A 144,179-nucleotide genomic window follows, 5' to 3' on the forward strand; every position below is an offset into this window, starting at 1 on the left:
CCGAAAACTTCAACAGTAACGCAGTAACAGTTAATGGTGAGGATTATCATGAAATGGTCAGAAACAGCTTCTGGCCTGCTATGGATGAAGTGGGTACAGTCAGTATGTAGTTTCAGCTGGACAGGACTATGGATCACACGCCACCAGACAATAACCCTACTCCATGAAAAATTCCCTCAGACTATGATCTTACCTCTAGGTGGCTTGGAATTGGCCTCCCAGATCTTGTGACCTTATTCAATGTACTTATTTTATGGGGTTACATGAAGTCCAAAATCTACAAGAATGAACCATAAACAGCTCTCCAACTCCAGGAAGGAACTCAATGTGTCATCAATGCCATCAACAGAGATGTCTGCTTGCTGAGACGGTGCAGGTGCACATACGCCTGATGTAATTTCAGCAGTTAAACTAGAGTGTATGTAGATGAAAATAAAATAAAATATATTCTTATTTCAATTCATGTTTGACTTAATTATTGCACTTCTAAAAATTGTGTAATATATGAAAGACCTTCTTATACTTTTCCACACAGCTGTAAAACTTATCACTCCTTTGAATGATAAAGGTTTTATACACTTGCAGAGAACTATTGTGGGCGGAGGGGGGGGGGGGGGGGGGGGCAACACGTTTTGGAAAGATCTTTGATGTGTAGCCTCATCTATACTTCATATTTTCTTATTACTAAAAGATAAAAATGAATTTCAGCAAATATAGGACAGTAGCTTCCGAAGCACTAAAATTGAGAATGTGATGGGCTTGCGTCGGCCAGTCATAGCTCATGTCACGTGATCTCACCAGCCAATGACAACAGATATTCAGAGCATAGGACACATGATGGAGGACTGACTTCAGTTGATAGCAAAACCACTATTAGGTAACGTGAACATACCAATAGGAAAAGTTAATGGTTTAAATTAATATAGATACAGTATAGCTAATATAACATTCTTCATAAATGAATAAATAAATAAAAAAAATCCCCTCCACACAACCCTAAGGATGTGGTTGGGTAGGATCTTAAGACCACAGCTAAAATTGCAGCAGCTAAATGTTTCTGACAAGCACAATTATAAATTTCACTGCTGTGGATTACCTGGCTGAATACATGTTCCATTGAGCCTGCTGTGCGCTGAACATTTCGTGGGTTACTTTAAATGTTCGGTTGAGCATTTCGACTTTTCAATAGAAAAGCCAATTCCATGTGAAATTACTCAAGAATTCAACTCGCACTTTTTCTGAAGGATAATTATACTTGTAATTTATGAAAGAACTTTAGTACATATGAAAAAACAGCCTTACAGCTTAGTCATTTTAAGATACATCAAACACAAATGTGCCAGTGAAATTTTGAATAATGATATAAATGGCTGGTCTTCTGGACTCAAAATTTTTCTAAGTGGCTTGGCACTCAAAGGGTTAAGTTTTGAATGAGACCCAAATAAATCATGATTTCAGAAATTCATCACACATTCTCACATGTAGGATAATCTATCCTATGTAAAAAGAAATTTATGTCAAAAGTAATGCTTCTTGAAACACCATACGCAATATTTTCTCGTGACCTGTTAGAAATGTAAACAGTTGTGACATCATACTCATCAAAAGCAGTTTGTTGTTACAAAGTATTGCATAGTCTTCGCCCTTAAGTCTTTTGACCCATTTTTCTGTCGACAGACACTTGTGTGTGTACTGTGTTTTGTTGATGTAAATGGTGCGTTCTCTTTGCAAATGCAGTTTCATTTTGATGTTATTCTCTAGTTTATGTTTTATTGTTGCAGTACTATTCAAATCAGTTCTTACCAGCCAAAATTACAAAAAATTAACTGAAAACTAGAACAACAAAACATTCCCTGGTTTTTCCCAGATGAAAAAATTGGCATTTTTTCTGGATTTCTTGGCTGTCCCAATGTGTATACACCCTGAGTACATCCATCTACAGCAGTAAAGTTTGGAACAACATTCTCCTTACTCTCACAATATAAATCCTGTTCTTATTTACCTGTGTTTACAAATATCCTGATAAGTTTAAGTTATGAACACTTAAGCTCCAGCTACGTTACTAAATATTGTTTGGCAGACATATTCCTGTAAGTCCTTACGATTTGCAGGTACAAAAAATCCTCCTCTTCTGTGACAAATACTTCACTCTCCTTTGTTCTTTTTGCTTACTGTTGTCTAAATTACGTGTCTTCATGACACCCATTCATGGAATAGCATCACACCCATTCATTTATCTTCTGGTGTCAGCAATCAGTGCTTTCAATGACAAGTCACATTTTTTTATTACTTTTTACATTTGGTGTTAAGAAAGCTAAGATGAAGGCACTCCATTTTATGACTGGTACAGTGTGAAGATCAACTGTGTATTACAATCTATCAGAAAATACCTGCCTCCAACATCATTAACAATTTTTCAATATAATGAAGGTTTAATGTTACAAATAATACTGTATTTTGAGTACAATAGCACAGAGGCAACACTGATGCTTTAAGCAATCCTTGTAATCAGAAGTGCAACAATGCAAAAACTGCACAGTCATAAGTTCCGTAAGGAGCCATCAACAAAGCTTCAAATGCCCTGTCACTTGGTCAATGAGTTCGCTTGGTCCGGGCCCAACGCCCAACACAGTGCGCGAACCTGGAGCAATCTGTGTCCTTCCAGCATCCTGTATGAGAGCAGCAATAAGTCCCACTGCCTGTGCAGCTTTCCTCAATGCCAAGAGATCGTTTTCACTTTCAGTCCGTACGACAACTTTAGGTTCACCATTCTCCAGCCACGCTAGCAGTAATGATGGGCACAGCTCCTCGGCAATTCTGAAAGCTTTCACTGCTGCATGGGCACACTGTGGGGGGAAAAGGGCAAAGTTAAGAGTTATCAATAACAGTTAAACATAGTTTTGGTATTTTTAAGAGTAACTGGGAACATGTAATTAATAGGTAGACTTCGAGGTCCTCTTTTCAGCAAAGCTTACACATTCATTATAATCATTTGATACTTTAAATACAAAGCAAGTAAGAATCACATGTTGACATTCTGCAAAAATCTACACTTAATATAAGGCAGAGCTAAAGCTGAATAGTTACAACTGTCCATAAACAGTAACTAGGAATTTAAATAGATTACCTTGCAAACATCTAAAAGAACATCTCCCCTGGCACAACTGACAAGTAAATATTTACACAGGCACTCTTGCAATAATACAAACACAACACTGTTTCCTGAAGTATCAATACTAGCATTAAACATACTACAGACACTTGTAGTAATAATAATTAAATTTGAACTTTTCATTTTCAAAGACAACATACATCAGCTTGCTTTGCTATTTAAATACAGGCATAACTTAAAGTAATTCTTATTTTTTAATAACATCAAATTCTACTAACTGTTAAGGATTTTGACTTATCACAACTAAATCATAATAAATAAACAAACAGAATTTGTAATTAACAATAAAGTTTATTGCAAGTAAAATCTTCAATGGTAAACTGGTTCTGGCTGATAAATAACTTTTTTTTTTTTTTACCCACTGACAATCCTTGGCCTAAGAATGCATCATAATATGCGAACGGTCAATATATGACACTATCAGGAAGCTCAGATAAGAGTCAACTCCAGGCAAAAAGACAAATACACACAAGAACAATTTACCTGTGCTGCAATCTTCCCTTTGCCCATCTTTAAGTCACTGCGTACCACAATAACCATTTTGACATCACCACCATAATCACTGTACAGCTGAAATACACATAACAGTATTAGTACGCTGATACTCAGTTATACTTTCAAAGTGAAAATTAGTGCAACATACATTTTTAACAAAAGGTAATATGATTTAACCCATTTCTTCCAAAAAAAAACACATTTCGAAAAAAAATTGTATTTTGTCATTTAAAGTAACTGAAATAACATGAATATTAAATATCACCAGCCTGTCATCAACTGTACTACACATGCTCTTGTGATAGGGCAACACTGGGAATTTCCAGGTAAGAAATAATTGTTTTTATTTCACTCATTTGCTTGTACTTGCTTAAACTGTACAATACTGTTGACTGTATGGAAAAAACTGAACAAAGTTGATGGCATCACTCATAAAATTTTATAAAAGTTGGTACAATTTCCAGGCACTGGCAATATCACTGCAGTACCTTTGGAGGATAATGGCCATCACCATTCCTTACCTCTAATTCTCACTCTATAGTTTGTAATAACACAGTCATGTAAATCCACACCTCCCATACCTTGGCTGTACTGGTGGATAACATTTGATGGGAAGCCTATGTTCTCCTCTTCCTTCGGGCTGTGCCTCTCTCAATTCAGTATTGGCTCAAGGGTGCCAAAGTTGGTAACAACTGTTGCAAAAGTGTTGTCATGCCCCCTAACAGCCATCAACTCTATATCAAAGTTCCCTTTTGAACAATGGAAACTCCCAGCTGGAGTGTAAGTAGTATTACGGAAAGGACAGATCACTACTCACTGTAAAGACGACCTGTTGAGCTACAGACAGGTACAACGAAAAAATGTTACAAATTATAGCTTTCAGCCAAAACCTTCTTCTGCAATGACGACACACACACACACACACACACACCGCCACTAATGGCAGTTCCGACCAGAAAGCAAATATCACACGAGTAGCAATCTGGGAGTGCAGCAGGAAAGGAGCAACGGAGAGGGGTACAGGTCAGGGGGACATAAGAGCGCCGTCCGGCAGGGCATCCAGACCTGGATGGTGCCCTGATGAGATTGCCAGGCACAGAATCAGGAGGTTGTGTATGGAGAGAAAAGAGAGGGGAGGGGAAAGGACAGAGGGGTGCACTGGCAGAGGTTGCCGGCATGGTAGCTCAGCGTGTTCGGTCAGAGGGGTAGCTGCCCTCTGCAATAAAAAGACTGAGTTAATGGATCAACAATGAACTTAAAAGAGTGTCTTATGACATCCGCCCCGAGCAGTTGCGACGAACAAAAGTGAACAAAATGAGATTAAAAAAGAGGGCGGCACAAAATGAGAGTTGAGAGTGAGGTGTGAAAACAGAGGAGGTGGCAGGATAGAAGGGGTGGAAACAGTTGGGTGAAGGGTGTGGGGACAATAGTTTAACACAAGTTGATGCAAGGATAATTTCGGGAGCAGAGAATGAGAGGTAAGGATAGCTCCCATCTGTGCAGTTCAGAAAAACTGGTGGTGGAGAGGAAGATCCAGATGGCTCAGGTTGTGAAGGAGTCAGGGCCGCTGTTTGGAAGTGACCATTCATATTGGGGGACAGTTGGCTATAGTCATACCAGTACAAAAAGCAGTGCAATGGTTGCAGCACAGCTGCTGTAACAGGTGGTCTGGTCTTTGATGACACTGAGATAAGCCTGTGACAAGACTAGAACAGGAAGTGCTGGTGGGTGGGTGGGTGGATTGGGCAGGTGCTGCACCTGGGTCTTCCACAGGAATATGACCCATGTGGCAATGGGTTGGGATTGGGAGTGCCAATAGGGATGGGCTAGGATGATGTGGAAGTTGGGTGGGCGATGGAACACCACTGTAGGAGATGTAAGAAGGGAAAGACTTGTGTTGAATGTCCCTCATTTCAGAGCATGATGATAGGTAATTAAAGCCCTGATGAAGGATGTGGTTCAGTTGTTCCAGTCAGCAGTAGTACTGGGTGACGAAGGGGGCACTCTTTTGTTGCTGACTTGGTGGATGGTGGGAGGATTGGGGGTGTGTGGTAAAATGGCACAGGAAATCTGTCAGTGGATTGGTCCAGGGATAGTACCGGTCTGCAAAGGCCTTGGTGAGACTTTCAGCATACTGGAAAAAGGAATTGTTCTCAAACAAAGTCTGGGTCCTACTAGCTCAGCTGAAATTGCTGCTCGTAAACAAGTGGCAATTAAGTTTAAATTTAAAACCTTTGCCATCAAATATTTGACTGAAACTTTCTGGCACATTAAAACTGTGTCGGTTAGTTTACAACTGCAATTTAATGTTTAAGAGCTCAGCATTTTTTGCCCCATCTACAATACTATGCTTTGATTTGCCATCTTTCCTAACCTCAACCAGTGGCCTTTGTACATACGGTGGTTTTTCCTTACATATTTTGGAGTGGTAGTTCTTGCATTTTCCACTAGTATATTTGTTATAAGGGAAAGGCCGTTTACAACATAGAGTAATTTGGTTCTCTTTCATGAGCAGCTAAAAACTGCTTTGATTGGTTTCAAACGGCTGGAAGATGACAAAATAGATTTGTTGGTAAAGTCAACCTTGGACACAAAATGAAATGAAGTCATAGTCTCAGTTCATTCTCTAAAACAAACAAGGTGCACACAATCAGCCTATCTGACAGTGAAATGTCAGTGTTGGATTTATGGGATCTATTCAGTAAAGGCAGCGTCTGTGAGAACTTAGGCTGCTGCACCTACTCTGCTTATCAAATATTTACTACAGCTCTCTGAAATTGGCAAATAATACAATCCATTGCAGCACACTTATGTTGGAAGCCATTTTCAACCAGGGCCAGGAAAATTTTTGGTCACAATAGAAAGTTTCACTATCTCTACTCATTGTGTGCTTAGATGAAGAAGCTATGCCAGCAGCTGGTAGCTGCATACTGTGCCCCCATGCAAAAAAAAAAAAAAAAAAAAAAAAAAAAAAAAACCAGTTGCCTCACTTTCCTCAGAAGTTAACAGCGAAACAGGCAAATACTAGTGTTGTAGAAAAAGATTCCAGAAAATCTCGCAATTGGTTGGTGGTCACGTCCATATAAAAACTGTGCAGCAAATCCAGCAGAGCTGATATAATAATATGACATGGCTGCTTTCACTGGCAGCCCTGCCTCTGATTGTATAGGATAAGCCTGTGACAGAGCTGGAGTAGGAAGTACTGGGTGGGTGAATTGCGTATTTCTCGCACCTGGGTCTGCCACAAATATATTACCAGTATGGTAAGGTGTGGGGAGTGGCATAGGGATGGATCAAGGTGTTACATATGTTGGATGGGCAATGGAATATCACTTTAGAAGGGGTGGGAATGATTTTGCTTATGATGTCCCTCATTTCTGAGCATGTGATATATAATCAAAGGCCTGGCAAAGGGTATGGTTTATTTGCTGCAGTCCAGGCTGACACTGGGTAATGAGGGAGGGGAGGGGTGGGGTGCTCCTTTGATTCTTGGGGGTGGTGGGAGTATTAGGTGTGCATGAGGGTATGGAATGGGAAATCTGTTTGCGGATTAGGTCTTGGGCCTGGGAGGAGGGGGTTGTAATATGGGATGTAATGTTTGTCCTTTAAGGCTCTCGTGATATCTCCAGCATACTGGGCAAGACAATTTTTGCCATGGCAGATATGGCATCCATGGATAGCCAGGCTGTATGGGAGGGATCTTGGCAAAAGTTTCAAATACGGCCAATGGTGTACTTAGATATTTAGTGCAGGAATGTTTTCAGCACTTGCCGTAAGGTATGATGGGGACAAAAGTAGGTGTGCCAGTTGTTTGTGCTACGCAGCCAATGAGAAAGCAGCAAAAAATGATGTATTTCAAAGTAATACATTCAAAAGAAAGAGTGAAACATTGCTGTAGACAATGATTATAAGTTTACTTGCTGCTTGTTTGAGTCGCAGCCATTTAATTGTGCCAGTATCTGCAAAACCAAGGACAGTGGCGCAACCTGTGATATATTCGACAAAACAGTGAAATATTTCTCTGCTTTGTACTGCTACACAATCAATTTGTGTGAACACACTGAGCAAGTTGATCAATGTTTTTTAATTAAATCATGGGAGAAGGTATGTGGAGCAATGTTTATTAATACATCACACCTGCGACTCTTATTAATAAACACTGTTCAACCTACCTTCCCCCACGACTGAATTAAAAAACACTGGTCCCCTTTCTCAAAATGGCAGCATTTGCTGCACTTCCAGATTCCATCCATACATATCACTGACTTAGATAATAAGTACACTGTCACATTTAATACATTATTGTGTCTCTGCAACTACTCCTTGAGAAGCGCACTACTGGACAACGACACTGTGCGCAATTAAACACTTAACAGCATTCCCTCCCATAATCACAAAATATTTCTCTCAAAACTTATTAATACACTGAGAAACAGAAAACAATATAATATTTTCAATTTTTAAATCAGAAATATGCTGCCTCTGTTCCGACCTCTGTGTCAAAGAATCAACTCACTGGCTACGTGAAACTGATGTGACGCCAACCTGTGAACAGTAGATAAGCAACACTGTGACTGCCGCTGGCCCTGATCTACACTTTAGCCCGGATTTTTTGGTGTGGGAGAGGTGACAGCTGTCAAAATGCAAGTATCATTGATGTTAATTGGCTTAATATGGATAGAGGCAAGAAGGAACCATTCGAGAGGTGGAGGTTATCGTCCACAAGGGCGACATGTTGGGTTGAGGAGGACCAGGTGAAGCAGATGGGAGAGATGGTGGTGAGGTCGTGTAGGAATGAGCAAAGGACATCTTGGTCCTGAGTCTGTGTATTCGTACTCTAGCTGGACAAAGGATTTATTCTGAAGACTAGTAGTTTTCTTTCTCTTTTGTGTGTTCTTGTCAACGATTCAATGCTTCTACTATTCCATGAGTGGTTGCCTTTACTGCTAAAGCATTTACATTCTGGTTTTTGTGGTTTGCTCATTGTTATAAGTAAATCTAGCATGACTGAAATCATGTTTCACAAAATAGATTCAGCAAGTTTGCCTGCCAGGAACACTTTAAAAGTTGTAATTTTTCTTCACCTGTCTTTTGTAAATGCAAACAATCTGTGAGAAATCTTTCTTACTACTATATACTTTTCCCAGCCAAGGTTCGGTTAGTAGAGAAGCTTTAGACCATCTAGCAATGAACAAAATTTTCCAAAACTTTTTTCAAGTGGGCAGTAATCTCCTATGACAGTCTAATGCTCAATCCATTACAAGCCCCAGATACACCAACTGGCTCAGTGTGGTTTAAATGGGGAAAGACATCAGCCATGTTCTTTTCAAAGGTACTCTCCTAGCATTACTTTGAATCCTGTATATTATAAGTTGGTGGCTGCAGATTTGTTCTGCAATCAGCTTAGAACTCAAGCTCCATGACTCTTATTAATAGTGTTCACAAAAAGAACATCCTCTTTCCTCCAGGGGATCCCACCTGAGTTCATGAAACATCTCTGTAATGTGTGTTGATCAAGTCTACTGGTAACAAATGTAGCAGCCCACTTCTGAACTGCTTCGATGTTTTCCTATAATCCGACCTGGTGTCTTTTGTACATGTGGACCACACATAATTCTCCCAATAATCCAAAGTCGGCCATTCGCCTTCACTACCACCATCCTTGTGTGTTAATTTCATACTGCTTTGCAACGTTACCTACACATTTAATCAATGTGACTATATTAAGCAGTACACTACTAATGTCGTATTTAAACATTATTTCTACATTTGGAGCACACTGCCACCAACTGCACCAATCAGAAGTTTTGTCCGAGTCATGTTGTATTCTCCTTCAGCCACTAAATGATGACATCTTCGAGTACATCACAGTATTATCGGCACACAGCCACAGATTGCTGCTCACCCTGTCCATCAGGTCATTTATGTATATAGAAAATAAGAGCAGTCCTCTTACACTGTCTTGGGGCATTTCTAATGATACGTTTATCTCTACTGAACACTTGCTTTCCTGGATGACATACTGGGTTCTATTACTTAAGAAGTCTTCGAGCCATTCACATGCTTGGGGAACTAAACTGTACACTCATACCTTCGTTAACAGTCTGCATTTGGGCATTGTCTCAAACACTTTTCAGAAACCTCAGAATATGGTATCTGTCTGTTGCCCTTCATGCACGGTTCGTAGGTTATCATGTAAGAAAAGAGCAAGTTGAGTTTCGCACAAGAGATGCCTTCTAAATCTGAGATGATTTATGGACAGCTTTTCCTTCTCAAGGAAATTTATCGTATTCAAACCTAGAATATGTTCAAGAATTCTGCAGGAAACCCATGCTAAGGGTACTGACCTGTAATTTTCAGGTTCTTTCTTTTATCCTTCTTACATGAAAAGAGTCATCAACACTTTTTAACAGTCACTTGGGACTTTGCACTTGGTGAGACTGGCAATTAATGGAAGCTAAATCAGAGGCCCTCAATACTGGAACATGGGCTCTAGTGTAGCAGGGGATACAACCCGTCGGCTTTGAACAATGACGTCAAGTCGCCAGAGAGCATGTATTACAAAGATGAAAGAGCTGAGGAGAATGTTGAGAAACAAAGGAATGCGAGAGAGATAAACATTGATCTTGTCAAAAGCCAAGAAGCGATTCTTCTTAGTGTTGTAGCTCCCTTCAGTTGCTGATAAGTGTTTTTTGGCTTAAAAAAAAAAAAAAAAAAATCTCACGAGATAGAATAAACTGATCCTACTTTATTAAGCAATCAATAAAAAAAACGAAACTAAAACATAACAGCAAAAGCTGTTATGTTTTAGTTTAGTTATTTTATTGATTGCTTAATTAAGTAGGATCAGTTTATTCTATCTCGTGAGATTTTTTTTTTTTTTAAGCCAAAAAACACTTATCAGCTACTGAAGCATATTGGTGGAATAAGAAAGTGAAATATGGTAAAATAGTGAAATATAGATAAACGATCGCTTTTAGATTCACATTCAATTATTTTAATGATAGCGCTTCTTAGAACACAGAACTGCTTTATTATCTATGCCTCGAAGTGAAGACATTACTACCTATGACTAAGGAATGACGTCATTGTTCAAAGCCGACGGGTTGTATCCCCTGCTTCACTAGACCTGGAACATGCATTCAAACTTGGCTTTTCTTCAATGGAAGTGCAGTGTTGTAACCACTGAACCATCCTACTTTGTAACAGTTTTGACGAATCAACTGATACTGGATCTTGGCTTCATCTTGTAATATTGTGGCGTGACATGATGTCATATGTGCACAGAGTAAGAGAACAGAACACTTACAATATTTCTTTTATGGTTGTATGTGACGGATTTTATTTCTGGAATGTAGGCAGTGATAAACTGACCTGTAGCGTAGCCCATGGTCAGCTTTGTTGAGAGTTTGGCATGCAGTAGCAAACACTACAGCTGATCAATTTGAAGACATCCAGGATGAAGCAGTGATCTTTATGCAACTTCTGTAAGAATTTATGGTTCCAGTGAATACTGAATGAATTTTCTACAAATAAAACTGTATGTGATTCACAAAATCAAGTGTCACAGTTCTAATAGCAAACAAACCTTGATCATTAACAGCAAAAAGAAACCAAACACAGAAGCTCTGCAATTCAAGTGTGTCATGTTATCATATCACTTTCTTGCACATCTGCATTCCACAACAATTTTTTTTTTCATTATCTGTTCTCCACATCTTAACATAAAAATTATTTTACTTCTAGTTTTTCCTTTGTGGGTTTTACTATTTTAATTCACTGCCTTCACAAAGGAGTATTAAGTTTTATGTGACTTCACTAAAAAATATTTTGCGGCAACAGTCAGATCTTTTTACCTCTCTTGTACAGTCACCTACACTTTTTACCACTCAGTTGGGATTTTGCACTGGCAAGAGATTCATGATAAATACAAGCTAAGACAATGCTACCTCCTGTTTCCATGTAGTAGTGTCTCTGACCACTGAGCACTGAAATGCCACATTTCCTACTTACTATTTCCAATTTTGAGGTCATTTATGCAGTTAGTTTTCTTTCAGTGCAGTGTGTAGTAACTCAAGTATTGTGCTTAACAGTTAGTCTAACATTCTGTGACACAATAAATAGCACATGCAATTAACAGTACCTACGTACTCTCCGACAATTTCCCCCTTCAATGACGGGCTATGGTAATTCAACAAAAATATTTCAGTTCTACTTTTTTCTTTGATCCTCTTTATTTACCCTATAACTCCTCAGTGTCAGTTTATCACAAGAGCTTGAGTTTTCTCAGTTACTCTTTTCTTCTGAGAGGGGGGGGGGGGGGGGGGGTGCGAGAGGAGAGAGAGACGTAACTGCTAGAACATTCCTCCAGTTCTGCTGAAGCAAAACGATCAATGTCAAATTCCTATTCCATTTTTATGAGAACCTCTGAAGACATCTCTATTTGGTCTTAGTTTTCACAAACAATATAGATTTTTTTCTAAATAAAGAAGTACTCCATATAAAGTCGTAGAATAAATAAGAACTATGGACCCTACTTTCTAAGTGAACTTATACAGAAACCGCGTAAGTCTAAGTGTTTCAATTATATAATCGTATGAAACCCTAAACTTTAACTTTCTGAAACATACGCTAGTAATACAAAACGGAACATATGTAGACAAGAAACAAACGTCAAGAAAGGTTCTAATGATTAATGGTAAAGGTCTTCTAGAACAGATCACTCTTCAAGCGAATAATTATTTCTCATACTAATCTTTTCGAGGTCGGTTTTCAAAGAAAACAGGCATTCCTTTGAAAAAAGATGAATGTACAGGAGACATTAGAAACATCCACAACACACTGAAATCAAAATAAGCGATAAGGTCACAAGAAATACTCTTTGCTAATTATGAAAGCGGTCCCCACAACTGTGTGTGTGTGTGGAGAGAAACCTAATCCTTGAGACAGCTATTCTTGTCTATTAAACAATATGTGAAAAAACATAGGCCTACTTGTATTTTTAATACCGGTATACTCTAAAGATTTATTGTACATTGGAACTATACAAGCACTGAACTGTGTTACTGAATTACAGTAACAGACCGTTTTTTCTGCTTCGTGGCATGTAAGACTTCTGATGTCAAATAAAATAAACTCACTTTTTCACTTTCCACTTCTACGTGTCTGTCTGGCTTCGTGAAGTAGCGTCGAAATTTATATGCAACAACAAGTCCAAAGGCAATGCCACATAAAAACTGTCTACTAGTAGCAAATTTAAGCACAGATGAAATTAAGCCATCGTCCCCCATTACGAATTTACGGGAATGATCCCCACAAAAAACAATCACCTCCATCCACACACCATCCCTCTCCCTTACACAAACACGTGGTCACTGGCGCAAAATTGTTATGTTATCATAGATGATGCAAGTGTAACAACAACCAGTGATCGATGTGACGCAAAATATAGCTATATAGCAATTTTCTTCTACTGCATCACAACTTTAGCGTATTATTACACGCCAGTGCATGCGAGCTAACGAAGAAAATAGTTTATCTCGGTAACACTGTAGCAATCGTTGATGTCATGGAAACTAACAGTGCTACTCCGTCAACAACGAATTTGCTACTGTGCATTCACCTGCGCAAAAAGGGTACCGCTTATATTAGTTAGACTTATGACATACCATGGTATGTACAAGGAAACAACTTTTTATTGCAGTTTACTGTCTCTCGTTGCAATGCAAAAATAATCCATGTCTTTCAGGCTTCCAGTAATCGCCGGTTGAAAACAAGAGAAGAAGCACATCTATACTCGAATCTTTTGCCCGAAGCGGATGTGTCAGAATACTTTATTTCTAAATTCAACGAGTCACTTATCAAGTGAGACTGCACTACTGTGAACTTTGATTGTTTTTTTTTTTAATATCTGTACTGCTCATTTGACATTTTTAATTTTTTTTAATGTGAAAGGAAGCTGCCAGAATGGGACGCAGCGCGTTCAACGCCGACAATGAGACTTGTGGAATTAGAGCGTGACCTGAGGTATGTGCTGCGACAACAAAGAGAAGGGAAATCTGTATCTGAACGGAAGAAGGACGATTTGGAGAAACAGTGGAAAGAACTGAACTCAAAATCATTGCAGCTGAAAGAGGCTCTTGTCCATTTTAACACTTTAATAGAGGTATATTGACCTCAATTATTACTAGAATTAATGTTGACCCATCAATTAATCTCTTATTCCTTCCTTGACACCAGTTGTGAATTATTATGTATTTCAAGATTCATCATATTGCAGAAAAAATTTCCAGAAATATCTTTATGAAAGACCAAAAGACTTGTATCAGTAAAATAAATTAATGATCCAAAACACAACTTACACTTTCCATGTGAGGTGATGGGATCAAATTTTTGGTGACAAATGAATACATAGTAGTTTACTTCATACTGGATCAGTGTATTTATAATAACAAAAAATACCAAGTGATCCCTGTGGTACTGTGAAGTCTGCATTTTATATTCCATTTCCTGAATAAAAATGGAAAATCTGAATATCATACATATGCGCACCAACATAGCTATACATTAAAACGCGTTTCCATCTGCCCATTTCAAATATTTGTTCAAGATTAACTCTCCACAGGCACTAGACTTATTACATCAGAAAATCAGTTAGTTTTCAGCTAAGACAAAGTTAATATAAAATAAGGGAATGTTAGGAAACAGAAAAAATTATAACACCAATCAAGCCATAAAGCTTAGGTTGAGTCAGAGAAAAATTGTCCACCAATGGCGATAATTGAGGTTATTTTTTGGTGTAACATTATAACCCTATATATTTCTCATTGCTATATACATAGCAGCTGAAGATACTTCTTTAACATTATGTTGAACTAAATTCTTTTTATAGCAGTCTCTCATGTATGACTTAACAATAATGTACTGTCTGTCAAAATTATTCAGAAATTCTTTTAGTTAGTGTTGTTTTATAAGGTTAAACCCTCTACAGCATGGTCATATTTTAGATTGTAGAATCATTTGTGATCTTAATTTCAAAGAGCAGCTAGAATAGAATTAACTATAGGCTAAACCTATTGTCATTATTGTGATACATGTTAAATTTTGAGAAGAAAAATTAAGATGTGATTATGGGTTGAATTTCTCTATATTTACAGATTGTAATTAATTTTATGTTGCTCACAGAAAACTTTATTTAATTTGGCTTAGTGTCACTGCTGGTGTAGTCAGGTAGGGACCATATTGTGCACCATAATCCTTGAACAACAAAATTGATAATATGATCATTTAGGTTATCTCTGTGAATGAAACTAAAATGAGATCCTCAGGCATCATGCATCTAGTCATATAAATGCAATGAAAAGTGAGGCATTTGATTAGCTGCACCTTTCATCAACTACTAGCAAAAATCTTCTGCCTTTGACTGGCTTTATTCATCTGCAGATCATTCAACATAGTATATCTTCACTGATTTAAAAAGATGTGAGACATGTTCTGTTCTCATTATTGTTTCCAGTACAAACTGCATTGTAGATGTGGGATATAGCACTACAGATTTCATACGGAATGATTTTGAACAATGCTGATAAAATTTAGTTTACTTTTTAGTTCCCACTTCAATGAAAATAGAAGATCCTTCAACTTTAAGTGAGTTTCTGCCCTGTGTTACAGGCTATTTGAAATAAAGTGAAACATGGCTGGATAGTACTCAAAATTTTTTTCCATCGAAAATACAGTTAGGTATAGAAAATCACATTTGAAAAAAGCCTTGAAGTATGTTATTTTAAGACAATTTTTCGATGTAAATTTGTACACAATAAAACATTTCCACAGTCAAATACACATTGTTATCTGAAAACAGTTTTGCTGTAGTTGTATAATGTGCTATAGTATGAATCTGTTACAAATAGCTTTGTTGAAATTGGTGCCCACCAGTTCATTGTGTATGTAGTTCATGAACAATTGTTTCAGAAACGAATTAGATAACTTTCTATGTTCTAAAGATTAGGTGGTGCAAGAAACTGCATAGAAAATGTCAGCAGATATAAAATATTCTAGAACTGCAAACAATAGTTTTCTGTGAAGTATTGTAGCTGAAATCCAATTTTACTAGCTTAGAGGAAAGTGTAATACAAAAAACTGAAGCAATTTTGAACAAATACTTTTTACTTCTTAACATAGTGGAAGAAAATCAAATAATGCAGCTAATGTCATAAGTTTTATTCCAGGAAAATGAAGAAAAAAGAAAAAGATCAGAAAACAAAATTAAAAGTGCTGAAAGTATTTCTCTTCAATATGAACAAGATATAAAGCGCTTGGAAAACAAAATACGAAGACTACATGAAGTTGAGCGAGAACTGAAAGTACAAATTCAGAAACTGGAGTTTTATGAAGTACGTTACTGCTTTGTGTCACTATTCACAAAAAACTCAAAATTTTTTTGATTTCTTCTGTTCCAATATTTCTGTACAACACAATTTGTTTTTTAGTGAAATTCTTTTCTCCATATTGATTTGTTTATGTTTTACATTCTTGGTACTTCTCTCAAGTTTCTTTTGATCATTCAGCAAGAGTCTTTTGCATGAGCACCACAAGTACAGTAGATGCTTCTACATAAACATTCATGCACACTGCATAGATGTCTGACTAAAAAAGGGTGTCTGTGCTGTCATCTTCTTCAATTTTACAGTGATTACAAGTGAACTCTTGGTTGTAAAACAGTACTTACTAAATAGGAATGAAAACATGATTATTTCCTACATTACTTTTTAGGCAGTCTTGAAGAGCATGTCACTATACAAGAGTCTGTTTTTCAAAACGCTTGTTGATGAAATGGTCAGAGTCTTCATTCACCAAGTCTAAGAGCTTATTTCAGCATATTACCTGAATTTCTTAGTTCCAAAAACCATTAGTTCGTCTTTCCTTTCTCATACACAACTTATGTCAGATGGCCTGCCTGGTTTCCATGCAGTCTAAGGCATGGCTTTCCAGGCAGGAAGGAGCGCCTGGTCCCTGATACGAATCCTCCCGCCGGATTTGTGTCGAGGTCTGGTGAACCAGCCAGTCTGTGGATGGTTTTTAGGCGGTTTTCCATCTGCCTCGGAGAATATTGGCTGGTTCCCCTTATTCTGCCTCACTTACACTATCTTGGCGATTGCTGCATAAACAAGTTCTCCACAAATGCGTACACCACCATTACTCTACCACGCAAACATAGGGTTTACACTCGTCTGGTGTGAGACATTCACTGGGGGGGTCCACCGGGGGCCGAACCACGCAATAACCCTGGGTTCGGTGTGGGGTGGTGGAGGGGTGAATAGGACTGTGGTAGTCGTCGTGAGGTTGTGGATCACTGCAGCTGTGGTGGGGATGGAGTCTCTCCATCATTTTTAGGTCCCTGGTTAACATACAATACAATACAATACAATATGTCAGATGTCTCAAGTCATATTATTCTCTTCATACTAACCTTCAAAGGTATACCAAGGCAAACATATAGCTCAGTTTTACATACAAAACAAGTAGGTGATGAGTACACTATTTCTCCCAAGTAAATTAATACTTAAAGTATTAATCAATGCAACCTTACAATAGTGTGTACTGAGATTCTCATGCATTTTTCGGCAGTCTTTCTCCTAAACACAATTTATTTGAATGATTATGCCCTCATGAATGGTGTTATCAACTTTGAACCATCAGCATAAGGACTCACACTAAAACTTACCTAACTAAAACTAAAAATTATGCACATAAATAGTCCATTCATCACAGGTATCGAGAATCTCGACGATTTTTTTCCTGTTGACGACATTGATAATGACAAGATGTTGATCCCAGTAGTTCCAAGACTTTCGAGAATGTTTTACTTTTAGGTTTGAAGCCGGATAACAAATGATACAAGAAATATTTGTTTCGTGTGATATAATTAAAAACTAACAATTTTCTGATTTTTTTCTTTTACTTGTACTGTGAAAATTTACTTCTTGCCAAATATTTTGATTCTAGATCAACAGGAAGTACACTCTACGTTTCAATGAGCGAATTTGTTTTTATCAAAAACTGTGACAGAAATGGCCACATCTTTTGACTGAATTGACTTAGAATCTTCCCATTTTTACAGTGCCAAGGGGCCTTAGTATTTGACATAGATTTCAACTTGATACATCGATCCATTCCTAAGAAAAGGGGTCTTAATGGATGGATGAACAGACAGACAGACAGATAAGAAATAACCAATTCTTTTCGTTTGATATAATTATAAATTATCAATTTTCGAATTTTTCCTTTACTTGTATGTGAATCCTTGCTTGTTGTCAAATTTCATGATTCTTGGACAATGGGAAATACTCTATAGGTATTGATGAGTGAATTTTTGGGTACAGTAAAAGCCTGTTAACCCGGAATCCGACAGTCTGGCACGTTCAGTAATCTGGCATCACTTCATACATACTGAATAATTTGGATGCATTTGGCGGAATTCTGTCACAGTCGGTGGTGGTCAACAATTTCTAGTTGTGTAGTGCCAACAATTATTTCAGTCACTTGTCAGACAGCTTGTGTTGTGCACCAATTATCTACAGCAATTAAAAATGATGTTTTAAAATTTAATCACGATTAGTGCATTTCTGTATCGCAATTGCAATAGCACTGTGTATTGTTGTTGCCATCTCTTAAAACAAAGTGCAAGTGAATGTGAATATGTTACACTTACGATAAAAATAAAATTTGACATCATAAATTGCACTCAGGAAGTTGAAAACAGAAACAAGGTCATGGGAGAATCTAAAGTTGATTTTTCAACAATTTATGTTATAAAAAAGTAAGGATGAACTTTAAAAGCTTGCCTCACAGACAGTTGCAGTAAAAGACATTGAAAAAGCCCAAAATAGATAAGTTGGATGACATTTTATGCAAGTGTTTTTGTGCCAAAATATCTGAAGGAACATCTGTTGCTTTAACTTTGATTATGGAAAAAGGTAAACATTTCTGTAATGATTTGGGGTTATCAGAAACTGAATATGTATTTTCTTACAGTTAGCTATACCAAATCAAAACTTGTCATGGGATTCGGAAGCTTATAGGCGGGGAGTTACGATAAGTAGTTCAAAATGCAGCTCAAGAATATTAAGAAACTTTTTGAAATTTGGTTGAAAACCATAACTCAACTGCAAGTCAGATCTACAATGCTGATCAAATTTGCCTACTTTCGCGATGTTTGCCTAGTTCCACATTGGCAGGTAACTGTACAGCCCACCCTCCAGTCTCTGAACTGAACTCAGGGAATCTATTCCCCACTTATCTTCCAGCAAACGTTATTTCCCTGATTAAGCCGATGGAGGAGAGAGTAATTCAAAACTTAAAATCTTTTACAGAGCTTCTTTTCTTCAAGAGCTAATCTACTCAGACTGTTCAATGGTGGATTTTCAAAAATAAATTTATATTAACGATACTATGTTTGGAACCATCTGGGATCGAATAAAGTTAAGTCTGCTACCCTTTGGAAGTCTTGGCGAAAACTCTCGCCAAAAACCTATGAAGAAGAAACAGACTCCACTACTTCAATCAAAATGATGCTGTTGTTAAACTGTTAGATGTTGTTCAAAATGAAATAAGTAATTTGTAGCGAGATGAAGTTTTGGACTGGACAGACATTGTCAATGAATAACCTGTAGCCGAAGAATTGTCATATGAACTGATAGCAGAAAGTGTGACAGAAACCATAACAAGAACTTGAACCACCGGATATCGAATCTGATCAAGAAGAAGGGGTTGATGCAACAAGCTCAACACATCAGCCTACAAGGAATGATTTATAAGATTTGCTGAATGCAGTAAATCGAACAATGCTGCAGAACTTATGAATTTGTGTACTATATGTGACGAGTTTTTGAAGAAAAATCGGATACAAAAACAAAAGGACATTAGGTCATGCTTCTAGTGAATAAAATACAGAAATACTGTGTGCTTGAGACACAAAACATACACAGTACTGTGCTGCAGTATAATGCTCTACTGTTCTGAACTGAACATAAATCTTAAAGGGACCGATGACGTCGCTATTTGGTCCCCTCCCCCAATTGAACCAACCAGAATCTTAAAATACATTCCAGCATGTAAGCAATAAAGTTTCTTCATTTGTTCTCTAAAACGTTGTTTTATGCAATGCTATACATTTTTTATCACTTTAAGGGAAGCAGGGAATGTACGATAAACAATCAAAAGCCGCTCACTCATTATTTTACCTTGCATCTCACCCTCTAAACACTGCCATTTTTAGGTGACATCCGCAAGTCCAACAATTTCGGTAGTCGGGCACTGTAAAGGTCCCAAAGATACTGAATTAGTGGGTTTATACTGTATCAAAATGTGTGTCATAAATGGCCATATCTTTTGATTGTATTGACTTACATAAGACACTTACATGTATTACACTGTAAATGGACCAAAGACCTTTGTGTAAATTTCAGTTTCATGCAACTCCTCGTTCCTGAGAAATTTATCGACAGCACGATCGAAGTGCAATGGTATTCCAAATCAGAGACTGGCAAACTCATTCACCTTTGAGAATATTTCAGTGAAAGTCGTTTATATTTAGTCGTTTATGCCCCTTTTTTCATCTAATAATGTGGAATAAATGGATTATACACAGCCTGCAACCATGTCTACATGTAATGGAGCCCAAGGCTAATGACAGGGTTGGGGAGGTGGTAGAACTTAGAATCGCATTTATTTGGGTGATGTGAGTGAGCCAGTGTATACGAACCAGGTATAGAGGCAGGAGCATGCTGAATGGAAGTGTGGATTACGAAACTTGTTTATGTTGCAATGCAGACCACTGAACTATCTTTCACTTTCCAGAGAAGCTTGTAGTTGTAGCAAATGCAGCTCTGTTGTGTTCATTTCATTTGCAGAAAATAATATATACTTATGTGGGCATTTCCAGCATGAAATAACTGGCATTAACCTAAAATCTGTCAAAACAAAATTAATTCATTTACAATTTGAGGTGGTGTGTATCAACTATGCACGAAGTTCCATACTAGCTGTGTGGGAAGTGAAGATTTATTTGGGAAGATCATGACTTCTGACACAGGAACTGAGAAATTGCGTACTAAAATTAGAATCTTTGTATCAGTAACAGTGGCATATCTATATATATAGGGTGTTACAAAAAGGTACAGCCAAACTTTCAGGAAACATTCCTCACACGCAAATAAAGAAAAGATGTTATGTGGACATGTGTCCGGAAACGCTTACTTTCCATGTTAGAGCTCATTTTAGTTTTGTCAGTATGTACTGTACTTCCTCGACTCACCGCCAGTTGGCCCAATTGAAGGAAGGTAATGTTGACTTCGGTGCTTGTGTTGACATGCGACTCATTGCTCTACAGCACTAGCATTAAGCACATCAGTACGTAGCATCAACAGGTTAGTGTTCATCACGAACGTGGTTTTGCAGTCAGTGCAATGTTTACAAATGCGGAGTTGGCAGATGCCCATTTGATGTATGGATTAGCACAGGGCAATAGCCATGGCGCGGTACGTTTGTATCGAGACAGATTTCCAGAACGAAGGTGTCCCGACAGGAAGACGTTCGAAGCAATTGATCGGCGTCTTAGGGAGCACGGAACATTCCAGTCTCTGACTCTCGACTGGGGAAGACCTAGAACGACGAGGACACCTGCAATGGACGAGGCAATTCTTCGTGCAGTTGACGATAACCCTAATGCCAGCGAAAGAGAAGTTGCTGCTGAACAAGGTAACGTTGACCACGTCACTGTATGGAGAGTGCTACGGGAGAACCAGTTGTTTCCGTACCATGAACAGCGTGTGCAGGCACTATCAACAGCTGATTGGCCTCCACGGATACACTTCTGCGAATGGTTCATCCAACAATGTGCAAATGTTCTCTTTACGGATGAGGCTTCATTCCAACGCGATCAAATTGTAAATTTTCACAGTCAACATGTGTGGGCTGACGAGAATCCGCACGCAATTGTGCAATCACGTCATCAACACAGATTTTCTGTGAACGTTTGGGCAGGCATTGTTGATGATGTCTTGATCGGGCCCCATGTTCTTTCACCTACGCTCAATGGAGCACGTTATCATGATTTCATACGGGATACTCTACCTGTGCTGCTAGAACATGTGCCTTTACAAGTACGACACAACATGTGGTTCATGCACGATGGAGCTCCTGCACATTTCAGTCGAAGTGTTCGTACGCATCTCAACAACAGATTCGGTGACCGATGGATGGGTAGAGGCGGACCAATTCCATGGCCTCCACGCTCTCCTGACCTCAACCCTCTTGACTTTCATTTATGGGGGCATTTGAAAGCTCTTGTCTACGCAACCCTGGTACCAAATGTAGAGACTCTTCGTGCTCGTGTTGTGGACGGCTGTGATATAATACGCCATTCTCCAGGGCTGCATCAGCGCATCAGGGATTCCATGCGACGGAGGGTGGATGCATGTATTCTCGCTAATGGAGGACATTTTGAACATTTCCTGTAACAAAGTGTTTGAAGTCACGCTGATACGTTCTGTTGCTGTGTGTTTCCATTCCATGATTAATGTGATTTGAAGAGAAGTAATAAAATGAGCTCTAACATGGAAAGTAAGCGTTTCCGGACTCATGTCCATATAACATATTTTCTTTCTTTGTGTGTGAGTAATGTTTCCTGAAAGTTTGGCCATACCTTTTTGTAACACCCTGTATATATATACTGATGTATCATCAGAACTTCACATGTGAAAAGAAACAAGACTTATTTTTCAAAACCTTTGTAACATAGCACGTGTCATTATTTTGAAGATCCTTACAGACAGTTATTGATCAGTCAATAGCTGAAGAGCAGACCAAGATTCTTATATGGAATCAGTCATCAGTATTTGAGAAAGAGAACTTGTAAGTGAGATTAGGCAACTACGAAAGAAAAAAAAAGACGAGATTGTAACGAATATGAAATTGAACAAGTTTGTAAATTACATATTCAGGTACTTAAATTTAAATTTTATACAGAAATATATTTGAACAGAAAAAAATGCACTACTAGTTCAATGCTAATAATTTTACGCATATTTCAATCGTTTGACTTGGTATGAAAAAGGGCAGGAAAATTTTGTCCTTGGAGCTCAAGGTGAATGACTTTTTAGTTTCTGTCACAACAGCATAAAATATGACCATTTTTAGAGGTGCGTGTGCTTTGACTGAAAACACCGAAAACATTTTGTGAATGATCTCTTGTATTTACTTTGCAGGCAAGATATATGGCAGGATTATACTGATACTTTTTTGGTTAACTGTGAACTCTCTTCTCAAAGAACCATCTCACAGAGCATCTTTCTGTGCTCTAGGGGGATCCACCTTGCAATTGGCAGAAGTCGTTTATATATTGAAAAAGTTTTTGTTCTGGGATGAAGTCAATTGATGATCTCAAGAACAGACTGCACTCTGTTATATTTTATTTTCCTTCCCATTATGTATGATGAAGCATAGCCCTGTACTGCCCCAGAAGTCGAAGCACCATATTAAATTTCAGAATTCTTTCCTATCAAGTAGTTGATAGTGATATCCTGAGTGTGGCTTTACAAAAACTGAAAAATTAGTTATGGTTCTTGTCCCCTGTTCTGTCGCCTTAATCCTCTGAGTCAAAATTAAAAACTGTACTGAATTATGAAGGGCAACTAACAGACAAAAATATGTAAGGACTCAAGTCCGAATCCATCAAATATTAAAAATTATGCTTCACAAGCTGCGACATAGTCGCGTATAAAACAGTGACCCATATATACAATAAGTGTCCTTTAATTGACATCTATGGTTACGAACATTTTGTTAACAGATTACCGGTTTCAATCTATAATGACCATCATCAGATCTGCAGCAAAAAAAAGGGAAAAACATAGCTACACTCATAGATTGTCTACAACTTAAAAAGAATAAATAGACCATAATGAAAAGTACTACTGACAAATATGCGCATTTGTGTGCTTTAAGTATGAATAGGCATACTTGTTTTATAAAAGCAAAATCCTAATGTACTGCAGTCATAGTGACATCATCAAATGGTAAATGCAGAATCAGCACCAGCTTCATCAAATATATATAATTAACATCATATGGACGAGTCATATTGTCAGTAGGACTACTGTTCAAAACAAGCTGCCATACAGTAGCCACAAGATGTTTGTGTTGTAAGTTCAACAGATGTCACTAATTTCAGCGGCATACACTAGTTTTCAATAATTAATTGAACAGTGAAAATAAATGGGGACACAGTAGATGAAGTCAGTAATGAGCTTATAACGTATAAAAGGCATTATAGTAATAAAAAGCAATGAAATAGAACATGACAAAAGTAAGATTGTTAAAAAGAGGAAGAGTTAAGAGACAGTAGTTGACATATGCTCTAATGCCAATATTCTAAATAATGACATAAGTAATAAACACCTTTGATAGTGCACAGGATAATATTAAAAACCATAAAACAAATCGCTAAAGAAGCCACAATGAAAGAAAACATAGTGCTGCACGTAATCAGTGCCCTGTGTTATAGCTAACGCCAGAATTCCGTATAGGTGTGAAGTGGTTGGAGAAATGTGACCGCCAGTACCCTGCGGCACTCCGTTGCAAGAAAAGAATGATAAAATTCCGTAACAGTGCATGACCCACATTATCTAGTTAATGCAAAAACTTAAAAATTATGAATAATGGGTCTGAACAGTTAATTTCCAACAAAAGTGAGAGTATCTTCAAAAAGGTTTGATTTAAGTGCCAAGCTTTAAGACAGATTCTTTCCTATGACAGGAAATGGAGATGTCATCAGAGTCCTATATATAGTTACTAAATTGAAAGTTGTAAAAATCCTGATGAGACAGGCATCAAGCGGATGGAATAGATAAAAAAAAACGAGGAACAGAAGGTATGTATACCCCAGGTAGTGTCTGAGCATCTTCATAAGGTTCCAGGGGGAAAAAATAGACTTCATCCAAGAAAACTTTTTGAGAATATTTGACTTTCTTATCGTATTTGCCTCACACATAAACGGAAAATTTATAGGTTGTATTATGAAAGTTAATGTGACAATATGATATTTAATAATTAAACTGAAAGTAAAAAAGTATTTCGTTATAAAGCTATTTCTTATCAATATTTTTTGAATTAAAAAGTAAATCGATTTTATGCCATTCTACAATTTTACATGGATAGTCTCCTCTTGCCCTTTTCCCACGGAGCCTAAATCACAACTCTTTTTTTGTGGAATGATGCGAAACTGACTGAAGCACAAGGAAACAGCCCAACTTGAAAAATAAGAGCTTTCCTACATGTCACGTTTTATTTTTGGAAGAAATGCGAAAATCGCAAGTTTTATATAAACTTTCTTCCACTAAAATTCAAACAGATGAAACCTAAAAACTCTACAAATAAAGAAAAACCTACTTTGAGATATGTATGTGTGCCACTGTTCAACGATAGGCACAGGGATAACCAGATTTCTCTTTTTGTCGATCGAAAAAATGTATGTATGATGTAGAACTTTATTTTTATGTAAATTACTGTATATAATTATAAAAGAATTATTAATTACTGGTCATGGACGCTGAATACAGCACACACAGAACCAGAAACCGAGATTTCGAGAACAGTTTGAAATAAAATGAGAAAACATGAGCACAGTGAAAAAAAAAATGATGGCATCTCAGTACTGAACAAGACCTGGTAAAACTAGAACCTGGAAAAAGAACGAGACTGAGGTGGAAATGAGGAATGGAGTAACTAGAAGAAGGAACAAGGCTGGCTGCAGTGAAATGTGGACTATCATTCTGAGAACTGGACTGGCCATAACCAAAGGGAATGTTGAACAGTCGTTGTGGGGACGAGACCAGCCACAATTGAAGTGAACAGTGAATGACTGATTCTTAGAGGTCGTTCCTCAGTCCTTTTGTTGAATTTAGTGAGCTGTTTCTTAGGAGCCATCCGTTCCTGAATGACTCACCTCTATTCCAAATGCCTGGCAAATGAAACACAACAGTGAAATCAACTAGTTAATCTTTTTTTTTTCAATTTACAGTGCTCAATACTGATTTGTTCCTGAAATATACACTCCTGGAAATTGAAATAAGAACACCGTGAATTCATTGTCCCAGGAAGGGGAAACTTTATTGACACATTCCTGGGGTCAGATACATCACATGATCACACTGACAGAACCACAGGCACATAGATACAGGCAACAGAGCATGCACAATGTCGGCACTAGTACAGTGTATATCCACCTTTCGCAGCAATGCAGGCTGCTATTCTCCCATGGAGACGATCGTAGAGATGCTGGATGTAGTCCTGTGGAACGGCTTGCCATGCCATTTCCACCTGGCGCCTCAGTTGGACCAGCGTTCGTGCTGGACGTGCAGACCGCGTGAGACGACGCTTCATCCAGTCCCAAACATGCTCAATGGGGGACAGATCCGGAGATCTTGCTGGCCAGGGTAGTTGACTTACACCTTCTAGAGCACGTTGGGTGGCACGGGATACATGCGGACGTGCATTGTCCTGTTGGAACAGCAAGTTCCCTTGCCGGTCTAGGAATGGTAGAACGATGGGTTCGATGACGGTTTGGATGTACCGTGCACTATTCAGTGTCCCCTCGACGATCACCAGTGGTGTACGGCCAGTGTAGGAGATCGCTCCCCACACCATGATGCCGGGTGTTGGCCCTGTGTGCCTCGGTCGTATGCAGTCCTGATTGTGGCGCTCACCTGCACAGCGCCAAACACCCATACCACCATCATTGGCACCAAGGCAGAAGCGACTCTCATCGCTGAAGACGACACGTCTCCATTCGTCCCTCCATTCACGCCTGTCGCGACACCACTGGAGGCGGGCTGCACGATGTTGGGGCGTGAGCGGAAGACGGCCTAACGGTGTGCGGGACCGTAGCCCAGCTTCATGGAGACGGTTGCGAATGGTCCTCGCCGATACCCCAGGAGCAACAGTGTCCCTAATATGCTGGGAAGTGGCGGTGCGGTCCCCTACGGCACTGCGTAGGATCCTACGGTCTTGGCGTGCATCCGTGCGTCGCTGCGGTCCGGTCCCAGGTCGACGGGCACGTGCACCTTCCGCCGACCACTGGCGACAACATCGATGTACTGTGGAGACCTCACGCCCCACGTGTTGAGCAATTCGGCGGTACGTCCACCCGGCCTCCCGCATGCCCACTATACGCCCTCGCTCAAAGTCCGTCAACTGCACATACGGTTCACGTCCACGCTGTCGCGGCATGCTACCAGTGTTAAAGACTGCGATGGAGCTCCGTATGCCACGGCAAACTGGCTGACACTGACGGCGGCGGTGCACAAATGCTGCGCAGCTAGCGCCATTCGACGGCCAACACCGCGGTTCCTGGTGTGTCCGCTGTGCCGTGCGTGTGATCATTGCTTGTACAGCCCTCTCGCAGTGTCCGGAGCAAGTATGGTGGGTCTGACACACCGGTGTCAATGTGTTCTTTTTTCCATTTCCAGGAGTGTATATCGATTACAAACAGTTGGTTCTAATGTGGCTCAAAATACTTTAATTTTGAAGAGTCACATCAAGATTCAATGGTTCACTGTTTGCTTTACATTGTAAATAAAAATGAGCCCAGTAATTCTGCTGAAACAAAATTTAACAAAATTTATATTTTGTTGGGATGTTGTAACTGAATGTTACTTTCACTTTAGCTCAACACCCATAGTAGCAGAAAGTGTATTTCTGCTATAGTTCCAATTAAGGTAGCAGTATCCAAGCAAATAAATTTATGTATACACTTGCTTGACAGTGCAGTAATAGAATAGAAATGCAAACTAAGAAATAATCAGTACCATTTATTAATAGTGGGGATAAACAGACTGATGTGTGATACTAGATGTATTATAACTAATACAATGAAATGTAAATGAATTTGCTGTGTTTTTGGCAGTATATGAGTTAGTCACTAAGACAGAAAATATTATAGTGGAACCTCACATAGCGAGAATAATTCATTCCGAAATCTTATTTGTAGTGCGAAACAATCACTAAGTGAAATAATTTATCCCATGAAAAATAATGTAAAAAACGATAATTTGTACCATGAAGAAAATGTACTAAAAGGTCTAGGTTATTCATGGCATTTATTCAAAGAAAATTATGTATACAGTACTAAGTACTTTATTATTCATTGCCAACACCTCAGCACTTGGCAAAAATGCAACAGCATTATTGTCAAATAAATTTGTAGCAGGGGTAGTCACTGCTTTATTGGGGTGATGATTTTCAATGTACAATGCAACAAATTCCCATGCTTTCAGCATTTTTCTTATTGCGCCAAAAGATCGCTGCTTTGCTGTTACCGCCTCCTCCTTCCCCTCTGAAGAACTCCTCTCCACAACTTCCTGCTGTGAAATACACTGCAATTCCGTAAACTCTTCGGTGGTCATTTCTTGGTTGTGATCTTCCACAAGCTCATCAATATAACTGTTAACCGCTCCTAATCCCATGCTCTTGGCCAAAGACACAATCTCGTTCACTGCAAGATCCACAGGTACTGATTCACAATGATTCAGAGTCACATTCGACAAGCAGAAGTGAGAGTTCTTTTAGTAACAGCTTCCCACACCTTTTCGATCGTCTTGATACAGGCGACGATGCTCAAGTGATATTTACAAAAATCTCTGAGAGTGAGAGTGGTAGCATCAGTCAACTCAAAGCAATCCTCGAAGAGTGCTTTTGTGTAGAGCTTCTTAAAGTTAGGAATAATCTGCTGGTCCATAGGCTGGTGTAACAGACTGGTGCTCGGAGGCAGAAATTGGTCTTGATGAATTGAAATTCTTGAAGAAGGTGGTATTGTAGGCCTGGAGAATGGACAGGAGTGTTGTCCATAACACGCAAGACATGGAGTAGTAGATTCATCTCAAGCAAATATTTCTTTCACAGAAGGACCAAACACTTCATTGATCCAGTCACAAGAAGCATCACGTGTCACCCAATCCTTGTTGTCGGACCTCCAAATCACATTTAACTTGCTCTTCTGGACTTTACACTTCTTGAAGGCTCGGGGAGTTTCTGAATGGTAAACAAGCAGCGGTTTACTTTTCAAATTGCCTCTTGCACTGACACAGAATAGCAATGTAAGACTGTCTTTCATTTGCTTGTGAGCGGGCAATGCATCCTCCTCTGCTGTTATAAAGATACGCTTCAGCATCTTTTCCAAAATAGACCCGTCTCGTCACAATTAAAAGCCAGTTGCGGCAGATAACCCTCAGAATCTACGAGCATCTTGGAGTTGCTGATGAAGTTCTCTGCTGTCTTTGTGCCAGAACTGGCTGCCTCGCTGCGCCTCGCAATGCTGTGGATGCCAGTTCTTCTCTTAAACTTCTTGAACAATCCATGGTTTCCCTTAAACATTTCTTCGGCTGATAGAGGCATCTTCTTAACCAGGTCGGCGAAAATCATTCTCGAGTCCTCACAAATGATGTTCTCGTTAATAGTGTCGCCTTGCAATTGCTTTTCATTTGTTCATATAATGAACAACCTTTCGATATCGTCCAGAACACGAAACCATTGTTTCGGTACTCTTATCATTACCTTTGAAGATCTATCTCTTTAACCTTATCCTTGTTCTTGAGTATAGTGCAAATAGTTGATGTAGACCGATTGTACGAGTGTAAGTCAATTATTATCCGCAAAGTAGTTCTAAAATTTTATTGTAATCAAATAGAAAACTTTAGAGAACAAAGTTTTTCGACATAGTCTCCTTGTCTTTCAACACACTTGGTCCATCGTTGTACGAGCTTTCTGGTGCCCTCATAAAAGAAGGTTCTCGGTTGAGCTGCGCGCCAGGAATGCACCACTTCTTTCACTGCTTCTTCTGAGGCAAATCGACGGCCCCTTAATGCTTGTTTGAGTGGACCTAACGAGTGATAAGAAGGGGCAAGATCGGGCCTATATGGAGGATGATCCAGTACTTCAAATTTGAATTTCTGGAGCGTTTCAGCAGTGTAGGCAGCAGTTTCGGACGGGCATTGTCGTGCAACAACACAACACCTTTTGACAGGAATCCTCAGCATTTGCTTTGAATCGCAGGCTTTAGCCTGGCGGTAAGCATCTCACTATAACGTACACTGTTTATTGTCATGCCCCTTTCCCCATAATGTTCCAGTACTGACCTTGTGCTTCCCAAAAAACCGTAAGCATCAGTTTTCCTGTGGACGGTTGGGTCTTGAACTTTTTCTTGCACGGCGAATTTGGATGTTTCCATTCCATACTCTGCCGTCTACTCTCTGGTTCGTAATGATGCGTCCATGTTTCGTCACCAGCAATGATTCTGTCTAAGAAGTTGTCCGCTTCGTTACCATAGCGATCCAAATGTTTTTTGTAGATGTCCAAGCGCGTTTGTTTATGCAACTGTGTGAGTTGTTTTGGGTCCCACCTTGCACAAACTTTATGAAAGCCAAGTCTGTTGTGGATGATTTCGTAGGCAGATCGTGACTAATTTGCAGACGATGTGCCACTTCGTCAATGGTTTATTGTCTGCCTAAGAGAACCATTTCACGTGAACGCTCAATGGTTTCTTCATTTGTGGCGGGAAACGGTCGTCCGGCTCCTTCGTCGTGCGTAACACTTGTGCGACCATTTCGGAATTTTTCTATCCATTTGTAGACACTCCGTTGTGGCAAGACACTGTTCCCGTACTGTACCGAAAGTCTTCGATGAATTTCGGCCCCTGGTACGCCTTACGACCACAAAAAAACGGATCACTGAACGTTGCTCTTCTTTGGTGCAAATAGACAGCGGAGCAGCCATGCCAACAGCACGGCAGCGATAGCGAAACTAACCTAGCAGCTTGAAAATTGCAAAGATATAACAACAAATAAACAAAGCATGCGTCATCAACGTAAAACGACAGTACTACCAAAATAACAAAAATACAACTAAATTGCGGGTAATAATTGACTTACCCTCGTATGTGCTTGCTAAACAGCAACGCTCACACCATGGTCGCGTTTTGAATGATTTTACGTTTCATTTCTATTGTCATTTTCTTTCTCTTATGGCGGTCTTCTTGCAGTTTTATCATTGGGGACATTTATACGAAGGTTATTAAAATTTGCACACAAAAAACACTGTGTGAACACAAGTTTAGAAAATGTGTGATCACAAGCTGCACTAAGATTGTGCAGAAAGAGCGCTAAATCCAGACTGTAGTACGTACTAAAGAGACGGTTCAATGCCGTTGCCGACAATGAAACGTGTTAACATTGTTTAACGTTTCTTCCGTCGCGTGCGAACGGCTGGTGACGTCACGCTAAATGATCGTCACTCATGCGAAACATCGCTTAATAAGCGAGTCATTTTTTTACAAGCTGTTTTGAACGTCATGCGAATTGCTCGTTATAGAAGGTGCTCGTTAAACGAGGTTCCACTGTGTATAGGCGTTTGTAGTTACTTGTACCTGTTGTTCTGTAAATAGTGACTACTATGTCGAAACTGAAGTCTCCTCAATGGTGCTGCTGGAACTCGCGGAACTGCAGCAACTGTAGTCAATGCTGGAACTGCACGAGTGTCTGTGGCATGTCATCTTTAGTTTCTGTTCCATCCACGTACTAGGAGGAAACAAAATAGTCCACGGCTGACACCGCTCCCTTCGGTGGAAGGATACACCACTGACGGAGAAATTTTACGCGCTGGTGGACGTAGGGCGCCATCTGCTCGGAAATGAGAAGGCGCCTGGTGTGTGGTTGCGCCTGTGTAATGGCGGCGTCTCGTTGCATTGCTGTGTACCTCTTGAGCCAAGTAAACAGAATCCCTCCCGTGGGGGGGAACATTGATTAAGCAAGCTGGCTTCATTAGCGCCCTGCTTCCTTGCTTGCCGACTTGCATATTTGGTGGGTGCTCACATGTTGCCCTCGCTTGCATTTACCTGTGACGCTGTGGAAAACCCATTTAAAAATATGGTGAGGGGATGTCCCATCCATAACACAGATTCCTACACCGTCTACCCCTCCGCCGGTGTGCCCCAAGGTTCTGCCCTCTCCCCTCTTCTATACCTTCTGTATACGGCGGACATGCCGCCGCCTTCACCCTCCCTCCCCCCCCCCCCCCCGTCCACCTTCTCCAATACGCTGATGACACCGCCTTCCTTGCCATCGCCCCCACCCTGCAACGATCCCAACACATACTCCAATCCCATCTTGACCGTTTCACCGCTTGGTGTAACCAGTGGTTGCTCAAGATCAATCCTTCCAAGACCCAGGCGATCATTGTAGTCAAAACCACCCCTTCCTTCCGTCTCCCCGACTTCTATATCGCCATTTATGGCTGTCCTATCACCCTCACTCCCACCCTCAAGTATCTTGGCGTCGCCCTTGACCGTCGCCTCTCCTGGACCCCCCATCTCCAGACTATCCAAGTCAAGGCACACTCCCGACTCCATCTCCTCAAGCTCCTTTCTGGCTGCAAATGGGGTCTTTACTCCTCCACCATCCTCCACATCTATAAATCCCTCATCTGCTCTATCATCTGCTACGCTCATCCCACCTGGCTCTCCACCCCGCCTACCTTTTACAGATCCCTTCAAATCGTAGAACGCCATGCGCTCCACCTCGCCTATCGCATCCACCTTCCATCCCCCACGTGGATCCTATATGCCCTCATCCCGTTCCTGCACCTAGTCCTTTTCCTTGAATGGGTACGGATTCTCTACAGCTCCTGCAAACTTGATCCCCCTCACCCACTTGTCTCTCCCATCCTCTCCCACCCCCGTCTGCTGCCGCACCTGTATTCCCATGTCCCACCTACTCTCCATCTCTCCACTCTCCATACCCTCGCCCAAGGTGGCTTCCACCAACTCGCCTCCCTGATGATGCCCTCCTCCCCTCCATCTACCCCTCCTACCAACTTTGAAAATCCCCATCAACTCCCAGTGTTCTTTTTCCCAAGGGCACCCTCTCTCCCTTCTCTCCCTCCTCCCTTCCTCGCTCCCACCTCTACCCCAGGCCTCCCCTACCCCCCTACCTTCTTTCCTCCCCATCCCATCTCCTCTGCCACTGGCATCTACACCCTCCCCTCTCCCACCTCCACCACCTTTTCCCCTTTTTGGCATGTCCCTGGACTCGTACACGTATAGTGAACTTTCGCGCGCTGGAGATCATCGCCTAGTGTTCGTGTGTGCTGTCGTGTTCGTGTTCCAGTGTTCCAGTGTTTCATCGTTTGTGCTCCATAGTTCGCGTGTGTCATCTCTCTGTGCGTGTCCACGTTTCTGAACGTTTTTATTTTGGACACTGCGCCCGTGAACGGCTCCGTGTGTTTTAATTTTGTATGTCTACGTTCGTATATCCACCATGTCTGTTCTGCAATCGTATCCTTTTGTATCATAAGTCATACAAGTGGCCGAAGAGCGGCGTAGTATGCCGCTGCTGGCCTACCTGTATCAGGTGTGAAAATAACAATAAGAAATGACCTGTCAAGCATTTCCCATTCTGACGTTCATAGGATGGTCTGATATGTGAGACGCATTGCCTACTGCATCGGTTTATTGCTGCCTGGCTGCAGTTGGGCCCCACTGCTGGAGGTGCTGGTGGGAGCGACTGCTGGCTGCATTGGAAGATCTCCAAGATGGCGAGTTGCGTACAGGTCTTCTCATTCTGTAAAAGAAAACAGCCTAGAGTTCTGCTTATATGAGTGTCAGCACAGCGTGGACTGATTTGATTTTTGTGGCGCACTCCGACTCCATGTGAACGTTTACCTTCGAACACAACATTACCAAGCTGCTCTAGAACTGTTCCTGGTACCTATGTCTTTTTCCCATGCTTGTACTCTGTAAAAAAATGTTTTGACTGTTGTTGACGCTTGGGTTGTGGATGCGCAAGTGGCTTTAAAATTGATATTACTATGGGACCCTATTTTCCATGTGGTTTCTCAGTTGGAGATTGTCCATCGTGTGGAGTGGCTCTATACCGAGAGAGGAAGATCAATAGTGCATTGTATTTGTTGTACTGTTGAACAAGGATCGTGGTGTGTGACATGAGAGTTCGGTGAGTCTGTTGGCCTCAGGATGAAACGGTGCTGACTTGAAGTGTGAAACGCTATGGGTTTCGTAATTGTGTCCCACTGTCAATGACAATAGATATTGGCAATTCTCCAACAACAACAACAACAACAACAAAAAAATGTGTGAGAAATCTTACGGGACTTAACTGCCAGGGTCATCAGTTCCTAAGCTTACACACTACTTAACCTAAATTATCCTAAGGACAAATACACAGAGCCATGCCCAAGGGAGGACTCGAGCCTCCGCCGGGACCAGCCGCACAGTCCATGAGTGTAGCGCCTCAGACCGCTCGGCTAATCCCGCGCGGCAATTCTCCAACAGAGAAGACCCTTGACAAAGCCTCAGTAGTCTTTGTGGAAGATACCAATGACATCTGTATCACAAACGGAAGTGTGTAAAAAGCATTGATGACGATGAGCCATTGGCTTCGAGAAATGGTCCTGTAAACTCAGTATGCAGATGCGACCGGGGTTCTGATGCCTGTTGTCACAGAAAATATTTCCAAGGCAGAACTGATTGGTATTTTTGATATAAATGACACTTAGCCAACATTTTTCCAATAGCAATGTTATCTGGCTATACATTTGGTACGAATTATGCCCCAGTGGCATGAATGTAGGATCTGCAGTATCTTATATTTAAGCACTGCAGTAGCAACCATTCATCTCTTGCCTGCTTCCGAATGTACCAGAATCACATCCTTGTATACTGTAAGTGCATGCCTCATTGTACAATAAGATTAAATCTCTGGCTGATTAAGTAATTTCTTATCAGTAGGTCACTCCGTTTGAATATGCTGTTTGATCTTGCATAAAACAGGATCTTTAGGCACAAGTTTGGCAATTAAACTGCAGTTTACTGGGAAATTTTCTGCAGCGTCGTGACTACTGATATCTTTTGAAAAACAGACATCAGCTGGTGAGTCCAACTTTTGTCTTGCCATGTTGACAGACTTGAAAGCAAATGTGCATTCGTGTTTTGAGGTGTGAACCTGACTACGATTTCAGAGCCGTAGTTAGACAGAAGTAGCGCCCAGCGCTGCAGACATTGAGCTGTTCATGGGGGACAGTACAGGGTGAGTCAAAAATGACTTTACAACTTCGAAGTGACAGAGAAATTTGCTGGCATAACTTACAGAATTGGTAGATGTGTCGTTTTGTAGCACATAGCCTCAAGTTCCACATAAAAGTGTCAAGTGTCATTTTGGTTCCATGTGACTTGTATTTGTGATATGGCAAACATCCCACTGGTAATCAATATCTTCCCACACTCGTTGCAGCAAATCTGGCGTAACTTGTGCAGTGGCAGCGTAGATTCGATTTTGCAGATCGGCTAAATTGTTTGGTAGGGGTGGAAAATACACATGGGATTTAGTGAAATCCCAGAGAAGAAGTCTGGGGAGCGAGGTGGCCATTCATGGACGATTCGCCAACATGGAAAGCGATTATCAAGGAAACCTTGAAGAGCAGGAGAAGCACAAGGCGAAGGAAAATGAGGAGGAGATGCAGGTTAGCGTTTAGCGTCATATCGACAATGAGATCCTTAGAGATGGAGCACAAGCTCGGATTAGGGAATGGTGGAAAAAAGAAGCGGCTGATCCCTTTCGAAGGAAGCATTTGCCTTAAGCGGTTTAGGGAAATCATGGGAAACCTAAATCACGGTGGCTGGACTTGGGTTTGAATATTCATCCTCCGAACGTGAGTCCAGTGTGCTAGCCACTGCACTACGTCACTTGGTAGGAAACCTCAAGCTTCCCTGAGGAAATGAGGTGATGCACCATCTCGCTGGAAGTAAACCATTCCGTCTTGGTCATCTTCATCAATCTATGCCAAACAGTTGTTGCAGAGTTCGTTTCATAAAACCCCCACACAGCGAGCACGCTCCACACCAGTGAAAGTAGCCCTTTTAGCTGTGCACTACACAGGCGCCCCTGGTGGCGGAATGAGGTATATGACACACTATGTGATCCAAACTTGAAGTTGTTTGCGACAGAGTGACACATCTACCGATTCTGTAAGTTATCTCAATAAATTTTAAAAGTTGTGAAGTCCTTTTTGGCTCACCCTGAATTGTTTGGCTTAAAGCTAACCAGAAAGGTTGGGGGTCTGTGAGGACGAATAATTTATATCCGTAAATATAACAATGGAATTTCTTCACTGCAAATATAACTGCGAGGGCCTCCTTCTTGATCTGACTGTAATATTTTTGTGCCACTGTCAGAATTTTGAAGCGAACACAACCTAGCATTCAAAACCCAGATGAGACTGGGACATAATGTTTTGTGCGCCATAGTTGACGCATCCACAGAAATTGTAAGCATCTTGTCCGGATTATAATTATGACATAAGACATTTAGCATCAAGAAAACATTGTTTTAAGTTGTTAAATGGCCTTTGGAATACACTGCTTCAATTCCGTTTGGTGCCTTTACAAACAACTCGTGCAGTGGTTCACTGATGGAAGCTACATGAGGCAGAAACTTCCTTTAAAAACGTATTTGCCCTAATATGGCACATAACTGCTTGAAATCCGTCAGAGGTGGAGGGTTTTTAAGGGCACTGCGTGTCAGCTTGACGCCATACTGAGTTTAGACAAATACTTCCAGAAAATACTTCCTAGTATTTAAATTTAGATTATATTTTAATATATTTCTCTTATCCAGAAAAAACTTCTTGCCATTGCAAGTATAAATTTCATAAATAATTATCTTCTCAGCTTGAGCTATTTTCAGTTATTTTTCTTCCAAAACTGCAACTTCAGTGCCTCATTTTTTTAAATCGAATTTCCGCAGCATCACTTAATTTAATTTGACTACATTTCATTACTCACGTTTTACTTTGGTTGGCGTTCATCTCATAACTTATTTTCAAGACACTGTTTATTCAGCCCAACCTCTCTGCCAAGCCCTTTGCCGCCGCTGATAGTGCTACAGTACAATGTCATCGGCAGACCTTCATATTTTTATTTATTTTTCTTGAACTTTAATTATCTTACCAAATATCACTTTGATTTCGCTTACTTCTTGATCATTGTGCCGTTTAAATAAAATAAATGTCGTGTGACTAGGGCCTCCCGTCGGGTAGACCGTTCGCCAGGTGCAAGTCTTTCGATTTAACGCCACTTCGGCGACGCGGAGAAAATTTCCGAGTCAGCCGGAAATCGAACCCGGGCCCTTAGGATTCACATTCTGTCGCGCTGACCACTCAGTTACTGGGGCGGACACCATTTTTTTTTAAATCGAATTTCCATAGCATCACATAATTTAATTTGACTACATTTCATTACTCACGTTTTACTTTGGGGTATGATGCAACCCCATATCACTCTGTTTACAATTACTGCGCTTTAACAGTCTTCATCTAATTGCAGTACATTTTCTGGGCAAATTGGAAATAACCTTTCATTCCTGTATTTTCTCCTTGCCGCCTTCAGAATTCCAAAGAGTGTTTTCTCTAAATACACAAATGCTGTAAATGATGCTTTACCTTTTTCTAATCTACCTTCCTACGAAATCACGATCGGCTGGTGCGCTATATCAAACGATGATGCCGCCTCTCCCCGCTTCAAGAAACTTACGATTTTTTTGTTTTTGTTTTAAGGAAGCGGGTAATGACAGGTTTGACTGAGAACAGTCATTAACAAATCACAGGCTGTACGGTTTATTATCAAAGTCATTATTCCTTTCAAACATTTTAAATACATTCAGCTTTAGCAATCTCCTGTATGCCACAATACAGCATTAATGTCTTCATACTGAAACTTTACGAACATCAGAATGCTGCACAAATAATTATACCGAAAACGCATTTAGGAAGCACCTTACATACAACGTTTGTACAGTACCGCTACTTTTCCACGCCAAGCGCACCCTCAAAGCAACAACAATCAGTATATCAGAACGCACTGTCAGCGGGCAACGATTAGTCAGAAATGTTATCATGGTGTAAAGATTTATTGTGAAATTAATCATTGAAGAAATGCCCCAATAGACAGGAAAGAAACAATAGTTAAAAACTTCCGAGTGGTAAATTAACAGGGAGCTGAATTATATCCACTAATAGTTGTCACCACATGAAAATGTAGCTGCAAAGAGTAAGTAGTGGCACAAAAACGTAGCTTTAGAAAAAAAGTACACATGACGTAAATGAATAATATCTAACATTTCAAGAAAATGTCAGAAAAAAGACAAAAAATACAACTACCAACAGAAGGTTTTTCAGATACAGAACTGTAGCAATTAAAGTGAATGTGTCTATTAATAAATAGACATATTTTTGGGTAAAATCCTTAACCGCTTCTTCGCAAAAGCAAATACATAATCTGAGTTTTAAGAAATGTTGTTAGCAAAACAATTAACTACGTATGTTAAACTAATCAACTATTTACTAATAGCAGGTACCGTCCTTTACATAAAGAATTAAGTCAACTCATCCTAGTCTATCTTGTTAGTCTTTTTTTAAACAAACAAGCTTAATTTTGTTCAAACGAATGCAGACTGAGGTGTCAAATCCTCTGATTTCTGTTATGGCAGATAACGTCAATTGATCACATAAGCACATAACAAGAGTAATTATGTCATTACAAAAGAGTATACGCAAGGTGTATAATATTTCCAAGTTAAATACCCAAAGTTAATAGCCCAAAGGTTCAGAAATGAGGGAAGAAAATAGGAGGGAGCTCTGCTGGATTTGTAAAAAAGACGTTCCAGTGCTGTGTCCTTCCGGGGGCGTTTTCTTGAAATTTAGACGTCTTAAAACGTTATTTTAACACTTTTTTTCTTTGGAGGTATCGGTAGGGCGTACAGGCGGACGCCGTCACAAATCGAGGACAGGGACGGAATAGAACTAGATTTTTGGCATACAGTTTACATCTGTAAATTTAGGTCTTTAGATAAGTACTGTACCTCAGAATTTGGAATATCCAGATATAAACACACTTTACATTGCACTGTTCCATCTTAATCACTCACTGTACTCATGAGTATTCTGACTTGCAAAGAACCTGACGCCGGCCGGGGTGGCCGAGCGGTTCTAAGCGCTACAGTCTGGAACCGCGTGACCGCTACGGTCCCAGGTTCGAATCCTGCCTCGGACATGGATGTGTGTGATGTCCTTAGGTTAGTTAGGTTTAAGTAGTTCTAAGTTCTAGGCGACTGATGACCTCAGAAGTTAAGTCCAATAGTGCTCAGAGAAATTTGAACCATTTTTAAAAAAGAATCTGACTGGCACTTAGTGAAGATTCACATCGTCGCCTCGACTCACGTGGCTGTTTTGATAAACAGGCCGCCTCCACACTGCTTACTTCATGTTCAGCTGGTCTGGCCAGCGTGAACTGGCAGCGCTGTTGAGTGGAAGATATATCAACTGCTAGGATCACGTGAAATGACACCTTAGTCACTGTCTTCCAGAGGGTCGGACGTGGTGACGACATAATGTCAGTCCCTGGCAACTCGTGTAAAAAAGAGAAAGAATAGATGGCAGAACCATTCCAAAACAAAACTTATACTGCCGCATTGTAAAACAGGTGAATAACAGTCACACGTAAATTAGTTTGCACAGTCGTGATTTCGAATTCACCACCATTCAGTAAACTGAGCACATTGCGACCTATACACGCCGAAGTCGATTGCAGAGTTTGCCGTTTCTTTTAATACCGTCGTTGTGTTGTCCTCCAGTGCTGCTGTCGGCGGCCACTGTGTCGGACGATGCTTGTGAATCCCGAAAAGCTCCCTAACGTAAACCTTACATCACGCTCCAATTGGAGCTCCAAAGTGAAATGACTACTTCTCACATTGAATTCTGCTAGCAGAATTCGAAGTGATTCTCTCGCTAACAGCGGACGAAGTGTCCTTGGTTCCTTCTCTCTTCCCTAGTAACTTCCGCCCCTTCTTCGAGAGCCAGTCCTAGCCTCTAACGAGCAGTCATCCAATGACAAGCGTCAACTGCCCTGGAGCGTTCTCCCACTTGATTAACACTGTGGAAGGCGGCCGTCGTGTCAGGACCAGGCAGTTTGTCCGCCAGACGACCGTGTGGAACGTTCTCCATGGCAGTTGTTACTACCCTATCAGTTACAGCGTGTGCAGGACTTACTATTGACCCACGTCGGGAGCCGTTTTGTCACTGGTTTCTTCAACAGGCAGCCATCATTCCGGGATTTGTGTCATCCATCCTATTCACAGATGAGGAACGCCGGCCGCGGTGGTCTAGCGGTTCTAGGCGCTCAGTCCGGAACCGCGCGACTGCTACGGTCGCAGGTTCGAATCCTGCCTCGGGCATGGATGTGTGTGATGTCCTTAGGTTAGTTAGGTTTAAGTAGTTCTAAGTTCTAGGGGACTGATGACCGCAGATGTTACGTCCCATAGTGCTCAGAGCCATTTGAACCATTTGAACAGATGAGGAAACCTTTACGTGGAGTGGTATCTTCTACTTTCATAACAGTCATCTGTGGGATAGTATACAGAACCCCCATGGTGTGGTGACAGCAAATCATAAGCATCGGTGCAGCAGGAATGTGTGGGCCGGGATAATTGGCGACCGTATTTTGGGACCAGTCTTCCTTCCACGTCGCCTAACAGGCCGGGACTATCGGCGTTTCTTGTGGGTGTCTTTGCCTCCCCTGCTGGAAGAAATGCCACTGATGATTCGAAGGGTTATATGGCTGCTACATGATGGTGCTCCAACCTACCTCACCGTTCCCTGGTCGACGAATAGGACGAGGGAGCCCAGTTGCATGGTCTGCTCGTTCACCGGATCTCAACCCGTGCGATTTCTGGTTATGGGGTCATCTCAAAAGTATCGTGTATGTAGAGCCCATTCCAGATGTGGAGACAACGGAGCAGGGTATTCATGCTGCCTTTGACATTGTTCGGTCGTAGCGTGGCCGATGCGAAGGTTAAGTGATGGAACATGGTATGGCGCGTACACTGATTCGTCGAGGCACATGGAAAATATTTTCAACACATGGTGTAACAGTGACTATATGGTACAGTGCGTATTAGACCGCCGTCTCTGTAACAACGTATGATTGAATAAATGGCGTCTAGCATGGAAACGACGCGTTTCCGGACATTTAAGCTCATTACACCTTTTTTGTTCCTTCTTCTCTCACTGATCAATGCCCAGCCTTTGTACACGGTGGAAGAAATCACTCTGCATAAGGGACATGAACAGGCTCAGATGTTGAGTGAACACTACGAAGGGCACGGAATTGATGTGTACTCGTGTGAGATAGCGTTATCAGCATCTGATAGAATTTGAAAGGCGAGGTAAAGGGGCTTGCTTCTCGGTCTCCATTTGCAATTCCACTGCAGGCTAGCCTTCCCTTTAGCAACGCAGGTTGCACGGGGCAGCCTAATCGCCAGGCGGAAATAAACTACCAGCAAGTCGAGCAGCCTGCAACAGAAACCGCCCGCATAACAGGAGTCGCGAGGAACAAGTAGTGTGTGTTTTCGTTCCACTGCGTAAACCAGGATATAAGCCGCGTTCTGGGGCTTGACGGGCAGTACCACTTCAGTTCAATGAAGCTCAACAGCTGCATCGTAGATCACCTGAAGAGAAGCATCGACCTGTTCGGCGGAGGAATGGTCGCGCTCGCTGAGGATGAGTCCGAAATGAAATCAACAACACAGCAACAATCCACGACATCGGCATGGCGCAGTGCCCACCCTGAGAAGGAAACAGTCGCAAAGACCGGTTTGGACTTAGTCTGTGAATGTAACGCGGGCACTGGCTACAAAATTTGTAAGGTGTCATGAAAGTTGAGTATTTGTGTTACTGAATGAATCAGTAGTAGTTATTTCTTTAGTTGTACCTGATACCGTTTGTTGGGGGTAACGAGCCTTTTTTGCACAGGCGTATCAGCGGCATCTTGTAGACTGTTATCAATATACAGAAGTCACATTGTCACATCGACAGGCGACGAGGTGAAGTTACAACAGCAATAAATGAACGAGACAGTAGTTAGCTTACGGAATAGCGTGTCAGACAAATCAAATTTTATTTCTGTTTACTTTCATTTGACCACAAAATGTCCACCTGCTGCACTGGCGAGAGGTTTTTCATTTGCATTTACCCGCCAAACGATTCAGCATGTATGTGGTCGTACTAGTTCAGTCAAATAACACAGTTTAATTTGAAATTCAAAGAAGTATTAAAGCAGCAAATGTCATATTATTTCCATTATCTAAAAGAGATAAAGTAAATTATAAAAATAGCATTTTACATCCCTGCGTAAACTGCAATTTGATGCGTTTATTATCACACTGGGTGACTTAGGTCGCTCATCACGTCTTGCTACTTCAGTTCGTATATACATAATATATACATGAGGGTGCATCTACATCTTCACGCGAGCTCTGCAAGCTACCGTACGGTTCGTGGCGGAGGGTATGCTGTATCATTACTAGTCATTTCCTTTTTTGTTCCAGTCGCAAATACATCAAGGGAAAAGCGACTATCTATATGCCTCCGTATAAGCTCCAGTTCCTCGAATCTTCGTGGTCCTTACACGAAATGTATGCTGGTGGCAGTAGAATCGTTCTGTAGTCAGCTTGAAAAGCCGGTTCCCATCTGAGTTCCCGAAGCGTCTGCGTTGTGTTTGTGTGTTGTTCGAACCTACCGGTAACAAAAGTACGAGTAGCAGCCCGCCTCTGAATTGCTTCTTTGTCTTTCTTTACTCCGGTATGGTGCGGATCCCAAGCACTCAAGCAGTACTCATCAGTAAGTCATATTAGTGTATTACGTGCAGTCTGCTTTAAATACGAACGACAAATTTCCTAAATTCTCCGAAGAAACCGATGTCGACCATTCGAATTCGCTAGCCAGTCCTCACGTGCTCGTACATTTCGTGTCGCCGTTACGCCCGGAGACTTAAACGACGTGACTGCGTTGGTTAGGACACTACTGATTCTGTACGTAAACATTACTGGCTTGTTTCTCCCATTCACCCGCATTAACTTACATTTTTCTAGCTGCCATTCATCACACCAACTAGAAATTCTATAGATGTCATCTTGGATCATGCTACAGTCACTCATCTTCGACACGTTCCCTTACACCACAGCGTCATCAGCAAACAGCCGCAGATTTCTGTCCACTCTGTCCGCCAGATTATTGATGTATACCGAAAATAGAATAGAAATTCTCAAAAATGAGATCGACAGGAAGTGCAAAATGGCTAAGCAGGGATGGCTAGAGGACAAATGTAAGGATGTAGAGGCCTATCTCACTAGGGGTAAGATAGATACTGCCTACAGGAAAATTAGAGAGACCTTTGGAGATAAGAGAACGACTTGTATGAATATCAAGAGCTCAGATGGAAACCCAGTTCTAAGCAAAGAAGGGAAAGCAGAAAGGTGGAAGGAGTATATAGAAGGTCTATACAAGGGCGATGTACTTGAGGACAATATTATGGAAATGGAAGAGGATGTAGATGAAGATGAAATGGGAGATATGATACTGCGTGAAGACTTTGACAGAGCACTGAAAGACCTGAGTCGAAACAAGGCCCCCGGAGTAGACAACATTCCACTGGAACTACTGACGGTCTTGGGAGAGCCAGTCCTGACAAAACTCTACCATCTGGTGAGCAAGATGTATGAAACAGGCGAAATACCCTCAGACTTCCAGAAGAATATAATAATTCCAATCCCAAAGAAAGCAGGTGTTGACAGATGTGAAAATTACCGAACTATCAGTTTAATAAGTCACAGCTGCAAAATACTAACGCGAATTCTTTACAGACGAATGGAAAAACTAGTAGAAGCCGATCTCGGGGAAGATCAGTTTGGATTCCGTAGAAACACTGGAACACGTGAGGCAATACTCACCTTACGACTAATCTTAGAAGAAAGATTAAGGAAAGGCAAACCTACGTTTCTAGCATTTGTAGACTTAGAGAAATCTTTTGACAATGTTGACTGGAATACTCTCTTTCAAATTCTAAAGGTGGCAGGGGTAAAATACAGGGAGCGAAAGGCTATTTACAATTTGTACAGAAACCAGATGGCAGTTATAAGAGTCGAGGGACATGAAAGGGAAGCAGCGGTTGGGAAGGGAGTAAGACAGGGTTGTAGCCTCTCCCCGATGTTGTTCAATCTGTATATTGAGCAAGCAGTAAAGGAAACAAAAGAAAAATTTGGAGTAGGTATTAAAATTCATGGAGAAGAAATAAAAACTTTGAGGTTCACCGATGACATTGTAATTCTGTCAGAGACAGCAAAGTACTTGGAAGAGCAGTTGAATGGAATGGACAGTGTCTTGAAAGGAGGATATAAGATGAACATCAACAAAAACAAAACAAGGATAATGGAATGTAATCTAATTAAGTCGGGTGATGCTGAGGGAATTAGATTAGGAAATGAGACACTTAAAGTAGTAAAGGAGTTTTGCTATTTGGGGAGCAAAATAACTGATGATGGTCCAAGTAGAGAGGATATAAAATGTAGACTGGCAATGGCAAGGAAAGCGTTTCTGAAGAAGAGAAATTTGTTAACATCGAGTATAGATTTAAGTGTCAGGAAGTCATTTCTGAAAGTATTTGTATGGAGTGTAGCCATGTATGGAAGTGAAACATGGACGATAAATAGTTTGGACAAGAAGAGAATAGAAGCTTTCGAAATGTGGTGCTACAGAAGAATGCTGAAGATTAGATGGGTAAATCTCATAACTAATGAGGAAGTATTGAATAAGATTGGGGAGAAGAGAAGTTTGTGGCACAACTTGACCAGAAGAAGGGATCGGTTGGTAGGACGTGTTCTGAGGCATCAAGGGATCACCAATTTAGTATTTGAGGGCAGCGTGGAGGGTAAAAATCGTAGAGGGAGACCAAGAGATGAATACACTAAGCAGATTCAGAAGGATGTAGGTTGCAGTAGGTACTGGGAGATGAAAAAGCTTGCACAGGATAGAGTAGCATGGAGAGCTGCATCAAACCAGTCTCAGGACTGAAGACCACAACAACAACAACAACCGAAAATAATAGCGGTCCTACCACACCTTACGATACTCTTGTCTCTGATGAACAATCATCGTTGAGGATAATGTACTGCGTTCTATTACTTAAGAAGTCTTCGAACCAGTGACATATTTGGGAACCACTCCGTACTCGCATCCGGTGACGCCAACGGGCCGGTCGGTATCGTTGGGCCTTCAAGGCCTGTTCGGACGGACGCTGTTATCTTTTTCTGGGGGGGGGGGGGGGGTGGCGGGGGAGGTTGAACTGGGCGAAACATTCGCAATAAATGTAAGCTAAGTAAGGTGCAAATGCCATAGTATACTCTTAGAAATAACTGTTGTTTCTCTACGCCGGGAATGATTATTACTATGTTGTCCACGTCTGTTCGGTGGTCAAACGACGGCGTGTTTGTACGATTATGATGAGTGAATGATTTCTTAAACGTGAAATTTAAAACATCGGCTTTCGTCTTGCTATCTTCTGCTGTCTCTTCAGACTGGTCAGCGAGTGACTCGATGGCAGCCCTAGACTCGCCTGGCGGTTTTGCGTAGAAGCAGAATGTTCTCGGGTTTTCGGCCAGATAGTTTGCTAAGGTTTGACAGTGATAATTTTTGTATCCTTCGCGCATATATCTTTTTATACCGTTGGCTTTCTTATTTTGCAAGTTCTGTTTTGAACCGGGAGTGGAACAACCTTTGCTTCCTGAGCAATTTCCGTAATTCGTTGTTAAACCACATTGGGTCTTTTCCGTCGTTAATCCACTTACTATGCATATACTTTACCGTCTGTTTAAATTTTGCCCATAATTCTTCTACGCCCGTCGTACCGGAACTAAATGACGTCAGTTCATTGTCTAAGCGTAAGTTCAAATGGTTCAAATGGCTCTGAGCACTATGCGACCTAACTTCAGCGGTCATGAGTCGCCTAGAACTTAGAACTAATTAAACCTAACTAACCTAAGGACATCACACACATCCATGCCCGAGGCAGGATTCGAACCTGCGACCGTAGCGGCCGCGCGGTTCCAGACTGTAGCGCCTTTAACCGCTTGGCCACCACGGCCGGCTAAGCGTAAGTAACCAAAATATATTAATATACTATTTTCAAGAACGAAAAGAGATGTATGGAAGCGAAATGATCCACTGTACGTAAGAGAGAATGTGTTTAGTATTTGGGAAGCGGGATTGTGGAGAGTTGCAGGGATGGGTGTCATACTGTGAATGAGAGGGAGAGGTATGGGAGTTATGGAGAAGAAAGAATGTATTTATGTTTGAGAAAGGATGAAAGAATTTGTGTTAATTAATTGTTGTGCCGCTCTCGTGTTGGGACAGAATCAGCATGCCAGGGGGTTTGATATTTATTGTCTGTATGTTACTAGTGCATCTAGTATGTTAAGCTTTGTGCTCATTTTCTCACAGGACTACATGAATGAGGTAGTCGAACAGTCAGACTTCAAAAGTATAGACGAGCTGGTGGAGCGCCACGAGACTCTGGTAGCTGCCCGGGAAGACCTGGCTCAGCGCCAGCTTCGTGAGATGGACAACCTGGAACAAGTCCGGACCGCTATGCTCGATCTGGAAGAGGTTTGTATTTTCAGTGTTCAATACACCTTTCCCACATTTGAGAGTATTTAAAGCACTATGTTTTGAGAGTAGGAGCACTGATCGAGAGAGGAATATATGTGTCACTTATTACTCTTATGTGAGGGTCACGTGTCCTAGTGCAGACTTAACAATCGCAGAAAATTATCTTCAACTTATTTTCCACGTGACCTGAACAGATCTGTATGAATAAATCAGACTAAACGGTTAATATTCACTCTAAGGCAAAAACTATATACCGCGATAGAGTTACGCAAATTTCTCACAAATTTATATTCAACGGGAAATGCAAAACTGTAAAGTTTGGCGGTCGATGTATGAATGTGTCACGTAGCAGCGCAGTTTCAACGCGCAACTGACAAGGATAGTAAAGAGGGGCATTCTATACCAGGACATAAAGTTTTTGTGAACTTCATTCCGTGTACTCAGTTGAACAGTAACTACGCTTGCAGACCGCCACGTCAGCATTTGAGAGAGGACGTGTAGTGGGCTCAATAAGGCCAGTTGGAGTAATCGGCGAATCGCTCGACATTTGAATAGGAGCGATGCCACTATTGGACGCTGCTGGCAGGAATGGGTGAACCATGGCCGAACACTGCTTTAAGAACGAGGCGGTCGACCTAGAGAGGCTGCAGAACATGAGGACTAAGCAATCGTCAGAGAGGCACTCAGAGCCCCGGTTTCATTATTATCATCGATCCGACGTGTAACTCGTGCTTCAGTGACCATAAGGACCGTTAATGGGCGGCTCACAGAAAGAGCGCTGAACTCACGGTGTCCCTTGCACCGACTACCATTGACTTCCGTACACCAAGAAGCACGTTTACTCTCATGTCGCTCGCATTCGGTCTGGAATGTCAGTGAATGGAGGAGAATTCCCGCCTCGAACTGAACCCCGATGACTAACGAAGACGTATATTTGAGACCCTCCCTCCCCCCGGACAGCGGTGGGACAACATCCTGACCGCCCGTCGTAAGGACCGACAGCCAGGATTGATGGGTTGGGATGAGATTTCATTTCATAGCAGTACCCACTTGGTTGTTATTCGCGGCAGGTTTACAGCACAGCGGTACGTCGACGATATTCTGTGCCGCGTTTCGTCGGCCTTCACGGCAAGCCATTCTGGCCGTACATTTCAGGAAGATAATCCCTGCTCGCACAAGGCGAGAGTTTCTACTGCTTGCGTTCGTGCTTGCCAAATCCTACCGATGCCACTTAGGTCGCTGTATCACATCCCAACTGAGAAAGTTTGGAGCATTATGGGCACGGCCCACCAGCCATCTCGATATTTTGACGATCTAAAGCGCCAAATGAAAAAAAAAAAAAAAAAATAGGCACGATTCCCTCAAAAGGACATCCAATAACTCAATCAATCAGTTCCAAGCCGAATTACTGCTTGAATAAGAGCCATATGTGGACCACCTCGTTACTGACTACTTCAATTTATGAAGCTGTATCTCTTGAATAAATCACACAATTTTTTGAGAAATTGTAATATTTATTTATTTGTGCATGTACATCACATCTACAGGTTTCCGTCCCGTTCGGATAATTCCTTCTTGGTGCGCAGCTTTTTGTCTTAGAGTGTATTTTCGTATTTCCGAATAGCTCATAGCAGGGAGGATATTTTGAGGAATGAAGAGGGAGACAAAGCTACACTGCCTGACGAAAAAAAGAGAGGTGCTTAAAAAACATTGTCGAATGTCAATATAACTTCGTACATACCAGCGGTGGGTGTGGAAATGATCAAAGTTGTAACTGTCTGTGACAGATAGAACGGACGTTGAAGTGCATTGGTATTGTTCGTGTTTAGTGTTACTACCAAGCCTGGTAGAGTATGCAAAGGATGTGATTAACATCAAATGTTGAGTGACCTCTGTGCAGGGCACGGATATAATCATGTAAGGCTGCGTTAACAGAACCTGACAGAGATCTACAGTGCCTTCATTGTGGATTTTGCAAGTCGGTCGAGTCACAGGTTAGTGCTGCTTTTGTGTGACAGTGGCCTGCTGTTGAACTGCACGGAAACGTGAGGGCAGGCATTTTCGTCACGAAGGCTGCGGCCGCCGACGTTTGACCGCCACTAGAGAGGATCGCCTTGCTGTGCACCAGGCACATCGCAGCCCTTTCACACCCGCGCCTGCCATCCGGGAACAAGTAAGCTGCATCTCTGGTCGGAGACTAGCAGCAGACGGACTAGACATGCATGCATGCAGTAGCCACAGACGGCTGCCTTTGGATAAGTGCAGTGACTGGGAATCATAGAATGTAGATGAACGGTGTCGCATTGTGTTCAGCGATGAGTCGCGGTTCTGTCCAACCCTAGATGACCATAATCGGGTGGTATTGCAGCGACCTGGCGACAGGTCTCATGCTCCCAATGTTGCGGAAAAGTACAGGGGTGTTACTCTGGCTCGATGGTGTAGTGAGTCATCAGGTCACGGATAGTACTGATTGAGGGAATTCTGTCGGCGCAATGGTACGTCACAGACATCCTGCGTTCTCGTGTACATTACTGGCCATTAAAATTGCTGCACCAAGAAGAAATGCAGATGATAAACGGGTATTCATTGGACAAATATATTATACTAGAACTGACATGTGATTACATTTTCACGCAATTTGGGTGCATAGATCCTGAAAAATCAGTACCCATAACAACCCCCTCTGGCCGTAATAACGGGCTTGATACGGCTGGGCATTGAGTCAAACAGAGCTTGGATGGCGTGTACAGGTACAGCTGCCTATGCAGCTTCAACACGATACCACAGTTCATCAGGAGTGATGACTGGTGTATTGTGACGAGCCAGTTGCTCGGCCACCATTGACCAGATGTTTTCAGCTGGTGAGAGATCTGGAGAATGTGCTGGCCAGGGCAGCAGTCGAACATTTTCTGTATCCAGAAAGGCCCGTACAGGACCTGCAACATGAGGTCGTGCATTATCCTGAAGAAATGTAGGGCTTCGCAGGGATCGAATGAAGGGTAGAGCCACGGGTCGTAACACGTCTGAAATGTAACGTCCACTGTTCAAAGTGCCGTCAATGCGAACAAGAGGTAACCGACACGTGTAACCAATGGCACACCATACCATCACGCCGGGTGATACGGCAGTATGGCGATGACTAATACACTCTACCAATGTGTGTTCACCGCGATGTCGCCAAACACGGATGCGACCATCGTGATGCTCTAAACAGAACCGGGATTCATCCGAAAAAATGTTTTGCTATTCGTGCACCCAGGTGCGTCGTTGAGTACACCATCGCAGGCAATCCTGTCTGTGATGCAGCGTCAAGGGCAACCGCAGCCATGCTCTCCGAGCTGACAGTCCGTGCTGCTGCAAACGTCGTCGAACTGTTCGTGCAGATGGTTGTTGTCTCGCAAACGTCCCCATCTGTTGACTCAAGGATCGAGACGTGTCTGCACGATCCGTTACACCCATGCGGATAAGATGCCTGTCATCTCGACTGCTAGTGATACGAGGCCGTTGGGATCCAGCACGGCGTTCCGTATTACCCTCCTGAACCCACCGATTCCACATTCTGCTAACAGTCATTGGATCTCGACCAACGCGAGCAGTAATGTCGTGATACGATAAACCGCAATCGCGATAGGCTAAATCCGGCTTTTATCAAAGTCGGAAACGTGATGGTACGCATTTCTCCTCCTTACACGAGGCATCACAACAACGTTTCAGCAGGCAACGCCGGTCAACTGCTGTTTGTGTATGAGAAATCGGTTGGAAACTCTCCTTATGTCAGCACGTTGTAGGTGTCGCCACCGGTGCTAACCTTGTGTGAATGCTTTTGAAAAGCTAATCATTTGCATATCACAGCATCTTCTTCCTGTCGGTTAAATTTCGCGCCTGTAGCACGTCATCTTCGTGGAGTAGCAATTTTATGGCCAGTAGTGTATTCTCTCTCATGTAACAGTATCATGGCACCGGTTTTCAACAGGACAGTGCTCGTCCACATATGTCACGTATCTATATAAACTGTATGTGCGACGCCGAGGTAGTCTTACAGCAAGCAAGACCTGCAGATTTGTCCCCGATCGACCATGTGTGGCAGCAACTCCGAAGTCAACTTGGTCCCAGTGACAGTGTCCATTGTATCAAAGACCAGTTACTTAAGTTGAGGACCAGCTTCCATGGGAGAAGACAGCGGTTTTGTGACACCAATCCAAACGAAATCAGTGTATGCATTCCACATAGAGGGGGTGGGTCTTTTTGATAAATGATATTATACTGCCAAGTTCTTTGTATATTTAACTCACTGAAATAAAATCACGTATCCTCTCTCCACGTCAAGATTCATTTCATTTCCTCCTTCCGTGCTGTGTGTTTAACGTGTTTTTTTGCCCCTCTCGGACTGTGTACAGTCTAAAGTAAGACGGAAAATTAACACTCTTAAAGAGTGTTGATTGTACGACCGAGAATGGGGTTAGTAGAAGTTGTTGATGTATCAGGTCCCAGTGAAAACGGGAGCGGGACTGGCTGATATGGTTCTAGCTGCCAGCATCATTGTACAACAGACAAAATGGGTATTGGAGAGAGTACTGCAAGGTTTTGTCTGCTCTTGCAACGCAGGTATTCATATTGCGGTTGCCACTTTCTGCGGTTGCTGTGAGTTTAATTACACTACTGGCCATTAAAATTGCTACACTACGAAGATGACGTGTTACACACGCGAAAATTAACCGACGGGAAGAAGGTGCTGTGATATGCAAATGGTTAGTTTTTCAGAGCATCCACACAAGGTTGGCGCCGGTGGCGACATCTACAACGTTCTGACATGAGGATTTCTCAGTCACAAACAGAAGTTGAGCGGCGTTGCCTGGTGAAACGTTGTTCTGATGCCTCGTGTAAGGAGGAGAAATGCGTACCATCATGTTTCCGACTTTGATAAAGGTCGGATTGTAGCCTATCGCGATTGCGGTTTATCGTATCGCGACATTGCTGCTCGCGTTGGTCGAGGTACAATGACTGTTAGCAGAATATGGAATCGGTGGGTTCAGGAGGGTAATACTGAACGCCGTGCTGGACCCCAACGGCCTCGTATCACTAGAAGTCGGGATGACAGGCATCTTATCCACACGGGTGTAACGGATCGTGCAGCCACGTCTCGATCCCTGAGTCAACAGATGGGGAGGTTTGCGAGACAACAACCATCTGCACGAACAGTTCGACGACGTTTGGAGCAGCACGGACTGTCAGTTCGGAGACCATGGCTGCGGTTACTCTTGACGCTGCTTCATAGACAGGAGCGCCTGCGTCGGTGTTCTCAACGACGAACCTGGGTGCACGAATGGTAAAACGTCATTTTTTCGGATGAATCCAGGTTCAGTTTACAGCGTCATGATGGTCGCATCCGTGTTTGGCGACATCGCGGTGAACGCACATTGGAACCGTGTATTCGTTATCGCGATACTGGCGTATCACCCGGCGCGATGCTATGGGGTGCCATTGGTTACACGTGTCGGTCACCTCTTGCTAGCATTGACGGCTCTTTGAACAGTGGACGTTATATTTCAGATGTGTTACGACCCGTGGCTCTACCCTTCATTCGATCCCTGCGAAACCCTACATTTCAACGGGCCTTTCTGAACACAGAAAATGTTCGACTACTGCCCTGGCCAGCACATTCTCCAGATCTCTCACCAACTGAAAACGTCTGGTCAATGGCGGCCGAGCAACTGGCTCGTCACAATACGCCAGTCACTACTCTCGATGAACTGTGGTATCGTGTTGAAGCTGTATGGGCAGCTGTACCTGTACACGCCATCCAAGCTCTGTTTGACTCAATGCCCAGGGGTATCAAGGCCGTTATTACCGCAAGAGTTGGATGTTATGAGTACTGATTTCTCAGGATCTATGCACCCAAATTGCGTGAAAATGTAATCACATGTCAGTTCTAGTATAATATATTTGTCCAATGAATACCCGTTTATCATCTGCATTTCTTCTTGGTGTAGTAGTTTTAATGGCCAGCAGTGTAGCTGCAATGAAACTTCCTGGCGGGTTATAACTGTGTGCCGGACCGGGAGTCGACCTGGAGAGCTTTGCCTTTCGCGGGCAAGTACTCTACCTTCCGAGCTACCCAGGCACGACTCAGACCCCTCCTCACAGTTCCACTTCTGCCACTACCTCATCGTGTACCTTCCAAACTTCACAGAAACCTGGGGCTGTGGCTAAGCCATGTCTCCACATGACCCTTTCTTCCAGGACTGCTAGTTCTGCAAGGTTCGCAGGAGAGCTTCTGTAAAGTTTGGAAGGTAGGAGACGCTGGCAGAATTGGAGCTGTGAGGATGGGGCGTGAGTCGTACTTGCGTAGCTCAGACGGTAGAGCAGTTGCCCGCGAAAGACAAAGGTCCCGAGCTGGAGTCTCGGTCCGGCATACAGTTTTCATCTGCCAGGAAGTTTCTAGGTACATGTTGTTTGTGTCAACAAAAAGTAAATATTTATTTCCGACTATTGGCTCCCATGAGCAGACAGAAGGAGCGACTGGGGGGGCCTTGCGTCGCACGTGGGCAGGAGCCGAGCGACTCAGAGTGGTGTATTGTCAAGCACTGCTACAGCTCGGCAGGGGAGCCCAGAGGGAGCTACGGCGGCGAGGCTGCGTCTTGTTCACACGCTGTTTGGGACGGAGTGCCTATGAAGCCGAATGCACTGGAGACTGGCCGGCGGGATAGAAAGTCATTGACTCAGCCACTCACCTGCTGAGGGAAGTCGTGTCCGTTTCGGGCGCTGGTGGGCCGACTGTCTTAAGAGAGTTTTGAAAAGGGCACTGTCTCATTAGATAGGCAAGTAGTGGTTTCTGACTCAAAGGATTGGCAAAACGGCAGACACTATTTGTTACAAAGCTGGTCACACTGCGAACAAAAGAACAAGTAATTGTTAGACGCTGAAGGCTGGTGAGGATCTTGCAGTGCGTATGTGTCTGAAAGCGCTCACAAAGGGACACTTCCTCAAACGAACGGGTTGCACGCTTTCTCATCCTAAGGGTGAAAGATCGCAGTAGGTATTACCTAAATGGGCTTCTGTTTGCGTATTAGTTAAGCGCCACTGAATATATCTTCGCCACTGAATCGGCCTGTCATGCGAAGAAACACGAAGACCCATTGTCGGTACTGCTCTCTTTGCTTGATGCCAATCACCCAAGCAGGTATTACAAAAGACAGTACAAACAGCGTTAGACTGGCCTTTCCCTTTTTGGTTTTAGTGAATTGTCTTACTAAATCAAAACATTAATAGCAGCGTCTATTAGTGAAATGTGAGCTTTAATGAATTTAATTAAATGACAAAATTAATTCCTGCTAATATAATAATTCAATAAAACATCAGTTTTTAAGAGAGATTAGTGCTAGTAATTATACCGAGTGAATCATCTAAAACTTATACCGCAAATATTGTGCGAATGGAAAGTGCTATTAATGTTCGGTTTTCACAGAACTGACTGGTAATCAGGGGCTCGTATTGTTAGCCAATAAACAGATTGTAGCAATGTTTAGAAAGTGTATTTTTTGTGCAAACATACACTTTTTTCAAATGTCACAGTGACTATTGACATTAAAAGGCTAAAAGTAGGCTAGTTAGAATGTCAGCGGTGTTCGTTGCGGGATTCTAGTGAGAGTCGTTTGCGACATATCGTATTTTGAAAAATTTCCACAGCGACACTTGTTTCTACCAATCAACTTGCCTAGTTTCTAGGCACGATGTTGTTACGTTTGCTTACAGTGTGCTTGTGTGTTTCTTGAGCGCAATGCGACTTCCTGGTCAGTTAATGTGAGGCAGTCCAAGCAGTGGGTCTTGAGTGGACGATAACATTTACCAATGCAAAAAATAAATAAATAAATAAAATAAAAAAATAAAAAAAAAATAAAACGACATGCTCACGGTGTACGAAGAGTGTAAAAGAATGCAGTCCGTTCTCAAGATATCTCAATAGACTTCAACCATTTCAGCAATTATTTATCAACCTCTTCAACGAGTTACGTGAAAGTGGCTGTGTAACATCTAGGCAGCGTAACAGAAGGAAACAAGTGGCGCCAGAAGAGCGGGAAAGTAATGTTCTTGCAATTGTTGCAGTTGGTCCGCATGTTAGCTTCTGCGCAATTTCACGAAGAAGAGGAATGAGTCACGCAAGTGTCTTACGCATTTTCCATCGGCATAGGTTAAATTCCTATCACATTTTTCTCCGTCGAGAGCTGAATAGAAACGATCATGAGAATTTATTTAAAGTCAGTACAGCCATTAGACTGTTTTTATTTGCAGTGTTACATTTACACGATCATGATTTCAGCTTCAAAGTGCCATTATCAAGTGTTTTCTGGAAGTATATTAGACAATAACAGTGAGATACATAACAAGTGATATAACCATAAGAATCCATATTTATAATGCTTACTTACAATGTTATACAGTGCCTAAGATGGCGTACTGTCATATTTAAAATACACTATTAAACACATTGTATGGTGATACGTACATCATAAATATCGCCTCAAACCTCACTGGTTAATTAATGAGTGAGTAGAATACGTAATTGCACTGTATTATATTAATTCTGAATTGAGTCAAAATTTCACAACTCAGAGTTGGCCATGTGTTAATCTCACGTACAAAGTTGTATATTTACCTACTAAAATGCATTTTAAACAACGTCAATGAGTAGCTGGACTGTTATATTGATGGATGCAGCGAATATTATCGCAAGGTTTGTTACTGTTTATGTTTATGAGCAGACAACTTTATTGTATACTAAGATAAACAGCTACTGCCAAGATGTAACAACTACCAAAGAAAATAAATTGTTCCTAACCTTTCCTATCCTACTGGACACTGTTTCCAAAGATTAAAAGAAAAAGTCACCTGCTTGTAACAGGAATATCTTTGACCAAGACAATTTGATACTTAGCCAACTGTCATTCAGTCAACATGGTATACTCAGTGATAAAACAAAGCAGTAGGTTTTTACCAGAAATATTGAACCTTAGACAATGTGTCTAATGATATATTTTAAATATGACAGTATGCCATCTTAGGCACTGTATAACATTGTAAGTAAGCATTATAAATATGGATTCTTATGGTTATATGACTTGTTATGTATTTCAGTGTTATTGTCTAATATGCTTTCAGAAAACACTTGAAAATGGCACTTTGAAGCTGAAATCATGATCGTGTAAATGTAACACTGCAAATAAAAACAGTCTAATGGCTGTACTGACTTTAAAGAAATACATAATGACTGTGGCCCCACATTATGACAAAATTATTTGATTATGAGAATCGTGTTAACTTGTGTACATGGGCATTTTCCACGGATGCTAGAAGACGTTCCACAGCAGACTAGGAAGAATCTTTGGTACCAACATGATGGCTGTCCAAAACATAGTGTACGAAGTACTGAAGCATGTTTCCACGAATTCTTTCGAAATCGTTGGATTGGACGCAGAGGATCTGTACCTTGACCGGCCCGTTTCCTAGATCTGACGTCTGTAGATATTTTCCTGTGGGAAAGCTGAAAAATGCTGCCTACAAAGACATATCAGCTGCACCCTATGATATGCAACAACGTGTAACTGCAGCTCTCTCGGCAATTTCTGCTGAAACGCTAGCACTTGCGCAGAAGTCGTTCCATACCAGAGTGGAAGCGCATATTTCCGCTGCCGGTGAAAATTTTCAACACTACCTGTGATGGTCAATAATTGTCCCGTTACTGATCAGGGCCACATAACTAGTGTATGCGCACTTGTGTTGTTCTTTAGCGTGTGCTATCACAGGTATTATAGAAGTGTCGGAGTGTGAACTTTTCGAAATACGGTATCTCGTAAACGACTCGCACTAGAGGCCTGCAACAGATACCCCTGACATTCTAATTTAATCAAAGATTAGTTTTTTAACGTCAATAGGCACTGTTCCATTTAAAAAATGTATGTTTGCATAAAAATACACTTTCGAAGTATTATTACAACCGGTTGCTTGGTTAAAAATACGAGCTCCTCGACTACCAATACGTTCTGTGAAAACTGCACATCAATAGCACTTCCCATTTCCGCAATATTTGCGGTGCCACTTTAGGTGTTCAGCCAATATAGTATTTAGTCATAAAAATCAGGATTTAAGGGGCTCCGGAACGCCCTATACTTGCAATGTTAAAATAACGCTTATAAATTACATCTTTCCTCACAAAGTATTTGAGGTACGAAGTTGAACTTTTTACAGATTATTTATTGGAATATGGGCTACAACTTAACACAGGGATTTTACAAAATTTTAGTTCAGTTATTAAAGATGATTTTTTTTTCAATTGTAATGAAAATTCACAACATTTTCTTGCAATTTTTTATTTATATATTCAAAAATATACAGTTTTTTGGAAAAAGGCTGTGTTAAATTATGCAGAAGGTACTGTGTAACATTTACTGAAAGTTTGAAACAAATATGTTTGGAAGATCCTTAGAAAACATGTAATTAGTATGAGAAAATAAAAGTTTTGGGAATCGAGCGACAAAGATTGGATTAAGTTTTTAGTGCATTCCAGGTCCATAGGATGGATTATCTTCATCCTCTGCAAACTCCTCCTCCAGCTTCCTCTTGTTCCTCCTCCTGTTTACTCTTGCTTGTATTTCTAGACTCTTTACAGCCCTGTCTGCAGCCAGAAGGCGTTCCTTGTCTAAAGCAAGCATCGCTCGTTGTTGTGTTCGTAGATTTTGCTACCATTTTCTTCAGTTGCAGTTACTGCAACACTGTTCCAAAAGGTGGTTATGTATGAACACTTATCACATTTCAGTTGTATTTCACTAGCAAGTCCTACATGCTTTATTATGGAGAGTTCCAGACCAACTTCACTACAATGAATACATCTTACACAGTTTGAAAAAATTCCTTTGAGATCCGACATATCAAATATTTCATTCACATCCGATTCGCCCATAAAACATTCATAGTTTTCACTCATTGAACCAAGCTTCTTCTGTGAAGTATTTTCTTTCCCACTTTGACTGCTATGGGCAGGTGTACTTGAGAGGTTAGGTTCACTCACTTGGTTATCGTCTTTATTGTTTACAGTAATAACACATACCTTTGGCTTTCCAACATTTCTCCTTTTCTTAAAAGCCTTCAAAGGATTTCTAATAACTTTACTTTTACTCATTATTATACTTCAACAAAACAGAGACTCAAGAAACAGAATTAATTACGAATATTTTCGAGATAACGACAGAGTAAATAAACATGAAACAATCGACAATCACACCAGCGATATATATTGAACCATCACAGGTTAGCCACAACACATACTTTATCTCACATCACTAAAATGTACCTGATGAACAAGGACGTTAATAATATCACTATTTGACAGCAGTTTAACAGCGCCACAGTGAGTCACGCCCATGTAGAACACATTTCAAAAAAAATTTAAAAATAGTTGTAGTCTTCGGAATTGAATAAATTATATGTCTATTAAAAGGTAATAGTCTGCAGATTCAGAAAACGCAAAAAAGTAAAAATTGAACTCTTCATGATTTTGAGCCTTTCCGGAGCCCCTTAAGTGCAATTTAAAACGTAACTTTTGTTGACTTATAGTTGTTATGGTCGACCAGTAGTGAACTTGGGGCGTGTAAACGAAAGGGTCGAGACGTATCGGTTTTAAAAGCAGCAGTGTTTTCTGAACTGTAACAATTTCCGAACTTTGCTTCTTATCGAGAGTATAACGTGGTTTAGGTGATTTCAGTGTGGGTGGACTGTTGCAGCTGTGGGCGTTCGCTGAGTTTATCTCGGATTGGAATATTTACGCTGCCAGTAGCGGTGAATGCGAGTAGTAAAGTTGTGTTGGGAAATGTGTCAGACTGAGAAAGAGAACAGTTTTTTACAAATTGTGAGCGAGACTTTAAATCTGTACGGTAAATTGGCTGCTACTGAAGTGACAGAGGTAGTTCGTGTCATTGATAAATTATTGTTAATAAAATATTTGAACAAGTTTTTTGTATTTCATAGTTCCATTGGTGAAATCCAATTCCAGGTACATAACTTTAATTAGAACACAGCTAGCAGGCCAGCTAGGAAATTATAAATGATCACACTTGACTGTCCAAATTTCAGGTCAAATGTAATTGTATATTTAGGTTTTCCTCCCTAGAAAGAGTTGTAGCTTTAAATTGGGAATCAAAGTTCGCACTCCTCCACCTTGTGTATAATTGTGAGTTTTGGGACTCCGTATACATTTATTGCCATTACTACATTGAAACTAAGATTTCATGATCTCGTTCACTTCTAAGGTGGACTTGCAGTGGGTTACACAGCTGATTAAATTAGGAAACTTTATGTAAATTTTATTTACGTATCACGACGTCAGCCATTCTCAGCTATTACATACTATTGCTGCACAAGAATACCCTGCTGGAGAGCCGCGCGGGGTAGCCGCGCGGTCTTGGGCGCCTTGACACGGTCCGCACGGTCTAGGGCGCCTTGACACGGTCCGCACGGCTGCCCCCGTCAAAGGTTCGAGTCCTCCCTTTGACATCGATGTGTGTGTGTTGCCATTAGCATAAGTTAGTTTAAGTAGTGTGTAAGCTTAGGGACCGATAACCTCAGCAGTTTGGTCCCATAAGATCTTACCACAAACTTCCTTTTTCCTGGTAGAGACTATGAATCACTTGCACGAGGGTAAATATTGATACCAAAGTAAGCTGTAATTATGTAGTTGAAAGCGCTTGTATGGAGAAAATCTTTGTGTTATGTTTTCAACCACGGTTAAAATTAAGCAGTTAATATATGCTCCAGTCAATACTTTCGTTAAAATTCCATATTGATCTTAAGTATGCGTTCCTCCTTATGTTCTTCGTAGAACGAAATCTCCCAGGCATTATGTGTGTTCTAAGAAATGTATGATTGAAACTTGCCCGGGAAAGGCAAAGGTCCCAAGTTAGAGTCTCGGTCCGGCACACAGTTTTAATCTGCCAGGAAGTTTCATATCGGCGCCCACTCCGCTGCAGAGTGAAAATCTCATTCTGGAAACATCCTCCAGGCTGTGGCTAAGCCATGTCTCTGCAATATCCTTTCTTCCAGGAGTGTTAGTTCTACAAGGTTGGCAGGAGAGCTTCTGTGAAGTTTGGAATGTAGGAGACGATATACTGGCAGAAGTAAAGCTGTGAGGACGGGGCGTGAGTCGTGCTTCGGTAGCTCAGTTGGTAGAGCACTTGCCCGCGAAAGGCAAAGGTCCTGAGTTCGAGTCTCGGTCCGGCACACAGTTTTGATCTGCCAGGAAGTTTCATATCAGCGCACACTCCGCTGCAGAGTGAAAATCTCATTCTGGAAATGTATGATTGCTTTCAGGAACGATTCAGTACTGTTATAGGACTGAACAACGAGGTTTCGCAGCTGGAAAGTGAGCTCAGCGCGGCGACCGACGAGGCCCTCCGCTGGGAGAGAATCGTTTGTCAGGTGAAGTGCACGGCCAAGGCGACGTCTGCCGAGCTCACCCAGGTACGACACGCAGCGTAGCAACGTACACAACACAAACGTTTCTGATCTTTATTTTAGTTAGCATTCATGTAGAAATCTGTTTTTGAACATTATGTGCCTTAGATAGCAGCGTTACGTGTCATTGTTAACTGGAGGGCTAGCATCACTCCAGGAAACCTGGCGCAAAGTTTTCTACATCAATCCTGGTGGACGCCAAAAGAGCGATCAAGCGAATCCATGGTCTTTAGAAAAAAATAAACGCCAGTCCGTCTACGGAGAAAAGTGAATGAACTGTTTCGTAGAATTATAGGCATAATCACAGGACACGGTTTTAATCGTTGCTGTATTTGGACATAAACTGCTCATCTTCAGAACCTGGATGAAGTAACAAAAGTCGACATCAAGCTTTTGAAAACCTTAAAATTTTACCGTTTCTGCATACGATTGACATAAACATAACTAAAAATAAAATACTGCTGGTATCCCCAAACCTAGGGTAGCATAGGAAGAACAGAGGGTCCAGAACATGCGTTGTCATATGAAACCTGTATTAATATGGAATGGATGAGGAATTATTCGCTCCTAATAGTTATAGTGAAGAAAACTGAAAATTATTTGAAGATTAGAAAAAAATAATAAAAATAAAATAGTAAATTAAAATGTAATGTTTTCAAAACTCTATTTTTTAACTTCCTATATTTTCTTAATATTTAAATATTTATCGAGTTCGGTATTGACGTATAGAGGAAGCGCGGCACTATCGCAGGGAATAGGGAAAGTGAGACATCATTTGATTTGGTATGGAAATGCATTCGTGGATGCGGTACTGACTAACACTATGAAAGCACAATTGGACCTGCGTACGCGCCATCTATTGTTGAGAACGGTATGCTAGTTGTTACAATCTCCGGCTTCTACTTTTGAATTGGACTTGCAACGAGAAAAATCAAATGAACTTATTTACCGAAGAGACAGACGGAGTGAAAGAGTCTAGTGTGAAGAAGTAAAACGTTTCTACCACTTGAGTAAATCAAAACTTATCAAATACTCATTAACAGCCAAAGCATTAAACTTTTCATGTAATGTAGAAAATAATTGCCCTCTAATTTTTGAGTCGTGGTTAGTCTCAGGACCACAGAAGCGTTAGTGCTTGCACTGCCACATAGCGTTGGCGTAATTATAGCAAGAGGCAATCGCAGTTAGGAGCATTTTAAGATTTTATCTACGTAAACAAGGTCACTGACGCACCCCGGGGCAATGGCTTTTGAGACGGAACTACTTAAGAAAAGGAACCGTGGCACTGCTATGCAGATGAAGACAATCTGTGTCAGTATCCTGGGTTAGATCGAAACCTCCTGGCGTGAGACGGCACGACATGTTCGGATGCCCCCTTGGTGATCTTCGAGACGAGAATGTCATAGGCAGGCATTAGATTACATTTTATCCATTCTCTCTCTCTTATTGTATCAATAACAGAAATCTAACACTACACTGGGGTGACAAAAGTCGTGGGATAGCGACATGCACGTATACAGACGGCGCTAGTATCGCGTGCACAAGGCATAATAGGGCAGCGCATTAGCGGAGTTGTCATTTGGATTCAGGTTTCATGTGAAAATGTTTCCTACGGGATTATGACCGTAAGACGAGAATTACACTTTGCTCGCTGAATGGTATATGGAGCTACACACATGGGACGTTACATTTCGGAAAATCATTAGGGTATTCAATTTTCCGATATCAGCAGTGTCAAGAGACTGCCGAGAATCCCAAATTTCAGGCATTACCTGTCACCACGGACAACAGGTGACCGCGGCCTTCACTTGGCGACCGATGAAACCTTCCCGTCTCCTCTATATCTCTTTTGTTACGCAACCTTCCCTTCTACAATACCCTATGAAACCTTCCCTTAGGATTTCTATCTCCTGCTTAATAATAAATGAAATCTTCCCTTTGAAATTAATTCTCTTTCTCAATCTTCGCATTCAAATTTAAATGCTGCTTATTAAAAGTGATTTTCTGATTATTTCGGCGAAACATAGGATGTGTCGTCGTCGTGGCCCTCAGTCGTTACCTGCAATAACCCAACACTGTTCCTCACCTTTTTCACTGTTACTGGATCGCCATCTGACTGCTACATGGAACTGCGACATGAATATACTCACTCTGTTTTACTATACTCTATTAGCTGCTGGTGGTCTGTCATAATAAGTGGCTGTATTTATTACCAAAGCTGACGTTATTCTATAATAGCAAAGCTGACGTTATTCTTTAATTTGACTGAAGTTACGTAATTCATAGTTAAACTTTTTCTTGACAACATTAAAATTTTGCAAAGTTTTACGTTGATGTTTTTGGGGATGGATTATAATCAGTAATGCAATAATGCTGGCAAGTATTAATTATATTCTGAATGAAATGATTTTACAAACGTTCAAATGGGTCATACTTCTTACAATAATCTTACAACTAGCATTGCGCAAACATACCTTCAGTAGTCTTGAGTTTCTCAAAAAAATAATTCAATAATATTAGTTCCTCTTATGATAATAGTTAGCTGATGTCTCTGTACATCCGTTTATAATCTCTTGTAAATCATAGCTGGTAGCTGGCAGGCACACCGCTCCTCTCAACCTCTCGCTTCAGACCTGCTACCGACTCACTTCACATTTCGCTTACTACTGATTTCCTTGGAACGCTTAAGTGCGGTCTCTCCCGCCAGCAATGCTTTCTGGTGCAGACAATCCCTGCTACCATTACAAAATGTATCAATGCACGGTCTTTCCCGCTATTTTCTTGAAATGTATCCATACACGGTCTCTCTCGCCCTTTTTAAAATTATATCAATGTGGGGTCTCTCCTGCCAACAATAGTTTGATGCAGACATTCCCTGCTACCACGATTGTTTCCAACATGACAAATATTAATTATTCCTACTTAATCCTATTAATAAAATATAAACATCTTTCATAAATTGTGGTTTGACAATAGGCAATAGAAATATACACGTCTTTCACCGAGAACAGTACAATTTGTTTGAGTTGTAAGTGCTAACAGACAAGCAGCACTGCGTGAAATAACAGCAGGAATCAATGTGGGGCTTGTGACGAAGGTATCTGTCAGGATAGTGCCGCAAGTTTTCTGTTAATGTGCTGTGGCAGCAGACGACCTACGCGAGTGCCTTTGCTAACAGCACGACATCGCCTGCAGTGCCTCTTCTGGGCTCGTGACCACATCGGTTGGACCCTAGAGTGCAGGGAAACAGTGGCCCGGTCAGATGAGTTCCGATTTCAGTCGGTAAGGCTCATAATACGGTTCGAGTGTGGCGCAGACTCCACGAACCCATGCATTCAAGTTTTCAATAAAGCACTGTGCAAGCTGGTGGTGGCTCCGTAGTGTTTTGGGCTATGTTTACGTGGATCATTGACTGGCTACTTGGAGGCCAATGAAGCCATGCAGGGACTTCATGTCCCAAAACAACGATCGAATTTTTATGGATAATAATGCACCATGTCACGGGGCTACAGTTATTCTCAATTAGTTTGAAGAACATCCTGGATAATTCGAAGGAATGATTTGGCCACCCAGATCGCCCGATATGACTTCCATCAAGCATTCCTGGGACATAATCGAGAGGTCAGTTCGTGCACAAAATACTGCATGCAGCACTTTCGGAATTTTGGTCGGCTATAGAGGCAACGTGGCTCAATATTTCTGCAAGAAACTTACAACGATTTATTGAGTCCATGCCACGTCGATTTGCTGCACTACGCCTTGCAAAGGAGATCCGACATGATATTAAGAGATATGCCACGACTTTTGTCAACTCGGTGTATACTCTACATGCACTCGACCGCCATCTACTTGAAGCAGTTAAACTTAAGACTTAACACTCAATTTTATACCGAGAAAGGTAAAGCAGTTATTATGGCACAGGTATAGCAATCGATACTAGCGTGGTTAAAATCATTATTCCGCCAGCCATACCGAGGCTTTCCATTTTTTCCCTAAGTCGATTACGGCAAATGAGGTGTTCCTTCTCTAATGACGTCATAGTGTATGGGAAGTTAAAGACTATTCAGTTGTTTATGTTCATAAACGAACTTTTGTCAAAGGAAGACAGCATTTGAGAACGTGACTGTGATGTTATACAGAGTATACAATATGTAGTGCATACAGCAGCAACAGCGACCATTGGGTTTTGTTTTACTTTATTGAGAGAGCACCGTTACCTGTTTTTATCTTCACACTGTTTATATGCTGTTATCAGAAAACGGAAGTAGAGTCATCATTTCATTCTCCAGTCAACCCTCGTTGCCAGGCCATAAAGCCCACGTAAATACTCGTCGGGCGGAATGATACAAAGAAATGCTTTATGTCAGAACACATGACAGGTAATACAAAGTAGGGTGGCAAAGATGCCGCCCTCTCCCCTAGGCCACACCGGAACTGCGGGGTTCAGCCGTAGGTCGTCTCAGCACTGAGCGCCTGCAGCATAGGCAACCCAAATGACACTACTGCACTGCGTGGAGCTTCTTTGCCCCGTGAGAACTGGTACAGAACACACAGGCGACCTTTATCTTCAACTAGACACTCCGAGTACTCATCGCTCCTTAACTATCACAGATGTGGTGTCCCGTATGATAAGATAAAATGCAAAGTGAGTAAGTTGAAAACTTTGTATTCATTCCATTGCATGAAGTACTACTCCCATTTGCCTCATTTCTTAATGTACAATAACGAAGTTGGTTTTACAAATACACAGATGGGCAACTGATGAATGACACTTCCACAGAGTGATTGATGACCGAAATCGGTCGTAATAAATTACTGCCAATATAGATAGTGTGATGAATGTTTAATTGAAACTTCCTGGCAGATTAAAACTGTGTGCCCGACCGAGACTCGAACTCGGGACCTTTGCCTTTCGCGGGCAAGTGCTCTACCATCTGAGCTACCGAAGCACGACTCAAGGCCGGTACTCACAACTTTACTTCTGCCAGTATCTCTCGCCTACCTTCCAAACTTTACAGAAGCTCTTCTGCGAACCTTGCAGAACTAGCACTCCTGAAAGAAAGTATACTGTGGAGACATGGCTTTGGAGGGTAGGAGACGAGATACTGGCAGAAATAAAGTTGTGAGTACCGGGTGTGACTCGTGCTTCGGTAGCTCAGATGGTAGAGCACTTGCCCGCGAAAGGCAAAGGTCCCGAGTTCGAGTCTCGGTCGGGCACACAGTTTTAATCTGCCAGGAAGTTTCATATCAGCGCACACTCCGCTGCAGAGTGAAAATCTCATTCTGGAATGTTTAATTGTTTAACAGCTGTTCACAACCACATAGTAAAGACGTTAAGCACGGTTTAGTTTGGTTGTTTAAGTGTTGTTTCTAGTGACAATAAATAGGGTGTTCGTTGTCAAATCTCTCCATATTTATTAAAGTTATGGTACCTTCTCTTTCTTTCAGGTTAAAAGTGCTTGCTGGAACCTACATCAGCTCATGTCCAAGCGGAAGTGGAAATGCTTGCAGACAACGCACGACGAAAAAGACTGGGAAGGGCAGCTTGTGGATATTAAAGCCATAATTAAAATCACCAGGCAGATTCTTGCAGAAGCACGAAAACTTGTTGAGGAGGAACAAAATACCATGGTCGCTGTTGTTGATGAGCCCTTGCGCGGAGAGGAAACTGACGAGTGACAGAGTTGCATCATGGACGCGAACCTCTGCTTGCCTTCATTTACTCTGCTCTGTATTGTACCATGTATCAAGGAAGTTTACATTCTTAATCCATTCAGGGATGGGCCGTGGGAAGAACTACCGTTTATCTATGCTCAGCGTGAACTGATATTAATCTAATTTTATATTCATAGTATTCAGGGTGAGGGATATTCCTAGATTCGTATTTAAAAACAGATATGAAAATTTTCTACGTAGATTTTAATGATTCTGTGTAGGAGAATTTTTTTTAGAAACTTGTAGCTTATTATCGCAGAAATGTTGCATACTTACTACTGTTACTAAACTACATACTGGTTTTTGATGTATAAACTCATCTGAAAATGCAGCCACATTTTAATAAATATCAGTTAAGATAATGTTCTGTAAAATGATTCATCCCCCAACATTAATATATATCGTGCAAAGTGACCCACGGAACTAACTGTCTATAGGACTTCCTTATTGAGTTTGCCAATGACAACTAATGGTCATAATGTCTACAGGTAGCGCTAAAGACTTGCTTTAGGATGAAGCAGGGTAGGTACAATAGCCAGGTTCCTTATAATATGCCATGGCGGTCACCTGCAAATTACCGGACTATAATTAATAATTTGGAATCCACATTCTTAAGAGCCACATTAACATAATCATTTTCATTATTTTTATTGTTCAATGTATTTATTACTCACTTAGTGACATAAATATTGCTCGTGTGTTAATATTACGGCGTTTCTTCTGAATAAAAAAGGAAAATAACGTACCTGGAATACAAGACCTTGAGTAATTAGAAGATTTTATTTCTAGGGATAAACTGATGATGTACGTGTGCTTGGTAGCCAGTGTTATAAATGACACTAGCAAAATGCTTTACACGCTGAGTAAATTGATATTGCTCGTGCTGTGTATTTGAGAACAGTGCTGTTGGAATGTTTTATTTTCCTAATGAGAGGTGATAGGAGCACGGAACAAACGACTTCACCCAGCAGGTAGAAGAGCCAGTCCATGGCCCTCATCGCCCATAGCACAGGATCAGTACAACTCCGATCTGCGCAAACCATCAAAAAACTTCCGAAAGTAAGTGCTTCCAATTACTTACTACCTTAACCTTCGAACATATTTCTTTGGCACAATGGAGATCAAGGACGTGGAACATCTCATTCTGCGAATGACATGCTACACCTCAATATTAAACGTTTTAAAGCTGACCATACAGAAATAAAATATCCGTCACATATTCAAAATACACAGAAAAAATAACAGTCCAAATGATCATATCATCCAAAACCAAACAGGCATGTAAACACGCAGAACACCGACCAACAAAACAGTTAATATCTACATTATCAGAAACATTCAGAGGGACCTAACTAAAATTAATCAAGTGGTTGTAGCCAATAGACGCACTGGCACAGTTACCGATAGCTCACTGTGAAAAAGCAAAACTAATACGAAGTTAACCATTCCATTAAATTCAAAAAAATGCTCATCACCCCCTGATTACCATATGTAGAGAAACTATCCCACAAAACTGTAAATACACTCATGCTCATAAATTAAGGATAATGCTGATACATGGTAAAACATCGCTCTGGTGGGTGGTTTGCGGGTTTAAATCACCTCAGGGTATGACCATGCGGTGAATTTGACCTGCGGTCGTCGCACGGTGGCGCTGGCAGCAGTCCACATATGCAGAGGTGTGTTGGTGCATGTCAGAGTACGGTGCAGCGAGTAAGTGTGCAGACGTTTTCAGACGTGCTAATGGTGACTGTGTGTTGAAAATGGCTCAAAGAACACATATTGATGATGTTATGAGGGCGACTGGAGACTGGTCAAACCCAGCAGGTCGTAGCACGGGCCCTCCGTGTGCCACAAAGTGTGATCTCAAGATCATGGCGACGATTCCAGCAGACAAGAAACATGTCCAGGCGCTACAGTATGGGACGTCCACAGTGTACAGCATCTCAAGAAGACCGATATCTCACTATCAGTGCCCGCAGACGGCCACGGAGTGCTGCAGGTAGCCTTACTCGGGATCTTACCGCAGCCTCTGGAACAGTTGTCTCCAGACACACAATCTACAGAGGACTGAACAGACATCGTTTATTCTCCCGGAGACCTGCAAGGTGCATTTCACTGCCCCCTGGTCACAGGAGAGCCCGTAAAGCATAGTGTCAAGAACACAGTACATGGTCATTGGAGCAGTGGTCCCAGGTTATGTTCTCGGACGAGTCCAGGTATACTCTGAACAGGGATTCTCGTCAAGTTTTCATCTGGCGTGAGCCAGGAACTCGATACTAACCCCTTAATGTCCTTGAAAGGGACCTGTGCGGAGGTCGTGGTTTGATGGTGTGGGATGGGATTATGATTACTGCACGTACACCCCTGCATGTCTTTCACAGAGGAACTGTAACAGATCGGGAGTATCGGGACGTCATTTTGCAGTAGTATGTCCGCCTTTTCGGGGGTGCAGTGGGTCCCACCTTCCTCCTGATGGATGATAACGCACGGCCCCACCGAACAGCCATTGTAGAGGAGTACCTTGAAACAGAAGATATCAGGCGAATGGAGTGGCCTACCTGTTCTCTAGACCTAAAACCCAGCGAGTTCATCTGGAATGCTCTCGGTCGACGTGTCACTGCACGTCTTTAAACCCCTAAGACACTTCAGGAGCTCCGACAGGCACTGGTGCAAGGATGGGAGGCTATACTCCAGGAGCTGCTCGACCACCTGATCCAGAGTATGCCAACCCGTTGTGCGGCCTGTGTACGTGTGCATGGTGATCATATCCCACATTAATGTCGGGGTACATGCGCAGGAAACAGTGGCGTTTTGTAGCACATGTGTTTCGGGACGGTTTTCTCAACTTATCACCAATACCGTGGACTTACAGATCTGTGTCATGTGCGTTCCCTATGTGCCTATGCTGTTAGCGCCAGTTTTGGGTAGTGCCACGTTGTGTGGCACCACATTCTGCAATTATTCTTCATTTATGAGGATGAGAGTATATTCACACAAAACATTATCAACAATGTGCAACAGAAAGCAAACATAAAAAAAACACACCACATGTCATAAAGAAAGCGTGTAAACCGTCTGAGGATGAATCACAACGATTCGAAACCGGTAACGGTACCCTTTGAATAAAGGAACTGAATGTAAATTTGTGGCTGGTTGCTGTCCTAACACCATTAACATTTGCCTTCAAACAACAGCCATGGTCTCCATCATGTCATCATATGACAAAATTGCACAAAGCAAACTACAGTAGACAAAGATGTATCTTCACAACGAACACATACCCATTTTGTTGTATGTACATCAAAGTTTGCGGTGTAATTCATAGGCTTGTAAGTAGCTCAGACACGAACAATTTTCGCAAGTGTTACACTGAAAATTTTAACTAAGTTGTTATTCTAAAAGAAAATAACATGTATATGTATAAGTGTTTCTTTACCAATATCTGAGTTAAGTATTCAAGAATCTCTGACTAGCACCGTTCACTACAATGCAGACATCTGTGAATATTCCTACTGTGAAGCAACAAACTAGTTATTCATGTTCCGTATAGACACAAAAAATTCCCGCAAAAAAATTAAATATACTTAATACCAGCCGACAAAGCATGAAATTCTTCTGCACATTCCCTGTCTGAGGAATCATTAAATTGTCAATGGAGCCAGGTGCCACACGAAGACAAGTGAGAAGACTGGAGTTTGAGGTAACTGGAGATCGGAGAGGTGAAGTAAATTGATTGTGCTCTTTCAATGAAACCATCCTACTACTCATCTTCAGCGACTTAGGAAAACCACGGAACATCTGAATCTGGACGGCGAGACGGCGGGTTGAACCGTCATCCTCCCAAATACGTGTCCAGTGTGTCAACCACTGACTTAGCCGCCTAGCTCGGTAATTCCACAGAGCCAAAAATATTGCGTTATTAAAGAAAATGTGGCGTATCCATACTATATTTAACGTTGCGTTAGAGGTTTCATTAAGGAATCTCAAGATGGCAATGTGTGAACTCAAAAGTAATTGCAGTGTACATGACTACAACACTAGGAGAAAGGATGATCTTCACTAGTCAAGGTTAAATCTAACTTTGGCTCAGAAGGGGGTAAATTTTGCTGCCACAAAAGTCTTTGGTCACTTACCCAATAGCATCAAAAGTCTGACAGATAGCCATATAGCATTTAAAAGGAAATTAAAAGAATTTATTAATGGCAACTCCTTCTACTCATTAGATTAATTTTTGGATACAGTAAGTCGGTAATTTCCCCAACCCCCACAAAAAAATTAAGTGTCATGTAATATTTTGTGTAATGTAATATCTTGTATAGACACCTTTTATTAACCTGACACGTTCCACCTCATTACGAAGCGTCGTATTCATGATCTATGGAACAAGTACTAATCTAATATAATCTAATATAATGTGACCATACTCCAACGAGAGAGTTTTATTAAGACAGAAAGGAATTATAGACATTGGCTCCTTCCTTTCTGTATTAATTCATAGTGGCTGCTTGATCAGTAATTAAGGCGTGCGGTAGCACACCAGAGTCGAACTCTTACGGGAATCTGCGAAATGCCGCGAGTAATGAGGATAATGGGCAAGGGGCACTACGCCCACAGTATGTGGGTAAGTTGGGAATTTGTGCCTGACGGGAGGCGTGCTTGGATAGTCTGCGTAGTTGCGATGACCACTGTGTTCGTGTGGCTTCGTGGTCAAAGTGTCTGCCTAGTAAGCAGGGGACCTGATTTAGAATCATGGCCAGGCACAAATTTGCGGCTTTCCCCGTGGATTTAAATGATACTTACTTGCAGCCAATGCCTGTAATTCCTTTGTGGCTTAATTCAAATTTGCTGTTGGATCAAAATGGTGTCCGTTCTTTCGGACATATCCGACGGAACAGATACCACGCATATATGTGACAATTTTAATTGGCAATAAAAAGTGACTGATGTAAAAAGTGGAATGGTGATATAGTGATAGTTTGTTACGTAACAGTAATCAGTTATGAAATGTATGACAATGCCCACAAGAATTCAACTGAATGAATAGATACTATTCCGAACGTTTATGCAACTTCTGTCGCTTGGTGACTTTCTGCACTAATCGAACACTATTATATGAATACTTTTAACACATTAGTGTAAATGGCGTCCCCCCCCCTCCCTCCGCCCCCTCCCTCCGCCCCCTCCCTACCTCGGAGGTTCGAGTCCTCCCTCGTGCATGTGTGTGTGTGTGTTGTCCATAGCGTAAGTTAGTTTAAGTAGTGTGTAAGCTTAGGGAACGATGACCTAAGCAGTTTGGTCCCATAAGATCTTACCACAAATTTACAAATTGTAAATTCGACAGACAATATCCTGTTTGAGATATTTTGTAGTAATATGCTGAAAAAGCTTGCACAGGATAGAGTAGCAAGGAGAGCTGCATGAAACCAGTCTCTGGGCTAAAGACCACAACAACAACAACATGCTGTTTTCTAATTAATGAGTTAGATAAAGGATATTAACTGCACAAAAAGGATATGACTTGCTCCTGAACAATAACAGTTAACTGCTCAAAATGGATATTTAAAATATTTATGTGTAATAATTTGTTGTCATATCATCACAATAGTAGCTAGTTCGTCTGAAACGTGAAAGCTTTAAAGTGTAACACACGAGCGACCTTCCCCGGTTTTACTCGGATAGCACTTGGTATCGACGGCCAGACTTCTCGTCTAGCATACGTGGTAGTTTTGTTTACGGGCTACTGCAAGGATTATGATTAAAATTCACAGAAAAATGTTAGCTTATTTGATGAAGGAAGAAATCTACAAAGCATATTCACTAAATGAACATAGCATACGAGATCTACACCAGAGAGGACTTCATCAAGAATTAGAGCTGAAAGAAGAAGCGTAAGAAATAGAGAAGGAATAAAAAAATATAGAAACTTCAGTTAAGATAGTAGCTGAAGAAGCCTTAGGAAAAAGAAAAAAATAAAGAAGGAAGGAAGTGCTAAAAATTCTGAACCAATATTAGATAAAGTCATAAAATAACAAGACACTTGTTTCAAGTATCTCAATGAACCAGCGGCGGAATAGCATCAGGCTTACAAACAAGAGAGAAATGCATCAAATCTAGCAGTGTAAAGAGCTTGTCAAGAATCTAGGGGTAAGTTTGTAAGCATAATAGAAGATGATATTCACGGAAGGCAAATTATATCTTTTAAAAAATTAATACGATTAATCAAACAGGAAAAGAAGTTGCTCAGATAAATAACATTCAACATACAAAACGAGTAAAACATTACGAGAAATTGTGATATGAAGAAACACGCTCCACAGAAAGTAAGGAGAATCAGACTGAAATAGGATGTGTAGACGGTTTATGTACGGATGAATGAGAAGTCCTCAACTCTGCAAAACATTGCAAAGCTGCTGGCATGGATGGCATAAATGCTGAACTACAAAGATACGGAGGCACCTTATTACAGAATCGATCACTGCATGCGTTTACTACGTGCTACAGAAATTGAGCCCTCAAGCAGCGAGGTCACAAACAAAGATAATATCACTGTTAAGAAAGGGAGAATGCCGTAACTGTGAGAAATATAGAGGAATTAGTTTACTGGACACTACATAGAAAGTTTAAGCAAGTATAGCGAACTAGAAGTTAAAAATTATTGCTGAGAGTTTATTGGGAGAAGAATAAATGGAATTTCGCAGAGGCAAGCCGACCAAAGGTGCAGTATTTATAATTAAAAAATAATCAAAAAATTAAGATAATAATAGGAAAACCCCGTTTAGCACTGATTGATTTTATTAAGGCATTCCATAATGTTGATAGAAAGTAACTGTGGAGAATTATGATGAAAAGAGGATTTCCACAACACCTAATGAACGTTTTAAAATATCTGTACAAACACACGACTGTGATTTATATACAAATGGCTCTCTAATACAGCCTGCACCCGCAAAGAAAGGAGTTGGGCAGATGTGCAGCATGTCACTCATACTTCTTAACGTTTATTTAGATCACGCAGTTTGGGAGTCGAAGGAGATTTATAACGGGGAAACTAAAATTGACAAAAATTCCCGCACAAATAGCCTTTTATCTACAGGTGACGCCATGTGCTGGCGCGGAATAATGATGAACTACGAAGGGGAATATAGTTGTCAGGAAAGACCTGTGAAGAGTAACACTTGAATATTTCAGAATAAGTGAGAAAATCAATGGCTTTTAAAGGAAAAAGTCCTGAATTGACAAACATTGTGGTTAACAATAGAACAGGTAAAACATTTTAACTATTTAGTTTGTGACGTCATGTATGAGTATGACGAAGACATAGAGAAGAAATTACTGAAGTTTTGAAATGTATGTGGAACGATAAACAATAAACAGCTCTTTATTCTCACGAAGTAATGAGTACTATCGACAGAAGATATCAAACTGATCCCACATTTTTAAATTTCCGGAAGGCTTTTCGCGCCGTTCCTCAGAAGCGACTTCTAATCAACTGTTCCAGAGATTCGACAGGCAGTAGACCGCTCCATTCGCACCATCAACAGAGCAGGCTCTGCTAGCGGTATACTACGTCTTCCACATCGCTAGCAACGTGTTCTACACAACGCTGGTGACTACTCTGAAGGACAGTAACAGGTGCAAACATGTAACTCTTTTGTATTGGTTGTAAATAAATAGTTGCCACCATCTAAGTTCCAACCCTCGTATATTCTGCGCTTCCCTGCTTAACGGGCGGCTCAAGTTTCATCGAGTCTCAACGCCATTGATCTCAGGAGCTCCATCACAGATCACTTGCCGATGAGCAGCGACCTTTTCGCCGACGATTTCAGCAGCACTGCGACAGCACAAGACATCTCCACGGAGCAGTGTGTGTGCTATGAAGAAGATAGTAATCTTTGCCGATTTGGAGCTGTTCTCCGAATGGGAGACTGGCACGGGCTAGGACAATTTGTGCAACGATTATATGAGAGTTAAGTATTTGTGTTACCGAATAAATTACTGTGTTGGGAGCAAACACTGGCGGTTATTTCAGTAATTGTTATGTGAATGTGTGCCTGATACTGTTTGTTGGAAGTAACGCTTCTGTGTGCACAGACATATCAACAGCACCTTGTTGCTGTTGTCAAGGTGCAAAAGTCACAGCACCAACATCAACTGGCGACGAAGTGAAGCTATAACAGAACTGTTTCCCTAAATCGATAAAGACTATTTTAGGATGGTGCCTTTGGAAAGATCATTGCTGATCCTACTCTAGCCAGCTCTACTACAGCGCTTCATCTCTTTGTCGTTGGGATACTAAGCCCTAATATTACTTCTTTCCTTTTTTTTTGGAGGTGACGTTTGTGGCCACACGCTACTCGGGAAATGTAATCCATCAACGAATCAAGTAGCTTACAAAACACTCTTTCGACCAATACTTGAATACTGCTCGTAAGTATGGGATCCGTACCAGACAGGACTGATACAGGAAATAGAGAAGATGCAAGGCACGTTTCGTTACAGGTTCATTTAGTGAGCGCTAAGGGTTCCTTGAGATGCTTAGCCAACTACAGTGGCAGACATTGCAAAAGAGGGGTTTTGCATCACGATGTTATTTTTAAGGTTCTGCGAGCGTACTTCCTAGAAGAGGTAGCGAAAATAGAGCTTTCTCGTACTATATCTCGCGAAAAGACCATCAATATAAAATCAGAGAGATTAGAGCCCACATGGAAGCTTAGCAGCGATCGTTCTTCCCGCGAACCTTACGCGACTGGAGAGGGAGAAGTGGGAAGTGAAACTGATACACAAAGTACCCTCCGCCACACACCGTAAAGTGGCTTTCGGGGTATAGACGTAGATGTGGCAGCGTCATATACTGCAGCGGGCAGATGTCCCGGACAGCGGAAGCATCTCTGCCACTGACCCTGGTGAATGTCGTCTTGACTTTCGAAAATTGCCGAAAGCAATGGCTATGTGCTGAACGGCTAGTACCACTGGCCACACCAGTGGATACCAGCCTGACACCATTACCACTGAAAGACATCTTATATACACGATAGCCCTACAACGTTTACCACTTTGAAGTACCTTCCACAACAGTTTTGACAACTGTTTGGGAAGTAGGGTCCGATCGGTCGCGAAATGGAAACCTCAATGAAAATAAAAAATGTATTTGCAACATTTTGCTATATCTTCCAGCTACTTCTCTACACAATCGTCGCCCCGATTTAAACATTAGTCGTAGCGTTGTAGCAACTTTCCAATTTCCTTGTCATAGAAGGCAGCTGCCTGTGTTTCCCGCCACTTCTCTAAGCTGGTCTGCAGTTCGTTGTCTGTGCCAAATGTTGTCTTTATAGCCACCGGTGCATGTGAGTCGAGATGAACATCAGTGAGAGTCGAGTCCAGGCTGTATGGTAGGTGATCACACACTTTCCATCGAAAACTCTGCAGGGGAGTCCTCATTGTCGCAGCACTGTTATGCAGAGAGAATCACATGACAGGTACGTTATGTAGCGTTGCACGAAATCAGGCGCAACCTCGCGATGGGCACCCATATCTGGCAGGAGACACTATTGTTGTATGCATCTTTACGTGTTCACTATGTGCTCAGAAGTGAAAAGAGCGACTTGACGCCATCTACAGAAATACTAGAGACATTGTGCAATACATCAATAGAAAGGAAACTTCCTGGCAGATTAAAACTGTGTGCCGGACAGAGACTCGAACTCGGGACCTTTGCCTTTCGCGGGCAAGTGCTCTACCAACTGAGCTACCCAAGCACGACTCACGCCCCGTCCTCACACCTTTACTTCTGCCAGTACTTCTGCCGAACTTTACAGAAGCTCTCCTGCGAACCCTGCAGAACTAGCACTCCTGAAAGAAAGGATATTGCGGAGACATGGCTTAGCCACAGCCTGGGGGATGTTTCCAGAATGAGATTTTCACTCTGTAGCGGAGTGTGCGCTGATATGAAACTTCCTGACAGATTAAAAGCACTTGCCCGCGAAAGGCAAAAGTCCCGAGTTCGAGTCTCGGTCCGGCACACAGTTTTAATCCGCAAGGAAGTTTCATATCAGCGCACACTCCGCTGCACAGTGAAAATATCATTCTGGAAACATCAATAGAAAGCTTCGTTGGATTTTCACTGTCTTTTCCATTTCGCGACCTATCTGACGTCACTTTTCGGATAGGCCACGTAATTAGGTACTTAGTACAGTCCTGTTGCGCCTAGTTACATACAAGGTATAATCATAAATTTTTAGCATCATAAAGTTCTAGCATCACATGAAAAGAAAAATTACATTTTAATCCTTTTTTTTTTTGCTCACAGGTACATGATTGCAGTCCCAGTTCACACTAAAAACCCCGTCCCAAAGTACCATGAGACGCACTTGAGAAAACAAAACAAAATGGTGCAGCTTTTTGATGAAGTGGAGATTGTATGGTAACTGGATTTCTGTATTTCAACAATACATCCTAAGCTGGTGTAAATGAACGACAGCAAAGTACAATCACATGAAGTGTTTAGGTGGCGCAGAGACTTCTGGACAGGTCAAACAAATCTGAATGTTACTGAATGAAGTGGCAGACCATCTCTCTGTGAAGAACCGGTAATCGCAAGAGACTACTTATATCCACTCAAACTGAAGCAGCAGTAGAAATGTTGCAGCAGTCTCAAGAGAATCCAGGTGAGTTTCTTTAGTCGCCTAATTACCATGTGTGAGCTCTGAGTGTATCTCTACTACCTCCAGACAAAGGAGACAAACAAGCAGTGAAAACCTGTGGATTCATCAGCGGCGAAAAAGGCAAAAACCTAACCATCGCCAGACACGGCATTGCTAAGTATATTTTGGGACTGCAATAGTGAAATGTAAATGGGCTGTGTCCGTGTGGGACAATCACAGGAACACGATACGAAACTCTCCTGCGAGGTTATGGGAGGCTATCAAGATGAAACGCGCTGAGGAGCTGTCCAAAAGTTTTTCTACGCAACGTCGCCTCAGGTCCTTCTGCACGGGGCACAGTGACAAATGCTACAAATTTACCCTCATTCCTCGTGTTCTCTGACATGGCACTAAGACTGTTTCTTTTTTAGTAGGATGAAGATACTATTGCATGGCAAGAATTTCCTGGATATCGGTGAGGTGGTTCTTTAGGTGGAAAGATCTCTGAACAACCAAAATGCGGACTTCTACAACCGATGTCACCACCCATTCATCCATCGTTGTAGAAAGTGTGTCGTAGTGAAGGGTGAATATTTATAGGACTGACATACTTACTGATTTTCATGGCCACAGCCTGATGTTTTCGAAATGATAATTAAAAATTTACTACTACCCATCATAGCTGGTTACGACGCCCTCCAAGTAACCCACGCGTAAATGTCAAAAATTAAAGTAAATCTGAATACATACATATAACACGGGCAGCAGCCTTTTCAGTAGTTGCAGGCGCAACAGTCTGGATGATTGACTGATCTGGTCTTGTAACACTAACCAAAACGGCCTTTCTGTGCTGGTACTGCGAACGGCTGAAAGCAAGGGGAAAATTACAGCCTCAATTTTTCCCAAGGGCATGCAGCTTTACAGTATGATTAAATGATGATGGCGTCCTCTTGGGTAAAATATTCTGGAGGTAGAATAGTCCCCCATTCGGATCTCCGGGCGGGGACTACTCAGGAGGACGTCGTTATCAGGAGAAAGAATACTGGCGTTCTACGGATCGGAGCGTGGAATGTCAGGTCCCTTAATCGGGCAGGTAGGTTATAAAATTTAAAAAGGGAAACGATAGGTTGAAGTTAGATACAATGGGAATTAGTGAAGTTCGGCGGCAGGAGGAACAAGACTTCTGGTCAGGTGAATACAGGGTTATAAATACAAAATCAAATAGAGGCAGTACGGGAGTAGATATAATAATGAATAAAAAAATAGGAGTGCGGGTAAGCTACTACAAACAGCATAGTCAACTGTTTTCAAATGTGTGTGGAATTTTGGTTTGGCTGCACACGTTTGAGCAATGCGTTTCAGACCTGCAACTCCATGCTCGAAGTAGCACAGTTCTCAGACCTGTCAGAATTCACGACTTCAAGTAACACTATCCCTGCGCAAACAACTGCGCTGGACTGTTCGTTCAGTTATTCTTTTGTCAGACTCATTCGAGCAATTCTTCTCAACCTTGCGACTCTCTGTTCCGATGTTGCACAGCTCTCAGATCAGAGCGGAATTTGAAGTGTCACGGAATGTGTACTCTTTGCTGACAACTCTTTCTTAAATTTATTTATTTTGACTTTACGTAACATTGACCACATATACAGCGGTAGCTACAAAAATACAAAGTTAACATAACCGATAATTTTACTGAGGAATATCAGTATCTGTGGAGTCATACTGAGCGCATACACACTTGAGCAATTTTGTCCTGCTTGAATCCTATGTTCCGATTTTGTGCAGTTCCCTAGCCTGCGTGGAATTCAGGACTTCACGTAATGTCTCTTCTGTGCCGACCACCGCGCTGAAATGTTTGTGCAATGGTAATTTGCGAAGAAACATCTGAGTAATTCTTCTCAAACTTACGACTCCATGTTCAACCATATTCTTAGATCTGTACAGAATTCTCGGTGTCATGTAACGTCTTATCTGCTCAGTCTGTTTGGTTGAAATGTGTTCATGAATTTTTGAGTGATTCTTCTCAAACTTGGGACTGCAAGTTTCAATTTTTCATTTGTCAATTCTGCACAGAGTTCTGGACTTCACGTACCGTCTTATCTGCGCACACAACTGCACTGAAATGTCTTGGGATCGTGATTTGCGCAGCCACATTTGAATAATATTTCTCAAACTAGCGACTTCGTGTTCGGTTTCACCGCACAGTTATCAGATCTAAATAGAATTCAGAGCTTTAGTGTAATATCTTCTCTGCGAAAACAGTTTCAATGAAATGGCTGTGTAGTCGTAATTTGTGCAAAAACATTTAAACAATTCTATGTGACGACTTTGAACCGTTTTCAGATCGTGCAGAATTCACCGAAACACATGACGTATTTACTACGCAGAAAACTGCGCATTAATCATTTGGCCAAACGAATTTGAGTAACTCTTCGCAAACTTGCAACTTCATGTTCTGACTTCACACACAGTTCAAAGATCTATATTTATTTTAGGGTCCCATATAACGCAGTCTCCGCACAGACAGCGGTACCGAAACGTTTGTAGTGTTGTGTGTTGCTCATAAATGTTTCAAATATTTTTGAAATATTTGTTTACGTTTTCAGACTCTTTTTACTGACATTTATGAGCACGACGTGTTTCGGCAGCAATCTCCCACCATCACGTGTATCACATTTACAAGTACATTGCATTAATTTGAAATATGATGAGGATTATTTGCTAGATGTGCCATTGTGGTTATTTACCGATATTTAACTCTTGTATAGAAAGATTTATTTATTTTAGTGTTTACTTTAAGTGAGATATGTGTTTAAATCTTTCATTAATGTGTTTCCTTACATTTTCACTGGAAATTTATTAGTCTGGCACGCGGAGCACAGTAATGAACACTTCATCATCACTTTCACGTTGAGATGTTTACGTTCCAATTACTGTTATCTGCTAAGACCGCTTATTTCAGTTGTTAAAATAGTACAAAGAATTAAAATGTAATCATTTTCATATACGCATATTTATAACATGTGACATATTACATAATGGGATTATTTTCAGTTAACTCTTTACGTTAGTAATCAAGCATTCCACATCCTAGAAATTTTAAGACATTTCTTTTTGTTACTTTCTGGTTTAGCATTTAGTGGCCTGTTGCGATGTACTGAGCCATGAAAGATTTGTAGTTCTTGTGTATTTGATGGGCTTTGTCCATTTTATGTGATGTAGGAATACTATTCGCCTTATCCTAGAATGGGAAATGTTCAAATGTGTGTGAAATCTTATGGGACTTAACTGCTATGGTCATCAGTCCCTAAGCTTACACACTACTTAACCTAAGTTATCCTAAGGACAAACACACACACCCACGCCCGAGGGAGGATTCGAACCTCCGTGGGGACCAGCCGCACAGTCCATGACTGCAGCGCCTTAGGCCGCTCGGCTAATCCCGCGCGGCTAGAAAGGAGGAGGAGGATATTAGTGTTTAACGTCCCGTCGACAACGAGGTCATTAGAGACGGAGCGCAAGCTCGGGTGAGGGAAGGATGGGGAAGGAAATCTGCCGTGCCCTTTCAAAGGAACCATCCCGGCATTTGCCTGAAGCGATTTAGGGAAATCACGGAAAACCTAAATCAGGATGGCCGGAGACGGGATTGAACCGTCGTCCTCCCGAATGCGAGTCCAGTGTGCTAACCACTGCGCCACCTCGCTCGGTGCGCGGCTAGAATGTGAGCCCGGTGTCCTTAATGTGGGTTACTACTGTTGAATTAGCATGATTACGTATGTGGTACGCATTTATGTGTTTGTTGTATCTTTTTTGGAATTCTGTCCCATTTCGATCTACATACAGGGCTTTACATGTACTACATATTGGTTCGTACATGCTTGACTGTGTGTATCTGTCTGTATGTTTATGTTACGTCTCAGTGCGTGTTGCAGTTTGTTACGTGTTGTGAAAGAGATGTTTATGTTGTGCGGTGTGAAAATATTAATTGCGCTCTAGCAGAATTTGCTCGTGAGTGGTACGCAAGCACTCGGTTTCTTTCTTATATTCTTTGTAACAGCTGGCTTGTTATTGCTTTTTGTTTTCTCTTTGAGGTTGTCAATAAGTGTGTCATTGGAGCTATTTGCTACAGCTATTTGTTTGACCGTGCTGATTTCATCGCGTTTGTATGCTGTAGGGTGGCAAGATCAGCTGTGTGTGGTGGTGTGAGTTATTGTTTTTCTGTAGGCTTTGAAGGTGTGTGAACTGTTTGCTATAGTGATGTTCCGGTCATCATCTATTATTTAGTTATTTGAATATTACGTTGATGATAGTTTGCTCTTTATAGATCGTGACAGAAGTGGTATTACCTACATACTAAATACAATAAATAGTGAAGAAATATAACATTTACTGTTTACTACGAAAACAATGGCAGCATTAACGTTCTAGATCCGAAATAAATTTATAATACATTCATTGAAATCTGCCAATTCCATAAACATGGATGAATCTAAGTTTAACGTTTCAAATATTTTTCTCAAACTTGCGAATCCATGTTCGACTGTTCATAGTTCTCTGATCCACACAGATTTCAGGGCCTCAAGCAACATCTTCCCTACGCAGACAAGCACACTGGAATGACCGTGGTTCGCGTAGGAACATTTGAGAGATTTTTCTCAAAGTTGTATAATTCTCAAATGTGCGTAGATTTCAGAGCCTTACGTAAAGTCTTCTCTGAGCAGGCTGGACACACTCCTGAAATTTATGTGGAGTCATGATTTGCGCGGATATATTTGAGACATTCTTCCGAAATTTGCGACCTTGTGCTGTCCTCGGACACACGTCGAATACACCAATTCACGATTCCTGATTTACGCTGAAGCTTTTGAGAAACTTTCGTCACACTTGAGATTCTATGTTCCGACTTTGCACAGGTCTTAGGTCTGCGTTGAATTCAGGGCCTCTTTTAACAAGTGATCACTGCCGACACGCGTGCTGATATGTCTCTTGAGTGATGAATTTGCGAAGACACATTTGTGCACTTCTGCTCAAACCTATGACCTTAAGTTCCGACACTACACAATATTGAGATTTGCACAGAGTTCAGGGTGTCACATATAGTTTTTTTTGCGCAGACAATTGTGCTGAAATGAATGCTGATTCATAATTTGCGCAGATATATTTTAGCAATTATTCTGTCAATTGAGCCACCAAGTTTCAACTGTGCAAGGCTCTCGGATCTGCGCAGAATTCAGAGTCTTTCATAATATCTTATCTGTAAAAATATGTGAAATATACTTGGAGCCGTTATTTGCGCAGACACATTTGAGCTATTCTTCCAGAGCTTGCGGTCCATGGTTCAAATGGCTCTGAGCACTATGGTCATCAGTCCCCTAGAACTTAGAACTACTTAAACCTAACTAACCTAAGGACATCACACAACACCCAGTCATCATGAGGCAGAGAAAATCCCTGACCGTGTCGGGAATCGGACACGGGAACCCGGGCGCGGGAAGCGAGAACGCTACCGCACGACCACGAGCTGCGGACTGCGGTCCATCTTCTGAATTTACGAAGTTATCGTAACTGTGTGCAATTAAGGGCCACGTGTGACTTTTTATTTCCATCGGTTGAAATGTATGTGGAGTATCGATTTGTGTAGTCGTATTGCAGTAGTTCTTCTCAAACTTGAAACTTCATGTTTCGACTCTGCACAGTTCTGAAATCTGTAGAGAATTCGGGTAGGTAACGTTTTCTCTGCGCAGATAACTGCACCGGCCTTCAACATATGCTTACGTCACGCTTCGCGTGACTAAGATCCGTTCTGAAGAGCGGTTCAGAGGAAGGTTACTACAAACAAGGTTGGACCAATGCGTTCGGCAGTGATCGGGCATTTCCGCGTGACGTCACTGTCGAGAAGCCGTAGCAGTATGAGACGTGTACCTTCGTTCCGGTATGACACTATTTCGCTTAAAGTAACATTCCTTTACGAAACCTAAAGCGCAGTGTAATACGAATTAGCGATAAGATAGAAAGATACATAGGCGGCGGCTGAATGTTGCTGCTTCCTACGGCGACGAAACTCACCATGTGGCTTTGCTTGCAATGACAGGATTGAAAATATAAAGTACAACTGCTGTTGCCAAATTATGCTATTACTCAAAATTTTCTATTAAGTATTTCTAACTTACCTTCCTTCACTTTCAACAGTACTGCATACGCAACAATTATAAGGATTTTCAGTTGGTAAACACGTTTTGTGCGTCACAATCAGCAACAATGTTTAACATTGTTTCCATACAGACATGACGTAACAAGGAAAGGCCATAATTCCAATTACCTGACATGGGCATTGTTATACAGAAGTCTGAGATTAATAGGCAGGCCTCGACGAAGACAAAGTGGATGAAAGCAAAGTTTTGCTGATATTCTCCTGACTCCAATGGGTTCTGTTCTTGCGTTTGGCGAGATATTTAATTCGCCTGTCTGTAAGCACTTGTTTTTAAAGATCTGGTGTACTTTAGTCATTAGTTTATCACCGTTTCGGAACTGAAGGCTTTGGCGTTGCCTCCCCTGAATGCGTAAAGCATGAGCCAGTAGTTTAATTTTTGTTTTCAGCGTATTGTTTTTTGTTATTTTTCTCTTACAATTAGTAGTCTAAGTTTTTTTCTCAAGTTTCTTAGTTTCTTCCTAGATACGATCTTTTTCTTTTCCTTTGCTCTGCCCCACTATTTTCTTCTGTGAAACAGTGTATTAAGCGTACGTTTATTAATTTCACGAGCTTTCTTTCTATTTTTTCTGCGATGCCTGTTGGCTAGAGGATGGATCAGACCAGAAGTGGCTTTAATAAGGTGCAATGTGGGCACTGCAGTCTGCTTTAAGATCTTCGTTTGTAGAAGTTTCAATATTTGGCACGAAGATCTCCTAAATAATCGTCCTATTTAAAACATTGTTACAAATAACAGTATTTTTTATGTTAATGCCACCACTTCTTCTACATTTTTGAGGAAATTATAATAAGTTTTCTGCTTACAGTTTTGACGTACATCCACAGCAAAATTCAGCATTATTAATGCTAAACAGAATAAAAAGCTCGATAGATCAGAAAAACAAAGAGCAACAACACAAAATTTGCTTGCCTCAACATGTTTGAGTGCCCTAGAATTAAACAGAGCTCTTCGATAGAACGGAGAAAAATCTCGATTGGGCGTGTCACCACCAGCACCAGAATTGACTGCCATTGCTTAGACTATGGATAATATAGACCATGTATAAAGTCACTGCATTGCAACAAATATTTCGATCAGCTGAACAGTGGAGGCACCCATCCGCAGACTCCCGCTGGGATAATGTTCATTTCACCTCTGTCTTTTTCGGTGAAGATTTCTTTATTACAGTGGTGAAATCCAGCATTCGACTGCACCGAAAGATATGTGAAATAAATTATTTCGTTCCACAGGTTAAGTTGTTTGAAGAATAAAAAAAAATTGCGAATACAATTTATTTAAAGCTAGGATGTATGTTGGTTCTTAGGTCTAAAACTCGACGAATAGCAATTTTACAATAGTAGATTGTTAATATGTAATTTACTACAAGGATTCTTTCTTTAACTAAGGTTTTTTAATGTAGAGTGCAATTCATCTACACTACCGATGTTGTTTTATGCGGCCTCCAATGTTATATCTGGCCTTAAAAACTACGCGTGAGGTTTTTGTGTTCCCTCGCTCGCCACGCGCAAACTGTCAGATGCACAGAAAAAAAGAAAGAAATGTTTTTTGCATGAAATTTAATACAGTTAAATTTTGTATTGTGATACATATTCACTAAAGGTCGTAGTTTTCGAGTTATTCAAGAAAAATGTACTAAAGTGACCTTCAAGCGTACACCCACTCCCAATACTCATTCCACACCTGTCAGTATATCTAATATGTTGTTCACGGCACTCCCCCCTACCACCGTACAAAAATTTGCAACTGCACGAATTACTTTCCACATCAGACTTTTTTTGGTCATCGTTGACTGACCACGTTACGCCACCGGCTTACACTCTCAAATTGTAAAATTAATGTTTGTGTAAAATTTTATTTAATAATTTTGTGAATTTTAGCAACATAAAATAAAGAATAACATCGTTTTATTCGTCAGGTCTTCCGACTACAAAACTACTGCGTCTGTCAGAGCTAAGTTTGGATCGAATTGTCAAAGCAATTAATTTCATCGTAGTGTTTATGACAGTATTTCTTTCATTACCCTCACGGGCACGTTTAAATTAATAATGTTAGCGAAATAGCTGACTATGGTGGTGGCGTAATATCCAATCAACAGAGACCAAAAAAGATCGAATATTGGGAATAGTTCCTGTAGCCGGAAATTTTTATGCAGGACGTAGTGTTATGAACAATATACTAGAAATTCTGACTTTTAAGGGATGAGTGTGGGGGTGTAGGTTCGTTTGGAGGTCACTGTTGTAGGTTTTTCTTGAATAACTGGAAAACAGTATCCTCCAGCGAAAACGTATTCTGGTAAAAAATTTAACTACATTAAATTTCCTACAAAAAAATCCTGTTCATTTCTTCTAGAGAATTAATAGTTTTTGCGTGCAAGCAAGGGAGTATGAAAACCTTACGTGTAGTTTTTGAAGGCCAGATATAACATTGCGGGTTGCTTAAAACGACATAATACAGGCAGCTGAACCACACTGTGCTATTTTTCTTATCTTGATATTGTTTCAGTATCTGTATTTGGTTAAGCAAACGTAATAAAACATTGTTTTACATAGAAATGGATGTAATCTATTATACATTAAAAGAGCAATATAACTTGTCATAAGTACTGCTGAAAGACCTTCAGAAAAATAAATGCTTCTTGTCAGACTAATATTTCATCTTCTACTCCTATGGAAGTACAGAACTAAATTACTCACATTGTAATGGAAAAAAGAAACAAGTTCCAGTATGATTTCTTTATATTTCGTATGGCACACATTAAGACTTCTAAATCGCAAAAATAGGTATACATACTAAACTACTACGTATCAAAATTTCAACGTAGGTCACCAGCAGCTATAGGCGAATACTAAGATCTTTTATATAGTTTACCGCACCACTCATCACTATCAAGAAAGCATCGAAAGGACTGTTTAGGTTCTTGTGGGACATATTGATATCTGTCGTTCCGCACGACAGTCACGAGATGGTGATGAAAATTTTCCCCATTTGTGGAAATTGTCTACACATTTCCCATAACCCTTTCGGATGCGTTTCAGGGATGTCCAGATTTATCGAGTCTTATCAAATCCAGGTTTTCTTTTCCTGGATTCAGGGCAGTCTGACGTACTCTGGCGGATCGTTTTGCTGCCAACAGCGTTTCCACTAATCGATGGCGCTGAATTCGTTTTCAGTCGGAATCCTGACTATGATGAGAGCGAGATGCTTTCATTTTAACCTTTTTCACACCACAGGGCATACGTCATTCAACAGTAGAAGGATTATCAACAATCTCCTGCAGGAGAGCTTCTGTAAATTTTGGAAAGTAGGAGACGAGATACTGGCGGAAGTAAAGCTGTGAGGACGGGGCGTGAGTCGTGCTTGGGCAGCTCAGTTGATAGAGCACTTGCCCGCGAAAGGCAAAGGTCCCGAGTTCGAGTCTCTGTCCGGCACATAGTTTTAATCTGCCAGGAAGTTTCATATCAGCGCACACTCCGCTGCAGAGTGAAAATCTAATTCTGGAGATATCTCCTGCTATTCACCCAGTAGCGTAGTCTTCCGTCTGATATCAGGAGGTGGAATGTGCCTCAAGATAGATAGCCAATATGTTGGAGTAGATCGTATTGACCCATTAACGATGGCTGGCCGCTGTGGCCGAAAGATTATAGGCGCTTCAGTCCGGAACCGCGCTGCTGCTACGGTCGCAGGTTCGAATCCTGCCTCGGGAATGGATGTGTGTGATGTCCTTAGGTTAGTTAGGTTTAATTAGTTCTAAGTCTAGGGGACTGATGACCTTAGATGTTAAGTCCCATAGTGCTTAGAGCCATTTGAACCATTTAGGATGCACATGGGTTCGTTAAGCCGTACTTCTATCTTTTCCATACATGGAACATTAAGGCAGACTCTGCTGTTGAGTATATCAGTTGGGGTGCTTGTATGCGAAGAGTGTCTGCTGACGACCCCCACTAATGGCACAGAGCTTATGGAGAATGTTGTTTCTTCTTTAGAGTTTAGCAGATTTTCGTGTCAAGTGCTCCTTAAAAGTATTCTGCATAACGTGATTCCAAAATATTTTGGACGCGTGTTAGACGTTGTCTGTCTTCTACAAAATAGGCATCAAGGGTTCTGTGTGCCAATCTCTAGGACAGATGAAAATACGCAATTTTTGTTTTATTTGAGTTTTCCTACGTAATGTTCTATCGATGTTACTACCAGATGTTTCACTGCATTACAGAATGGCGATGTACTTCCAACATGATGGATGTCCGGTACATAGTTCGCGTGCGGTTGAAGCGGTATTGAATAGCATATTTCATGACAGGTGGATTGATCGTCGAAGCACCATACCATGGCCCGCACGTTCACCGGATCTGATGTCCCCAGGTTTTTTTCTGTGTGGAAAGTTGAAGGATATTTGCTATCGTGATCCACCAGCGCATTGTCTATGTATGTGCGAACATTACGGAAGGCGAACTACTCGCTGTTGAGAGGAGTGTCGTTACACGTATTGCCAAATACTTTGAGGTTGACGGACATCATTTTGAGCATTTATTGCATTAATGTGGTATTTACAGGTAATCACGTTGTAAGAGCATGCTTTCTCAGAAATGATAAGTTCATAAAGGTACATGTATCACACTGGAACAACCGAAGTAAAATGTTCAAACGTACCTATGTTCTGTACTTTAATTTAAAAAACCTACCTGTTAACAACTGTTCGTCTAAAATTGTGAGCCATATGTTTTACAGCGCCATCTATCACAAAGCGAAAAAAGTGGTCCAACTAAAACATTCATATTTCTTTACGTACTACACGAATCTGTAATAAAAATGGGAGGTTCCTATTTAAAAAAACGCAGTTGATATCCGTTTGACCTATGGCAGCGCCATCTAGCGGGCCAACCATAGCGCCATCTGGTTTCCCCCTTCAAGCTAGACGAGTTTCGTTCTTTGTATTTTTTTCGTTTGAAGCTTATATCGTGAGATATTTGGCCTGGTCACGATCAATGGACCACCTTGTATATAAAGATAATAACTGTTCTCGAAAGAACAGACGTGTCCGTTCTTTCGAGAACAGTTACCATCTTCATAGAAAGCGATAGATTTTTTGCTTCTTCATTTGGCATCCTGCTTCAGTAACTGTTGTCAATGCTAAGACGTGATCGGCGCAGCTCCGTCCTAGTCGGAATCCAGGTTCCTCAATAGGAAGGCTCTGAAAGATCACCGAACCTGTTGCACTGCATATAATTCTTTAAGGGAACTCATACACTGAGTTGACAAAAGCCATGGGATTCCTCCTAATATCGTGTCGGACCTCCTTTTGCTCGGCGTAGTGCAGCAGCTCGACGTATCATGGAGTCAGGAAGGCGTTGGAAGTTCCCTGCAGAAATACTGTGCCATGCTGCCTCTACAGCAGTCCGTAATTACGAAAGTGTTGCCGGTGCCAAATGTTGTGCTCGAACTGACCCCTCGATTATGTCCCATAAATGTACGATGGGATTCATGTCGGGCGATGTGGGTGACCAAATCATTCTCGCAAACTGTTCAGTATGTTCTTCGAACCAGTCGCGAACAATTGTGGGCCTCGTGACGTGGCGCATTGTCATTCATAAAAACTCCCCTGTTGTTTGGGAACCAGAAGTCCACGAATACAGGCAAATAGTCTCCTAGTAGCCGAACATAATTATTTTCAGCCAATGGTCGGTTCAGTTGGTTCCACACTATTACGGAGCCATCAACAGTTTGCGCAGTGCCTTGTTGACAACTTGGGTCCATGGCTTCGTGGGGTGTGCACCACACTCTAACCTCACCATCAGCTCTTCACAACTGAAATCGGGACTCATCTGGCTAGGCCTCAGCTTTCCAGGCGTCTGAATTCAGGTCGACACAATCACGAGACAAGGAGAAATTTCGCGGCAGTGCCCTAACAGATATGTTGGTCGTACGTCTCACATTGATTTCTGCGGTTATCTGACGCAGCGTTGCTTGTCTGTCAGCACTGACAGCTCTACGCAAATGCCGCTGCTCTCAGTAATTAAGTGAAGGCCGTCGGCCACTGCGTTGCCCGTGATGAGAGGTAATGACTGAAATTTGAAATTCTCGGCACGCTCTTGACTCTGTGTATCGCGGAATATTGAATTCCGACATGGAATGTCCGATGCGACTAGCTCCAACTGCTATTCCGCGTTCAGTGTGTTTCAATTCCCGTCGTGTGGCCATAATCACGTCGGAAACATTTTCGCATGAATTACCTGAGTACAAGTGACAGCTACGCCAATGCACTGCCCCTCTATAAAGTGTGTACGCGAAAGCTACCGGCATCTGTACGAGTGCACACCACTATCACATGACTTTCGTCGCCTCAGCGTAAATAGTGCTCTGGGTGGCGCGAAACAATAGTCACTTCGAGGGAAATATCAAAAGCTGGGAACCAGAAGCAGCAGGTAACTTCAAAGATGTCTTGGCTAAAATGAATTTGGGCCAAGAGATAACAATATACTGTTTCAATTGTTTGTTACCATTTGATCTAGCTAAATGCAGTGATACCGTGAATTCCTGAGAAGTTTAGTTAACTGTAGTAATACATCTGTAGTAGTAATCCAACAAGTCGTTACATCATTAAAATTAATGCTTGACTTTAGCTACCGTACTGGCCATTAAAATTGCTACACCACGAAGATGACGTGCTTCAGACCCGAAATTTAACCGACAGGAAGAAGATGCTGTGATATGGAAATGATAAGCTTTTCAGAGCATTCACACAGCCGATTTCTCATACACAAACAGCAGTTGGCCGGCGTTGCCTGGTGAAACTTTGTTGTGATGCCTCGTGTAAGGAGGAGAAATGCGTATCATCACGTTTCCGACTTTGATAAAGGTCGGATTGTAGCCTATCGCGATTGCGGTTTATCGTATCGCGACATTACTGCTCGCTTTGGTCGAGATCTAATGACTGTTAAGAGAATAGGGAATCGGTGGGTTCAGGAGGGTAATACGGAACGCCGTACTGGACCCAACGGCCTCGTATCACTAGCAGTCGAGATGATAGGCATCTTATCCGCATGGCTGTAACGGATCGTGCAGCCACGTCTCGATCGCTCAGTCAGCAGAAGGGGGCGTAATCAAGACAACAACCATCTGCACGAAAAGTTCGACGACGTTTGCAGCAGCATGGATTATCAGCTCGGAGACCATGGCTGCGGTTACCTTTGACGCTGTATCACAGGCAGGAGCACCTGCGATGGTGTACTCAACGACGAACCTGGGTGCACGAATGGCAAGACGTCATTTTTTCGGATGAATCCAGGTTCTGTTTACAGCATCGTGATGGTCGCATCCGTGTTTGGCGATATCGCGGTGAACGCACATTGAAAGCGTGTATTGGTCATCGCCATACTGCCGTATCACCCGGCGTGATGGTATGGGATGCCATTGGTTACACGTCTCGGTCACCTCTTGTTCGCACTGACGGCGCTTTGAACAGTGGACGTTACATTTCAGATGTGTTACGACCCGTGGGCCTACCCTTCATTCGATCCCTACATTTCAGCAGGATAATGCACGACCGCATGTTGTAGGTCCTGTACGGCGCCTTTCTGGATACAGAAAATGTTCGACTGCTGCCCTGGCCAGCACATTCTCCAGATCTCTCACCAATTGAAAACGTCTGGTCAATGGTGGCCGAGCAACTGGCTCGTCACAATACGCCAGTAACTATTTGTTGTGGACTGGCAAGACAGCCAATCCACAGTGACGGGTAACCGAAAGGCACGCGCTTAAACTCACGCAGGCTGGCGTGAGGTCTGAAACAGAATACGTAATGAATGCTATAAAGAAAAGTACGTAGCTGCTGGAATACTTAACTTTAATCCACAATTGGTGAACATTGGTCTTGTAACTGTACATGCTTCATTAGATACATAGCAAAGGATAAATGGCGCCTTGCTAGGTCGTAGCAATTGACTTAGCTGAAGGCTATGCCAACTATCGTCTCAGCAAATGAGAGCGTAATTCTCAGTGAACCTTTCCTAGCAAAGTCGGCTGTACAACTGGGGCGAGTGCTAGTAAGTCTCTCGAGACCTGCCGTGTGGTGGCGCTCGGTCTGCGATCACTGACAGTGGCGACACGCGGGTCCGACATGTACTAATGGACTGCGGCCGATTTAAAGCTACCACCTAGCAAGTGTGGTGTCTGGCGGTGGCACCACATTCGTCCCCCGCAAATCGGCGAACGGTTGTGTTATAAGGCGTCCGCCGGCCGTGGGGAGGACCCCATGTTGACGTATGCGACGAGGTGGGGAGCCTAACAACAGGCGAGGCTGTGCCACCCGCACCCGGCCATTCGGTCCGAGGGGAGCTAGGAAACGCCTCAAAACCTAGTCCAGGGTGCACGCCAACATGCGGTGTATGCGCCCGGAAAGAGACAGGAGGGGCCGAAGATTCGACCTCCATCTGGTCGGTGTACCCGACGGGCGAAGACGACATCTGGTCCGGAGCGGGCAAGATGTCCATGTCGGAGGACAGCTGGTCACGGGAAGTGATCGGCGGCGCGTGACCCAGGGAGGCGCCTGGCGGGTGCAGCGAAGCGTCCACTGCGGGCGGCGCCGGCGGGAGAACAGGCGGCGGCGGCGGCGGTGGCGGCGCGTCGCCATGGGGCAAAATGGAAGGCAGCGTCGGTAACACCTGGGGATGAGGCGAGCCAGTAGACGGGTCCCCAGGGCGCTGACCGGACGGCACCGTCGCTGAAAGCAGACGGGGAGCGGCAGAACCCTTGCGACGACAGAGGCGCAGCTGATTGAGATGCCGACGCACCTCACCAGAGGCCCCCACAACCAGATACATAGCGCGGCCGAGGCAGCGAAGAATGCGCCCTGCGAGCCAACGCCGTGAACCGCGATAGTTGCGATGATATACAACGTCGCCTGGAGCAAAAGCAGGCGTCTGCCGCTGCACAGGAACCTGATGCGGCGGATGCATCAAAGACATCAAGGTTCGATGAAGACGACCGTGGAGCAACTCAGCCGGCGAGCGACCATCTCGGGGCTGAGAGCGATACGAAGACAAAAAGAGCAACAACGAGTCCTCCCGAGAATGCGACTCTTTCAACTTCAACATCTGGGACTTGAAAGTCCGTACCAATCGTTCAGCGGCACCGCTTGACTGAGGCGAAAACGGCGCGGATGTCAGATGTTGAATACCATTGGCCTTGCAGAATGACTGAAATTCTGCGGACGTGAATTGTGGGCCATTGTCGGAAACAATAGTCTGTGGAAGACCTTCAATGCAAAAGATAGCAGATAACGCTTGGATGGTGGCAGATGACGTCGTGGAAGACATCCGGACAACAAAAGCAAAATTACTGAAAGAATCGACCACAACCAACCATCGAGCATTCCAGAATGGACCAGCAAAATCGATGTGCAAGCGTTGCCAAGGGGAAGTGGCTGTCGGCCATGCAAAGAATTTCCGCGGCGGTGCGGATTGTTGTTCGGCACACGCCATGCAAGAAGAGCACATATTCGTAATCGCAGCATCGATTCCGAACCAAGTACAGTGCTGACGAGCAAGTTGTTTCGTTCGCACTAAACCCCAATGTCCTTGGTGGAGAAGCCGTAAGACAGAGGACTGTAACGAACGTGGGAGCACGACTCTGGACTGATCATTATCAGAACGCAACAACAAAACACCACGTCGTACAAGAAGTCTCTCCCTGTGAGCAAAAAATCGGCGAACCAACGGATCCTCGATCCGTGACTTTGACAAGGGCCATTGCGTAGCAACAAAACGCAAAACGGTAGCAAGGACAGGGTCAGCAGCTGTGGCTGTAGCTACACGACGAAAATCAATCGGAAACGATTCGACCACGTCATCGGTTTCCGCATCAATGAACATGCAAGCAAGTTCGGAGGAATTGAATGCTCTATCCTCAGCAACAGGCAAACGGGACAACGCATCGGCGTTTCCGTGCTTAGCAGTGGACCGATACAAGATATCGTAGCGGTACTGCAAGAGGAAAATAGACCAGCGAATGAATTTCTGCGCTGTACGTGGAGGTACAGGCTTGTTTGGATGAAAAAGCGACGTCAAAGGTTTGTGGTCTGTGATGATGGTAAAGTGACGACCATACAAGAAATCATGGAACTTAGTAACACCAAATACGAGAGCCAAAGCTTCTTTCTCGATTTGTGAATAATGCCTTTGCGCAGACGAGAGCAATTTGGACGCAAAGGCAATAGGGCGATCATGCGAGCCATCTTTGTGCGCAAGCACAGCACCGATCCCGAAATCCGATGCATCTACCATCAACAAAAGGTGTTTCTGGGGATCGAATGGCGTAAGGCAAGTAGTGGAAAGCAACGCCGATTTCAACTGGCGAAAGGCGCGTTCGTATTCCGTCGTCCAGACGAACGGAGCACCTGTACGGCGGAAGCGATGAAGCGGAGCTGAAATAGAAGAGGCATTGCGCACATTCAATCACACCTTGTGATTCCAAATCGTGGAAGGTTCTTGCGACCTCATCACGCAATGCGTGGGGAACATTGCGCGCTCTGAAAAATTTCGGTTGCGCGTTTACTTTCAGTTCCAAATGTGCTTTATAGTTCTTAGCGCAACCGAGGCCCGGGTAAATATTTTTCTAAGTTGGACCTAGCAGATGCGTACCTGCAAATACCAGTGGAGGATGAATCCCATCCTCGTCGCCAAAAATGTTGTGGACTGGCAAGACAGCCAATCCACAGTGACGGGTAACCGAAAGGCACGCGCTTAAACTCACGCAGGCTGGCGTGAGGTCTGAAACAGGATACGTAATGAATGCTATAAAGAAAAGTACGTAGCTGCTGGAATACTTAACTTTAATCCACAATTGGTGAACATTGGTCTTGTTACTGTACATGCTTCACCAGATACATAGCAAAGGATAAATGGCGCCTTGCTAGGTCGTAGCAATTGACTTAGCTGAAGGCTATGGTAACTATCGTCTCGGCAAATGAGAGCGTAATTCTCAGTGAACCTTTCCTAGCAAAGTCGGCTGTACAACTGGGGCGAGTGCTAGTAAGTCTCTCGAGACCTGCCGTGTGGTGGCGCTCGGTCTGCGATCACTGACAGTGGCGACACGCGGGTCCGACATGTACTAATGGATCGCGGCCGATTTAAAAGCTACCACCTAGCAAGTGTGGTGTCTGGCGGTGACACCACACTATTCTTGATGAACTGTGGTATCGTGTTGAACCTGCATGGGCAGCTAGCTGTACCTGTACACGCCATCCAAGCTCTGTTTGACTCAATGCCCAGGCGTATCAAGGCCGCTATGCACCCATATTGCGTGAAATTGTGATCACATGTCAGTTCTAGTATAATATATTTGTCCAATGAATACCCGTTTATCATCTGCATTTCTTCCTGGTGTAGCTAAATGCAGTGATACTGTGAATTCCTGAGAAGTTTAGTTAACTGTAGTACAAAATCTGTAGTACTAATCCAACAAGTCGCTACATCGTTAAAACTGATGCTTGAGTTTAGCTTTAAATGAGAGAAAGGTAAGTGACAACTTCACTTCGCATAGTACGTAGCGACAGATATTTGCTGTCTGCCCTCCGCCACGTGACTCGGTTGCTGCTTTCAAACTTTAACACAGCAGACGGAGTGACGTGCGCGGCCCGTAGAACCTGCCTGCCTCTGGTGTGGGCCGCCTTTTTGCTGGCTGGGTATTTTACAGCGGCTGCAGGGCGCTTGTGCCCTGGGCTGCCCTCTGCGGGCTGGGAAATCCCAGGCGCCGTGGCCCACGCTCAGTATGACGGAGTGCTGCTGTTGCTATAATGGTGTATAATCGCTGCATCCTCCACAAGCGGTCCCGCTGGTGCTCGCACTGCGACTGCGAACCGTGCGAGCCCTCAAATGGAACAGACAGTGGTTTATCACTCAGGTTATTGCTTCTCCTCGGGCACCTTTTAACACTATCTGTTATTACTGCTTGAGTGAATCGCCGATAATATTACTCCCACCATAGGAAATTGAAAATTTGTGGTAAGATCTTATGGGACCAAACTGATGAGGTCATCGGTCCCTAAACTGACACACTACTTAATCTAATTTAAGCTAACTTACACTAATAATATACATGACACTGATTAGACCTCTGATGACGTACGCAGTTCCCGTCTGGGGATATGCAGCTCCTACACGACTGCGCCGCCTGCAGATCATACAGAAAAAAGTGCTACGAATCATAAGCAACGCTCAAAGCTACACACGCATCGTGGATCTTCACAACGAACACCACCTTGAAACCCTCAAGGAAGTATTCAAAAAACACGCCACACGACTGTACAGGAACTCGAGGCACTCGAACAATCCTTTCATCCTTACTCTGGTAAACTACGATCACAACAATAGATGGAAGCACAAGCGGCCAAGACACTACTAGCTAGGGCATAATCACTTATGGCAAGCTAACATACATCAACAAGCGACAAACGTCGGCAAGCCCCTGCGTATCAGCAAAGTTAACTGGAAATTACCAGCTACTATTAGAGCCAACCAACATGCCACTGCAGGGAAACCGACGAGCTCGCCCACTGACGCAGAAACAAATCGTCAACATCACTCTACACTGAGCATCCGATATATGACCTATTGGACACAAAAACGATGATAAACCTAACTGTTGCAGGTTGCTGACGCTCATCAAGAGTTCAACACCGGCACCCAGCGGCTGCCGCCAACAGCACCGCACAACGTCAAAGGTATCGACATGCATGATACCCACTACTAGCAAAGCCTATCCTTGCACGACCTATCGCAGGCAGCAAGACATCCGCTACTGCTCTTGCCACCCGACCTAACTATCGCAGAGGTTTTTTTCCCTTGGCTCTTGCCTTGGCACTTTTTTTCCTCTGCCCTTCAAACCGCTACCCTTAGTTCGACTTCGACCTCATCTATCTTCAGACGAGCGCGTATTAATGGTTAATCTTAATCAGACGTACGCAGACATCGCAGTAACCACATCCTGCGACACCTCACTCTAGTGAAAACTAACCCTTATATAGAGATGGCAGTAGGCCTTTTGAGTTGGCCATCATGCCGGTGTGGGCGTGGAGGGGCTCCACCTCTATTAAAAAAAAAAAAAAGAAAAAAAAAATCTTCGTGCGGCTACCGGCACGGCACGATAGGAATTAAAGTTTGATCCTGATCGTATGTTGATGGAAAGGAATCAGAATATGTTTCGTCACCGGAAAGATTATGTTTTGACAGGGAGCAGTAGTTAATGTTACGTGGATCGAACCAACCTTATACAAATTGTAAAGAGAAACTGCAGTTGTGTAAATCAAGTCGTCGCCAGCCTAATTAGGCAAAATGAGTCCAGGTAAATGTACTGTTAATCATGAAGACTGACTGCTGTAGATGACTTTAAATTGGAATCTGCTTTGTTTGTTGGCTATGATACGACAGCACAATCTAAGAAGTTTTTGTAAAGTAGATGTTTATGAGCAACGCAGGTAAAAACTGAAATGTATTGGCAACAAAATATGTCTCATTAACGAGCGTTATCTGTTTTAAAGCAAGAGAGATAATTTTCATTACACATTACCACTTAATAAGGGAAGAACACAGGTAAATGGGACATGAAGTGGCTTTAACACTTCACCTTTGCGAGATAGTAAGGCAGGCCAGGCTGCAGTCCATCGCAGAGGCGGCCAGTTGGTGGAAAGTGGTTGGAGGAAGCCATTTAAGAGGGACTGGCGTAAACTAAGCCTTTGTGCAAGTGGTGGGAAGGTCATAAAACTCCATGCATACAGTGATATGTTATCCCTGTCCTACTCTGTGGAGCGGAAACTTGGTCAATTAAGCAGCTTCTGTAACGAGATTAGAAGCAACAGAAATGTGGTTCTTGCGCCGATTACTAAAAATGCCAAGGATTGAGAAAGTGAGCAATGCCAAAGCGCTGGGATGAATGGAGAACTAATGGGGACAGTTAAATGAAGAAAGACATCGCACTTAGGGCACATTATGAGAGGAAAGAAATATGAACTTCTGCAATTAATTCTAGAAGGCAGAATAGAAGGTTCAAATGGTTCAAATGGCTCTGAGCACTATGGGACTCAACTGCTGAGGTCATTAGTCCCCTAGAACTTAGAACTAGTTAAACCTAACTAACCTAAGGACATCACAAACATCCATGCCCGAGGAAGGATTCGAACCTGCGACCGTAGCGGTCTTGAGAATAGAAGGAAACCGCCCACCTGGTAGAAGGAAGCAATCATGGTCACATAATATCAAGACATGGACTAGCATCAACAACTTTGAAGAGCTGGTTCAAGAAGCAAGAGAAGCCACCTGTGAGCAGCCGACGCACTACAAGTGTGTGGCATCAAGAAGAAGAAGATTCTCATGTCAGAAGCTGGGACGATTTGGACATAGCAGCTGGTGCAAGTGTTTAGTGGAGGAAAGAGTGTAACCGCCTGACGCTAGGAAACCGCCACGTTCTTCTAGTAGACAGTAAAAACATATGTTTGATGACCATGACTAACTGGGAAGCATAACAGTCTTATTTCAGAAACTGGAAATGGTCGGTCCAGAAGGATTAGATCTCTCTGCAAATGAGGGACTGAGATGCCATGTACGTAGATGTTTTTTACCAATACATGGCCATGCTTACTGTGTGAACGACGCCTCCCTAGTCAAAAATCTTTTACAGACGAGGTATTTGCATGCGCTGATTGGCTCCTCTCAGGATATGCAAAGTGGAGGATTGCTCCCCCAGTACTGTGTCTGGATTGCCTACTAGGTCAACAGAACAGTCAAGAGTGGAGATTCAATGAATAGAGGATAGTTCAATTAGTTTGTGCAGTGTGGAAGCGGTTTCGGTTTTGCTAATTCGTCTGCTGTACTGAGGTCTGGTGGAAAGTGGTTGTGATTCTTTGCCTTCTTGTCTTCTCGTCCTCCCCTGGTGGAGAACTCCAGGTCTTTCCGTAGTAAGTGAGGCGTGTGGTCTTCAAACTTGTGATGGAGTTAGAGCCAGTGGCAGTTTCCAAATGTACTCACAGTATATTACCTCGGACATATCGTCTGTCACGAGGGCGAACTTATTCATACTGAATCAGCCATCTGGCATTTGACAACCCTATGACACGCCGTTGTGTCTGTGATTCAAATTGGTTTCACCATACCAGCAAACAGGTGCACCTTACACTGAAATCTGCTGGGATTTCAGGGCTCTGATAAGGATGGTTCCCACCTTTCTGATAATCAGAATGTTAGACCGTGTAATTTGCAAATTTTTGTAGACGAATCAGAACATTACAGCATGCCGTTTCCTGCTGCCACCTGAATCAAGATGAAAGGGCAAAATATTGCTGCACCAGCATAGGGTTGTTAAATGATGTTCACAGCTCCCTGTTCTCAGGTGAACCATTGTTTATGGTATACTTGGTCATAGCTGATTCCATTTCAGTAGAGTTGGGTCTCCCTGAGGAGTTGTGTAAACAAAGTCAGATTGCGTTGAAAAAGGAATTAATTCAGGAGGGAATCTGAATTGCTTCCAACCCAATGAATGCTTTGCCAATCAAACACTATTCCTTTTCTGATGTATGTGTGCTATTTTTGTGTAAGATTTAGTTAGAAAAGGATTAATAAGACTTCATTATTTTGTAAGTTTAAGTATACCACTGTTCTCATTCGTACTACCTCAACTATTCACTGATTTTTTTTGTGGTCTTACATGGGCACACCAGAAATTTATAGTTCAATCTTATTAAATTAATTAACCTGGTTATTAGTTTGTGTTCTGAAAATGAGAACAGGTATAGACAACAAAAATACCATGTGTAAATTGACTAATTCATATAAAAAATTGAGGATGTAGCTCACGAATTGAAGGTTATTGAGAAGATTATACTTTTCTTCATGTAAAAATAACAACATTTGCCACCACACAGACATATATTTATGATTAAAGAAAGTGACAGCTTGCATTAGTAACAATGCAACATTTTCCCCCTTTAGTGTTCCAGGGTTAAACACCTGAGAAATTTATAGCTTCTCAAAATGACTTTTTGAAACAGTACTGACTCTGTAGTTCGTTAAAAATTGAACACTGAGAATTATTGTAGCGCTAGGAATAGGAACCTTTGCAGGCGAATCACTGAGGAATAAATCAGTGTGCCTAACACAAAGTAGAAATTGAATTAATTGTTACTACACATTAAGCAATTACTCGGATATGAAAATAAATACAATACTAAACTTTATTTGTAGTGAAAGTGGTGCTTGTCGCGAGTTTCTGATGGTGCTAGCATGAAGTCGTCATACATGGCTCTTGATATAAAATAGCTTTGTAAATCATATTCTTGGCGCTGGAATTTTATGATTCAGTAAAAACTAATAAATGCTCTGATGTAATAGCTAACATACTGTGCTGGAGTAAGCTGTCGCCAGTACACTGGTCGGCAAAGACTTAGTGCATAAGTCGATAGTAGGCGCTCGATCAAGTGTGCCTATCGCGAGAGAAGCCAGAGAAAGACTCACAAGCAACATGCCGCCAACACCCTCTCTACCGCAAGTATTTAGGCCTCTGCCGCTGACCAGAGGGCCTCAGTCATTCAGTCACTAACTGGCATCAGTCAGTATACACATGGAGCAGCATGGATTAGAACAGGCTACGACAGTACATTAGGACAGAATGGTGTTGATAGTGGGACTTGTGCTTTACCCATAGCGCTACTAAAGTTTGTAATAGCAAGAATACCAATATTGTCTACAAGACGAAGAGCTTGTATGTCAAATCGCAAGGGAATCTGGTATGAGCCAGAGTAGTCTTGTTCGTATTCTTCATCGCCATAGATATCATCCTTACCATATCAGTCTCCACCAAGAATTAACTGGTACGGATTGTTTGCGTTGCATTAAATTCTGCCGATGGGCTCAACTTCAGATTCAGAGGGATGACATATTTATTAATTTGATTTTATTTACTGACGAGGCTACATTCACGAACCATGGAAATTTTAATTTTCATAACATGCATTATTGGGCAACTGGAAATCCATGTTGGCTGCGGCAAGTTGCACACCAAAAACAGTGGTTGGTGAACGTATGGTGTGGGATTCTGGAGGACAGAATTATAGACCCCTATTTCATCGAAGGAAATCTTAATGCAGGAATTACACCACATTGTTGTGTGAAACATTAGGTCTGTTATTGGAACAAATACCTTTAGGAACAAGGAACAGAATGTAGCATCAACAAATGGGTGTCCGGAAAATTATTCGTTAATGGCTAGAAATGAATTGCAGAGACAATTCCCAAATCGTTGGATTGGACGTGGCCAGCTCGTTCGTCAGTCTTGACGAGTCTGGATTTTTTCTTGCTGGGATTCGTAAAAGATATTGTTTATAAAGACGTTCCTACTACACCTGAAGTTATGCGGGAGAGAATTGTCAGAGCATGTGCTTCGATAAGTGCCGATGTGATAAGGAGTACCACTCAGTCCATGAGAAGAAGATTGCAGTACTGTGTTGATACCAATGGTCATCACTTCGAACACCTTCTGTAAATGGACGTTCATGCCACCTTTGTGACCTTCGTTGACCTTCATAGACCTCACTATTACACTTAACTGGATTTGTCTCGACAGCCGCTATAAGAAAATAAGTACCAAACTATAGCATCCCATAAATAAAAAAAAACAAAAAACTAAGTTGACCTTCATATCTCTGAAGCGACCACACCTAGCATCAAAAAACCAACGTCATATTATGACCCCCATTGTCCGATGCAACTTTTGTCCTACAAACTTTTCAGCTCCTGTCACACTTTCGGAGTTATTCTTGGTGACAATAGTTAGTGACTCACTGTGCATGTAGTCTACGTACCCTATGCATGAACCAGTTTTGTAGATAACATTTTAACATACCAAAAATATATAAGGACATACTTTTGACATTCACAAATCAGTCCCTGTTAAATAGATTTTCAGAAAATATGAACAATTATTATATATGCAGTGAATCTAACAACATAGTAAGACAGATATTGCATTATACATAGGAAAACACAGAACTTACATGAAGCATTAGTGTTAAAACCTGTTTCACTTAATCGTTTCTCTCGTTTTAGCTGTGCTGCATCCCTTTTCACCTGTTCAGTTGCGTGGCTTGCCTCGTCAGAAACTTTTCCTTCCGAACTCTTAGGGGATGTGGAAAATCCATTTGGTCGTGGTAGATAAAGACAATAACTTGTTATTAAATTATATTTATTGACGTAAAATTTTTGTATGCGATAGATTTCGAAGCTAAAACACTTAATCAAAGCCATCGAGGCCCGAACTCATGCAAAAACAGGAGTAAATGAGCACCCACTTCAATCTTATTCAGTTTAATATAACTTTTTTAGATCTGTAAATATAGCTGAAGAAAAAGTTGTTACTTAAGAGTCTGAATTTGTCTTTATTGCAGTGCCAGCAGTAGTCGGTTACCCGCTGAAGAGGCTGAGTCTGGTTAAATGGATATGAAAGAAAAGAAAGCGCACATGTTTTTCAAACGTTTAATTTCACAATGCTTGTTGGTATACAATTTTTTTTGTGCCATTGTCTATGCAGATATAGAGATTGTCTGGTTCATCGATTCTAGGATACACATGTAATTGCCCATATGAGACGCAATCCGTGTCCAGATATAAACCCCACAAATTTAAAGATTGGTCCTGAGCTTCGTTAATGGTGATTGGAAACGCCTATCGAATTCGGAATTGCAATCGCTTAAATTGAAGTAGCATATCTGGTGCAACCATAGGAATGCGAGAAATGAGAGCATGTTCACCTATTTTCAACTGCGGTGCGTACGGTGGCATCCCTGGCATATCGAGTGATTTCAAAAATTCTGTTGACTAATTAATAGCTTGGTGCACTTCCACAACAGTATCGAGGGACATGTGTGTGACTGCATCGCCCTGAATGTTAGACTGAATAATGTTGTTAACTTCGTAGACGTATTTGTTATTGACGGCATGCATAGCTAGTTCACTCAGCAATGTCACACGAAATAATTAAATGGAAATGACAATAAATCTAAATCTATGAAAATTCAGTTCATCAACGCAATCGGAAACAGTGAAAGTGATAAGTGACAGTGGCTGTCAAGACGCCCATTGTTCGGCGTCCAGCATCAGCAATGGTAAATGCTGCGTGTGTAGCTGTTATGTTCAACAGATGGCGCACCGGTAAATGCATAAAAAAAAACACGTGTTCGAATGCAACGTTCTGTCAAAATACCAAAGCAATCGGTAAAGAATTTTCAGAGATTTAAGATTTTGAACAAACGAACCTTTCAATTTTTATTTATGTAGAAGATTAAGTGATCACACTTTGTTGCTGCTGACCTTTTTTCTATGCAGTACTGCAGAAAATTTTAACTGCATCCCAACTCAACGAAAGAAAAGGGTGAAAATTTTCGAACATTTCTTCTTCTGTTTTTCTTTTTACCACCTATTACGCACCTACCTCTTACTACCTGTGTTTGTTACTAACGGTGCTGGTCTCTCTCCATTCCATGGCTATCCCCATACTCCTTGTCACTTTGGCTGAAATGTATATACGACGCCTTCTAGAAAAGTAACCGAATCTTATCTTAATACAGGGGATTTGACGACTGTCCTGTGTCCGGCTTTACCTAGGATGTATTTGCAGCAATGGGGCTTCCAATCGCCGCATACTCTCCAACCGTTCCTTGGACTCCGGTAAGTGGCATATCGGTTTTAGTCAAGCCAGAGTCAGGAGCGTCCTTTGCAAGGAAGTCCGACAAAACTGTTTTGCAGACTATCACTTCACAACGGTGTGTCGGCAGCAGTTGCTCACAGAGCTGTGAGCAAGCCCAGGCTGAAGCCTTACACTGTCATCAAAAAACACCTCGTAATACTGTCGTGGAAGCACACGTAGCTTGTGATGTTGCATTGTCCTGCATGAAGTAATCTCTGCCGTAGAAGCATACATAGCCCGTGATATTGCATTGTCCTGCATGAAGTAATCTTCGGTCTTGTTGTTAAAACTGCGGTATGTTGTTGACACACCTATCAGAAGTTATGATGTGATAGGAAAATATCGGTCCGATAATTCTTGCTGCACTAACTGCACACCACACTCCTATTTTCACAACATATAGAGGCTCTTGATATAAGTGATGAGGATTTTCTTAACTTATGAAAGTACATACCGTGGGTAGCATAACCGTGTCTGCAACACCGTGATCGAGTTGTGCCAGTGCATACGGTGTCCGCCAGCTCCGGAACCCAGCGGATGGAGATCTGCTCTTCAATGTCCTAGTACAACAGTTCCCAAACCGTACCTTCAGTTGCGAGCTCTGTTCCAGAACGGATAACACTCAGCAATTTGCACAGAGCAGACGCAGTAACACCATCAGTGATTATCGAAGCTCCAACGTCGCCACTGGATCCCATCCCGGAAATAAAATAAAATAAAGTTAACAAAAAACCATATTTTATTGCTATAATCTTGCCCGATTTGTATTTACTATAGGGAAGCACAAGTAAAATCCTATACTAATCATTCATGCAAAAGCACAAGCTAATGCCCATGCTAATCATTTATGACGAAATAATTCTGCCGTATATTTGTCCTAGATAGCAAGACTAACACCAAACGAATAGAGCAAGCGTTACGGAATATCTCACCAATTTTTCACGTCACTACACTCAGAACTATCACTGGCGAAGTCTGCACGTCTGCTGCTACCGAGGACCCAGTAACAAGTGTCGTTTCCCGAACTCTCTCGTCTTTAGACAGGCTCGCACAACCTGTGTTTAGCAGTTAAGTCCCATAAGATTTCACACACATTTGAACATACACAACCTATCTTTGCGCGAGCCAGTCATAAGCCAGAACCCTCCTCCACGCTACTTTACCATTCATGATTGTTTTTATAGTAACTGCTGGATTGAAAACAGTAATAAATCTACCCAGATGGAGAAAGATGATCCTCTTTGAAACTTCCTGGTAGATTAAAACTGTGTGCCGGACCGAGACTCGAACTCGGGACCTTTGCCTTTCGCGGGCAAGTGCTCTACCTTCAAGGTTCGCAGGAGAGCTTCTGTAAACTTTGAAAGGTACGAGACGAGGTACTGGCAGAAGTAAAGCTGTGAGGACGGGGCATGAGTCGTGCTTGGGTAGCTCAGTTGGTAGAGCACTTGACCGCGAAAGGCAAAGGTCCCGAGTTCGAATCTCTGTCCGGCACACAGTTTTAATCTGCCAGGAAGTTTCATATAAGCGCACAGTCCACAGAAGAGTGAAAATCTCATTCATGATCCCCTTTGCCTATACGGGGTGATTCCGTGGTCATGTTACGAACAGTCAGGGATCATGGAGAAGGGTAAGTGTACCAGTCTGAGGCAACGGACCCCGGTCCACGAAATGACCGAGTTGAAAATAGTTCTGAAAACGCTTGCTGTGAAATACATGTAAAAGCACTATTGTTGTTCGTAGCGTAGGCAATCGCAGCGAGCGCTTAGATGTAGAGGTTGGGATAATAACTATTCCAATGTATATGACGTATTGCGTACTGACATGAGCAGTCCTGGTGTACAATGGCTGAACTGCAGTAGACTGCAGCCTCTGTTAACAATTTGAAGTACTAAAGTCGGTTAGCCCTAACCAAACTTAGTTGAACCCGGTGACGGAACTTGCAGACATGGTTTTCATGTACGGGCTGGGAAATGGAAGCAGCAGAGAAGCTAAAAGGTTGTACAGGAGCAAATATCTGCGTAAAAGACATCTGGCTTACACTACGTTTCCAAGACTGTTCCAGCGACTGAATGAAATAGGACGATTGGTACCACAGTACTACGACCGAGGAAGGCGACTAACTACACGGACTCCCGACGTAGGAGATGAAGTGCTTCCTTGAGTGCATAGGCTCAATCAGTTGCATATGAAATAATGTTTCGTAGAGTACTGCTTGGCGAGTACACCCCTACCACCCACAGAAAGCGCATTTTTTACTCCTGCTGATTGCTGATCTCTTTTCGTGTTCAGCCAACGCTTCATTTAGCACCTTACAGTCCTCATTTTTCTGCGTATGTAATTGTCACGGATGAAGTCTGTTTCACAAGAGACGGGATGCTAAATAGTCGTAATAGTCGTGTTTGGACCGAAGAGAATCCCCGCTCTACAGTTGTGAAGAGCCATCAACACAGATTAACAGCCAATGCGTGGACAGGCATAGTCAATGATTACATCATAGGTCCGTTCCTTCTTCTTCCATGCTTATATACGCCACGGTACACAGTCTTTATCAGAGACATAATATTCAATTTCCTTGATCATATCCTTCTTATCATTCGTCACCGGATGTCGGTGATGATGGTGATGATATTCGGTTTGTGGGGCGCTCAACTGCGTGTAATCAGCGACTGACAGTTCTCAATCTTTCAACTGTCCAGTCTCTCCACTTTCCCGAATGAAGATGGCATAATGAGGACAACACAAGCACCCAGTCTCGAGGCGGAGAAAATCCCCGAACCGGCCGGGAAGCGAACCCGGGATCCCCTGATACAGAGGCAGCAACGCGAGTCGGTAGACCACGAACACCGGATGTTGTTACAACAGGATGGAGGCCAACTTCACTTTGGACTGAGGGTTCGTGAATACCTGGATCACATATTCCCTGAAAAATGGATAGGCAGAGAAGGTCCTGTTTCATGGCCAGCAACGTCACCTGATCTCACCCCACTTGATTTCTTCTTGTGCGGCCGTGGCTAAAGCGTTCAAGATGTCTGTCGAGACTGAAGAGGATCTCTTGGCAAGGATTCTATCTGTCTCGACACTGGGGATATTATTAACAGGTACAACAGAAGGTCATGCGGCGATGACATGGCTGCATTGACGCTGTGGGACGCCCTTTTGGACAACTACTGTAAGTGTAGAAGCTTCTGAAACTGGCGCTGGTAAATGGGATTCATTATCACTGTGCCGCAGACTTAGGATTTTCGGTCCCTCTGACATCAAGTTACGTGCACCGTTACTAGTTCATCAACAGGGGGAATTATCTGAGGATATTGCGAAGTATTCAGTGGGAAATTTGAACGTCACGATCAGGATTCGGAAGTTGAGACCCTTAGTTGAGCACTGCGCGAGGCTAAGGTGGAACTTAGTCGACTTTCATTTATACATTTCGACTCAGTCGTTCCTGGACTGGGGTCCCTTACCTCAAATACGTATCTCCATCATCCCTGTAAGTTTGCAACATCATTAAGGAATCAGCCATTATATATTGAAGAGAACATACTCAATTCAGATGCCGAGTAATGATTCGACAGTTTTGTTCAAAATGGTTCAAATGGCTCTAAGCACTATGGGACTTAACATCTTAGGTCATCAGTCCCCTAGAACTTAGAACTAGTTAAACCTAACTAACCTAAGGACATCACACACATCCATGCCCGAGGCAGGATTCGAGCCTGCGACCGTAGCGGTCACGCGGTTCCAGACTCCTCGCCTAGAGCCGCACGGCCACCGCGGCCGGCGACAGTTTTGTATCTTGGGCTTTACCAGCTTATTTGACCAGTAAGGACGGTTGGTTGACGGTCGAATCTTTCAAGCACCTCACTACGCTAGCCCGTTGCCTGCTTCTCGTAGTTCTACAACTGCCTATTGTCTCCCCTCACCAATATTCCAGCTTTGAGATGCGAGCAGATATGAACGATCTGGCCTCAGCTGTCTGTCTGTTCACTCACTTGCTTCGTTATATTGAAAACTCCGAGGTCGATTGTTCTGTGAGTTCACATACCCCGACAAATGCAGCCGCGTTCCACCAGGTAAAAAAAGCAAGCTGTCCGTCACGCACACACCGCAAAGGGCAGTTGCAGTACTAACGTCGAGGAACCACACCTGATTTTACGTCTTGTGTCCGAAATTCTGCCTGTATATCTCCATTCCATCACACGTAAATATTACAGTTCTTAATAAAGTCTCAAAATAATATCTGAAATTTTATTTATCTTTCCTCAGTATACGTTCGTCACTTCCGTATGGAGGGAAGAGTAATCACATTTTAACGGTGGTTATTCTGAATATTTCTGTAAAATGTCCAAAGTATTTTCTAGTTCCAGTTCTTCTTTCTCACTTCCGCGCTTCGAGTACCTATCTTTGTGATTTTTTAAATTTTTATCATACTCTCCTTTATATCGCACCTTCCAATTTAAACTGTCCTTAGTGTGTTATTCTTGCTGTGGAATGTTCCCATTTTAATTCCGTTGCCCATCTTTCCCATGAAAGATAAGGTGTAGAGTGAGAAGCTCAATTAATTTACACGTTCCATTTATCAATCTTTCCTCTAAATACTTTGATTTTGTGCCAGTTCGGTGCTGCCGGTGGTAGCGGTCATGTATACATGACGTAATGAGGTATGCTTGCTTGTGTGTGTGTGTGTGTGTGTGTGTGTGTGTGTGTGTGTGTGTGTGTGCGTGTGTGTGTGCGTTATCTTTGCTGAAGATAGCTTTGGCTGAAAGCTGTAATGTTTAACAGTCTTTTCGTTGTGCCTATCTTTGCGGTGAGTAACACTCTATCCTTTTCCTAATATTGTTATTTAGAATTCCAATCACACTCCGAAGACACACTTAATCCATACTTTTCAAACTTCGCCTCTCCCCTACCCATACAGAGATTCCCTCATGAAAAGTGACCAGTTTGGTTGCCACACAGCAAGCAAACCGGTTGTCGGTGTTTTCCTGATACATCCCGTACGTTTTTCGGCCGCTCGTAAGCAGGAATACCACTGCCCAAACACGCATGCACTTCTAGTTACCACTCGTCGTTAGTAATCTCGTTGTCGACGGGACATTAAACTCTAACCTTCCCTTCTTCTTCTAGTTACCCCGTCCACCGGTCGTTGCCCTTGGTCTTTAGTGCATTACATTCCTGGTTTTCCCAAACCGGTTTACTTTTTACGTCTCCAAGCAGCGTTCGACAGCGTGTAATTTTCACAGAAAATTCTTCTATAATTGCGGCTGCGGTGTATCATTCACCGCAGCATGCCTTTTAATCTGTTATTGAAATTCTGCCAACGGAGAAATCTCTGAACACGTCTGTTTTCGTTTCGTACGCTACAGCAATTATACTTTCTCAACATTGGAGCTTATTGTGCTTCCTGAGCTTCAGTACTCTCTCGCTGTATTTTTATGGTTACTGGCTGTCATAAATTTCATTAAAGGAAATAACAAATAACTCAGCTATAGTAAAAAAACTTACATCAGCTCAACCAGGGAACTGAAGCTGTGACCTTATGCTAGTACCAAATCCCATATCCCTGTTTCCACCTTTTAATATGCCTTGATAACAATGGAAGTTGATTAAATAGTGGGGCGCATATAGTTTATATTCAGTGATGTTCATGAACAATAGTTATGGGTATCATCATGGTTGATTAGACAACCAATTTAGAACTTACTTACGGGACGGCACTAGGAGTTAAGGATGAGAAAAACATCCCGGTTAAAACTTTACTGCTATTTTAGTTTTGAATAACCGATATTTGCTTACGGGACGGCACTAGGAGTTAAGGATGGGAAAAACATCCCGGTTAAAACTTTACTGCTATTTTAGTTTTGAATAACCGATATTTTTGGGTATTTGATCTCGGTTACTAGTAACTGACTAAAATATATAAAAAAAGTTCAAATGGCTCTGAGCACTGTGGGACTTAACATCTGAGGGCATCAGTCCCCTAGAAATTAGAACTACTTAAACCTAACTAACCTAAGGACATCACACACATCCATGCCCGAGGCAGGATTCGAACCTGCGACAGTAGCGGTCGCGCGGTTCCAGACTGAAGCACCTAGAACCGCTCGGCCGCACCGTCCGGCCCTAAAATATCGAAGTATCTATTAGCCATAGCAGCAGTGCTGAAATATTTCGTCTTTAAATAAACCTTCTTTAAAAAGGAGTAATCTTTATTTGCAAAATTTGCATTGGTTTGAAATATTGCGTTAATGAAGGAAATGGGAAAAGCGATGAGTGCTATACCAGATCTTAAGTGATCCGGGGTGCTATATTAATAGCAATGCCGATAGAAACGAGCAACAAACACATGGTTCAAATGGCTCTGAGCACTGTAGGACTTAACGGCTGTGGTCATCAGCCCCCTAGAACTTAGAACTACTTAAACCTAACTAACCTAAGGACATCACATACATCCATGCCCGAGGCAGGATTCGAACCTGCGACCGAGCGGTCGCGCGGTTCCAGACTGTAGCGCCTAGAACCGCTCGGCCACCCCGGCAGGCCAAAATGTGATCACATGTCCAATCATCTGCATTTACTCTTGGTGTAGCAATTTTAATGGCCAGTAGTGTAATAAGAAGTATTATTTTCTTTTTTACTAGTGAAAAACAAAAAGGCAGTATTAAAAACGACAATGCAGCAAACAGTACGAACAACAACTGAATGAGAAAAAACATCACATAATTGACAAATGACGCACGTTTCAAGTGTTGCCATTTGTCCAAAACCATACTAATAGATGCCAGTAGCAATATCCAAATAAAACGGCCCTTTTAAAACCGCTTTGTTCGTTCAAACCGTAGTTTGCAACTATAAATTACATAAATACATTAACCAACCAGAACATTACGACCAGCTACCTAATAGCCAGAGTATCTGCCTTTGGCACGGCTAACAGTGGCGATGCGTCGTGGTATCGGAGGCGTCGGTAGGTCGCTGGAGATAGTTGGCACCAGGTCACCTAGTTCCAGTAAATTCTGGGGAGAGGGGCTCTGACGCCACGTTCAGTCACATCCTAGATGTGCTGGATCGGTCTCAGATCACGTGAGCTGGGTGGGAGTGTGCAGCACATCAACTGGAACTCGGCACTGTGTTCCTCGCCACTCCATCACATTCCTGGCCTTGGAACATGGCGCATTATCTTGCTGAAAAATTCCACTGCCGTCGCGAAACACGATCGTCACCATGGTCTCCAACCAGTGTACGATACCCCTTGCCCCTCCTCATGGTGCTTCGCACGTGCTCCATGGACTCATGGATGCTCACATGAATGTTCCCCAGAGCATAATGGAGCCGCCGCCAGCTTGTCTCCGCCCCGCAATACAAATGGGAAACGACGGATCCGCGCCCTCCCATCGGCGTGGTGAAGTTATTGGGATTCATCAGACAGTGCAACGCTCTGCCACTACGCTTATGTCCAGTGCCCACTTCAGTCATAGTTGCCGATGTCGTGATGTTAATATTGGCACATGCATGGGTCATCGGCTGCGGAGGCCCATCGTTAGGAATGTTCGGTGCACTGTGTGTTCAAAAATGGTTCAAATGGCTCTGAGCACTATGGGACTTAACATCTGTGGTCATCAGTCCCCTAGAACTTAGAACTACTTACACCTAACTAACCTAAGGACATCACACACACCCATGCCCGAGGCAGGATTCGAACCTGCGACCGTAGCGGTCGCGCGGTTCCAGACTGTAGCGCCTAGAACCGCCTTGCCACTCTGGCCGGCAACAAACACATGGAATAATTGTGTGTGGTACTGCATACTAAAAGGTACCAGATAGATTATATAATGGTAAGACAGAGATTTAGGAACCTGGTTTTAAATTGTAAGACATTTCCAGGGGCAGATGTGGTCTCTGACCACAATCTATTGGTTATGAACTGTAGATTAAAACTGAAGAAACTGCAAAAAGGTGGGAATTTAAGGAGATGGGACCTGGATAAACTGAAAGAACCAGAGATTGTACAGAGTTTTAGGGAGAGCATAAGGGAGCAATTGACAGGAATGGGGGAAAGAAATACAGTAGAAGAAGAATGGGTAGCTTTGAGGGAGGAAATAGTGAAGGCAGCAGAGGATCAAATAGGTAAAAAGACGAGGGCTAGTAGAAACCCTTGGGTAACAGAAGAAATATTGAATTTAATTGATGAAAGGAGAAAATGCAGTAAATGAAGCAGGCAAAAAGGAATACAAACGTCTCAAAAATGAGATCGACAGGAAGTGCAAAACGGCTAAGCAGGGATGGCTAGAGGACAAATGTAAGGATGTAGAGGCTTATCTCATTAGGAGTAAGATAGATACTGCCTACAGGAAAATTAAAGAGACCTTTGGAGAAAGGAGAACCACTTGCATGAATATCAAGAGCTTTAATGGAAACCCAGTTCTAAGCAAGGAAGGGAAAGCAGAAAGGTGGAAGGAGTATACAGAAGGCCTATACAAGGGCGATGTACTTGAGGACAATATTATGGAAAAGGGAGAGGATGTAGATGAAGATGAAATGGGAGATATGATATTGCGAGAAGAGTTTGACAGAGCACTGAAAGACCTGAGTCGAAACAAGGCCCCCGGAGTAGACAACATTCCATTAGAACTACTGACAACCTTGGGAGAGCCAGTCCTGACAAAACTCTACCATCTGGTGAGCAAGATGTATGAGACAGGCGAAATACCCTCACACTTCAAGAAGATTATAATAATCCCAATCCCAAAGAAAGCAGGTGTTGACAGATGTGAAAATTACCGAACTATCAGTTTAATAAGTCACAGCTGCAAAATACTACCGCGAATTCTTTACAGACGAATGGAAAAACTGATAGAAGCCGACCTCGGGGAAGATCAGTTTGGATTCCGTAGAAATGTTGGAACACGTGAGGCAATACTGACCCTACGACTTTCTTAGAAGAAAGATTAAGGAAAGGCAAACCTACGTTTCTAGCATTTGTAGACTTAGAGAAAGCTTTTGACAATGTCGATTGGAATACTCTCTTTCAAATTCTGAAGGTGGCAGGGGTAAAATACAGAGAGCGAAAGGCTATTTACAATAAGTACAGAAAGCAGATGGCAGTTATAAGAGTCGAGGGGTATGAAAGGGAAGGAGTGGTTGGGAAGGGAGTGAGACAGGATTGTAGCCTATCCCCAATGTTATTAAATCTGTATATTGAGCAAGCAATAAAGGAAACAAAAGAAAAGTTCGTAGTAGGTATTAAAATCCATGGAGAAGAAATAAAAACTTTGAGGTTCGCCGATGACAATGTAATTCTGTCAGAGACAGCAAAGGACTTGGAAGAGCAGTTGAACGGAATGGACAGTGTCTTGGATGGAGGACATAAGATGAACATCAACAAAAGCAAAACGAGGATAATGGAATGTAGTCGAATTAAGTCGAGTGGTGCTGAGGGCATTAGGTTAGGAAATGAGACAAAGTAGTAAAGAAGTTTTGCTATTTGGAGAGCAAAATAACTGATGATGGTCGAAGTAGGGAGGATATAAAATGTAGACTAGCAATGGCAAGGAAAGCGTTTGTTAAGAAGAGAAATTTGTTAACATCGAGAATTGATTTAAGTGTCAGGAAGTCGTTTCTCAAGGTATTTGTATGGAGTGTAGCCATGTATTGAAGTGAAACGTGGACGATAAATAGCTTATACAAGAAGAGAATAGAAGCTTTCGAAATGTGGTGCTACAGAAGAATGCTGAAGATTGATCGCATTAACTAATGAGGAGGTATTGAATAGAATTGGGGAGAAGAGGAGCTTGTGGCACAACTTGACTAGAAGAAGGGATCGGTTGGTAGGACATGTTCTGAGACATCGAGGGATCACCAATTTAGTATTGGAGGGCAGCGTGGAGGGTAAAAATCGTAGAGGGAGACCAAGAGATGAATACACTAAACACATTTAGAAGGATGTAGGTTGCAGTAGGTGCTGGGAGATGAAGAAGCTTGCACAGGATAGAGTAGCATGGAGAGCTGCATCAGTCTCAAGACTGAAGACGACAACAACAACAACACTGCATTGCTGAGACAATAATCTCCCCTTTGGCTGTATGTCGCGGATTAAGATACGTATGTACGAGCTGTGAGAAAGAGTTGCCCCCACCTGAGCTATACCATAGTTTCTCGCTGTCGTCGCTTGACGTCCGTTGTATTGCAGGACGGCATCAACAGTAGTTTGGAAATACTTTTAGCAAGTGATGGAGCAAGGAAGTACAACGTTCCATTTAGTTTACAAGATTAATGATTTGTCTACCATTTCCAAGAAATAGTAAACGAGGAAGGAAATTATAGTTACAGTAATAAATTGAAAACTTACCAACAATTGATTCGTAGTATACAAGAAAGATAGACAGTACTTGATCTGCTGCACGCGTGACCATACACTGAGAAGACAAGAGTCACTGGATACATCGTAATATCATGTCGGACCCTCCTTTCTCCAGCAAGTGTAGAAACTATCGCCGGCCGGTGTGGCCGTGCGGTTCTAGGCGCTTCAGTCTGGAACCACGTGACCGCTACGGTCGCAGGTTTGAATCCTGCCTCGGGCATGAATGCGTGTGATGTCCTTAGGTTAGTTAGGTTTAAGTAGTTCTAAGTTCTAGGGGACTGATCACCACAGATGTTAAGTCGCATAGTGCTCAGAGCCATTTTGTAGAAACTATCAGTGGCATGAACCTGACAAGTCGTTGGAAGTCCCCTACATAAACACTGAGTCATGCTAACCTCTATAGCCGTCTATAAATGCAAAAGTGTTGCCGGTGCAGGATTTTGTCCACGAACTGGTCCCTGGATCATGTCCCGTAATTGTTTGCTGGGGCCGGCCGAGGTGGCCGAGAGGTTCTAGGCGCTTCAGTCCGAAACCGAGCGACTGCTACGGTCGCAGGTTCGCATCCTGTCTCGGGCATGGATGTGTGTGATGTCCTTACGTTAGTTAGGTTTAAGTAGTTCTACGTTCTTGGGGACTGATGACCTCAGCCGGCCGCGGTGGTCTAGCGGTTCTAGGCGCTTCAGTCCGGAACCGCGCGACTGCTACGGTCGCAGGTTCGAATCCTGCATCGGGCATGGATGTGTGTGATGGCCTTAGGTTAGTTAGGTTTAAGTAGTTCTAAGGTCTAGGGGACTGATGACCACAGATTTAAAATCCCATAGTGCTCAGAGCCATTTGAACCATTTGGACTGATGACCTCAGATGTTAAGTCCCATAGTGCTCAGAGCCATTTGAACCTTTTGTTCGCTGGGATTCAGGTCGGGTGATCTGGTGGCCAGATCATTCGCTCGAACTGTTCAGAATGATCTTCATACAAATCCCGAATAACTGTTGACCGAAGACATGACGCATTGTCATCCATGAAAATACCATCGCTGTTTGGGAGCGTGATGTCCGTGATGGATTTAGTGGTTTCCTGGTAGGCGGACGTAGGAATTTCCAGTCAAAGATTGGTTCAGTTGGACCAGAGGACCCAGTCCATTCCATGTAGATACAGCCCAACACCATTACGGAGCCACCACCAGCTTGCACAGTGCCTTGTTGACAACACGGTTCCATGTCTTCGTGGCCCCTGGGCCACTGTAGAATCCTACCGTCAGCTCTTACCAACAGAAATCGGGACTCATCTGACCAGACTACGGTTTTGCAATCGTCTGAGTTCCGACCGATACAGTCATGAGCTCAGGAGAGGCGCTGAAGGCGATGTCGTGATGTTAGCAAAGGCACTCACTTCGGTCACTGCTGCCACAGCCCATTAACGCCGAATTTAGCCGTACTGTTCTAACGGATGCGTTCGGCGTACCTCCCACATTGATGTCGGCGGTTATTTCATGTGTTGCTTGTCTGTTAGCTCTGACAGCAAATGCAGCTGCTCTCGGTAGTTAAATGAAGGCCGTCGACCACTGCGTTGTTCGTGGTGAGAGCAAATGCCTAAAATTAAGTATTTTCGGCACACTCTTGTCACTGTGGATCTCAGAATAATGAATTCCGTAAACGATTTCCGAAATGGAATGTCTCATTTGTCTACCTCCAACTACCATTGCGCGTGGAAAGTCTGTTAATTCCCGCCATGCGATCATAATCACATCGGAAATCTTTTCACATGAATCACCTGGATACAAATGACAGATCCGCCAATGAACTACCCTTTCATACCGAGCATACACGCTAGTATGTCCATCTGCGTATTTCATATTGCTATCACATGAGTTTTGTTAGCTCAGTGTAGTATGTCTTTATCTGCTTGTAGTCCTAGAAAGCCGAGAAATTAACACGAGAAACCGAGTTCTTCAACTTCAGTTTTCGCCCATTAGCACTGAATATTCGTAAGGCTCAGACAGTGGTATACATCCTTGATTATTACGTAATTTTTTAGCAGAATGTCAAAAAATTAGTATCAGTAGGAGAATAATATTGATCTTTTGTGGTATTCAGCCACTTATTACTTTTCCAGAAAAGTTGCGAACGTTGAGTGGACTAAGTTTTCTTTTATTTGCCTATTTAATTTAATATTTTGATTCTACATTTCTTGAAACTGAGTCCAAATTTTTCAATCTTTGTTCGATTTCTACGTTTATTACAGGAAATAATAGCAATAAAAACCCAAAGTTTTGTTATTTCGCCGATTTCTGAGCGGTTTTAACGGTCGGGTTAAACTGGCGTGTAAAAAGCGAAATACTCGAAAACCGGCTGCTTCATCTATATCCGTCATCCCTGCTTGTAATGGACTAATTGCTGCCGCTGTGCCGTCTGTGTTTCTGTGCTGAATGCGGTGGCGTACACGGATGCTTATGAGCGCGCTGCAATCTTCAAATGTTTTCTGAAAATGAGTAGCGTAGAGTAATAGTGTAGGGAGCCCGCCCGGTTGGCCGCGCGGTCTAACTCACGGCTTTGCGGTCTGGAAGGAGCGCCTGGTCCCCGGCACGAATCCGCCCGGAGGATTTGTGTCGAGGTACGGTGAACCGGCCAGTCTGTGGATGGTTTTTAGGTGGTTTTCCATCTGCTTCGGCGAATGCGGGCTGGTTCCCCTTATTCCGCCTCGGTTACACTATGTCGGCGATTGCTGCGCAAACAAGTTCTCCACGTACGCGTACACCACCATTACTCTACCATGCAAACATAGCGGTTACACTCGTCTGGTGTGAGACGTTTCCTGGGGGATCCACCGGGGGCCGAACCTAGGTTCGGTGTGGGGCGGTGGAGGGGTGAAGTGGACTGCGGTAGTCGTCGTAGGGTTGTGGACCACTGTGGCTGCGGCGAGGACGGAGCCTCTCCGTCGTTTCTAGGTCCACAGTTAACGTGCAATACAATAGAATAGTGTAGCGAATTATCCTTTTGATATCATATTCTCGATCAAAAAATCACTGGGTTCGTAGCTACTTCACGGTTCTCACGTGGACCTTAGCAAAAATGTTGAATAAGTCTATTTGAGCCTGTAGCACGACCGCATAAGTGGAGTCAAATTTTCATTCAAAGAATCCACTCATGTGACTGACGTCTTCAAATGGCAGCCAAGCATTTTTGACTTAGCACTTTTGACTCAGTAGTTTAGTTTAGCAGGCGTTCAGTGATTTCTCACTACTCTTGTGATCAGGAAGGTGTCGCCTTATTCCCTTCCTTTTGAGTGTAAATATATTTGATGTAGAAATTTTTCAGCGAATGTGTGCGATGATGCATTAGTACGATTTATGCGCTTTGTTCTTCCCTCCACGTGGTCGTGACTGACCTGTTTTTCTAAATGAAACATTCATTTGGAACTTGAAATGTAAAATGAGCTATTTAACCACACATTTGTTGTTCTACTAGTTCCAATATTAAAGATACACTGAATTAAATTTTTAGATTTACAATACCTTAGACTCCATACTTCGCGTTTACTTTTGAAAACCTACGTTGTCCAAATAAGGGCACTCGCATTGCACAGCAGCGTGATTTACTCGTATTTCGGGCACTGTAACAGAGCATGGCAGAACTTCAGTTGCACAGGTAACATCTTCAGTTTCAGGACTACGAGGAGCAGTTCCTGCGGTATATTTTGGGGCAACCATACATATATTCAATTCTTCGTAAGTTCACATGGTGGTCACTCGCCGTTAAAGCTGAGGAAACCTTACAAATTTTTACATTTAAAAGTTTCATTGCTAATCTTAAACGTTTGAGACACATCCCTCCGAATGTAACTGCCTTCTTATACTACTTTTTCCCCTGAATTTTTCAATCAATCGTCTTACAACTATTACACTGCTGCTTCTTACTTGCCGCCGACATTTATCTCACTTTTAATGTTCACGCTATTTTATATAACTCTGTTCCATTATCGATTCCGACTACCTCCATTCGCGACACGATCTACTGAGTCACTCTCCCACACACGACTCTTAGGTCTCAACTGTCTCGCGATGCACACGTGGTCAGTCAAAAGACTCGCTTTGTCAGCAGGACAATGTCCAACGAATATCTGCGTCTCAAAGCACACGGTGCTGAGTAGATTTGCCTATGCTTCTAACTTGCAGACTAAAGCTTCGATTTTGCAAGACTTTCCTTTATTATACACTCATTGATGCCCAGTATCATACTACACCACTGGCCATTAAAATTGCTACACCAAGAAGAAATGCAGATGATAAACGGGTATTCATTGGACAAATATATTATACTAGAACTGACATGTGTTTACATTTTCACACAATTTGGGTGCATCGATCCTGAGAAATCAGTACCCAGAACAAACACCTCTGGCTGTTATAACAGCCTTGATATGCCTGGGCATTGAGTCAAACAGAACTTGGATGGCGTGTACAGGTACAGCTGCCCAAGCAGCTTCAACACGATACTACAGTTCATCAAGAGTAGTGACTGGCGTATTGTGACGAACCAGTTACTCGGCCACCGTTGACCAGATGTTTTCAATTGGTGAGAGATCTGGAGAATGTGCTGGCCAGGGCAGCAGTCGAACATTTCCTGTATCCAGAAAAGCCCGTATAGGACCTGCAACATGTGGTCGTGCATTATCCTGCTGAAATGTAGGGTTTCACAGGGATCGAATGAAGGGTAGAGCCACGGGTCGTAACACATCTGAAATGTAACGTCCACTGTTCGAAGTGCCGTCAATGCGAACAAGAGGTGACCGAGACGTGTAACCAATGGCACCCCACACCTCGACCAACGTGAGCAGCAATGTCGCGATACGAAACCCGCAATCGCGATAGGCTACAATCCGACCTTTATCAAAGTCGGAAATGTGATGGTACGCATTTCTCCTCCTTACACGAGGTATCACAACGTTTCACCAGGCAACGCCGGTCAACTATAAGAAATCAATTGGAAACTTTCTTCATGTCAGCACGTTGTAGGTGTCACCACCGGCGCCAACCCTGTGTGAATGCTCTGAAAAGCTAATCATTTTTATATCTCGGCATCTTCTTCCTGTCGGTGAAATTTCGCGTCTGTAGCACATCTTCGTGGTGTAGCAATTTAATGGCCAGTAGTGTAGTATTTGTCCCAGGCTTACACATCTTCAGTCCTCACTGTGAACCTTTTTATTTATTGCGAGCTTCATTTTTAAGTGTGCACTATTCTTACACGATGAGACAAACCGCCGTAGACGCATTTGTACAGACGCTCATTTCCTGATCTTCTTATTAATTTATTTATGATGCACTAAATTTGTCTTTATTTTTCACAGTGCATCATAACTTCTACGACAGTGCTGTGAATCGTCCCTACGTCTGGAATGCTGAGACGATTCCTTAAAAAAAACGCTACCGTGTTGCGGTCACCCCCCTGTGCTCCATGTGTAAAGGCCCTTTTACACGAGCGACTTTCATGACTGAACTGACAGTTCGTGACAAGTTAGCTCTGTTCCTGCAGTGAGCCGCGTTTGTCAGGAGTGGTCGTTTTCGTTTACACGTCGACACCAAAATTGTTTGTGTTGTGAGAGCTGTCTGCTGTGCAGTTTTAAAACTGAACGATGGAAATGAGGTTATTGGGGTTATAATCTTACCCTCCCACATATAACTATTAAATTTTTCTTAGTGTCTTCATTAGTTTCAAAAGCTTCGAGAGTAGGAAGATATACAAAAGAAAAAGCTTTTTGCTTATCTTCATTTTCTCTTGATGTTATTGGCTCCAGTTCTTGCGTCTAGGGGTACATTCTTGAGGCTGTAACGTTAACTTACTGCGTTCCATATGACTAAATACATGATGAAGTACTATCTGTTGCTATGATTTTCTTTTATTTTATCCCATTCTTCAATATCAAAGTGACTTCACAATTTCCATTTTCATAAAACCATTAATTACATTATTGTAGACAAAATTAAAAAAACACCTGTGTTTCCATCACAGGCATGCCCACTACTCCTAACATTCTGCGGTATACTCACAATATTCCAAAGAATTTACAAAGCAAAACAGTTCACAAACTTTCTTCACAAAATAAGAATTTCCACCAAGTTATATCATTACTTTATAAATGATTTCAGAAATAAATTTAATAATTTTGTGTTAGATTGCGTAAATAGTACTATGAATTCTAAGTATGCCAGATATTTCTTAATTTCAAATATTTCTAAAAGAAGAATAATTTTAGCCGTACGTACAGAGTGTAACAAATTAATTTCTTTTTATACATTTTAGTCTGAAATATAATACAACGTATACAAAATTAAATGAAATTCTTTCAGTAAAAGAGCCGGGAATGTTCACGTAAACCAGATTCGAAATTAATCCTGGTATCGGTTACTTCTATTAAAAAAAGATAGATTATGTTAGAAAAGGGTGCCCCATTACAAGGTTCATCCTTCTTTTAAAAGAAATTTAAATATATTAACAGTAAATAGTAACAACCGATGGTAATAAAGTTTATTAATGGGAAAAACAAAATAAATAGCGTATGTACCGGGTGATCAAAAAGTCAGTATAAATTTAAAAACTGAATAAATCACGGAATAATGTAGATGAAGAGGTACAAATTGACACACATGCTTGGAATGACATGGGGTTTTATTAGAACCAAAAAATACAAAAATTCAAAAATGTCCGACAGATGGCGCTTCATCTGATCAGAATAGCAATAATTAGCATAACAACGTAAGACAAAGCAAAGATAATGTTCTTTACCGGAAATGCTCGACATGACCACTATCATTCCTCAACGATAGCTGTAGTCAAGATATAATGTTGTGAACAGCACTATAAAGCATGTCCGGAGTTATGGTGAGGCTTTGGCGTCGGATGTTGTCTTTCAGCATCCCTAGAGATGTCGATCGATCACGATACACTTGTGACTTCAGGTAACCCCAAAGCCAATAACCGCACGGATTTCTGGGAACCCCCCGAGCACGACGAAAGTGGCGGCTGAGCACACGATCATCACCAAACGACGCGCGCCTGAGATCTTTCACGCGTCTAGCAATATGGGGTGGAGCGCCATCCTGCATAAACATCGTACGTTCCAGCAGGTGTTTATCAGCCAGGCTGGGGATGATGCGATTCTGTAACATCGGCGTACCTCTCACCCGTCACGGTAGCAGTTACTGATGTTTTGCTGTCCAGCGCCATCGTCGGACATTTTGTCAACTTTTTTTTTGTTCTAATAAAACACCCTGTCATTCCAAGCATGTGTGTCAATTTTTACCTCTCTATCTGCATTATCCCGTGGTTTATTAAGTTTTCAAATTTATACTAACTTTTTGATCACCCGGTACTTGCGAAGATCGTATTGTAAATTATCCACACTCCTGGGAACTGAATGAAAAGGATGCACGTCGTCCTAAACATTTTGAAAAATCTGCACTTATCTACTCGGAAAATTATATGGTTACAGATGCGTTCAACAATATTCATAAGGTATTAAACAGCGACTGTTTAATATATTCTTTGTTTCCTAAAACGCGTAATAACATCGAAACTTACTTTAATCGTTAAACAGATCTGAACTTTTCGCTGTTGAAATAATTTTCACTAGAAACGCTAATTTACACAGCCTGACAAAAAGGGAAGCAGCCAGAAGACATGATCAGATGTCGGTGTTTCTTCCTAAAATACCCACCATTGGCGGGTATGGAAATAATTAGCGTTACAGTTTTTGTGATAAGTGCAGCGGCCACCAGAGTGCATAAGTGTTGTTCGTGTTCATTGTTGTCACCATATCCGAGAGGGCATATAAGGGGAGTGAACGGCGCCAGACGCTGAGTGAACACTGTGAAGGACGCAGAGCTGTCGTGTAGGCTCAAATGGCTCTGAGCACTATGGGACTTAACTTCTGAGGTCATCAGTCCCCTAGAACTTAGAACTACTTAAACCTAACTAACCTAAGGACATCACACACATCCATGCCCGAGGCAGGATTCGAACCTGCTACCGTAGCGGTCGCACGGTTCCAGGACGTTGCGCCTAGAACCGCTCGTCCACTCCGGCCGGCTGTCGTGTAGGCTACTCGTGTGAGACAGTGTTACCACCACGTGACAGGGTTTGAAGATGACCTCATTGTGGGTCACCAGTAGGCCAGCTAACCACACCGTGCAATGTCCAGATTTCGGGGGCGTTTGTAAGTGACGGTGGTCCGGCACTGGACAGCATGGCAACAGAAGGGCGGGAACACTCGTCGTCAAAGTTCTGGTCGACCACGTCTGTCCAGGACAATGGAGGATCGCCCTACTGTGCACCAAGCCCACTGCGACAACTTCACACCTATACCCACTATCCAAGAATAAGTAATGGACTCATTGCAACGTTCAGCGTCGTCCAGCACTATCTGTTGGGGGTTAGCAGCAGCCGAACTAGGGTGTTACTGTCCCACGCGTAGGCTGTCGTGAACACCACAACACAAACGGCTTCGTTTGGAATGGTGCCGTGGCCGGGAAGCAAGGGTTGCTGGTGAATGCCGTTGCGTTGGGTTCAAAAATGGTTCAAATGGCTCTGAGCACTATGGGACTTAACATCTATGGTCATCACTCCCCTAGAACTTAGAACTACTTAAACCTAACTAAGCTAAGGACATCGCACAACACCCAGCCATCACGAGGCAGAGAAAATCCCTAACCCCGCCGGGAATCGAACCCGGGAACCCGGGCGTGGGAAGCGAGAACGCTACCGCACGACCACGAGATGCGGGCGTTGCGTTGGGTCCAGCGATGCATGGCGAATCTGCACTACCCAAGGTGGCCGTTGTCGGCGATTTTGGCGGCGAAATGGGGAGAGGTCCGATACTGGCAGTGTTTTGGTGAGCCGTAGAGGTGTTACTCTTGCCATCGTGGTGCGGGAAAGTATCGGGTACTGGTAGTGACTGAGGGAACAGTGCTAGCTCAACACCACGTCACGGGGATCCTGCGTCCATGTGTGTCACCTCTGATTCAACAGCAGCACGGTGCAATTTTTCAACTACACAATGCTCGTCCATACAAGGCACATATATCGACTGTCTGCACGATATTGGGCCAGCAAGCTTCCCAGGTCTGTCCCCGATAGAACGTTTGTGGAATCAGCTCGAATGTCAACAGTCGTCCCAGTGCAGTATTCACGATACCAAGGATCAATTACAACAACTGTGGAGCGACTTGTTGCATCTAGCCCAACGTCATACTGATAAGCAGTCTCATACTGCCAAGTTGTATGTAATTTTACAGAGTTTTGTAATCACCGAAATAACAACACATCCTCTCTCACTCGATGGAGTTTTGATAACGTTACCTCCCCCTGTTATGGGCGTTTCACATTTTTTATCAGACAGAGTATTTACGTTCTTATTATTGCCTAGCATAGGTTTTTTCTTTGCCTAGGTACTGCAAAAGTGAATACTTCTTTTGGTCTCAGGTATTTCGTCTGTGTCGAGGAAGAACATTAGTCGAAAAACATGTCACGTTCTCATACAACCTTTTCGACGTATCACGGAAAAAATAAACAAACAACAAAAAAGGATTAAAAAGATATAAAATCACAAGATCCAAAAGTACAATAAGTGTGAGCTTGAGGAGAACAAGGTAACTTCCGATGTTAACAGACGTCAACACAGTGCCCTGTTTTTACGCATGCGCTGTCTGCAACATACACAATAGTTTAGAACTCAGCACTCGGCGGAGTCAATTAATCACTGACGTCACTGTTCCATTCGCGACGTGTTCGGCGTCTGATTTACACGTAACCACGTGACGCGCAACCACAACGAAAACGAGAACTCGATTTTGCCCAGAAAGTCACTCGCGTAAAATGATAAGGTCGTCGATGGAACGTTAGACAGTACTATGCCCCCTCTTTCTTTGTGATATTACGAGGGCAGTTCAATAAGTAATGCAACACATTTTTTTTCTCGGCCGATTTTGGTTGAAAAAACCGGAAATTTCTTGTGGAATATTTTCAAACATTCCCACTTCGTCTCGTATAGTTTCATTGACTTCCGACAGGTGGCAGCGCTGTACGGAGCTGTTGAAATGGCGTCTGTAACGGATGTGCGTTGCAAACAACGGGCAGTGATCGAGTTTCTTTTGGCGGAAAACCAGGGCATCTCAGATATTCATAGGCGCTTGCACAATGTCTACGGTGATCTGGCAGTGGACAAAAGCACGGTGAGTCGTTGGGCAAAGCGTGTGTCATCATCGCCGCAAGGTCAAGCAAGACTGTCTGATCTCCCGCGTGCGGGCCGGCCGTGCACAGCTGTGACTCCTGCAATGGCGGAGCGTGCGAACACACTCGTTCGAGATGATCGACGGATCACCATCAAACAACTCAGTGCTCAACTTGACATCTCTGTTGGTAGTGCTGTCACAATTGTTCACCAGTTGGGATATTCAAAGGTTTGTTCCCGCTGGGTCCTTCCTTGTCTAACCGAACACCATAAAGAGCAAAGGAGAACCATCTGTGCGGAATTGCTTGCTCGTCATGTGGCTGAGGGTGACAATTTCTTGTCAAAGATTGTTACAGGCGATGAAACATGGGTTCATCACCTCGAACCTGAAACAAAACGGCAATCAATGGAGTGGCGCCACACCCACTCCCCTACCAAGAAAAAGTTTAAAGCCATACCCTCAGCCGGTAAAGTTATGGTTACAGTCTTCTGGGACGCTGAAGGGGTTATTCTGTTCGATATCCTTCCCCATGGTCAAACGATCAACTCTGAAGTGTATTGTGCTACTCTTCAGAAATTGAAGAAACGACTTCAGCGTGTTCGTAGGCACAAAAATCTGAACGAACTTCTCCTTCTTCATGACAACGCAAGACCTCACACAAGTCTTCGCACCCGAGAGGAGCTCACAAAACTTCAGTGGACTGTTCTTCGTCATGCACCCTACAGCCCCGATCTCGCACCGTCGGATTTCCATATGTTTGGCCCAATGAAGGACGCAATCCGTGGGAGGCACTACGCGGATGATGAAGAAGTTATTGATGCAGTACGACGTTGGCTCCGACATTGACCAGTGGAATGGTACCGTGCAGGCATACAGGCCCTCATTTCAAGGTGGGGTAAGGCCGTAGCATTGAATGGAGATTACGTTGAAAAATAGTGTTGTGTGGCTAAAAGATTGGGGAATAACCTGGTGTATTTCAATGCTGAATAAAACAACCCCTGTTTCAGAAAAAAAAATGTGTTGCATTACTTATTGAACTGCCCTCGTATGTTGGTTTACAGTCGTACGTAAAATCGAATCCTACATACTTAGGAACAAGGCTGTATGGTCACGTGATCCTGTCCTTTAATGGTGTGTTACATGGAGAAAAGAGGGCCATGACTATAGCTGTGACATCGAAGAGGACACTCCGTTCGACGATACAGATTTATTTTTTCTTAAATCCCTTAACGGACAATATGTGGTCTCTTGAGTGTACTTATAAGAAACAAAGAAAACAACTGCTGCAGCGCTTGATCTCCAACCACTCCAAACCACTGCCATTACTGACTTCCGTGATGTCAAGTGAGAGCTCACTGGACGGGAGGGTGGTGGTCTGTTGTTTTTTCTGATGAAACCTGGTTCTGCCTCGGCGCCAATGATGGCTTTATATTGTTTACCACAAGGCCAGTTCAAAATGGTTCAAATGGCTCTGAGCACTATGGGACTTAACTTCTGAGGTCATCACTCCCCTAGGACTTAGGACTACTTAAACCTAACTAGCCTAAAGACATCACACAGATCCATGCCCGAGGCAGGATTCGAACCTGCGACCGTAGCGGTCGGGCGGTACCAGACTGTAGCGCCTAGAAACGCTCGGCCAATCCTGCCGGCGCCAGTTCAGTGTCTGCAATCAGCGTGTGTCCGTGCTAGGCACACTGGATCTACACCTGGAGTTATCGTCTGAGTTCCCATTTGGTAAGACAGCACTCTCATGGTTTACGCCCTCACCTTGACTGCAAAATTGTACGTCAGTCTGGCGATTCAGCCTGTTAAGCTGCCATTCATGAATAGCAATTCAGGTGGTATTTTTCAACAGGATAACATTCGTCCACAAACCGCTGTTGTAACCGAGCATGCTCTACAGAACGTCGACATATTGTTTTGGCCTGCTCGATCACCAGATCCACCTCCAGTCGAGCACATATGGCAAATCATCGGATGACGACTTCAGCTTCAACCACAAACAGCAATAACTGTTCCTGTACTGGCTGACCAAGTGCAACAGCCATGGAATTCTACCCACGAGCTGACCTCCGGCACCTGCGCAACGCAATGCATGCACGTTTGCTTGCTTGCTTTCAAAATTCTGGCCTTTACGCCTGTTATTAATGTAACCGTATTTCACATTTGCAACGGCTTGTCTCGCTCTTACATTAATCTGTGATCTTGCAATGTTAATCACATAAATATGTTACGCAGACAAATGAATTATCCAAATTTCATTACTCTACATTTATTACGTTTTGTTGTTGTGATTTCTTTCCGTCAGCGTATTTTCGTGTGATCTACGGTTTCTTTTACCACGAGACTCGTATCTCCCCATTTAAATGTGCGTTCACAAAATATTTTCGCATTGCGAGCAGAAAGTTGGTGATTGAAATTTCTCAAAAAAACTAAGGCAACGAAAAAAAACTATTTTGTTTTAATGATTGATATCCCGTTTCGTTTGTCGTATCCGTGACACTCCCTCCCATGTTTCACAAGAATACAAAAGGAGCAGCCTTTCTTTGAATTTTTTTGATGTTTTACGTCGATCCTAACTGGCAAGTATCACACACATCGCGTTAATACTCCAGAAGAGTAGCATACCTGTTGCATCATCTATGTGTTCTGCAAATAAAACGCAAGCTCTCATTTGTCTTCTCCACAACATTTTCTGTGTTATAGTTCCAACTTAAGTTGTTCGTAATTGTAATTCTTAGATATTTACTTGGACCGACTACTTGAATGTGTAACAGAAATTTAACCGATGTTTTCACTTCTTATGTCGATGCCCTTACGTTTTTTACTGTTTATGGCAAAATGTTACTTTCCATACCTTGCACATATCTTGGCTAAATGAGTTTGCAATTCGTTTTGATTTTCTGATGAGTTTACTAATAGTAAACGACAACATTACCTGTAAACAGTCTAAGAAGGCTGCTCACATCTGTATTACTAAACGACTGAAATAACACGACCCCAATTGATGGTTGTTTGTCTAGCGGCTTCCATGGGCAATCAAAATCGATATTTAGTATTGGATAGAAACGTTGATCGGAAAAATTTTAAATGCTGCCCTAATCTATTCACGAACATGTAGAAACTTAAGTTAAAGGTTTAACACTTTAAGTCAAGTATTAAAGTTAGAAACTGTCCATACACTGAGGTGACAAAAGTCATGGGGTAGCGACATCCACATATACAGATGGCGGTAGTATCGATACGCAACGTATAAAAGCGCAGTGCGTTTGCCGGGATGTCATTTGTACTCAGGTGATTCATGTGAAAAGGTTTCCGACGTGATTATGGCCCCACGGCGGGAACTGACAGATGCTGGACGCGTAATGGTAGTTGGAGCGAGACGCATGGGACATTCCATTTCGAAAATCGTTAGAGAATTTAATATTGTGGGATCCCCAGGGTCAAGAGTGCGTCGCGAATATCAAATTTCAAGTATTACCACGGATAACACAATGGCCGACAACCTTCACTTAACAACCGAGAGCAGCGGCGTTTGCATAGAGTTGTAAGTGCTCACAGACAAGCAACACTGCGTGAGATAACCGCTGAAATCAATGTGACACGTATGAAAAATGTATCCGTTTGGGCAATGTGGCAAAATTAGGAGTTAATGGGCTATGGCAGGTGACGACCGGCCCTAGTGCCTTTGCTAGCAGCACAACATCGCCTGCAGAGCCTCTCTTGGGCTCGTGACGATGTCGGTTGGACCCTATATGACTGGGAACCCATTACCTGGTCAGGTGAGTACCAGTTTTAGCTGGTAAGAGCTGATGATAGGGTTCTAGTATGGCGCAGACTCCACGAAGCCATGAATCCAAGTTGTCAACAATGCATTGTGCAAGCTGGTGGCGGTTCCATAATGGTATGAGCTCTGTTTACATGGAATGGACTGGGGCCTCTGGTCCAAGTGAATCGATCATTGACTGGACATGGTTATGGTTCAAATGGCTCTGAGCACTATGGGACTTAACATCTGAGGTCATCAGTCCCCCAGAGTTAGAACTACTTGAGCCTAACTAACCTAAGGACATCACACACAGCCATGCCCGAGGCAGGATTCGAACCTGCGACCGTAGGAGCAGCGCGGTTCCGGACTGAAGCGCCTAGAACCTCTCGGCCACAGCGGCCGGCGGGACATGGTTATGTTCACATAATTGGAGACCATTGGGACCACTCATGGACATCACGTTCCCAAACTACGATTGAATGATTATGGATGACAATGCGCTATGTCACCGGATCACAACTCTTCGCGATTGGTTCTAAGAACATTCTGTACAATTCGAGCGAATGATGTGGCACCCCAGATCGTCCGCCGTGAATCCCATCGAACATTTATGGAATATAATGGAGAAGTCAGTTCTTAGTGAATGCACTGACTAGAGTTTCCCAATTATGGACGGCTATAGAGGCAGCATAGGTCGGTATTTCTGCAGGGGAATTCCAGCGACATGTTGAGTGATGCACTACGCTGGGAAAAAGGAGACCCGACATGATGTTAGTAGGTGTCCTATGACTTTTGTCACCGCAGTGTATGCCTTGTGGAAGCGTAAGTCACGGGACGCAAATGACCCAGATTATATCCATTCAGTATTTGAGAATGAGACGACTTAGTGACTGCCAACAAACTTTATATGTAATTTCCAATCTTTTCGATTTTTTTTTTTTTTTTTTTTTTGCTGGCACCCCGAAAAAAAAATGAATGGAAAAAAGTTTGCCACTTGCTACATTTTTGCTGTTCCTGCAGAAATACCTTATCACGAGGGGCACGTTTTTATTTATTACTTCTTTACTGTTAATTGTATTCGCAGTTCATTTTGCAGACAGTACCCACATATACTACTGAATGCACTGAAAAATTGTACCATTGTACTACATACAGTTCTGGGCATGTCACATCACAAAATAGTGAAAGCGTGAATAAGTAGCTTTACTTAACACGAAGCCCAAATTATCCGGAATATACTCCTATAGTGTATGACTTATTCATTAGTCTATGGGCGAATAATCTGAAAATAACAAAACCAGCATAATGACAGTTTGCGTCTTCAACTATAAAGATTTCACTTGGATAACGCCCAATTTTTAACACACTGACTCATTGGTAGACTAATCAGACTTTTGAAGCTCTTTTGTCCATGAGAGTTCGATTCTGTAAAGAATTGAAGGTGATGATGTTACTGGTAGTCTCCGAAATCTCTTACATAGATTAACGACAGCAGAAGCCTACAACACGTGCTAGGGGAACCCCAGGTACATCTGTGCGTCTGTAGATAATTTCCGCTCAAGTATTACGAACAGACACATTTATGACAGGCAATCACGAAATCAGTAGCAAAGCCGAGAAGATGCTCCGTAGTCGCGCAGTCTGATTAGAAACCAGTCGTGAGGAGCGTTGCCACGGGAATTCTGGAAATAAAGAAGTGTGTTGCCAACTGAGGTTCCCTGCCGGTAGCAGTCAATTGTGTCTCTCAGGAACGGTGAGCACGTATGGTGGGTGTCGCAGAGTTTCCTCGCCGCTGCGCAGGGTTCGCCGGTGCCTACAGCGAGGCGCCAGCTGCTGGAGCACCCACCATGGCCCTCACAAAGCCCCCTCCCCCCCCATCCTACACCAATACGTGTGCGCTGAACTCAGCCTTGGAGGGCTTTACGCCAAGGACGTACAAGGTACCCTCAGCCTTGGAGGACTAGACGCCAAGACCTCCTGGCGACAATTCGTTCTGCCTTGGGAGGCGTTATCGTCGTCTTCTTCCTTTTGTATCTAGTTGTACGATCCGCGCTGCAGACCACTGACTCAGTCCTCCGAAGATCTTTCGCCACCACTCTGTTAAACTATGAAAGAGGACGAGGCACCAAAGCGAAAATTACAGATTTTGTTTCCTCAGATAATTGCTCGCTAAACAGGAAACAAATGTTTAATACACTACTGGCCATAACAATTGCTTCACCAAGAAGAAATGCAGATGATAAACTGGTATTCATTGGACAAATAGCTTATACTAGAACTGACATGTGATTGCATTTTCACGCAATTTGGGTGCATAGATCCTGAGAAATCAGTACGCACAACAACCACCTCTGGCCGTAATAACGGCCTTAATATGCCTGGGCATTGAGTCAAACAGAGCTTGGATGGCGTGTACAGGTACAGCTAGCTGCCCATGCAGGTTCAACACGATACCACAGTTCATCAAGAGTAGTGACTGGCGTATTGTGACGAGCCAGTTGCACGGCCACCATTGACCAGACGTTTTCAATTGGTGCGAGATCTGGAGAATGTGCTGGCCAGGGCAACAGTCGAACATTTTATGTATCCAGAAAGGCCGGTACAGGACCTGCAACATGCGGTCGTGCATTTCCTACTGAAATGTAGGGTTTCGCAGGGATCGAATGAAGGGTAAAGCCACGGGTCGTAACACATCTGAAATGTAACGTCCACTGTTCAAAGTGCCGTCAATGCGAACAAGAGGTGACCGACACGTGTAACCAATGGCACCCCATACAATCACGCCGGGTGATACGCCAGTGTGGCGATGACGAATACACGCTTCCAATGTGCGTTCACCGCGATGTCGCCAAACACGGATGCGACCATCACGATGCTGTAAACAGAACCTGGATTCATCCGAAAAAATGACGTTTTGCCATTCGTGCACCCAGGTTTGTCGTCGAGTACACCATCGCAGGGGCTCCTGTCTGTGATGCAGCGTCAAGGGTAACCGCAGCCATGGTCTCCGAGCTGATAGTCCATGGTGCTGCAAACGTCTTCGAACTGTTCGTGCAGATGGTTGTTGTCTTGCGAACGTCCCCATCTGTTGACTCAGGGAACGAGACGTAGCTGCACGATCCGTTACAGCCATGCGGATAAGATGCCTGACATTTCGACTGCTAGTGATGCGAGGCCGTTGGGATCCAGCACGGCGTTCCGTATTACCCCCCTGAAGCCACCGTTGCTAACAGTCATTGGATCTCGACCAACGCGAGCAGCAATGTCGCGATACGATAAACCGCAATCGCGATTGGCTGCAATCCGACCTTTATCAAAGTCGGAAACGTGATGGTACGCATTTCTTCTCCTTACACGAGGCATCACAACAAAGTTTCACCAGGCAACGCCGGTCACCCGCTGTATGCTGTATGAAAAATCGGTTGGAAACTTTCGTCATGTCAGCACGTTGTAGGTGTCGCCACCGGCGCCAACCTTTTGTGAATGCTCTGAAAAGATAATCATTTGCATATCACAGCATCTTCTTCCTGTCAGTTAAATTTCGCGTCTGTAGCACATCTTCGTGGTGTAGCAATTGTAATGGCCAGTAGTACAGTAAACGTATTACTTTAAGGTGGCGGGTAGTTCATTAGCCCATGAATGAAAAAAAAAAAAATAATAAGACAGGCGAGCATTCAGTATTCAATACGTACCAATAATATATGTGAATAACAAGCGTTTCTTTCTCTTTGCCTGTTTGAACACACTACTGCACGAATTTTCATTTGGTTTTCACACATAACCTGAGCTTTGTTTGGGGTAGAGCACAGGCTTCGTTTCATCAAAATCTGAGCAAGGGGAAAAACAGACGGTTATTTAAAGTTTTTATAAAATTGTTGCGTCTGTTTAAACACTCTAATCCTCAAAATTAATACGCGAATTTTCATGGAGTTTTGATAGGTAACTTGAGCGTAGCTTGGGGAAACACGTAGGCTTTATTTAGTCAATATCGGAATACGGAAAAAAGACATCGTAATTTAAAGTTTTGTCTAAAGTCATTTGCTCAATTTAGTACAGAGGGAGCAAATAGTGACCCAGAGAACAGAGTTCCAGGATACAAAGAAACAGAGCAGAAGAAAGAAAATACAACACTAACCTGGCCGTAGCAGAAGTTGGAAGAGACCATTACCCATCTCTTGGCAATTTTGGGCTCTGGTCAGTAAGTCGCTGCAAGCGGATAGAAGCGAGACCGCTGGAATTGCTGCAGTCTCGTCCGAAACATTCTGTTGAAGTTCTTCAAGACTATGTGGGTTGCGATACATTTTAGACTTGGGGCTCCCTATACAAAATAAACGCACACTGACAGATCAGGTGGCCTGGGTGGCCAGCTATGGCCGCGACCGGAGTGACCTGATCCTGAATAAGGAAAAGTGTGAAGTTATTCACACGAGTACTAAAAGAAATCAGCTAAATTTCGATTACGCGATAAGTCACACAAATCTCAAGGCTGTGAATTCAACTAAATACTTACGGATTACAATTACAAATAACCTACATTGGAACGATCACTTAGATAATATTGTGGGTAAGAGCAAACCAAAGACTGCGATTCATTGGCAGAACACTTAGAAGGTGCAACAGGTCTACTACAGAGACTGCTTACACCACGCTTGTCCGCCCTATCCTGGAGTATTGCTGTGTGGTGTGGGATCCGCACCAGGTGGGACTGACGGATGACATCCAAAAAGTACAAAGAAGGGCAGCTCGATTTGTATTATAGTGAAATAGGGGAGATAGTGTCACAGACACGATACGTGAAATGGACTGGCAATCATTAAAACAAAGGCGTTTTTCGTTGCAACAGGATCTTCTCACGCAATTTCAATCACCAGTTTTTTCCTCCAATTGCGAAAACATCCTGTTGGCACCCACGTCAGTTGCGAGAAATGATCATCGCACAGAAAAACTGAAGTGCTCGTTTTTCCCGCGTGCCGTTCGAGAGTGGAACGGTAGAGAGACAGCTTGAAGGTGGTTCATTGAACCCTCTGCCAGGCACTTAATTGTGAATAGCAGAGTAATCACGTAGATGTAGACCTCTGCTAAGTGCTCTGTCAGGCGTGAAGATTGTGTAACTCCAAGGTTCGGTCGGCTGTATGGCAAATTGATCCATCCTGTTGGAAGTAACTGTAGGTCTTTACCTGCTCCATTAATTCTGCCACAAAACGTGTGCACTCGTCCTGGCCACTTTTATTTGCCCCACCCTGTAGCTCTGATGTTAAATGTTTGCACTGTATAACACTAAAGTATCACTACACGGAGCTATTATTTTCTTTAACTCAGTGGCAGATGTATTTCCTGAAGTTTACAGCAGTGACAGAATTAAGCGCTGTAATTTTATCTTTACCGATACAAACTAACAATGAATTTACTTGGCTAAGATATATGGGTTTCCTGATTTTGGTTTGTGTATTAAAACCCTTAAGACGTTGCTTTGTTTCCTTCCGTAGATGTTATTTATATTTATTTTGTCAGGAAAAACGGATTTATTAAGTCTGATTTGTGATTCATGTTAAGAGATTGTAGGATTATGCGAAGAATCCAGTTAAGATCGTGAGACGAGACTTCTTGTGGCTCGAGAACATCGGGCCTCAGAAGCGGAAGTAGTGCAGGCGAACAAGTTTTTGTACCACAAATCTCGCTCATTCCTAACAGTTTATTATCTTTATTTAAATGTGTACAGTTCCTGGTGAACTTATGTTATGCCATGACCGAAGCACAAGGCCACACACTGCATGTTACCAGCGTGGACCTTAGTGTCAGTTGCTTCAGACACGGCCAGCTCTATGTGGTTCTCTCTCATGCTAGTGAAGCAAACAAGGTCTTCTTTCACGTCCCCAATCATACTGCTTCAAACGTTGTATACAAAGATGCTTTATAAGCCTAAAACAAATTCCACACGTATTAACTGACGGGCCAGCTACAAGTAAATACCAGGGCAACGCCGTATTTCGCAACTAGTTTCCTAATGATAAAGAATTGAAACAATTATAAAACGAGGTAAGTTAGCTCTAGTAATAACTGGCTAACTTACAAAGTGATGGCTAAACGGATATCCGATTACCTGATCTCACAGCATTGGACATCACAATAATATTGTTTAACGCTGCCTTAGCCTTGATAATGATCTTAGTTCGGGAAATAAGAAAGTCCTTAAGTTTCTTCATGTATTCCGCATCCAACTATAGCCACCAGTGTTAATTAGATCCGGCAGAGCTACGAAACCATGCTGCTGTTGATTGCTACGCTTCACCCGCCGTTCCAAGTAGACTCTTTTACACAGGGTAAATACTGGGCAATTAAACGTACCTGTCTAAGTGCCTGTCAACCAGAGACGTATCTGTACGGTATGGGAGTGTTTTCGGTGGTCAGTGTATGTTCAAGTTATTTTGATTAGGAAGACTTTAAATGCGGAAGTATATAAACACTTTTTACAGCGCTTTGTACCGCTTACAGTAGTGGAACAGTTAGGAGACGATGATTGCATCAGCATGAAAATGCAACCTTACACAAAAGGAGCGTCTCTGAGGCAATGGTTTATGGATAGTAAAGTTTCTGAAACGGGCTGCCCTGGCCAGAGTCTCGAACTCAATGACTATGCAGGAATGGCGGTCCATTCTTCCTCAAGAGTCGAAACCAGGGAAGCTAACGACCTTGGACGCTGGGACTTCGAACGATGTCGAAGTCCTAATTCATCCCAAAGATGTTCCATTAGCTTCAGATAGATACTTTGTGATAGCTAGTCCGTTTCAGGGATTTTCGTGTCCCAGACCATTGCCACAATGACGTTGCTTTATGACTGGCTACATTATCATCCTGGTACAAATAATCATCATCTCCGAACTATTCGTCAACTATACGCACTGCACAATTGCACAATGCTGTAAATTGTGCTCATGTCCTTCCCATTTGACGTTTTCTTAACTGCAATGTGGAGACTACACCCTAACCACGATAAACACCAGCATACATTAACACCACCAGCTAACGTTCTCCAGGCATTTGGCAAGCTCAAAGCCTTACATCGAATTGCCTTAGTGTATAGCGCGATCATCAGTGCAAATCGCTCGTTTCCAGTCACTCCTTATAGCACTTCAAGCGCCGCATAGCGTTGGCTACAGAAATTTCTGGTATGCGGGGAGCATCTCGACCATTGGACCCCATTCTTTTTAACTCCCTACGGACAGTAACTGTGCTAGATGTACTGCTGGTAGCGTTTTGAAACTCACGAGTGATTTCTTCGCTTCATTCTACGTGAATTTTTTTTACAATTACTCTCCACAGTGCTCGACGAACCCTGCCCGTTAATACGCGATGTCTGCTGGTCCTGGTTTAGCTGTCGCTATTCCTTCGCGTTTGCATTTCACAATTACGTCACCATCAGTTGACTTGGGCATCTTTAGAAGGGTCGAACTGACCCTGAAGGATTTGTTACTCAGGTGACACCCGATGCCTCGTGCATATTCGGAGGCACTGTGCTGTCCTGACTGACCCATTCTGTCGCCGCTGCTACTCTACTGACAACACAACACTCCCCGTGTACTTTTATACTGGCGCGTTCGCCTCTCGTCACATCTACACTATGTGTAGATGCGATAGTGAAGTAGAAACGTGAAGGGACACGTACAGCGCAAAAGCTTACAGGCACGATGTGGCCGTTCCAAAACATCCCAAAGGTGTTCTAAGGGATTCAGCTCAGGACTCTGTGCAGGCCAGTCCATTACAGTGATGTTATTGTCGTATAACCACTCCGCCACAGGCCGTGCATTATGAACAGGTGCTCAATCGTGTTGAAAGATGATATCCCCATCCCCCGATTTCTCTTCAACAGTGGGAAGCAAGAAGATGCTTGAAACATCACTGTAGGCCTGTGCTGTGATAGTGCCAAGCAAAACAACAAGAGGTGCAAGCCCCCTCCATGAAAAACACGACCACACCGTAACACCACCGCCTCCGAATTTTACTGTTAGCACTACACACTCTGGCAGATGACGTTCACAGGGAATTCGCCGTACATACACCGTTCCATCAGATCGTCACATTGTGTACCGTGATTCGTCCTCAATACAACGTTTTTCCACTGTTCAACCGTGCAATGTTTACGCTTCTTACACCAAGCGAGACGTCGTTTGGCATTTACTGGCGTGATATGTGGCTTATGAGCAGCCACTCGACAATGAAATCGAAGTTTTCTCACCTCCTGCGTAACTGTCACAGTACTTGCAGTGGATCCTAATGCAGTTTGGAATTCCTGTGTGATGGTCTATCGGCGGTCTCTGTCAGTCAACAGACGAGGTCGGCCAGTACACTTTTGTGCTGTACGTGTCCCTTCACGTTTCTACTTCACTATCACATCGGAAACAGTGAACCTAGGGATGTTTAGGAGTGTGGAAATCTCGCGTACAGACGTGTCACACAAATGACACCAAATCACCTGACCTCATTCGAAGTCCATGAGTTCCGCACAGCGCCCTATTCTGCTCTCTCACCATGTTTAATGGCTACTGAGGTCGCTGATATGAAGTATCTGGCAGTAGGCGGCAGCACAATGCACATCATACGCAAAACAACTTTTTTGGGGGTGTCCAGATACTTTTGGGCATATAATCTAGTTGTCAATTCCGCATTACAATGATGTCCATGAATATTTCTGTTCAGATAGCGGGTGTCTATCTTATGCATGGAACAATAGCGAAATGGCTTTAACTCCTATTTTGCTTGTGCTCAAATTACAAAACTTTTTATTGTTGTCTCTGAAGCGACACCATCACTAAAAATGAATTACGTCAAATTACGTTGCTGCTCTCTTTTGAACTCCATTGACTTTGAGCATTCCCGCACAGTGAGGGCAGATCTTGTCGTAGGCGGTGACATTATAAAATAAATTTAGGAGTGTACGGCAATATCTTGCTCAATAATTGCTGTGGTAGAGAACTGGTAGCCACTGGAGGCACTGTGTGAAAGTCCTTGAGCTATCCGTTGTGGCTGGTTCTCAGAAGCCTTTCCATTTAAACGGTTATTGGCTTGTCGGAGAGGACGAGGAGTGGGGCAATAAGGAATTGCGTAGCAGGAGTGGCTGCCAAAATTATAGCCATAACACCAGTCTGGTTTCCTAAAGAGTCCATCAACCTGAAGGTGAGCAGGTATGTATGTAAGTCATTATGGCTAGACCTGTTCGTTGATTAACATGATCACGTTGTGGTTGGCTTTTTTGTTTAATATAATGTATAACCATGAGAAATTTGTAAATGGTGTAAGGACTGTGTGAGAACTCTCCATTACATTGAAAAGAATATAGCAAATTTAACTCTATTCTTTGCATTGAGATATCGATAGTAACAATCTGAGGGTGAAACATGGGAGAGCTATTCTAAGTTTTGTTGTGAGATGAGGTCCGTCTGCGAGAGTGGAAGTAGAAGTGTCGGTCGAGAGCTCGGAGGCAGAAGCCGTGTCACGCTGCCCTCACGTAGGTGATGGCAGATCTTACCACACTCATGGCCTCATTTCATTTATATAGCCGGGAGAGATATAGATGACTTAGCTACACCTGAAGATGGAACCAAGGTAAAATTCGCAAGCACAGCGCAAAAGCAATTGCAGGGTTAGCCTCTTGACTGTTAGTCAGAGTTTGCAATAATCCCATGTTTTGGTTGTCAGCGAAAGAAGCCTCTCCACATCTAATTAATAAATAAATGCTGTGGTTATTAAATGTGAATGTAGCGTGGAAATTGAAATAATTTGTTAATCTGGCACTGAGCCATTATTGATACTAATGTAATTGTCATTGTCTATTAAAAGTCATGATGATTTTTGAAGTTTTAAATAGACTTAATTTATGAAATCCCTTCTCACAAGTTATTTAGTAGTTAACAGGACCCAAACAAACTCCTTTTTATTAAATTCAATCTTAGTAACAATAAGCTGTAGCTGCATGCTTCTGCGAATTGCTGAAAACCACGTAGAAATAGGTAGTCATCTAAAGAGGTGAGTGCAAAACATGGGGCCAAAACAGAGACACTGACACACCACATGTCACGTACTCTAATCCAGTAAATTCCGTTCCACAAGTCAGATTCTGTATCACTTGTAAATTGTTGTTAAAAACGCAGTCAGATAGCTTAGGTACTCATTGTTGTAGGTTCATTTGTTCCTATAGTTTTTCATATTCAAATACGCAGATAGCTTATCCAAATGTTAGTTTTAAGTTTTTCATGTCACGATCTGTTGAGGGCTTAAAGAATGATGAAACTGACATACAACACACACACAGTGTTATGCAGGTCAGATTCCGTTTTTCTGATAGCTCAGGATGCTTCTTGAGTCTGTTTTCACAGATGGACGTAGGTATATTTGTTGCATATACGTTACAGTCGTTCGCCACTGAGTCGGCAACTCGAGAAGCGGGTATTAAGTGAAGAGTAGGTCCCAGTAGAATCACGTCAAAGGGACAGCAAGATGAAATGTTGGAATGCTATAGATGGTTACTTAGAGACCTGCTGTCTTAACTGTAACTTCCTGCAGCTGTATCCGGTTAAATAGTGTGAATATCTGAAATATCTTCCTACCTCCTTGACCGTGGCAACATCGGAGAAGGGGACCCGTAGCAGGTGTTTCTCCCGGAAAATCTTGCAGAATGAAGGACATCTACATCTACGTCATTACTCTTCTATTCACAACGAAGAGCCTGGAAGAGGGTTCAATGAACCACCTTCAAGCTGTCTCTCTACCATTCCACTCTCGAACGGCACGCGGAAAAAACGAGCACTCAGATTTTTCTGTGCGAGCCCTGATTTCTTTTATTTTATTGTGATGATCATTTATCGCTACGTATGTGGGTGCCAACAGAATGCTTTCGCAATCGGAGGAAAAAACTGGTGATTGACATTTCATGAGAAGATCCCGTGGCAACGAAAAACGCCTTTGTTTTAATGACTGCCACTCCAATTCCCGTATCATGTCTGTGACACTATCTCCCCTATATCGCGATAATACAAACGAGCTGCCCTTCTTTGTACTTTTTCGATGTCATCAGTCAGTCCCACCTGATGCGGATCCCACACCGCACAGCAATACTCTAGAATAGGGCGGACAAGCGTGGTGTAAGCAGTCTCTTTACTAGACCTGTTGCGCCTGCTAAGTGTTCTGCCAATGAATCACAGTCTTTGGTTTGCTCTACCCACAACTTTATCTATGTGATTTAGCTGATTTCTTTTAATACTCATGTGAATAACTTCACAGTTTTCTTTATTCAGGGTCAATTGCCACTTTTCGCACCACACAGATATCTTATCTAAACCATTTTGCAATTCGCTTTCGTCATCTGATGACTTAACAAGATGGTAAATGACAGCATCATCTGCAGATAATCTAAGAGGGCTACTCAGATTGTCTCCTATATCGTTAATATAGATCAGGGACAATATAGGGCCTATAACGCTTCCTTGGGCAACGACGGATATTACTTCTGTTTCACTCGATGACTTTCCCTCTATTACTACCAACTGTCACCTTTCTGATAGGAAATCACGAATCCAGTCGCACAACTGAGGTGATATTCCAAGGGCACGCAGTTTGGTTAAAAGACGCTTGTGACGAACGGTGTCGAGAGCTTTCTGGAAATCTAAAAATATGGAATCAATTTGACATCCCCTGTCGATAGCACTCATTACTTCATGAGCATAAAGAGCTAGTTGTGTTTCGCGAGCTGTGAGCGAGCGGTTGTATACAATTGCTAAATATGGAGCTATTGTATCAGCGTACTCTGAGAGGAACCTGACTGGTATACAATCAGGACCGGAGGGCTTGCCTTTATTAAGTGATTTAAGCTGCTTTGCTACACTGAGGATATCTACTTCTATGTTTCTCATCTTGGTAGTTGCTCTTGATTGGAATTCAGGAATATTTACTTGGTCTTCTTTGGTGAAGGAGTTTCGGAAAACTCTGCTTTAGTGGCACTGTCATCAGTGCGGGAGAGTAAGAAGCTCCCAAACGAGGAACAGAGGGGCAGAAAGTCACTTAATTTTTGCATATATTGAACCATACACATAAATGAAACGTGAGACAGTCTTTACAGAGTGGGAAACCATCAATCTACAACGGGGCATATTCCATAGTAATCGTCTGTCTTCCAATGGAGTACGAATTTGTGGTTTGTGGGATTAAAGGGACCAGACTGCGATGGTCATCGGTCCGAGTATGAATTTATAAAGGAAGAATACTGAAGATGAATGAAAAGTTCGTCCGTTCACAAAGAGTTCTAATTGGTAAAAAGTTCGGGAAAAAGCTCCGAGAAAAGGAGGGGAGACATTATTTACCCATGATGGTGAATGAAATCCGAATGCAGAGAGTACTGGTATGTGCGGCAGCTCTTTCCAAGGCAGCATCGGCGTGTGTGTGTGTGTGCATTCAGTCGGCTGTGCGCCTAGATTCGTGATTTCATGTCAGAAACGTCACAGTTCTCAGTAACTGACGGAAAGTCATCTAGTAAAACAGAAGCCATACCTGGCGTTCCCCAAGGAAATGTTATAATCCCTTTGCTGTTTCTATACTATATATATGAGCTAGGAAACAATCTGAGGAGCCATCTTAGATTGTCTACAGTTGATGCTATCATTTAACGTCTAGTTAAGTCATCATAAGATCAAAATCAATTGTAGAATGATTCTGGCAAAATACCTGTGCAGCGCAAAAATTGGGGATTGATTATAAATAGATAAAAGTATGGATTCATCCGCATTAGTGCTAAATGGAATCCATAAAATTTCAGATACATGGTAAATCACACAAACCTACAAGCTGTCAATTCAGCTAAATACCTAGAGATAACAATTACGACGGAACGATCGCATTGATAATGTTGCGGTCAAAGAGAACCAAAGACTGCAATTTACTGGGAGAAAGAAGATGCGACAGATCCACTAAAGAGATTGCTTACATTATGCCTGTCTGTCCAATGCTAGAGTATTACTGTGCACTATGGGTCCCTTACAGAATGAGACTGACGGACGACATCGAAAAGGTTCAAAGAAGGTCAGCCAGTTTTGTGTTATCGCGAAATGCGTGGAGCGAGTGTCAAGGAAATGAGACGCGAGTTGGGGTGGCAATCATTAAAACAAACGTGTTTTGCGATGCGGCGACATCTTTTCACGAAATTTAAATCCACAAATTTCTCCTTCGAATGCGAAAACATTTTGTTGACAACCATCTGGTTAGGGAAAGTGTTCATTGTAACAAGATAAATCACAGTTCGCAAGGAAAGATTAAAGGGTTCGTTTTTCTTGCGCGCTGTTAGACAGTGGGATGATAGAGAAATAGTGTGAAAGTACACTACTGGCCATTGAAATTGCTACACCAGGAAGAAATGCAGATGATAAACGGGTATTCATTGGACAAATATACGAGAACTGACATTTGATTACATTTTCACGCAATTTGGGTGCATCGATCCTGAGAAATCAGTGCCCAGAACAACCACCTCTGGCCGTAATAACGGCCTTGATACGCCTGGGCATTGAGTCAAACAGAACTTGGATGACGTGTACAGGTACAGCTGCCCATGCAGCTTCAACACGATACCACAGTTCATCCAGAGTAGTGACTGGCGTATTGTGACGAGCCGGTTGCTCGGCCGCCATTGACCAGACGTTTTCAGTTGGTGAGAGATCTGGAGAACGTGCCGGCCAGGGCAGCTGTCGAACATTTTCTGTATCCAGAAAGGCCCATACAGGACCTGCAAGATGCGGTCGTGCATTATCCTGCTGAAATGTAGGGTTTCGCAGGGATCGAATGAAGGGTAGACCCACGGGTCGTAACATCTAAAATGTAACGCCCACTGTTCAAAGTGCGCGTCAATGCGAACAAGAGGTGACGGAGACGTGTAACCAGTGGCACCCATACCATCACGCCAGGTGATACGCCAGTATGGCGATGACGAATACACGCTTCCAATGTGCGTTCACCGCGATGTCGCCAAACACGGATGCGACTATCATGATGCTGTAAATAGACCCTGGATTCACCCGGAAAAATGACGTTTTGCTATTCGTGCACCCAGGTTCGTCGTTGAGTACACCATCGCAGGCAGTCCTGTCTGTGATGCAGCGTCAAGGGTAACCGAGCTGATAGCCCATGCTGCTGCAAACGTCGTCGAACTGTCCGTGCAGATGGTTGTTGTCTTGCAACGTCCCCATCTGTTGACTCAGCAATCGAGACGTGGCTGCACGATCCGTTACAGCCATACGGATAAGATGCCTGTCATCTCGACTGTTAGTGATACGATGCCGTTGGGATCCAGTACGGCGTTCCGTATTACTCTCCTGAACCCACCGATTCCATGTTCTGCTAACAGTCATTGGACGTCGACCAACGGGAGCAGCAATATCGCGATACGATAAACCTCAATCGCGATAGTCTACAATCCGACCTTTATGAAAGTCGGAAACGTGATGGTACGCATTTCTCCTCCTCCTACTCTGGATCACAACAACGCTTCAGCAGGCATCGCCGGTCAACTGCTGTTTGTGTGTGAGAAAACGGTTGGAAACTTTCGTCATGTCAGCATGTTGTAGGTGTCGCCACCGGCGCTAATCTTGTGTGAATGCTCTGGAAACCTAATCATTGGCATATCACAGCATCTTCTTCCTATAGGTTAATTTTCGCGTCTGTTGCACGTCATCTTCGTGGTATAGCAATTTTAATGGCCAGTAGTGTAGTTCGATGAACGCTCTGCCAGGCAATTAAGCGCGAATTTCAGAGTAGCTATGTTGTGTGGGTGTGTCTCCATGAGTTTTATTGTCTAGATGGTGTGCGTCCACCAGTAGAACATAGTCCCCGCTGCCAGGCATGCAGCGGAGGCAGAGCTGCCCTCTTCTACCGATTTTTATGTGGTGGGGCAGTGGCGACTTCCAGGCTCTTAGATTGCCAATTCTGAAGTGGCTCCACGGCGAGAAAAGTGGCTTCCTGCCCGACTACGTGACCACGAAATCTAAAGACCCGTTTCTCTCCAAATCTTGCAGTGGTCTGTCTATTGCGAGCGAATATTGTAGCCAATGATATTAAGTCAGTTCACTTTCCAACCTTCCTAGTCTGGACGAAGTTGGTAGGCAAGTTTCCACATCTGGGAGAATATGTATGTTCAAATTTCGTGCCTGTGGCACAAGAGTGGCGCTAGTAACGCCACTATTAGGATGCAAATTAGGTTTGCTTTAATTACACGCTGTAACGGTCGTGATCGATAGTTACCTTTGAGTTTGAACATGCTGAGCCGATGTTAGCGAGGAATGCCTTTAAGGCGACAAAGACGTAATTATCAACAACTCGCTGGATTTTAATGACGTCGTTTAATAGGATTACAAGAAGCTGGATTTTCCTTCTACCACATTGCAGAAAGACTCGGCAGGAATGTAGCCAATGTACACTGCTGGCCACCGTAAATGCAACACCCTGAAGGAAGCATCCGAATCAAGTGAAATTTACACCATGGGTTTGCAGCGATGAGATATACAACTGATTAGAATTTCAGCGCAGACGCATATCACGCGCACCTGTGGCGCCACCTCATAGCGCCATTTAAGGCTTGGCGATTTCGACGAGTGTACGTTCGGCACGTGTGTTTACCTTGTGGTTGTTTCACAAGACGATCAGTTATGCCTCGTAGACAACAGCGAACATCGTTTGATCAAGTATCCGAGTTCGACAGAGGAAGGATAGTGGCTTACCGAGGTTGTGGATTATCATTCAGAGAAATCGCTAGTCGTGTTGGACGAAACCAAACAACTGTAATGCGGATATGTGACCGTTGGATGCAGGAGGGTACGACGGACCGACGTGGTCGATCGCATTCATCTCGGTGCATCACTGCACGTGCTGATAGGCAAATTGTGCGCATGGCAGTGACGGATCGCTCAGTGACATCCCGAACCATAGCACAGCACATTGCGTCTGTAACGCGTACCATTCGACGCCGTTTACAGCAGAGTGGTCTGTCCGCAAGACGTCCATTGCTTCGTCTACCATTGACGCAGAACCACAGACGTCTCCGTCGCCAATGGTGGGATGACAGACGGATGTGGACGGCAGAATGGAATGACGTTGTCTTTACTGACGAGGCACGCTTCTGTCTGCAGCACCACGATGGTCGTATTCGAGTGTGGAGACACCGTGGAGAGAGGATGCTGGACAGCTGCATTATGCACCGCCACACTGGTCTTGCACCGGGTATTATGGTATGGGGCGGTGTTGGATATTACTCTCGCACGCCTCTAGTACGCATTGCCGGTACTTTAAATAGCCGGCGCTACATATCCGAGGTGCTGGAGCCAGTCGTCCTTCCTTACCTTCAGGGCTCGGCCACAGCCATATTTCAACAGGATAATGCGCGACCACACGTGGCACGCATTGTCCAAAGGTTCTTCGTCAATAACCAGATTGAAGTGCTTCCCTGGCCGGCTCGCTCTCCGGATCTTTCGCCGATAGAAAACATGTGGTCCATGGTTGCTCAACGAGTGACCCAGATTACATCCCCAGCTGCCACACCACATGATCTTTGGCAACGTGTGGAAGCTGCTTGGGCTGCTGTATCCCAGGAACACATCCAACGTCTCTTTGACTCAATGCCGAGACGTGTGGCAGCGGTGATCTCCAACAATGGCGGCTACTCTGGCTACTGATTCTGGCAGGAACCACATGTTACAGACGTCTGTAAACGTAATCATTTGATACTTGGTCAACATGTTATCTACAAAATAAATTTTGTTGTGCTACCTGTTGTCTTTCTTGGTGTTGCATTTACGGTGGCCAGCAGTGTACATGACTGCTGGCAGCGGTGTTCACGGGAATGTACGGCCGCAAGAACACCGGATTCCGGACGGCCATGTGGCACTACCGAGAGGAAAGATCATCGTGTTCTACACGTCGCTCTGGCGCTTCGTACTGCGTCTGCTGCAGCAATTCGAGCAGCAGTTGGCACCACAGCGACACAACGAACTGTTACAAATCGGTTACTTCAAAGACAGCTCCGAGAAAAGCTAATCCAACGACAATACAGATATTTTTAAACGTCGTTAAGGATCAAGAATGGCAGGATGATTGTAGTGCTGATAACATTGATGACAAATAATAATGCTTTCCTTAACACATTCCTAATGCTCTTTGAAAGATGCTTTCCGTTGGGACGTTCAGAACAGGATACTAGCAGTAAAAGGCAGATTGGGTGGCTGACTTGTAGGATAAGAATATAGTGTAGAACAAGTTGGGAATTACACTGAAGCGCCAAAGAAACTGGTATAGGCAAGCGTATTCAAATACAGAGATATGTAAACAGGCAGAATACGGCGATGTGGTCGGCAACGCCTACGTACGACAAGTGTCTGGGGCGATTATGAGACTGCACGACACAAAGTTTTACGCCTCGCCGGGACGCGTCAACACCGACATTGGACTGCTAATGACTGAAAACATGTTGCCTGGTCGGACGAGTCTCATTTCAAATTGTATGCAGACAGCCTTATGAATTCATGGATCCTGCGTGTGAGCAGGGGACTGTTCAAGCTGGTGGAGGCTCTGTAATGGTGTGACGCGTGTGCAATTGGAGTGATAGGGGACCACTGATACGTCTAGATACGACTCTGACAGGTGACACGTACATAAGCATCCTGTCTTATCACTTTCATCCATTCATGTACATTATGCACTCCGACGGACTTGAGCAATTCCAGCAGGGCAAT

At 42.8% G+C, this 144,179-nt stretch overlaps 2 protein-coding genes across 3 annotated transcripts; one reads left to right on the forward strand and one right to left on the reverse strand.

Moving 5' to 3' along the window:
* Positions 1–2,266: 2,266 nt before the first annotated feature.
* LOC124545262 (peptidyl-tRNA hydrolase 2, mitochondrial-like) lies at positions 2,267–13,241 on the reverse strand. Of its 2 annotated transcripts, none has more exons than XM_047124141.1 (3): positions 12,997–13,241; positions 3,656–3,742; positions 2,267–2,846 (listed from the first exon to the last, which is right to left on the reverse strand). In XM_047124141.1, exons 1-3 carry the CDS (start codon positions 13,000–13,002, stop codon positions 2,562–2,564), a joined length of 378 nt encoding a protein of 125 aa, XP_046980097.1. In that variant the 5' UTR covers positions 13,003–13,241; the 3' UTR covers positions 2,267–2,561. The 2 variants fall into 2 exon arrangements, with proteins under 2 accessions (XP_046980097.1, XP_046980096.1); XM_047124140.1 differs by having other exon boundaries at positions 12,808–13,234.
* Positions 12,762–65,821, forward strand: LOC124545261 (coiled-coil domain-containing protein 42). Its single transcript, XM_047124138.1, has 7 exons — positions 12,762–13,339; positions 13,416–13,531; positions 13,622–13,832; positions 15,895–16,059; positions 46,112–46,276; positions 59,636–59,785; positions 65,228–65,821. Exons 1-7 carry the CDS (start codon positions 13,337–13,339, stop codon positions 65,456–65,458), a joined length of 1,041 nt encoding a protein of 346 aa, XP_046980094.1. The 5' UTR covers positions 12,762–13,336; the 3' UTR covers positions 65,459–65,821.
* Positions 65,822–144,179: the final 78,358 nt, after the last annotated feature.

The sequence above is a fragment of the Schistocerca americana genome, chromosome 8 (assembly GCF_021461395.2).
Source record: "Schistocerca americana isolate TAMUIC-IGC-003095 chromosome 8, iqSchAmer2.1, whole genome shotgun sequence".
Classification (NCBI taxonomy): domain Eukaryota; kingdom Metazoa; phylum Arthropoda; class Insecta; order Orthoptera; family Acrididae; genus Schistocerca; species Schistocerca americana.

What these genes read in the sequence shown, in the direction of transcription:
- LOC124545261 (XM_047124138.1), top strand. An exon ending in TTCAACGAGTCACTTATCAA is followed by an intron (nt 13,532 to 13,621) that starts GTGAGACTGCAC and finishes TTAATGTGAAAG; the next exon opens with GAAGCTGCCAGAATGGGACG. An exon ending in AGAAACTGGAGTTTTATGAA is followed by an intron (nt 16,060 to 46,111) that starts GTACGTTACTGC and finishes ATTTTCTCACAG; the next exon opens with GACTACATGAATGAGGTAGT.
- LOC124545262 (XM_047124140.1), bottom strand. Translation starts at nt 13,002, where the DNA reads ATGGAGGTGATTGTTTTTTGTGGGGATCATTCCCGTAAATTCGTAATG. An exon ending in TAGAAGTGGAAAGTGAAAAA is followed by an intron (nt 3,743 to 12,807) that starts GTGAGTTTATTT and finishes TGTGTATTTCAG; the next exon opens with CTGTACAGTGATTATGGTGG. An exon ending in AAGGGAAGATTGCAGCACAG is followed by an intron (nt 2,847 to 3,655) that starts GTAAATTGTTCT and finishes TTCCCCCCACAG; the next exon opens with TGTGCCCATGCAGCAGTGAA.